Consider the following 137,578-nt stretch of genomic DNA (forward strand, 5'->3'; position numbering starts at 1 on the left):
CCTAAGATACCTTGCACCCCACTGCATTTCCTGCACAACTGTCAAATGCACCGAACAAGCATTTCTGCACAAATAATTCGCCTGCACGCTGCATTTAGATCATTGCATATGATAGCAGCACACTTAGGTGATTTCTTTTGTTGCCTGGCAGTTCAGCAACATCTTATACACATGTGATAGTGCAGGCATGGGTTGCATGCCAATTCCGACTTTTCAGTAAGGATCTTGTGACAGGTGAAGCAGCCTTCAGATCTGCTCTCCTCAGGCAAAGATAAGGAAACCTCTTTCAGGATTTTGACATTGCAATCGGTGAGTGGAAGTGCTTGAAAAGAAGAAGGGAGGCGGCGGCGGCAGCTGCTTAGGTTGCGCGCCGTGTATATCTCCTCGCACACACGCTGGAAAGAGGTATATGGCGCGGGGAACTCTGGCTTGGCCCAGGCTCCCAGCATCTCATCTCCGTAGGGAGAAACGTGCCTTTGCCTTTCTTCCTCAGAGCCTGGTCTTCGGCGCCTCGAGTAAGGGTCCAAGCTAGCCTCTCCTCTCCTTCCCTTCGCGGCGGCGCTGTGGCGAGGGTGCCACCCTTGGGTTGGGCAGCTGCGGCGGCTGCTACTGCTGCCCCGAAGAGCGCCAAAGAACTTTAATCAAACTTCTTTATTTTTAGCCTCGCGGAGACTCACTCGCTCCCCGTCCTCTGGGGACTCGAGAGCGGCGGCCGCGGGCTCGGAAAGTATCAGCCCGCAGCTTTGGGCTGGGCTCTCTTGGCGCTCGGCTCGTGGCACTCGCCGCCGCCGCCGCCGCCGGTAACCGCCTGAAACGCCTTCATTCTTTCAGCCCGGAACGAGCGCGAGGGAAGCAGCCCCAGCCGCCGCCGCTTTCCCTGTAACAGCAGGCAATTAGCTTCGCGCCCGTTCGCTGAGGGAAGGCGGCAGGTCCGAGGCACCACGTCTGTCTCCCTCCCTCCCTCCCTCCCTCGGGCTCCGGCTCTCGCCCCGCCCCTCCTTCCCCTCAGTCGCTGCCCGGCGTGTGGTGCAGAGCGCGGCTTCGCGAGCGAACAAGCGGCTGGAGGCGCGACAGCACCGCCGCCAGCCGGAGCCGGGAGGCTTAGGCTGCGCTGCCTGCGAAGCGGAGCGAACTCCTCGACCCTCCTCCTCCTCCTCCCCATCCCACCGTCCCCTCGTCAGGAAAGTGCGAGGAGAAGAAGAAAGGGGCGAACAAGAGCGAGGTAAGTGGAGGCGAGGCGGGGCGCGGGCGGCGAGAGATGCTGGCCGTGGAGGCTTGACGAGGCGACGCTGAGGGGAAAGAAGTTGAGGGGAAGGAGGCCGTGGCACGTGCCGCCCCCCCCCCTCGTTTGGGACCCGCATTGGTGAGCGCGCGGCGCCGCCGGGGAAGCGCCCCAAGGTCAGCGGCGGCAGAGAGGGGGCAGCAGGCGAGAGCTCCGGCGTCCGCGCGACCTGGGGCCCCACCCCGGCTCTCGTCTCCACTTTGTGGGAAGAAGTTGTGTGGAGCAAGTCGAGGAGGGGGTGGGGTGCGCGGGAGGGGGGCTCGGCCTCAGTGCGCAGGCGTAGGAGCGCCAGACCTGCCCGGGAAGGTGGCAGCGCGCGGTGCCCCTCTGGAGAGCACGAGGGGCACGGAGGGAAGCGGAGCCAGGCACGGGCGGCTGGGCGTGGGGAAGAGCCGCTGAAGACGCCCGGGGCGCCTTGGGAGTCGTCTCTGCACCCTCCTGGCAGGAGGCGCAGGCTGGCACAGGTGTAGCAACAAAAGGAAACTTGGCCCCTGCTTCTTTGGTTGTACTCTGCCCTCCTGCCCAAGAGCTGAAGACACTTTGTAGGATCTTAGCCCCTATTTCCCTTCCTCCAGAGCCTTTTCCTATAGGCTGGCTTTCTGAGAGACTGGCTTGCCCAAAGCTACCCAGGGAGCGCAGGAATTTTAACCAGGGTGCCCTCTAACCACTATACCGCGCTGACAGTCAACAGGCTAAGGAGATGCAGTAGCTGAAATCCTCAGAAATTAAGAGACGTTAGAATAACCGTGCACTCATCCAAACAGGGTTATTGGGGTGCTGTAAGGAACATGGATGAGTTATTTGGGCAGAACTCTGTCATAATGCCCTGGTTCTTTCTGGCTTCCTTCTCCTGCCCGCTTAGTGCCACTGATAGTTGTACTCCTGACATCTGTTTAGCACCAGTCCTATCCAAGGCAGGCTATAGGGCTCTGATAAGTGCTGCCCTCTCTTTGGACTTCCAAGGTATATTAGACCAGTATGATAAGAAGGGATGGGAGCAAAGGCATAATGCATGCACATGGCAAGTTACCAGAAGCACAGTCGTGATTGGGATATTTGTCCTGACACTCACAAACGCTGAGTTGGCGTGCTGCAGGCTTGGCTGCTTGTAGGAGTTCTTTGTACAGGAGTGTGGTGTGGTCAATAGTATTTGTGTAAAATCCTTGGGAAGCATGTCGATTAGGCATTCTGTCAATGCAGTAGCATATATTTAAACAGGATCATATAAGCCCTCGCTGCTTCATAAACCTATATGACTATATTTTACTGCTATATATTAGAACAAGCATGAAACATACTGGAAGCATTTACTTCTTTTTATTGCCTTGAGGGTGTATAGAGGTACACACGTTTTTGGATGAAGTTTTGCTAAATCATTCTGGCTTTTGAATGAATGCCAGCTTTTATAAGCCTATCTGAAATAATAATCATTCTAACATATCGTTTGATCTGACAAGTGGTTCTATTATAAGGATATGGAAATATCTGTATGAACCCATTTATATATGAATGCATGTGTGTTTGAGTTGGTGAATGTGTCTATAAGTGGCCTTTATACATTAGTTTGTGGAGAGCTGTCTTTCTTCACATAGTATCGTTTGGTTGCTTGATTAGACTGCTTGCCAAAAAGCTTTCTGCCATGACAATATCGGCCACAGCATCTGTAGAGAAGACGATTTGTGGATTCATCTGACACTGGTCAGTCACTGACTTGTGCTTTCTGCTAGTGGTAGTCACTGTTCAACGACAACTTGGTGATGAACTTGAAATGCTTTTAACTTTCCCCTCATTTCCGTCTTCTCCTGTAAAGCAACACATGATAGCAATTTCCTGGGGGGAAAAGCATTGAAAAGTCAGAAAAGCAGGCACATTGCTTTGCATTTGGCATGTGAACCTTTAAAATCCTCTTTTAAGTAGAGTTTTAAAATTGCCCTTCTCACTGCTTCTTAAGTTATTGATAATAACAGTGAGGTGTGCAGTGCATTGTGTCTGTTTCTTAATACACACATCCATTAATTCAGTAGACAGGCTGTTCTACTCAGCATTTACACTCTGTGAAATGAAAGGGGTACTTGATTTTTTTTTTTAAAGAAAAAAATTGCCCTTTCAAAATGTTGTGTGTCTGAAGCAAGGCCTTAGAAGAGTTGCATAATAACTAAGATAATGCAATTTTGTTGCCACCTCGCTGGGTTGCCTGTTGGGCTCAGCACTATAAAACTGAGAATTGCTGATTGGCTAATTACAGCATTTTTATGGTGATTTGTCAGGAAAGAATTGTGAAATAGCCTGTATCTCAAGTGCGGCTTGGCTGTTCTTCCTGCTGCCACCCTCATTTAACTCAAATCATGATAAATATGTCTTCCAGAAAAAGTGTTTATGGGGATAAAACTAGTAAATGTATTCTGATAATAATGAAATATTCATATCAAACTGATGAACTTAATAGTTGTCTGTTGCTGCTGAAACTGGCTTAAGAGTTCATTAACAAGTTCTTATGTACAGTGGTACCTCTACTTATGAACTTAATTCATTCTGGAGGTCTGTTCTTAACCTGAAACTGTTCTTAACTAGATGCGTGCTTTCACTAATGGGGCCTCTTGCTGCCACTGCGCCACCAGCACACAATTTCTGTTCTCATCCTGGGGCAAAGTTCTCAACTTGAGGTAACTGTTCCAGGTTAGCGGAGTTTGTAACCTGAAGCGTTTGTAACCTGAGGCGTTTGTAACTCGAGGTACCACTGTAACACAAAAACTTTAAGCATCTAATCACCATTAAATTTAAGCATTGCTATATTGGTGATAAATGTTTTCATTTTACTATTATGATACTTTGTTCTGTAGACATCTGACCCTTTAGATCATAATTATTGGTAGGCTTGAAAGACAAATACTGGTATCTTTAGCAAAGTCATTCTTGAAGTCTTCACATGAAGAATACTGTCACTTATTTCATTCCATAAACCATGGCTTCAATACTTCTTCCAACAATTTCAGATCTTATGTCAGTGAATATCCATTCTGAATTTATATAGCAGTGAGTTATCTTCATTATGTGAAGCATATCTAAGATATATATCTCTTGTTTCTGACATATAAAGCCATTGGCAACTTGTAAATCTGGGCTAATCAAAGAATGACTCAATTTTGCACATTACTGGTTAGCAATGATTTTTCACGAAGAGTAAATATTTTGGAGAGATGACAGAATAAGATGTGCTTGTTTATTCATTTCTGTAGACAAACATTTCATTGAACAACATTAGTCTTCTGCTTACCGTAATTACGGAGGGGAATTCCTGAAATCACAAGGCCCTATAATTACCAGTTTTCATTAAATGTGCTGAATATAATTGCTCAAAACTGGCTGTCTTATGATATCTTAAAAAGTTTCAGTCCTACTCTTTGCCACTATCTTACTTTCTCCTACAGTTGGGCACTGAGTCAAAATAGTCATTTGGCTTGTTACAAGCCAAGAGAAGAAAATTAATTTACATGCTGAAAAGAATGCTTTGCTTATATAAAGGTCACTGAACACAACAGTATTTATTGTGCTTGGACCCTGAGGGTATCCTGAAAACCATTCCAGTGTTTATAAATATACTCAACATGGAGCCAAAGCCTAATTTCTGAAGTCAGTAATTGTACAGTTTGGAACAGGAATTTCATGCTGGATGTGTGGATAAATGTGCCCCCCACAATCCTTTCTGTCCAGCCTTTGCAACTCCTAGGCCATGCCCCTCTCTCCAGCCCATGGTACTCACTGGCCCTACTCTTCATTCTCTCTGAGTATTTTTGCCTGACTGTCATGCATCCTTGAAATGGTGATGTCTCTTCCTTGTCTGGATGGAAGCTGGAGGTGTGTGGGTGTAGGAACCGCTGACTTTTGCATGACTGGAATGTAGTCATGTTCAAAGATAAGAATCACATCTGTTGCTCTCGCCACTTTTGGTTCTGGCCACCTTCACTTTTGCCTTTGGACCTACCCACCAATGACATGTGGCTCCAGAAAGGTTACCCATGAGAAAATGTGGTCCCAAGGCTGATATAGGTTCTCCAGCCCTTGTTTAGAAAAAGATACAAAATTTAACATCGAAACCAACTTTTATTTACCTTAACTGAAATAAGAATATGGTTAAAACTTTGAATTTGCATTATAAAATGCTTCCAAATCCAATATGAAATCCTGTAACAGGTTTTGTTATCTTTTACCAACAATAAGTGACTTAAGGCTAGCAAGTGAGCAAATTAAGATATTTCAACTATGATATTTCAAATATTTCTTAACAGTCAAAGAAAAATATGAAACTGTGTAACTAAAAAGCATTATAAATAAAGCCTACATTTTAAATATACCTCTTACTTGATATAAATATGCATTTACAAATAGTTTAGGTTAACTTGACTAATTCTCTTCTGCATGTACTGCTTTTGTTGACATTGGCTTTTGATACAATTGATATATTGATAACTTTGCATTTAGTTTTTTGTTGGGGAAGACAAGAAAGTAACAGAAAATGTGGAAACACTGTTAAAATAATATTCAACATTAGGGTAATAGTAGTTTTGAGAAACAAAATATTGATAGTAGTGTCTGCATTTCAGAGAGCATTTTCCATGTCCACCAATATGTTGATGACATAAAACGGATTAAAATATAAGTAATTGAACTGAGGACAGGAGATCCTGATGAAAACTGCTTATCATCAGGTTGGTGGGGAACAGTGACCTATTCAGTCTTGCCTGTGTTCCACTTGAAATGTGTATTTTGTGAGAGAATATGCTCAAAATACACATTTAAATGTAATTTTTCATGCTGGCCAAAGAAAAGCTCTCAGATTAATGTGAAAATGGGGACAGAGAGGATTTGTGGATGAACACATACAAAAGTGACATGAACTGGAAATAGCTTGATCCATCCACCTCTACTTTCAACACTCAGAAAATACTATATAATTGCTAAGTGGTGTTATAATTATAGAATGACCAGTAGTTCCAGCTGATGAAAAAACCTGCTTGTTTTGAGGATAATAGTTCTCAGTTGGCAGCCATCATCATCAAATTCCAAAGCAGCAGTTGTGACCAAACACCAGGGATTGATTTTTTTTTTTGGGGGGGGGGAGAGAATTATTTGGAATAATAATTTACTAGCTTCATCCAACATGATTGCAGTGTGCTTTATTGAGGTGATAATGATGCCCCTGGTACCTTTTGGCTGAGCAGATGCTATTCCACAGAATGTTCATATACATTCTGTCTGCTGAGGGAAGTTGTCTGTGACTTCAGGTTTGGCTGAGGAAACCTTATTTCAAACCCAAAGGACAGGTTGATTTGTTTGGACAAGGCAGGTAGACTGAGTACTAGGAAGCTCAAAAGGAAGAGGTTTTGGAAGAAAGGGAAGGTAGTGGCTGGGAGAAAAAGGGAGTGGTGGCTGGAGGATAGAAGTTCAGCAGGCACTGAAATGAAAAATAAGAGCTGGAAGGAAAATATATTACAGTGGTACCTCGGGTTACAGACACTTCAGGTTACAGACGCTTCAGGTTACAGACTCGCAGCAGTGGGAGGCCCCATTAGCTAAAGTGGTGTCTCAGGTTAAGAACAGTTTCAGGTTAAGAATGGACCTCCGGAACGAATTAAGTTCTTAGCCTGAGGTACCACTGTACTACTACTACTTACTACTACTATATTTAATTAATTATTTTCTTACCCATCCTCCAACATGTGCTCCTATTTTTAAAGAACTATTTAAAAATGCAGTATTAAAACCTAGAGGTTACCAGAGCATAGGCAACAGACATTAGGCTATCCCTGTTCAGATAGAAGTGTAGCTGGGCCGCCAGCCAAGGTGAATGGAAGGCACTCTACACCACTGAGGTCATCTGAGCCTCGAGAGACAGGGATGGTTCCAGAAGAAACGCCAAGCTATGTACCTACTCCTTCAGAGGGAGTGTAACCCCATCGGGAGCCTTCCACCTCCTAGTCATTCATTCTAGGGAACCACTCACTAACATTGCTTCAGTCTAGATTGTGCTGCAGTTTATTGGCTCTCATTGTGTCCATTACCAAGGCAATACATTGGTTCAGCACTCACAATTAGGTCCCCACTTCTCTCTCCCCCCCCTCTCCCTGTTAATATCTCCCCCTATCTCCATAAATCTTTCCCTCCATTTCTGTTGCTGGGGGGACAGATTACTCCAGTGGACAACCCTTTACTGGCTCCATTGGGAACCATACTGGGAACCATTGACTTTAGTTTTAGGAGAAAATGTACTGAAGACATCATTTTGATGAAGACTGAATTTGCACCTCACGTCTGTGACCTTGGGAAGTGTCAGGAATGCCGCCTTCCTCCTTGTAAGTGCCCTTAGTTGCCTCCCCTTGTGCTTTATCTGAAAAGAGTGACTCCCATTGATTTATGGGCAAGAAAATAATGTTAGATTGGCATACGGACAATTAGTTTGCTATTTTTATATATGTTTAGCTGCATATGTCTAGGTATAATTAGAATCCATCCAGTGAAAACCTACTTATATATTCAGACTAATGACATAATCTCTCTTGCATCCGTGCAGAACCTGTGCATATTTAGCTCTTACAATTACCCTCCCTTCACCCTAAGGTCCCAGGGCTGATTACAACCTTGAAACACAGTTTTAAAACACCTTGCAATCTGAAAAATAATGTGACCTAAAGTGTCAGAAGCCAGGGTAAAGAGGTGCATTTTAAGTATTTACCGGAAACTGTATAATGAAGATGTGGGGAGGGTGTGCCACAACTCATATGTACATATATCTGATGTGGATCTCCCTCCTTTCTACCTGCCCTGAGCTTGGTTGGCTATCACTATGCAGGGTCACAGTGGATTATTCTCAGTGCTTCACAGATAACTTTGTACCCTTCACATCCAACCATCAAGCAGCTCAGTTCTATTCAAATTCCCAATACATGTTGGCTGTTGGGTTGCTGAATATGGGGGATAGGAGTATCACATGTGCACTGGCAGGGTGTGCTTCATTGCCCCTGGCGAAGCAGCACACAGCTTCAGAATGGCAATAGTAAGGGGAAGGATCATGCTGTCAGGTTGTCAGCTAATTCGTAGCATTGTTGTGTTTATAGAAAGGTTGCTGATTCTAATCTGCCCTTTGTGTTCCAAGTGCAAGTGATCCTTGAGAAAGTAAATCTGTTAACCTTAATGAAACAAATGTTTTTCTTGGCAGTCCCATAAAAACAGTTTTTCCACATTGCATTTATTAAAGGATGCTTTCTTTGGAAAAAATAATTTTAAAATAATAATACAATGGAAATCATAATTATTTAGATTCCTTGAATATCATCATTACTGAAACATGGAGAATATCCATTTAATTGCTTGGGCTTTAGTACAGCAATCACATTTGATTTCCTTGTATCTCCTGTAATAAATTATAGTACAACATTTCATTCAAACACTACAGGGAATGCTGTTTGCCCTGCTAACTATGATTCATGATATGGTGTTCAAAATTAATTTTATTTATCTCTCATGATAAAAGGAAGCACTTTATAAATGAGTTTTCAGTCTTAGCTTTTTCTTGATTCAAGTCATCTACTCCTACTCTACATTTACTTCTAACTTAACTGAAACTTCTCACTTCTTACCTTCCTTAGTGCTAACTTTTCTGTTGTTGTGTATTCAAGGCATAATTACCCGTAATTTTGGATAAAGGGAGTAGGTGCGCTTCTCCTAGCAGTCATGAGAATCAATTGGGTTTACTTCTGATGTTCCTTAGTCAAGTTAGTTTTAATGCCATACTTGGTTGGTAACTCAAGGTTGGTTGGCTGTTTGTTGGAACTGTTATAAAATCAGTGTGGTTTTTTCCCTATGTGCTTGTAAGCATATATCATAGAATCATAGACTCATAGAGTTTATTTTTTCAAAATGTTTAAGTTGAGAGGGGTGCTTCAAACAGAACTCCTGGGGCATTGCCTAGGGACGAATCATTATGAAAAAAGTCATATCAGTCTAATCTGCAGATTATTTTCTATTTCCCATCTTGCTCCTTGATCTTGGTTCAACCTGTTCTGTTAAAATATACAATTTTAATTAATAGTTAAAATGGTAGGTTTGTATACAAACATTTTGTATTGCATTTGTCCCTGTAATAACTATTTTCATCACCTTCGACTCCTAAAAAATTATTGGCGTATACATCAGTACTGGTGAATAGTCCTTTTCTGTATGAACCTTGTTTTAAATTAAGAAAATCTTACTGAATTAAGTGGATATTTTGTCTTGAATAGGCCTTTCCTTGAACAACAGGAATATTCTGAAGATAACCAGCTACTTAGTTTTGGTGTGAACTTCTAAGGTGCTATAAAACATAACCTCAAGATTAAAGGTAAAGGTAAAGGGACCCCCGACCATTACGTCCAGTTGTGGCCGACTCTGGGGTTGCGATGCTCATCTCGCTTTATTGGCCCAGGGAGCCGGCGTACAGCTTCCGGGTCATGTGGCCAGCATGACTAAGCCACTTCCGGCGAAGCAGAGCAGCGCACAGAAACACCATTTACCTTCCCGCCGGAGCGGTACCTATTTATTTACTTGCACTGTGACGTGCTTTCAAACTGCTAGGTTGGCAGGAGCAGGGACCAAGCAACGAGAGCTCACCCTGTCACGGGGATCTGAACCGCCGACCTTCTGATCGGCAAGTCCTAGGCTCTGTGGTTTAACCCATAGTGCCACCCGCGTTCCTAACCTCAATATTACTGTAATGTTATTTCATTACTTGAGATAAGCGGCCTAGAAAATGGGTTGTAAGGGTCATTTGTCCAACACCTGCTATGGAGAATCTTTTGACCAATATGGGGCTCCAACCCTGAGATTAGGATGGGTTTAGTGTTCAAAATGTTGAATGATTTGACAAAGATTGTGAGGCTCATAAGCACAGAATCATAGAATCATAGGATCGTAGAGTTGGAAGAGACCACAAGGGCCATCGACTCCAACCCCCTGCCAAGCAGGAAACACCATCAGAGCACTCCTGACATATGGTTGTCAAGCCTCTGCTTAAAGACCTCCAGAGAAGGAGACTCCACCACACTCCTTGGCAGCAAATTCCACTGTCGAACAGCTCTTACTGTCAGGAAGTTCTTCCTAATGTTTAGGTGGAATCTTATTCTTGTAGTTTGGATCCATTGCTCCGTGTCCGCTTCTCTGGAACAGCAGAAAACAACCTTTCTCCCTCCTCTATGTGACATCCTTTTATATATTTGAACATGGCTATCATATCACCCCTTAACCTCCTCTTCTCCAGGCTAAACATGCCCAGATCCCTTAGCCGTTCCTCATAAGGCATCGTTTCCAGGCCTTTGACCATTTTGGTTGCCCTCCTCTGGACACGTTCCAGTTTGTCAGTGTCCTTCTTGAACTGTGGTGCCCAGAACTGGACACAGTACTCCAGGTGAGGTCTGACCAGAGCAGAATACAGTGGCACTATTACTTCCCTTGATCTAGATGCTATACTCCTATTGATGCAGCCCAGAATTGCATTGGCTTTTTTAGCTGCCACGTCACACTGTTGGCTCATGTCAAGTTTGTGGTCAACCAAGACTCCTAGATCCTTTTCAAATGTACTGCTCTCAAGCCAGGTGTCACCCACCTTGTATTTGTGCCTCTCATATTTTTTTGCCCAAGTGCAATACTTTACATTTCTCCCTGTTAAAATTCATCTTGTTTCTTTTGGTCCAGTTCTCTAATCTGTCAAGGTCGTTTTGAAGTGTGATCCTGTCCCCTGGGGTGTTAGCTACCCCTCCCAGTTTGGTGTCATCTGCAAATTTGATCAGGATGCCCTTGAGTCCATCATCCAAGTCGTTGATAAAGATGTTGAATAAGACCGGGCCCAAGACAGAACCCTGTGGCACCCCACTAGTCACTCTTCTCCAGGATGAAGAGGAACCATTGATGAGCACCCTTTGGGTTCGGTCAGTCAGCCAGTTACAAATCCACTGAGTGGTAGCATAGTCAAGTCCGCATTTTATCAGCTTCTTTACAAGAATATCATGGGGCACCTTGTCAAATGCCTTGCTGAATAGCAGTCCTATTGTTTATTAGCAGTCCTATTGTTTATTAACTTTGAACATTGTACTGAATAGCAGTCCTATTGTTTATTAACTTTGAATTTCTGCTTGGTAAGAACAAAAATTACCAGTAGGTGCCAGTAGATTTTTTTTTTTTTTAGTGTCATTTCCCAGAGCTGTTATTGCTCTTAGTGCTATTCATGTCTCCCCCCAAGTTTAGTTGAGTTGTTTCTGTAGTTGTACTGTGTCATGGTCTGTGAAGGGCATCTTGTGTCATCTTATGACTGCCTGCATTGTTTCCTTTGGTATATGTAAGGATCTGGTAGTTGAACTTTCTCAAGAATAATATGCAATCACATAAAAATAAGCAAAAAGGAACGATTTTTGCTGGGAGTGATGGGGAAAGCTCTAACTAACTGACTAATTATATGAGCTTACAAAGCAGCCTTCTAGCATACAGAAGACACATGGAAGTTCATTAATTACATTCCTGTTTTTGACATGTTATTGATCATGGTGTGTGAGACACACACTTAATATAACCAGGGCACAGGCTGTATTAGTTGTACAGGCTTGCTCAGTGTTTTGGTTTAGTGCCAGCAGATTAGGTTTGTGCCTTTTTTTGCCACTCACATAGCTATTATGTGAAGGCAAACTTGCGCCAGATGGTAAATGTTATTTCCTGTGAGGCTAAGGGTGGGATCCATGATGCTATTATCATGGACATTAAGAGGAAAAGACAAATGTATACTACACTTTCCGGGGATTACTTTTAAGAAACACATCCTGAAAATTATTGGCAGATCTCTCCCATCCCCTTCTATTCCTGAAATGCTGTGAAAAATTGTGACTCTTTTAGGAAGAATGAGTTCTTGAGAAGACACACCAATTCTAATGGCCAGAGTTTTAGAGAATTAACTGTTTGGGATCTAGGAAAGGTAAAATGAATGGATGAAAATGGCTAAAAAGTAAACGTATGGTGTGTACCTGTTATGCTAACATCTCACTTGCTATATATGTGTTCTGCTTTCAAAGGGGAGAGAAGCACTCACACAAGTGCAGTAGGCAAGCATTTGATTTAACAAAGGTGCTGCCTTGTCCCCATCCCTGCTGTCTGCACACTAGAAATCATAATCACATAAGTTGCTTATTTTCTTCGAAATACTTATATAATTCATCAAAGTTTCTAGTGTGGTTCACAAAAAATGTGATAAAATACAAAACTGAATTACAATAAAATAAATAGCAACACAATAAACAAATACAGTTAAAAGCCTTGGGGAATACAAATGACTTTGCCTGGTGCTGAGAGGTAAGCATGTTGCAGCCAGTCAGGTCTCCCTGGGGAGGGTATTCAGATTGAGTAGATTCAATCTGTGGTCACCCAATAGCCTTGCCTTGAATGGCAAGGATACCTTGAGCAGAGCTACAACACATGGACAGTTTCGAATGGGAGCAGATGTCATGTCAGGTACTTGTGTCCTAAGCCATATGTGGTGTTAAAGATAAACATCACCACTTTGACTCATGCTCAGAAATGGAGGGTAAGACAATGAAGTTCCCTCAATATCCTTATATTGTTTAATCCCTATGCTGCACTGAACTTTGTAGCACTGCATTTGTGTGGAATTGTATTGAGTAGTGTCTGTTCTTTTCTTGCTTAAAATAGAATTCCCCCCTCCCCAACTAGCTTACTGGCTGGTGTGCCCTTAAAGTCTTCCTTGACATATTGTCAGAATTTAAGTTTTAAAAGTTGTAGATTCCTAACTTGACAAAGAAATCAGAACCATTTCCTGTACAAGGAAAAATGAATAGTTCAGTTAAATTGGGGCAGCCATTCCACTACTGAGGAGATTATCCAGATTATGATCTTCTATCACATTTGCAGTGAACATGAACTGTTTCTCTTTCTAACTTTGTATAGTTACAAAGCATGCATGGCAGTTCTTTCCTTTATGCTGTGAAAAAATATGTCATCAGTTTCTGTTAAGTCTTCTAGATTTGATAACAACAGTAGCTGGAATCTGCAATGTCTTTTTACCAGTTTTTGACAATAAACTATGTTGGTTCAAAATGTGATAGTTTTTGCATTGAGTCGCTGACTTTTATCTACCCTGTAATGTGTGCTTTTTGGACATTGGCGTTTCATGATATGAACACATCGTGCAATTCCACTCCTCCTTCCTCTGTTTTTCCTACCGTGGGGAATGTGTGTTTTGACCAAACAAGAAAAAAACAAACAAATCTGGTTCAACCATTAAATTTAAAATAGATTCAGGAGCTGATATCACAGTTATTTCAGATAAGGCCTACACAGGGTTCAAGGATCCAAGACATGCATACAGCAGAAACCATTTTACATAGTTCTGGATAATTCACCACAATACTTCTTGTAAGGCTTTTTGCAATACATTCCCCATCTGTTCAAATAGTTTCGATATTACACACACACACACACACACACACACACACACATATATAGAAGGCCACAAAACACAGAGTATCTCAGGTTGAAGAAATGAGTCAGAATAAATCAGGCTAGCAGTAAAGAGTTCACATTAGTGAATTCACTGTCACACTTGACAGTTTTCCCTTGTAGGTGTTTCCCTCCCCCCCTTCCAAAACTATATTGGCTTTTAAACTGTTTCAGTGAATTGCTAGATGTGTGATGTGTAATCAAGTAACATGAACTTCAGGTGACTCAGAGATGCATAAAAATATACAAACCAAAGTGCATTTTGTAAGGCTATTTTAAATACATATATTGACAGTAATCTGCAAGGAAGTCTTCAAACATTTTGGATAACAAATTCTGAAAATATGCCTAAGAAAGGTATGGCTGTTTTAGTGCAAAGTAAAGCATCTTGGCATGCATATATAAATCAAAGTTTCCTTCCACAATGGTGCTATCACCACATACCCCAAAAGCATATGGTACAGCAGTGGCAGATCTTGGGGTCTCAAATTTCAGCAGCACCATGTGCAATGCCAAAATCCAGCACCCCCACCTCTCATTCTGCCTCTCACCTTCCAGTCTATATAATAGTTGTGGTGCCCCTGTGATGCCCCCGAAGCTCTAGGCCCAGTGCGACTAAATCGGTCATGCTCATCTCAGTCTGCCTATGGGTACAGACCTGCTCCCACAGTACCACATCTCCAGCAATTATCTGAGGTTGGTTCAGAGTTGATGAAGTGATGAGGCTTCCAATTGATTTTTTAATTCAACCCACCCCCCCACCCCCGGATTCACCTGATTTTTAAGACCCAGCAAGGAAACCTTTATATCTGATGCAGAGAGTGTAAGGGAGTATGGGCTGGCATTTTGATGATAGCGATATATCATTACTGTGAAAAACATTTGAGCATGAGCCAAACCAATTCCACAATAAACTGCCATGTGGAAGCATCCAGAAGACAGCTTTCTGTATCCTATACACAGACAAAGATACTAATCAGGATCACTTGTAGCTTAGGTCTGTAGTCCCATGCTATAGAACAAAGTGGGATAAAAAGATAAAGCGAATGGAGTGAAAGAAACAACAGAGGGTGAAAAAGAAAAAAAGTGGAGAGTTATTTTTTGATGCGTAGGAGTATGCAGCTGTAAGTCCAGTAAGAAGTCCACCGCAGTAACTAAAATACATATTGTGCAGTTACAATGTTTAACTTCAGAAGCCAGATATGGTGTTAGCTTTCAATGTAGTCTGATAGATGGCATAATTCACTTTTCGCTACAGAGCTTAGCAGTAACACTTAAAATGCCACTTTTCTGCTTCATATGTCTTTTGTTTCCCCAGTCATCAGAGATGGTCATTTTCCATAACATTTTCCATAACAGAATTTACAGCTGCTGTTGTTTCCCAGGTACTATTTAGTTAAGTAGTTGTAGGACGCAGGTGGTGCTGTGCTGTGGGTTAAACCACAGAGCCTAGGACTTGCTGATCAGAAGTTCGGCTGTTCGAATCCCCGCGATGGGGTGAGCTCCCGTTGCTCGGTCCCTGCTCCTGCCAACCTAGCAGTTTGAAAGCATGTCAAAGTGCAAGTAGATAAATAGGTACCGCTGCTGCGGGAAGGTAAATGGCATTTCCGTGCACTGCTCTGGTTCGCTAGAAGCGGGTTAGTCATGCTGGCCACATGACCCGGAAGCTGTACGCTGGCTCCCTCGGCCAATAAAGTGAGATGAGCGCTGCAACCCCAGAGTCGGCCATGAATGGACCTTTACCTTTACCTGTAGGATGTGGGTACAAACTATTGTGGGATTCCTACAGAGACCTAAAGTCTGTGTGCAGATAATGTGTGATGAATTTATAGACGTACTATGTGTCTCAGAAACATCATGGATTCAGTGGCAGCTGATAAGGTGGGGGCAGTAAACACCAGTGACCAATATCAGGCAGAGACTGAACGGCAAGAGAGCTTGGACCCTTTCTGATGAGCATCTGTTGGAGGAAGGAAGTGTCTTTTGCAGGATGACACAAGAGCACAGCTGGTGAATAGCCAGCAGCACCCTGAAATTGTATGGTCCAATGGTCTTGGCGACCTGTGGCCGTTCAAATGTTGTTGGACTTCAACTCCCATCAGTGCCGGCCAGCATGGCCGAAGGCGCATGACTATGAGAGTTGTAATCCAGCAACAACCTCATCCTTGGTGTATAGGGTGCTGCCTAAATTGCCACCAGCCTTGGTTCCCCTAAGGTTATTGGCAAATTCATAGGGCTCCTTCCCCCTCTTACAGCCACTCAGAGGCTGTGGCTGTTTATCATTTTCTGCCCTACCTCATGGGCTGGCACTGCAAGAGTAAAGTGCTTGTCTTTATCAGCAAGGTAGTGAAAGCATAAGAGCAGTGTGTTGTAACTGTTCTTTTAGGTTTCTTGATATTTTATGAGTAGCTTTTAGCTGAATGTCACTGCAATTCAGTTTTGTTAAATCAAATTTAAGTAATTTTATGATTGAAGCATTTTCCGTGAATGTCTCCTCCACAGCCACTCACTAACAATTATCCAACACAGTTTTAGCACATCAAAATGTTCTCACTAAATAATATATAATTTTTGGATGGCACAAGCTACAATTTGGAGATATCTCATTCTGGCACTATACAATGAAATGTATAAAAAGCTTCTGCCAGGATTTAATAGTTACTTAATAGTAGCCTTTTAAGTGGGCACAATAATTTCCTAGTCTTTCAGGCTTTTATCCTCCAGCACTGGAACATTGGGTTGTAAATTGCAAAAGCATTCCAGAATCTGTTCTAAAATATTTTGTGTTCATTTGTATACTCATCCCTGAGGAGGTTTTTTCTCGTTTAATTTGATCCCCTTTATTTTAAAGTTATTAGGGGTGGGGGTGGGAGATAAATGTAAGATAAAGACAGAGCGCATCATTGTCTGCATCAGCTGGAAGTACCACAATAATGTTGTGCTTCTGTTACACAGTTGCAATTATCAAGATGATTTTTAGTTAATGAATAGTTATACCTTTAAAAAAGATATTTGCATATATGTTAGGATGTAGAATCATTTCACAATATCTACACAATTTAGAGTGGTAGAATTGTGCACTTTCCAATTGAATCAAGATTTCTTACACATTAGGAATATAGGAAGTTGCCTTCTACCAGGTCAGATTACTTGTACATCTGATTCAGTGCTGTCCCCTTGACAAGCAGCAGTTCTCCAGGGTCTCTGGCCAGGGATATTTCCCATCATTTGAAGAAGAGTTTGGATTTGATATCCCACTATATCACTACCCTAAAGAGTCTCAAAGTGGCTAACAGTCTCCTTTCCCTTCCTCCTCCACAACAAACACTCTATGAGGTGAGTGAGGCTGAGAGACTTCAGAGAGTGTGACTGGCCCAAGGTCACCCAGCAGCTGCATGTGGAAGAGCGGGGACGCGAACCCTGTTCAGCAGATTATGAGTCCACTGCTCTTAACCACTGCACCACACTGGCAGTTCTCTGATCCTTTTAAGTAGAAATTCCAAGTATTGATCTGCATGCAAAGCACATGTGACTCCATTAAGCTATGGTCCCTTGTCCTGTTGTATCTTGAAAGAGCAATAAAAATATAGCCACAACACATAATATATGTGGAATTAGTAACAAGTCAGTACAGTATTACTTCAAGCATTTAAAGGTAGCAGAATGTAGGTAAAACCCTTGTCTTACTGAAATCCAGTGTGTGCTACCAAAGGAAATAGGGATGTGTATATTTGAAGGACACAGAGACATTGCACATCATTAGCCATTAATACAGAGGGTGTAGCCATAGAGTCTGAAATCTGTTCAAAGCCAGAAATTGGGAATCCATGAGCATGGCATGTTTAGAAAGTTGGCAATGCTTGGGTGTACCAATTTTGGGTGTACCGTATTGTTCATACAATACACAGTTTAATGCTCTGTCTTTTTCAGAATCTGGAAAAGCAAATCTTTTTTTCAATATCTGGTTCTAGAGCTCATGACTACACATTTAAAGGCCATTTATTTTAAACAAACATAAAAGTGGCCTAAGTGTAGGTCTAGTCCAAGATAACTGCACTTAGTTTCCATTTGAAGAAATGAGATTTAAGATGATGCTAATTTGCCCCATTGATTTTATTGGGACCTAAGTTCAACTAACTCCCTTTGAACCCAACTTTAGATAAGAAGACTAGCCATCTGGCCTGGTTCTGACTAACACTTAGAGCAACAACCAGTTGTCATTGGACTCCAGCTCCTGTCAGCCCCAGTTAGCATGGGCATTGGTTAGGGATATTGAGAGATGGAGTTGGGCAACAGGTGGAGGACATTAAAGTGGCTGTCCTTGAGCTATAGTACGGGAACAACCATGGATAAAACTATTTGGTTACATACCACACCAGTGTTGCTCTGTAGAAAATGTCAGGAAAAAGGCTTAGCCCAGGTGGGTCCAAAACATGCAATTTTTTGGTGTTCCCATATGACTTATTTATTTTGGTAAGGGTACATTTAGATATGTAATTCCCACCTGTAGCCTTAAACTGGAGGTGGCCAATGTGGTGTCCTCCAGATGATATGTACTACAACTCTCATCTTCTGTGACTATTGGTCATGCAGGTTGGAGCTGTTGGGAGTTGTAGTCCAAATTACATGGAGGGTACCTTATTAGCTATCTCTGCCTTAAAGAGTATAGGCCAGGAAATGTTTCACCTCTTGATTTGCATTAATTTACACATGATAATCTGTACAACAGCCTGCTATCATCATCATCATCATCATCATAATCATCACTTTTATTACTACCATCACCACCAACTGAGTTCATGACTGAGGTAAGATATGACTCACAAATCTGCTCATATCTTAGTGTCTATAACATTAGGCTGCACTAACTTTTAGTTTTCACTGCACTTTTATTTAGGACTAGTTGTGATTTTACACCTAGTATGTTCTAGTTAACATCAGGAGTGAGCAAAGGAAATAACTGTTGTTTTTGTGTTTAATCAGAAGTGGAAAGATTGTTCCCTCTTTCAGGAATGAGGAACATTCAGCACTGAATGGATATTCCATGAGGCTGGCTGTTAATTTGCATATTTTGGTTCCATGTGGTTTTGCACAATTTGCATATTGATGCAAAGCAGGAGATGGAGAACATGTTGTACCATGTTCTTGTTCTAATTCAAAAAAGTGAAAAATGTGAGTCTGTTGTTTGAGAATCTTCATATGGGTTTAGAGATCATGCATTTATTTGAATTTTTAAAAATTTTCAGACCTTTTAGTGTTTCCCCTGTTTTATTCCAAAACTTACCTCTGTTACTCTTGATGTACGTCCCAAAGGTCATCAGTTGTTCAGTATCTAGTGGCAAACCTCTTGCATCTCCTTCCTCGAGGATGATCTTTGTAGAGCTTTTATTAACATTTAGATATTTATTATATTATTTTAAGCTTGAAGCTACCGTATTTTAAGTAAGTTTGAATAGCTAAGACCTCTCTCCCTCTTCTGGTTGAACTGTTTAAAGACAACTTTGCTGTTTTAACTATATAATATAATATAATTTCTATACTAATTCCAAATTGAGTCTTCCTGTGCTTATGTAGTTATAACTGCATTAATTATGGACAGGCGAGGCAGACCAGAAGACTAGGGGTAAGTTTGAGATACTCACAAGTAAATAAGAATTGCAGGAAAAATTCCCAATATGCAAGAGAGACCTGGTCTGAATAGAGACATTGGATTCTTATCTCATTATACATGATAAAGCTATTTTTAGCCATCTCGCCCCTTGTTTTTTCCTGAAAGACCAATTGCAGTTGTTAACAGTCGTCAACAGTTGTCAGCGTTTACCACACCTATCAGCCAATCACCCATTCCCACCACCCTTCTGAGTAATACCCCTCCCCACCCTCTCACTCTATAAAAGGGTCTGATGACTTATGTTTCAGTGTATCTGAAGAAGTGTGCATGCACACGAAAGGTCATACCAATAACAAACTTAGTTGGTCTCTAAGGTGCTACTGGAAGGAATTTTTTTTATCCCAAAAAGCAAATTACTCAAAAAGCCCCATGATAGCTCAATGGATTGGAAGGTTGAGAGATGAAGAGGGGTGGGTGGAAACTGACATCTTGGTGGGAGGGAAGAAATGCTGAAACTGCTAGAGCAGGAGAACAGGGACATTCTGAGTACCATCTCATTCTGGATAAATAGCTTCCTGGTTCACATCAAGAAGCTGTTTTTATTGTTCCCCAGAGGTGAAAAAGGGAGCTGACATAAATAGAGTAGTTAAATAATTTAATGTATTTGGGAGCATAAGTACGTTCATCTCACCTTACGCTCTCCTTTCCACATACAAAACCCCCCAAAGAAACCCAAAATGGGGTGGGAAGCCACACACATGTTCAAATGGAGATCACGCCCTCAGAACAGTCCAGTGAGGACCGAGCATGGTCTGTGAGCATGGAATGCTGGCTGCTTGACTGCAGGGGAACAAAAATATGAGAAAGTAAGGGATGGAATGGAGTGGCTTGAAACCTGAACAGAAGCACTCAACATTTCAGCATTTTGTTGCAGGGTTCCACTTTTAATTGCTTAGTGTGTGTAAAAATATACTTGACTTTGGTGCCAGAGTTCAAGATTCCAGATTTGGTAGAGGTATATGATTTGAAGAGAACTAGCATGCCCATATGAAAAAAACAGTAGCAAAGATGTACCGTATTTTTTGCTCTCTAAGACTCACTTTTTCCCTCCTAAAAAGTAAGGGGAAATGTGTGTGCGTCTTATGGAGCGAATGCAGGCTGCACAGCTATCCCAGAAGCCAGAACAGCAAGAGGGATTGCTGCTTTCACTGCATAGCGATCCCTCTTGCTGTTCTGGCTTCTGAGATTCAGAATATTTTTTTTCTTGTTTTCCTCCTCCAAAAACTAGGTGCATTTTGTGGTCTGGTGCGTCTTATAGAGCGAAAAATACGGTATATGTTCCCAAAATATTCACATTTTGCTCACAAAATGTTGTGCTAGTGATGTCAGCATGAAAATTGCAGCTGCTGTGTATGTAGGAGTTCTCAGAAAAGATAATAGTGTTCTGAAAACATGAAATTGGTATTAGATTAATTAAATTCCTAAACTCAATGTTCTAATCAGGATTATTGTTGCATATCTTCAGTTGACTTTAATTGGAGTTGCATGACTGAGATCCAGTTTGTAATATGTTCAAAAATTTAACTTACAGAAATTGTATTTACTCAAAGAGTAAATGTTATTCCCATTTAAGTCCATACATTCCATTTAGTTAGCATTTTAAATAATAATTTAATTAACCTTTACACATAAACATGTTAAGCTCACCTGCTTACACTATTCCATATTATGCCCACATTCACTTTGCCGCAGATGAACATCTTCAGTAGGGCTTTGGGGGTACTCAAGAGCAGGTCAAATTCCAGGGTGTGGTCTGAAAGCACATGAGATGGCCACCTTGCTGAAGCTAAGCGAGTCTGCATATGTGTTCACCTGGAATCCACATGTATACTGCTTTGGGCTCTATCGCAGTAGAAAGATGAGATACATTTAGGAGATTAAATGAGAGGCAGCTCAGGGAGCTACAGAGGCAATGAATGATTAGTGACATTCACTTCCATGCTTCCTCCAGCAGGGAGCCTTTACTCTGTATCTCAGGGACTTTCATAAATAGTACACAAAAGGAATCCTTCTGTTGCCAGAATGCCTAATCTGGATCCAACTCATTGTTTTGCACAAGGTGCTATATTTTCAGAATATTAAAAAACACATTTATGTCTGGAATCAGGAACGGAAGTATTAGTCATGTGTCTCTATGGTGCCAGGATTATTGAGGTGGTATTTTTTGTTCTAATCCTTGGCCTTCACCAGCAGTTAGAGAACTGGGCCAAAACAAACAAGATGAATTTTAACAGGGAGAAATGTAAAGTATTGCACTTGGGCAAAAAAAATGAGAGGCACAAATACAAGATGGGTGACACCTGGCTTGAGAGCAGTACATGTGAAAAGGATCTAGGAGTCTTGGTTGACCACAAACTTGACATGAGCCAACAGTGTGACGCGGCAGCTAAAAAAAGCCAATGCAATTCTGGGCTGCATCAATAGGAGTATAGCATCTAGATCAAGGGAAGTAATAGTGCCACTGTATTCTGCTCTGGTCAGACCTCACCTGGAGTACTGTGTCCAGTTCTGGGCACCACAGTTCAAGAAGGACACTGACAAACTGGCACGTGTCCAGAGGAGGGCAACCAAAATGGTCAAAGGCCTGGAAACGATGCCTTATGAGGAACGGCTAAGGGAGCTGGGCATGTTTAGCCTGGAGAAGAGGAGGTTAAGGGGTGATATGATAGCCATGTTCAAATATATAAAAGGATGTCACATAGAGGAGGGAGAAAGGTTGTTTTCTGCTGTTCCAGAGAAGCGGACACGGAGCAATGGATCCAAACTACAAGAAAGAAGATTCCACCTAAACATTAGGAAGAACTTCCTGACAGTAAGAGCTGTTCGACAGTGGAATTTGCTGCCAAGGAGTGTGGTGGAGTCTCCTTCTTTGGAGGTCTTTAAGCAGAGGCTTGACAACCATATGTCAGGAGTGCTCTGATGGTGTTTCCTGCTTGGCAGGGGGTTGGAGTCGATGGCCCTTGTGGTCTCTTCCAACTCTATGATTCTATGAGTGCTGGGGACTTCAGCTCCCTCAGTATTTTTTGGCAGACAGCTGTGCCCTCCCCCCCCCCATATTGAGAGGGCTACCACCCCTCCATGTGCCACAACCCCAGCTTCCACCCAGGAGCCAGGCAGTGGCTGGGACAAGTGCAGAAGATCTTTGCTTCACTCGTCCCAGCCATAGCCCAGCTTCTGAGCTGCTGGGCTGTGGCTGGGACAAGCAAGCACGGTACCATGTGACATGACATGTCACATGACCATACCCCCTCAATGTGGGAGGCAAGTCGGCACCCCTGGCCTTCGCTGTGGTTGTCCTTTTACCTCCTCTGCCTGCTAGGTGGCAGAACCCACTGAGGTCATGTGAGGCAAGGGGTGGGGCTGAACAGCTAGGATTCGCTTAGCCCATGATGGAGGCTGATATTTCCTTGCAGCCATTTGCTAATCTCTATCCTCGAAGTGCCAGGTCCTTCAGCAAAGTTATGGTTTTATAAATCAGATTTTAAAATGTTTCACTAAGTGGCACCTGGATTTGCTGACATATCACTCTTGACATTCTCTCTCTCTTTTTCATCACTTTTCTTTTAATAATTCTCCTTGTCAGCTCCTCACCTTTTGTGCCCTGCTATGGTGACTATATACAGTGGAAAACATATGCACATAATTTAGACCTGCCTGTGACAGCACTAAGGAATCAGACATTAATTTATAGACATAGTGCTCCAGAACTGATTGTTGGTAAAGTGTTTTTTTCCAAAATGCAAGGTAAAAACAATTCCCTGCTTCCACTGCAGCTAAGCCTGTGAAGTGAGTGGGAGGCTGCTGAGAGAGCAGCAGTGGTGGATTTGGATGTCCTCTTCATGTTTTGCAAGAGCCAAGGCCTGGTCCTGTGTTTTGCAAGTGTTGGGAACAAGTGGCACAATTGGGACTTATACAAGCCCACTTCCTGCCTTTTCTAGACATCAGTTAGGACAGGCAAGCTTCAACGTAAAAATCGTAGCTAATTCCAAATAAGCGGACATCAATCTAAAGCAGTAATTCTACACTTTGGGGCAGTCCTCTTGGAGCTGCCGTACAGGGCTGCTGTGATCAGGCTTGGGTAGGTAAGCTTTGACAGAGGAGCGGAAAGAAATGGTGGGAACCTGGTTTGGAGTAGTCCAAGAGGAACAATGTGATATTCTTAAAAATACAGCTTTATGACTGGGTTTAAAATTCCATGTGGCCAAGTATTTGAAACAAGTGAAATAGAACAGAGAAAGAGACAAAATGGAGCAAGATATTGGAAGAACATCAGGTACTTCTTATGCTAGATTTGTACACCTTGCCCCTGCAAGAAGATTCCAGGTGGATACAAACTCACCCACCAACCATCTCATATCTGAGGGTATAATTTGTTAATGATGCCATAGATCAAGAACTATAGCTATGGTGCATGTGTTATGCCCAGTGCTCTTATGGCAGAATTTGGATAATATAAAATCCGCTTTCTCACTTTTGATTTTGAATCCTGAGGACTTTGATGATTTGTGATTTGCTTTTAGAATGGATTTTATTTTGAAAAGTGCTCCCAATGGGAAGTTCTATTTCTCGTTCAGCCTTTGGGCAATTTAGTTATTTTTTTAAAATTGAGTTTGAAAGAAAGAACAGGGAACGTGACTGTGGGCACATTTATTAGCTTTAGATTTTATGGTTGGTGGTGGAGAAGGTACTGTGAAATCAATATAGGGAATCAAACAGGGATTCAGGGGGGAGATCAAGAAAGAGAGGAAAGAGGAGCAAGATGTTTTACCTTTGTGTCAGGGTTGGTTGAGGACATTAGGGGTTACCTAGTTTAGGAAAAGGATGTGGGGACTGGCCACCAAGAAAGACACTCATAAGGTTGGAATGGGGTTGCTATTCATGGTTGTGGCGGTTTGTCCCAAACAGAAGAGTTGCAGGTTACTTCAGTTTCCCACAGGTGGATTGTGTAATCTATCTAGTGTAGTTTCGGTTTGATCTGAGTTGTACTGTGGGACATCTTAACTAGCAGCCAACACCAGTCTTTCCCAGCATTTAGCAGGATAAATTGCACCCACTCTTCCACATATTACTTTTAGTAGGTAATGGTAGTGGCCCTACCATTAAGGAGAGTGAGGCAACTGCCTCAGGCAGCAGATACTGGAGGTGAGGATTGCAGCAAGGTGTTGGAAAATATGGCTGTTCTGTATCCACTAAGCCTGCCCTGCATCCTTTAAGCTGGGTGCTGCCTGTAGGAATATGACCTCTTGTCCCTAGTCTGATACCAGTGCGGTGGTGGAGACAGCGTTCCAGGCCTCAGGCAGCAAAATGTAGATACCTATGTTGCCGGTGTATTCTGCCACGCTTCTTTATCAGTCCCACCTGTTGCTTTCTGCCCCTTTATTCCTCCCCCTCCCTACAAAGCAATTCTCATTTGATTTGTAGCAAAGATATTTGTAAGCATGACAGAAGTCCTTGTCTCTTAGCTGTAGCCTTTGCTCTTTTTCTGTGTGATCAACACCACCAGTTTTTTTAAATCATAGCCATATACAGTATTTAGATTTTTATGTTGATAATTGCTGCAGAACAATTTATAAGTGACAGAACATTTTGGTGCAGATATCTTTCAAAAGACAGATAATGTTTGCAAATACTAAAATATATCTATAAAGTGAGCAGTATGAAACATCACGTTTCTAGGATATCAGATGAATGAACACCCTGTTTCTTTCCCCATCTCTGCTATAACAATACCACAGACACGCCTCTTGATCTACTTATGTGGCAAATATATGAAGAAGCTAGTTTCTGCATGTGTATGCATAGCTGAGTGACGGTGTTCTTGCACAAATGGGTGATGCACATCAGCACCACAATTAAATACTTGCATACCCTGCATGGGTTACCAATTTTGCACACATGTCCTCTTGGTAAGCATGGCTTCAAAAGGATTGAGAAATTAATAGAAAAAGTGTACAACTTACAAAAGTCTAAAGTGTACAACTAGAATTAAGCCTGAACTGTACAGGGATTGATTGGTAAAACCTGTAGCAAATTAAGGAATTATATATCTTTAAATGTACTGCTGCTAAAATCTCAAGGTCAAACTGCATATGATGACAGAAGGTGTACATGTGCCAAATTACATGTAAAGCAGCAGTTGTGATTTATAGCTCAAGAAGTGTGTAGATAGTGCTGTTCTTTCTCCACCTGCTGCTTACACACTTCTGGCTTGTCTCCTGAAGTCATTTGTACCTTTTCTGCTGGTCTCCAGTGCTAGAAGTGGACAGAAGAAAAGTGGCTGAAAGGATGGTTTCAGAGAGAGATGGTCAAAGTGCCCAGAGTAGACCCTCTGAAATTAATGAATGTAAGTTACTCATGTCCATTAACTTCAATGAGTAGGATTAGCATTAAGTATGTGTGATGTGGGGAAAGGCTCATCAGCTTCCCTGACATGCTGTCCTTACTGCCACTGGTATACATGTTACTTGGTTCAGTTATTGCCATTGTACTCCTCCCCAAGATATAGCTCAGTATTTCCAAGACCACAGCCTCCCCCATGACTACTGGGCTCCTCTACCTAGCTAAATCCACATTCTCGTCTCATTTATCTTTCCCCTCTGACCAGTTTCACCAAGATGTCTCTATAGGAGTCATGACTCACATTCCCTTTTGCACTGTAAATCTCCCCATATTCAAATTACCAGGGCAGACCCACGATTAAAGAGCAGGGTCTCTTGCCAGCGTGAAGTCTGGCTCTGAATATATGAACTTAGAAGCAGACCATCATCTGATACAATACCTAATTAAACAGGTAGTGGTGGGTGGGGGTTTCAATTTTAGCAGCGGTTTCAATATATACCACTCCACACTTTGGAGCAAGATACTGTACATTCCCACATGCGAGGACACCTTGCTACAGCAAATGAACAATTGGTAGCTCACTTTAAGCTAAAAGAATTGCTCTGCTGCAGCCATGTTGGTAACTACCTCACACTGATGTAACCTCTAAATTCATTTTCTTTCAAAAGTGAAGCAATCACAAAGTATATCAAATCCATCATTCCACATCCTTTTTTATTTTTGTAAGGAAAACATCTTTGGAACCTTGAGAAATGTTTTATGTTAAATTGCTTCATAAATTGTATGCTTTGGGAGGAATTAAGGGAAGTAGTCTCTCAAGGGGTTCCAGAAACGAGTTCATATAAAGTGGGATAATAGAGGTACATGGGACTATAATTATTACAAGTGTTAGTTTTGAAGCTAGCTCTGTAGAAGTGGAGAGTTAAGTAACAATGAGAATGACACTGTTGACAATAGTAGCTTAAAATATGTCCCATGCTTCAGCTAAGTATAGTGAAAGTTTATTTTAAAAAGAAAAGAGTAGAGCAATTTTCACAATGCTTGAAGATATTCTTCTGTCACTTTATATCCATGTAATAACATCACCAGAGCCTGATACTGTTGTTTCCATTATCTGCCACTCTTTTTTCTGATTGTTGCTCTTTTTACTCACATGGGTGAGTAGTGCAGCCCAATCAGGGATTATATGGTGAATGTGATGACATCACAATGCTATAAAGCCAATAAATTTGGGTACCTGCTGAAATAACTAAGGATAACTATGGACAACTCAAAGTGAGAGAGTAATACTTTGATTTCAAAGCAATTATGAGGAAAGGTCAGAAGGAAAGGAGACAAGCTTTGAACCTGTCAAAAATGTTCACAAAAAAATCTATACAAGACATGACATTTACTATTTTGTAATATATAGAGTGTTTGGCTTTACACTTCTACATATCAGTGCAGTGGTTCTCTTGCATGAGTTAAAGTGAAATAACTTATTATTAGCCAATTTAGTTCTTAGTTCAGCTCAGCTGAGATTAGTTAGAAATGCAGTTGCAGGGTCTGGTTTGATTTTATTGTATGTTTAGTCTATTAGTCCACTGTGTGCTAAGAGGTTTGGTAGCTTTTAGTGTTGTGAGTCTACAGAAACCGAGATTAGTGTGAATGAGGCTACTGCAACTATGCATGTTACCAAAAATGTAGTAAGCATAACTATTGTAGGCCCCACACTGGCCATGCCTGAATGGTGCACTAAACTATAGTTTAGCATGACCAAAGCGCAACAGTGAACCTTGAGCTTATATGATCCCCTTTCTCCGTCCTCTGATGCAGCTGTAAGGAAGGGATTTGAAATTTCCACTTCTGATTTTCATTAATCACAATTTAGTGTGTTGTTCAAGCTGTAAACTGTGTTTAATGTCAACTATAGGTTGTTTAAAGATGTGACAATTTGTTTCAATCCTATTCACTTGTTTCAAACAACTATTAGTTAAACATGGTTTGTTGGGTTTGATGATGTGTGTGCCTAAGCAAAACTGGAAGTGAACACTTCTGAACTGTTCTGAACTGTTTTGAACTGTTCCTTGTGACTGTACTGGAAGAGAAACATAAGAGCACATAAGCCTGAGGCTTCCTGAAGTTTATTCTTTTCATAATAAACTGGTTTTGCATGATAGACCAGTGACTTTAACTGCTTACTTTAGAAATGTGTTTGCAAATGCCTTTCTGCTATTATTTGTCATATTTTATATCATGCCTTTGCTGTTTGGATATTGGATGAACATGGATCTTGCTTCAGCTTTCTCTTCTTTTCAGCAGTAATGTTACTGTTCTCCCCTGTGACTTCAGATGTGTTTCTTTCGGGGGGAAACAAAACACTTTTTTGAACTCCTTTTCCTTTTAAATTTGATTCACATTAGTTATTTCTTGCCACTCCCCTAACTCCATTAAATCAGCTTTTTTTTTTTTTTAAAGAAAGGGGACAAGGCTTCTTCCCTTTCTTGCCTTCTTCAGAGTCACAATTTCAGTCATCACCTGACTGGTTTTGTCTGGCTACATTCTATATTTTCATTTACCAGTTAGTCCTTATTTGTGAGAACAAGATGCATAAAGTTCTGCATCTTCAGACCATTTAATACAGCACCATGGGTGTGCATGGCACTTTGCAGAGTATAAGGGAAAGAGGAGCTTACAATCTAAAATTCAGAAAGCTATAAAGGGAAGGGGGAAGCAAGTTGTGGCAGTGGTAAACAGTGGGCTGGACTCACTAAATAGTGGTACTATCAGGAGCCAGTGCCACAAGTCCTGCTAGTGCTACAGGGCTGCCCTTCTCTCCTCCCCCATGCCCCCCTATTTTGGGTCAAGGGTACACATGTGAACACCCTCTGAACAGCATGTGAGGGGAGGGGGGAGAGTCCATTTCATCTGGTAAACAGAATTGCTTGCACTGAGGGAACAATGGTAATAGTGTGGTATTGAATTCCTCCTAGTGAAGCAATCTGTTTCAGCATCACATGCTTAGAATTAGTTACAGACCAATTCACAGGCCAGTTTGCAGCAGAACATGGGGATTTAGGTGGTTGTGCCAAAAGCTTCATGAAAAGTGGGTTTTGAGGGAGGATTTCAAAAAATGAAGAGGTGGCATCATGCAGGTGTTTTAGGATGTAGATGCAAGTATATGAGGAAACAGGAGAAGGTGTGGAGTCTTTTGAAGGAACGGCATGGTGGAGAGCATGGGCATTGTGGCTTCAAAATGACAGAGAAAAGGGGGCAAGACAAATTGAGTCTGTGAGGTGCAAATGGCAAAGACAAGTAGCTTGTGCTGAATCTAGGAATAGACTGGAATCCAGTGTAAGGAGGATCTTCATGTAATTAGTGCAATGTGAAAGGTGGGACATTTTGGAGTGTTGGACAGATGTGAGGTGACCAAGGTGAGACTACTCAAGACCCGAGAGAAGATATTAGTAGATGATATATGACCAAGGCAGTAGCAGTCAGTGGGGTGGTGCAGGTAAGGGGTGGCACTGAGCACCTGCTTTCCAAACAAGAAGTGTTAGTGCTGGTTCCTGAGAGGGAGATGGGGCAAGGTATGGGGAGATCAGTGTGGTGCAGCAGCAGAGTAAATATGAGCCTTGTTCTGCCACGCCTGCACCACACTGAGCTCCCTGAACCTTGCCCCTATCCTTTCCCTCACAGGAACTGATGCTCTTTGTTCAGAAGGCAGGTGAGCAATATAGCCCTATCTACACTGCCCTACTGTCTGCTACTGAACTAGAGCATGAACTGTATTTTTTTAAGAGTATGGAGAAGAAGGGTCATGTCTGCACATTTGGAATTCAGCATGCAGTATAAAACATCTAGTATGATTTGGCTTTTATTATATGGCTTATCACAATAGGTCATAATGCTAAACCATGGTGATTGATTGATTGATTGATTGATTGATTGATTGATACTTCTGGACTGAATTTCATTCCATAGGATTCCAGCATGGCATAAACATTAAATGAAGTAAGATGAAAAACACACTTTCCATTCATTAAAACAGTTCAGCAGTGTACATTAAAGTAGCCATGCCTCGGCTTATCATTAATAAGAATAATAAATAAATAAATTATATCTATCTATCTATATATATAGATATATAGATATATAGATATATCTATCTATCTATCTATCTATCTATCTATAATCTATATATATATAGATATATAGATATATTTGTATCCTGCCCTTGCCGGCCGAGGCCAAATGCCTGGGAGGTAATATATGTTTTATGTTGACAGTGCAAAATCATCAGCTGTGCCTTCAGAGGGAGGAAGTTGCACAAGTAGTCTGCCACCAAAGAGATAGCCCTAACATAAGTCACAGTGCAATGAGCCATACCTTTTGATGGGAAGTGCCTCTTCTGCAGGCCACAAGGCTGGCTTGGCAGACATGGAACTCCATCAAGTGCTTGTGTCCTAAGTCAATAAGGGCTTTGTATGTTCAAAGTTGACACCTTGAATGGGGCCTGGTTGCACATAAGCAGTCAGTGCAGCTCCTGGGAAATTGGTGTTATCACTTTGCTGCGTCACTCAAAATTCTTGGAGAGGTTCATGGGTTGGGGGGAAAGACTTGACAACCCTGTATTGGTGTAGACATTTTTCTGCATTAATAAGAGTGAAGTGGTTAACACCACAGGAAAAGAATCATTTAAAAAACACGTTAATGAGCTTGCCTTGGCTTAGTTACTGATGACAAAATAACTCTACCTGATCTGCTGTTGTGGAATTTGTCTTTTCAGCAAAAGGGCAAGCCAGAATCTTTCTGGCTCATTAAAATCCGTGCAGAATTAGTGAAGCTTTTCCTCTGGCTTCTATTCAGCTGCACTAAGTGTGGAAGAGGTCAAAATATTAATAGTCAGTAGTTAGCATTTATTGTCCTGTAAAGTCATCTCTCTTAGGCTTCAGATCATGACATGCCCAGATATAATTCATAATGCTATTCCATACATGTAAAGACATTTAATTAGACACATGTAAATGACGTTACTCATCCAGAGGCTTTACTTCTGATGGAACAAGCCTACCCCCCCCCCTTCTAAGTGTTCTGAGAAATGCAGAAGGTGACATTAGGACCAGAAATATACTGGTAAGTGACAATGTTTGATAGTTGTTTTTAAAAATAGGTGTGTGTTGCAGAATGCAGGGAGAGGCAGGATAAACTCATGTTTGAACATAAACATAAAATTGCAGCCTGAATGTGCCTACCAGCTTTCAGGATAATATGTTAGTCTCTAAGACAGGGGTCAGCAACCTTTTTCAGCCATGGGCCGGTCCACCGCCTCTCAGATCATGTGGTGGGCCAGACTATATTTTGAAAAAAATATATGAACAAATTCCTATGCCCCACCGATAACCCAGAGATGTATTTTAAATAAAAGGACACATTCACCTCATGTAAAAACACACTGATTCCTGGACCATTGTGGGCTGGATTGTGAAGGTAATTGGGCCGCATCTGGCCCCCAGGCCTTAGGTTGCCTACCCCTGCTCTAAGACATATATCGTACTACAACATATTTTACATGCTTCGTTTCTATGCCTTTGTAAAGACATGCATAGGCCAAGCAGTTATGGAAAATTATGGTTCTTACAACATGGTAAGCAAAATCATGGTTTACTTAGACTATGTGAATGAGCAGAAGCTTCAACCACACATGGGAAAATATATGTGTAGGCAATATGCAGTATATGAAGCAGCTCTAAGTTCCAAAAGTTTTTCCAGAAAACAACAACCATGTGCCCCCCTTTCCACCCTTTGTTAAACACTATAGGCCCTCCTCCTTCTCCATGTAAGCACAACATTTTCCAAATCTTTTAGTTGGATGTATATATCAGTCATTGATTTCCCACCCACTGGCCCAACCCAGGTATAGATCAAGTGGAAGCCCTTTGAGCTCAGATAAAATGAAGTAATCATCTTTCATATGAAAATGAGTTAAGTAAGGGGAGAATGTTATATCTTGTGCCAGTTCCTTTAGAAGATGTCCTTTAGCTCTCCTAAGGAACTGTGTTTGGAGACTTGAGAACTACAGTGCTCTAGATACCTATTGAAATTTACCTACTATAATAGGTCTCAGAAGATGCAAGTGATTTTATTCTAAAAGTGCTTTGCAAAAGATTTGCATGTAGAGCTTGGGTGAGGTCCATGGCAGGAGTCCTGTTAGAAACAAAAAAAGCAGCCAGTCCCTGGCAGTGTCTGCCAATCAGCTTAGCCTTCTGATGCCAAAGACAAGTGTACCTGCCCCCCTGCCCTGCATGGGCCTGCAGTGGCCCACTGTTGGTTCTTCCCCCTCCTTCAGGCCAGACTTTAAAAGACCCTGTACTGCCCACATACTACTGAATGACATAGTGAGCATACAAGGAAACAGTGAAGTGCTGCTTCTTTGCTGCCTTCCCTGCCACTGAATAGGCTCAGTAGTGGGTTCTTACCAGTGTTCAGTTGCATTCTTCTGGAGTTTTCCTCCACTTGTTTTCTAGACATATCCTAGCTTGTTTCTTTGCTCTCCCCAATGTATACCGGGTGTATACCAAGGAGACGGTTAGGCTACATCAAGCGGGAGACGGTGCTCATGAGTGATTGTGTAAATGGCCCAGGTCATCTGTGTATTCCACAGATCAACCCGGACTTCAACAGCAGTGCCAGTTATATCAGCCAGAAAATCCCCCCAGAGCCATCTGAAAATCAATTAGTTCCATCAGCTTCCAAGGATGAACCATTCTAATATGTCTCCCAGTTCTGTAGAGCAGGGAAACCACTGAAAATCTAAATCTTACCCGGAGGTGATCTGACCATGACAAGGGATAGCTGCTAAAATCGCTCACCCCAAACCACTTTCTTCTATACTGATGGAGATTATAATCACAGAGTATAGGAATAACAGGTTCTGAGATTATATATCACAAGTAGGTGATAGTATTTTAGTGACCTTTCAGAAAGTATTGCAACTTCGCAGTGTTTTTGTAATGGATCAGTTGTGCCATTTCTGGCCATTCCAGTTTAATCTGGCTTTTGAAAGATCTCTCTATCATTCTGTTACATTCCAAAAAAAGGAGATAGATTTGCTTAAAACAGCAGCAGAACCCTCGGTAGTACTAAACTCATGAATATGCAAATTACTTTGGTATAATTTGTATCATAATTTGTTTCCAGTTGGTCTCTGTGCATTTTCTAGCTGTCATTCTGTATCAGTTGAATACTTCAATGAGTAGGGAGTGAAAATTAATTACCATAAACAGCATATTATAACATTTAAGCCTGTGGTGTATTTAGTTTCCATTGAAGAGGAACTGAAATATTGCAAGCTTTCAGCACTATTTAAACAGACACAAAGTTTGTGCTGTAAAAATGTATGGTTTGTTATGAATTTGTTGCAGCAATATATCCAAGCTGTCTTTGTGAGATTGCAGATGGAATGTGTTTTTAACCCCAACCCCTAGTTTTAGTGTATAATCTCCAGGGTAGCGTGGGATGCTTAGGAAGATTGCTCAGTGTGGCTGCAGAAGTAGAAAGTCTATATATATTTTCAAACACACATAATTTTGAGCATTTTTACCAACGTGTGCCAATTGTGCTCTTTCATGAATTTACAAGCTAAAAAAAAAATCATGCAAGAGGTGAATATTTACTACACTAAGCATTTTTAATGTTTAGTTTTAATTTTTTAATTTTAATTATTATTTTTAAAAACAAATTTTTATTTATTTTTAAAAATGTACCTTTGATGCCAGGGTCAGTTAACTTAGTTTATACCAGGCATAGGCAAACCCGGCCCTCCAGATGTTTTGGGACTACAACTTCCATCATCCCTAGCTAACAGGACCAGTAGTCAGGGATGATAGGAATTGTAGTCTCAAAACATCTGAAGGGCCAAGTTTGCCTATGCCTGGTTTATACTTTGGTATCCTGGGTGAGTTTTAATTACTCTATCAAGCTATTGTGTAAGGACCATGTAATCACCCTGAATCACAGGCTGATATGGCAGCTGCCACAGAAGGTTGCATTATCGAGGCTTTGAGGGAGTAGGGCAATAGTTAAGAACTAGTGCATTTTGGGGTGTGTGAGGAGAGGTAGTACACAAAATGCTCCTTCTGGGGTAGTTTGTCCACCTCTGGTCCTCACTCTGCACTCATCTCTCACCTGTGGCTCCTAGAAGCTGTCAGCATGTGACAGCAGCTTTGACGGGCCGGCTAAACCAGGTAAGGGTAGCTGATGGGTCTCAAAACCTTAGTTTGAGTGTGGTTATGACAACACCAAGGTCACAGGTTCGATCCCTATATGGGACATCTGCATATTGTTGCATTGCAGGGGGTTGAACTAGATGATCCTCAGGGGTCCCTTCCAACTCTACAATTCTATGATTCTCCTGCGTGTGAAGACAGCTCAATCTGGTAGACTGAGCCAATGAGAACAATAGTGGATCCAATTGTGAAGAAGGCAGTTTCTGCTGCAGAGGGTAAAGGTAAAGGGACCCCTGACCATTAGGTCCAGTCGTGACTGACTCTGGGGTTGCGGCGCTCAGCTCGCTTTATTGGCCGAGGGAGCCAGCGTACAGCTTCCGGGTCATGTGGCCAGCATGACTAAGCCGCTTCTGGTGAACCAGAGCAGCGCACGGAAACGCCGTTTACCTTCCCGCCAGAGCGGTACCTATTTATCTACTTGCACTTTGACGTGCTTTCGAACTGCTAGGTTGGCAGGAGCAGGGACCGAGCAATGGGAGCTCACCCCATCGCGGGGATTCGAACTGCCAACCTTCTGATCGTCAAGTCCTAGGCTCTGTGGTTTAACCCACAGCGCCACCCGCCACCCACTGCAGAGGGTAGTGAGGGGCAAATGGGGCTAATCAACCTGAAAAGGTAGCACTTCTAGGAGAAGATAAACTCTTGCCCTAAGAAACATTTGCTGCCTTGTGGAATATCTTTGGGAGAAGAAAAGGCTAAGGAGCAAAGCCTATATAAATCTGGAGTGGAGTCCCTAAAACGGTTGGATGGCACCTTGTATGCCTCTTTCCAGCAGCTCCTGCAACCAAGCTGGTGCCAAACGAATTTCTCTGCTTTCCTTTAGACCACATCTGTGAGACCAAGGGGGGCGGTCTTGTCCTCTAGGCAGCCCAGGACCTCCATACACACTGATCAGGCTTGCACCCTGGGGAGGTCCCTATGATGCTGTTAACTCACGCCATTGTCTCTTGAGACAGGAGGATGCCAACAATAACAACAGTACATTTTGAGCGTTAATGACCATGAAAATATAGAGCTCAATTGCAGAGGTTTATAAGCCTGATATTAGTTAGAAAAGCTCAAGCTGAATCTCCACTTAATCTGACCTTTCTGACTTTGGGTGTGCCATTAAAAGTACTCATTTATATCCTAATAGGAAGTATATTTTTTGAAAATAAAACCAAGCAACAGAGGAATGGGTTCTAGAGAAGCACAGCTGAATAAGAACTGGTGGCAAGCAAGAGTAGTTAGTAATAGAAACGAAACTTCTGTAGCCTCCTTTAAAAGGAATTAATTTAGTAACAATGATCCTGAGTAGCAGACTTAAATAGCCGTTTTCCCTCTTGATAACTATGAAGCTATGCTGATTTACACAGATGGCTTCCTGTTCTCACTGAATACAGCAGTGATGGTAGGTTTCAACATATTTGGACTGAATCGTTTAGGACAAATGTAACAAGTTACAGTGCAATCCATAAAACTATTATTTAAGCGAAAATGCTGTGTTTTGTAGCCTTTGTAAAAACTTAACTGTGATGGCAAGTTTATATCTGAACAACTGTTAGGCAGGCTGTGTATATATTTTCTGACTGTTACCAAATGTTCTTTTTAATAGCCGTCTTAAAACTCCACTAGCTGTTAGTTTTGCCTTCAAGGAAACTGTTTGACAGACATGTTACAAATGTCCACCCCCCCCCTCGGCTGAATTTTGAGAAGTTTTATATCAAGCCAGAGTGCTCTAGCTGGAGAAGGTCACTGACCAGCATAACATGTCATATGGGCTTTCAAAACCATTACTCAAGCCTTTTTGTGGCACAGTCACAGAGGGTAGTGATTTCTCATATAATTGATTTTCTCTTTTTGGCAGACTGTTGATTGCTCAGAAGTAAATAGCTACAAGTTCACACAAAGTTTATTAACAAAAAGTTAATCAGGGAAGCCCAGTACTTTAAACATTCAGCTGAGTATTGGTCTACTGATCTACAGCATCACATTTTTTAAAAAAACCATATACAGCTCACTTTTATTATTCCTGCAGTTCATTTGCAGAAGTTGCAACTTGAATAGCACTTAAACTCTTTCAAATGGTGGTGGCTGGTTCTGCCCCACGCCCTTTGGAATACAGATTTTTAAAAAGCTCAAGTCTTTTTGCATGGATGAGTTTCTGGGAACCATATAAACTAGTTTTGAATGGGGTACATGTGGAATGGAATGGAATGGACAACGCCATCAGGGAGGTCTTCTGTAAAGTGCAGTGAATGTATTGTAGCTGCTCCTGCATCTTGGAATGGGCCCCATTATACTGATGATGTACTACAACAGAACATGATGACATCCTTCATTGTAGGATTTGGTCTAGAGCTGTTCACAAATGACTCTTGAAATTCTCCACCCTGTTTGTGGACAGAGGAATTGGGGGGACCATTTCACCATTTTTTCAGGGAGCTGAGAAATTCTCTAACAGTTTTTTTGGATGTAAATTAGCACAGCTTCTTTCCCTAAGGTTCTGGCTCCACCCCTCCTCCTCCTCCTCCTCCTCTTCTTTAGGTGGCAATGGCAGCAATTGTGTTGACTCATGATTTTGCAATGCCCTGGACCTAGAGTCATCCTAGGGCATTGGCTGGGGTATGGTGGATGGCAATCTTCACAAATATTCTGACAGAATTCTTCAAAGTGGGGTTTTTTTCTAGGTGTGTGTGTGTGTGTGTGTGTGTGTGAGAGAGAGAGAGAGAGAGAGAGAGAGAATTGTTTTTCTGAGAAGTATTCACTCAGCTTGGTCTCCAGGAACATATTTCACAAGTTATCCATGTGTGCATTTCACATATACTATGGCCAGTGAAATTTCTTCCACATTCAAGCCACAGTTTATTGTCATACATGTTAAATATCAGGCTTATTTATTCACAGTAAGTAACAGTGCTATGCCATGCTCTAAACCTAAGGCAGGAATTTGGAAAATGTAAAAATCCCAAACCCAGTCTTTAATAATACCAATTTCAGGTCTTCCAACTTCTACCCATCAACTGCTATTATTAAAGGACTAGCACTAGTGTTCTTTGCATGTTATGGCCTGGGAAGTTCTTGTTATGTGGTCAAATTGTCACAACAATACAGATTAGTAGCCCACCAAATAAAAAGGTCAGAGCTAATAGCTGGTATCAGAACACCTTTTATCATATGGATCTCCCCAGTCCCTGGGATTAGTGAAGTTCTCTTTCATATTCACTGCAAAGGAACAAGATTCCTCCCCCCTTTCTATTTTTGCAACCACACTGTGGGACATACTCCTAAAGGAAATCTGCTGGACACTTCCCTTTTGACATTTTGCCAGCATCTTTTTTAAAAATTGTTTTAAAAACCTTTCTTTGATGGCTGGCTGCTGAGATTACTATCTTGGAATGTTATTGTTTACTTCTGTTACTATTACAATTGATTTTTTATTTATTTTTTGAAGTCCAAGAACCTGACACAGAAAGAGCTTAGGAGAGGCAGGAATGTTGAAGAAATGAAGCTAACACAAGATTGTAAAAGCTGCAAAGCACACTAGGAGCCAAGAGCTGGAGTGAAACAGTAACACCAAAGTGCTCAATACATTAAGGAACTGATTAAATTTCTGGTGAAATATTGCTATTTGTATAGGCAAAGCCCAGATGATCATGAGTGAAGGGGTGAGTCAAGGAGAATGTAATCTAGAAACATGCCCTTTATAGAAGCCTTCTTTAGGGTGCTTGTGCCATAGCTGGCTGGGGTATGCAGTAGAGGCCCTGTTCTGGGTCTTCTTTGTGGAGCTTCAGCCAGGCAAGGAAGTAGGGTTGGAGTTGGCTGGCTGGTAGCAGCAGGAGATACCAGGTAATGCTGAGGGGAAGAAATGGCTGAAAGGGCCTAGCAAGTGTGCTCCTGACCATATCTACTCAGAAGTAAGACTTGTTGAGTTCAGTGGGCCTTACTTCTGTGTAAAATGATATAGGAGTATGCCTCTGTATGCCAGTTGCTGGAATTACAAATGGAGAGAGCACTGTTGTTGCAATAGAGGACTGCCCTATCAATCAAAATTTGTTTTACTCTAAAGGGGTAGAGCAAGAGGGAGGAGGAATGTGTTGGTAAATTTGGTCTGGTTAAAGGAAAATGTAGGTTCCCTGGATAGCAAATGTTGCTTTGCCTTACATCAGGAGCCTAAATATTTCAGAATTCATAGACAAATGGGAACAAATTCCATCACCAGTGACAACTGCCACTCCAGATTTGGTGCTCAGCTATGTCCCCCAAAGGAAAAAGCAGTTCACAAAAATACTGTGCAAATTTCAGAGAAATTGGGGTGGGGGACGAGGAGCTTTCACCACTTTTGTCCTTTTCTCTCAGGTATTGAGAGAGAGACCCACTGCTCTTGTACTTTTTCCAAGTATATTGTCTTTATCTGCTTTATTGGCTTCAGAAAATAATATTGAAATACTAAAGAACGTAGTTGTACCTTGGATCCCGAACATTTTGCTCTCCAATGCCACAAACCTGGAAGTGAGTGTTCCAGTTTGCAAATGTTCTTGGGAACCTGAACGTCCGACGCAGCTTCCGTGGCTTCTGATTCAGAAGCTGCACCTTGGTTTCCAAATGTTTTGGAAGTCAAACGGATTCCGTTTGACTTCTGATGTACCACTGTACTAAAAACAAGCTTGCATGTTCCTCCACTCCTTCTTGAAACCAGAATAACACTAATCAAGCAAACTTGTTATTCTATTTAATTGACATAATTTATTCTGGTCACACAATTTGAACTTGAAAGAATTCATTATTCATACTCTAATATAGCTGTGAGAAACCTTTTCACTTAGTTACTCATATACTTTTTGTAAATTTATTATCACACTGAATTCACAGTAGCTCTTGAGGGGAAAATATTAATAAATGGAGAACATTTGCTACTCCAAGAGAGCAGTTGATGACTACTGTATAACTTAAGGGACCTCTGCACAGCAATCTGTAGTATAAATACTACAGACTGGAATCTTAATTGCACAAATATTTCTGAGTTGACATGTCATACAATAAGGCATGAATAAAATTTGCATTCCTTGCCTAGGACGGTTAAGAAACTATTGACAAACAGTACATTTGAAATCTGGCAAAGTTGAGCTAATTAAGAATTGTCTATTCTTGTGGGAGCTATTGAGGGGGAAAAATGTTTCATCTCATAAATACATAACACTCACATAGTAGCTAAAGGAACTGAAGGCAAGGGCTGGAGAAGCAGTCATCTGGTCCTACTGAGTGCACAGTTTCCACACTAATGGGCTAGAAGGACATGCTTTATAAGAACTTCCTTGCTGGAACAGCCCAAAGTCCATATGGTCTGGCATTAAATAAAATAGTGGCCAACCAAATGTTTCAGGATCAGCCTTCACTAACCTGGTGCCTTTCAAATGTTTTGGACTACAATTCCAATCAGCCCCAGCTAGAACTATGTATAACCCATTGCAATAGTCTATCCTAGAGGTTACTGGAGCATAGACAGCAGAAGGTGGAACTATCCCTGTCCAGACAGAGGCACAGATAGGACACCAGCCAAAGCTGATGGAAGGCACTCTGTGCCACTGAGCCCATCCAAGCTTCAAGTGACAGAAGAGGATCCAAAAGCTGTGTATCCAGTCCTTCAGAAGGAGTAACCCCATCAAGAGGGGGAACCTTCCATCCAGTCTAGGGAAATGCCCACTAACAGTGCCCCAGTCTTCTCTAGATTGAGTCTCAGTTTATTGACTCTCATCCAGTCCATTACTGAGACAAGACATCAGTCCAGCACATGCACTACCAAACCTGTAGATGTAGGACCAGAACCACCGCAAAGTGGTGCCACCCACACCTAACTTGGACAGCTGCTCCAGAAGGATACCATCACCGATGGTATTAAAAGCTGCTGAGAGGTCAAGGAGAATCAACAAGGACACATTTCACCTGTCTTTCTCCTGGCAGAGGCCTGGTTGAAAATGAATGGTTTTGCCTAAATGTGTATAATGAAGGTACCAGGCAAGCCTCCCTTGGAAGAGCATTTCACAAACCTAATAAATTAATATAAATCACCTCCTAGGTCAGTCTTTGCCTGCCTGGTGTCCTTTCAATGTTTCGGACTACAACAGTCATCACCAAAACTACACCTGCTGTGCTGGGTGGGATTGATGAGGGTTGTAGTTCAAAACAGCTGGAGAGATTTGGACATGTACTGCCTCCCTGTTATATTGCATCATTCTACTAGTGTAGCAATTAACGGGGGCTCTCACACCGGTTTGTAATATTCTATATGAATGTTTCATTTTTTCAAAAATCACTCTAATCAAGCTAAGGAGATCCACATGCGTATCTGAATTAGGAACTACAGACACAAATTAGATCCATATTGAAACAAGCTCCAACTATCGATGCCATCTATCATCACTGCATTGCATGCACATTCAAATGGTATAGTTCGTCAAATGCAAATACCTTTCAAAGCATTCAAATAAATTTCAGTAGAGGTCTAATAAATTATTATTCATTTTGTTTCCATATGAAGTGTCACAATAAATTTGCTTGTGTGGGGAATGGGGGCAAGGCTTAGAAGCATTATGCAAGATTCATAGCTCTGCATTCTTTAATATAGTTTTGACAGTTCATTTTTAGAAGAATAAGAATTAATGTCAGTCATAGAAGCTTTGTCTGGCTTCAAGAAGGGAGCTTCCTAACAAGTGTTGCATTGATGGGCCTTGAAGAGAAATTCCAAATCTCCTCTTTAACAAATTGTTATTCATAGCATCTTCGTAGCTCCAGACAAAGTTGAGAGCAGGCTGATGGATCAGGGTGAGAATTCAGTTGCTTGGATTCCATCTCCAAGTCAGTCAGATACCCACTGACATTTTACACATTAAAAATAGCTCTATTCTGGTCTTCCTCCCATTTGAAAGACATGGACCAGTTTTCTGAAGTCACAGCTGTTTCTTCAGGTGTACAAAAACATAATATCAAGAACAGCTATGTAGCTCAGTCTGTAAAATATAGAATATTTGCTGCTGCTGCCTAGGGGGTTTCCTGGCTTGGGAAGGAGTGTTTAGATGACCCTATTCCATTAGATTTGCAGCTTGGTGGTGCTGCCCAACTGACTTCTGTGGCCTATAGCATATTTTACCAGGTATAGCTGATGTACCAGCTTTGTACTGTGGTAATCTGATAACATCCTTCATTGCATTTACATTCCCCTCCTTTTCTCCAAAAACTTCAAGATGGCATACATGGTTGTTCCTTCTCCATGTTAATTCCCACAACAACCGTGGAAGGTAGGTTAGGCTGAGAGGTAGTGTCTGGCCCAAGGTCACCCAATGAGTTTTATGGCTGAGTGGGAAATTGAACCTTAGTCTCCCAGGTCCTAGTCCAACACTCTAACCACTTACCTGCACTGGCTGTCAGTGTCTTTCTTACTGGCTACTCTTACTCTCTTACTGTGTTGTGGGAAGTGCTGTTGGAAAACTACCCAGAAACTTATGTATTAATATCTACGTATGTATTAATATTTGCAAAATTACTCTTCAGAAATGTAGTACTGCATGTGGCCTGGTCCTTTTATAACACACACACACACAAACACACACAGCATAATTTTGCATATAATTGATTGGGCTATTTTTAATAAACTGCACAAGCCACTCACACACAAGTGTGCACACAATGCAAGATGCAGCAATGCTCAGTTTAGTATAAATCCAGCTACAATGGATTCTTCCTTCATCGTGTTCTCAGGCTATTAAAGTTTTCTGCTGGGATTGCTACATACGGTTTGCAAGTGCTGTATACTAAAACACCATGATATTTAACATGTAAATTTTGCTGTTAATAGTTAATTTTAAAGGGTGAGTAATTTCCTATTCTCTAACTACTATAGCAGTTTACAGTATTTCATCGTTCTTGGTGGGCAAATATACTACTTGATCACAGTGAAACAAACCCTTGTAAAATGTGGATCACATAATTGTCTTGTTTATTTAAATAATTCATCCCATTTATTTAAATGTTCCACAGTCATATTATGCAATTATTATGAAGTCAGCTTACTATTTTTGCAATTCTCTTTTCTTTCACTTCTCTTAATATCTTAGTTTAAAGCCTGCAGGGTCATTAAAACCCACCCATGTGTTCCTTTTACTAATGTGAGTAATCGTATTGAAACTTGAAACTTATTTTCAGTTGTTGTTATATGAAGGTTCTTATTTATGCACTGGCACATATATCTCTAATAATGCTTTTGAACATTTCTGAAGGCTCCTTCTGGGTCTTCTAATTCTACTCAGACATAAGCCGGTGCTCAGCACAAGAAGCAGTTCAAATGCTCCACTTTCTGTCATTTGCTGATTTTAATTACAAACTTTTTTCAAACATACAGTAATTATGCCTGTAAGTCAGTGTTAAGCCCTTAGGGACTCAGCTGGTTTTCATAAGAACTGTATAAGAAAACGTTGTGCACTTGAAGCAGCAACTGGTAGTTGAAGACTTAGTTTGGTATATTGTAAGAAGACTTCATGGTAGTAATTTTCCTTTATATATTTGCTAGTTTTACAAAGTAAAAACTGGAATGTACCTGTTTCCAGTGCCAATGATAACATGAATCTGTGTTCTTTATATGCTGTGTTCTTTTTTTTTTTTTTTTTTTGACAAATTGCAGACGGAAAGATTTTCTGTAAGTCAAAAACACCTGTAAATGCAGGCGTCTAATAACATGTATTCTATAAACCATATTGAATCTTATCTGATTTCCTCTGTGTCCTATTTAGCAAACTTTGTTCTTGCTACTGTGGAACCAGAATAATTGGTTGAATCAGAAAAATGCAGTCTTGAAAGGAGGTTTACAAATAACATATAAATAGATTCTTCGTGAGCTTGGACTGGAGATTTCACTGATCTTACTCCGACAAAGTTAGGAGTACTACTTTAACTAAAAGTTTGGGTGAATAACAACTTTTGTACCTGGCACAGAAACTTCCAATAATGTCTTGATTGAGAGGCCACTACCTTATTGATCACCGTCTCATGTAAAGGGACACTTACAACTGTGTTAGTTATTAAGATCTGGGTCCAATCAGTGTTCAAGAGTTGGCACAAAAATGGAGGAAAAAAGCTTGGTATTTGCACAAGTTGTTTAGGTGTCCCTCAAAAGGTTATCTGTCATCAAACATATGATTCAAACTCCATAGCCAATTAGCCAGCATAGGGAACCCTATTTGTAGACTAAGTTCTTATGTGCACAATTTTCATTTTATTTCTGTGGTTCAAGAGTTGGGGATAGATGGATGTCTATTTCTGGTCCGTGTGTATTTTGCATCCATAAGCCCATTCCTAAATCTAGTCCACCCTGTTTACATGTCAGTCTGCATTTTAAAGCAATGTATGTAAATTCACATTTACTGACATTTTCTCCCCAACAAAACATGCATTTCTGTTGGTATAGTCTCCTAAAACATATTTTATATGCATTTTGACATAAATTAAACATATTCTTATATTCATCTAAACATTTTAATGCATATTTTGATACATTTTCTGAGCCAAGAACAGTATCCCTAATGGAAAACGGAAGGATAACTCTAATGCAGGCATCCCCAAACTTGGCCCTCCAAATGTTTTGGGACTACAGTTCCCATCATCCTTGACCACTGGTCCTGTTAGCTAGGAGTGATGGGAGTTGTAGTCCCAAAACATCTGGAGGGCCGAGTTTGGGGATGCCTGCTCTAATGCATGCATTAGCAACTTAATACAGTTTCCTACATGTGCCACCTTTAAGAGAAACATCTATGAGTCAGAGGTGTGGTCTGGCTGAAGGAGCTGGTTACTGATCAGTGTAGGCTCCTGGGCCTCATCAAGAATGATGTTTAAGTTGCCATTAACTCAGCTTGTAGAGTTCCTATAAAAGCAGCAGAAGACAATGCAACAACTACATTGCAATCTTATGTATTCATCTGGGAAGTGGGGATCAGGTTGGTGTGCTTAATAAATGTTGAATGAAACCGTAGAGTATAGCATCCCTAAGCAGTAGCAGTGTGTGGTTTAATGTACATGTATTAATTTTCCATTACAGTGATTTCTTGGTTCATTTTTTTTCTTGTAGCACACATAATTTCGGTTATGTTTTGTAAAATGTAATTGGTCAAAATGTTTACATCTCTGAAATCCTTCATGATATAAACAAAACGTTAGTTGATGCTGTAGATACTTTAAATATGTCAAAATGGAATCACAGGCTTTTCTGTCCTGATGAAATTTAATTGCGATCAACATTTTAATTTAATAGAATGTAAGCAATTTAGGCTCTGTTTCAAAGAGTTGTGCTGCTGGCTCTGTGCACTTAAGTGAGACTTTGGATTACCACTAGTATCACAACTGTTTCATGGGGTGGGGCAGAGAAAAAATCCCAATGCTATGCATACCTAAAGGCCCAAGTTTTTCTTCTTGAACTGCACATTAGAGAAAGGGTTAATGCACTGGTCTGATATAGCCATATTCTCATTTCCCCTTGAATTCTTGGAATATGCTACCTCCACAGTATTAAAATTTATTTGCAACAGTTTAATGCAATTTTTTTGGTGCTGCTGCTTAATATTCTTTATCGATCTTGAAAAGGAGAGACATTCAATTACTTTCTCTCCAGAAGTATCCTACTTATTACCCCTTTGTTGCTTAGGTTAATAATGAGTATGTCCAAGCAAGGACTGGAAAACAGAAATCAATTTGTGGCCCACAATTCATTTTAGAGAATCTCTAGGGGCTGCTGTATTCCTGAACCCTTAACCATGGCTTTTTCTTCCTGCCCAATACAAACTTGGTGATTTTTGCTACTCAAAAATCCACTGTGTTAGTATTATTCTTTGCTCAAAATTTGCCTGTGGAGCCTTCACACAAATCATGAATGCTGCTCCCTTTCTAAACAGCTTTCTTGCCCCACAGATCCATTAGATTGGCCTTTAGAATGTCCCACTGGGTAATCTTGACCCAGATGATTGCTTAGCTTAATCTTATTCATAATCTGTACCATAGTCTTCAGAGTATCCCAGCATAAAATTGTCAGTTGACACGCTCACCACCTTTCCCTTCCACGTACCTCATCTTTCTATCTCTTTATCTCAAATATTCAAGCAGATAAACACACACAACAAATTCAGTTCAGAAGCATGCACCAGATGCTATTAAAAACCAAAGCAAAAAGCAGAAATTTAACCCCCCCAATTATTGGGGGGGGGGAAGCCTTATGGTTTGGTGAAGGCCCTGACTCTTGTTGCTATCCTCCTCACCTCAGAGGATGGGGCACTGGATAGATACCACCTCAAAAGGGGCTGAATAGTTCAGCAAGTTCATGTAAGTAGTTAGTCCTTCAAGTTCCTGTCCAAATCATTTTCAAGTCCTCTATACTTATTCCCAGTACTCAGAATTTACCTTTCCCCTTAATATGCAATTTAACATAGATTCATCTACCAGGGTTAATATTTCAGTAGTCCATCACCTAATAAAGTGAGTAACACTTTGGTCTGACTTCTGGACAGATAATTTTATTCACATTTTCTCTTTGTTCTCTTCTAGGTTACACAACAGAATCCTCTGAAGTGATTATAAAAATGAAGAACTCCAGATCATTTCTCTGTCTTGGAACCTACATTTTAAAGGAATATATTTAAATCTCAAGAAGAATCTTTTCTCTCACATACCTAAATTTGTTTAATTTTGATGAAAGGACAATGAGCTCCTTTTGTTTTTTGTGTCACTTCACTCTGTACAGTGAAATCCCACTCTCCTCATTTTGTTCAATGGGAAAAACCTGAACTTATCATCATCAACTTAAAAACAAAATTTTGTATGTCCAGATCAAGTATAATGTGCCTCTAATACATTGCCATATTATTTTCAGTAGTTGCCATCTGTTTTGGTTAGTCTGCTTTTTTAAAAAAACATATACTGATTTGACAAAGTTTCTTGATTGCTTGTAGAAAGTGACTTTCATCCATTTGAAATGGCTCCTTACACCAATTATTTAATGGTACTAATATGAAGCATTGCATTCAACGTTGCATAGCATTGTTATCAAATGACTTGCACAGACAGTGTTTCAAGTGCCAGCGGCCAACTCACAATATTAAAGAGTGTCCTTCTCTGTGCAGAGATAAAAATAAAGTTCTGTTGCACGTGGATAGCAAACAGATGAACTTGCTTGCAGTGCTAGAAGTAAGGACTTATCACAGTGAAAGCTGGACTGGATTGTTTTGCTTGAAGAAAGGAAAACTATGCAGTTTAATGTTTGGATTATTAATAATGATGCTAGTGATGGCATCCTATATATTGACTGGAGCTAAACGTGGCCTCTTGCTGATGCAGCCAGCACTACGATATGGAGCTTTTACTAGCAGTTCAAACTTAATGGACAATGAGAGCCTCTGTGATATGAAAGACCATTACCAAACATCTAAAATGAATATTTCATATGCAAAGGATTATCCAAGCATTAAAGTAATTATTGACACAATTACTACAAACATTGAGTTTATAACTAGACATCTTCCAGACTTAGAAGATTTGAAGAAACAAGAGATGCATGTGAGTATACAAGAGGGAGAACTATTGATTTAAAAATGGTAACCTTGACCATTACTCTCTGTAGTATCTAGTCAACACCAACACAGTGATGCCATTATAAGCCAATGCACTCTTAAGTTAACACTCACTGAGGAATCAAGGCAGATGCACTTCAGTTTAGGTTAACACTTACATTTAGCAAGGCGTTGGGACTCCCTATCAGTTGTATAGCTGCTTCTCTTCATTCATGCTTTTGATATGACCCAGTAGTAGATACGATTGAGAACAATAGATAGTCCCAGAAACTGGAACACACATGTTGGAGCCTAGGGAAAGCCACTGTGGTGCTTTATAACTTTCCTCTGGAAATATGGAAAGATCAGATCAAACAGTGAGGTAGTTACTGTAGCTGGATGATCATAGACATTCTGCTAGTCAGATCAGACCCTTAAATGAAGTGATTTTTATCAATTGTATATACAATAGACTTACAAGTTGCACAGGGGGTACGTTCTGGAGGATTGCGAGTAAAGCCAAAATTGTATATAGTCAGAACAATTCCAGAACTGCCCCTGCATGATGCTTCCTACCTTTCTGAAGCTGGTGTTGCAAGTGGACCTTGCCTTCCATGAAACCAGGCATACTGGGTTGTGGAAAGGTCTCATTCAGGCTCTGGGAGCTTCCATGGAATCTCATGAGATTTCAGATGGCCCCATGGGATCTTGAGGGAGCCTCCCAGAGCCTAGTAAGCAAGTATGAGAACTTAAAAGCTCTTTTCATGTTAGCAAAGCCCATCATGGAAAGAGATTTTAAGATTTCCTCCTTGCATGCATCTAATTTGTGCAACTGCTGCTATATAAATACCAGACATGAAAACTGGCTTATCACTACATGCTTTTACTGGTGTACAGGAAACAGAGATGTGGTTGCCACTGCTATTGGTAAATCAGACCTGAAGAGAGTGAACACAGAAAGTTCTAAGAATTCTTTATCTAGATAAGTCTAATTCTTCCAAGGAGGTTTCTTATATGCAGTTTGTAGATGCTCAGGAATGTAGAGTGTTAACAGATGTTTGGGAGTATGTGGGAAGAGAAAATTATTGGATGGAGACACGCTTAAAGGTCCATATGAACACTTTGAAGCACAATCTATTCCTTAGACTTTTAGGACTCTAAAATGCTAAAATCTGAGGGATTTCAGGAAGGTATAGAATTTATGTTAAACAACTAGAAGTCAGTGTTTCTTTACAATGAAAGTGGTACAGTTTTATTAACTAAACCTGAACATTAATTTGATCTGTGTATTTCATCTTCATTTAAACCAGTGTTTCCTAATTATTATTTCCTTGCATGCATATCTTCCAGTTTGCTTAATCTTATTGGACTTGCATATTTCAATAACCTTCAGCCAGGTTTTCCAGTGTTCACAATACCAAGCTGAGATACTCTCTTAGGTGTGACTGTTTAGGTTCACTATTAATATTGGTGAACTATATCCTTCCTATGCGATATCAAGTGCAGCACCTCTTTGGTTCGCTTAGATAAGCATTGAACTAGTGTTATTGTGAGTGATTGCCTGGGAATTGAAATCCTGGAGACCTGCAGTCAGTCAGTATAGACAGAACTGGGCTAGATGAAAAAATGGTCTGATTTGGCATAAGGAAGATTCCTATGTTCCCAACCACTCCATACATCTCTGAATTAGTTCCATATAAACCACAAGAGTCACTTGTTGATCTCCCAAGGATTTCTGTTATTGCTTTGGCTCTGAAAATTCACCTTGGCTTTCCTTTACCCTATAATTCATCCAATAAATTAATCTATGACTATTATTGAAGCCATTGCTATGCTGTCCAGTAGTATCATAACCCTATACAACACAAACTTGTGTCTTTACTAGGTCCAGTTTTTGCTATAGGATGCTATAGTGGAAGCAACATGAAAGTGACCTGTGTGAAGTCAGACACCCAGGTGGCAGAATGCTTGATGATACTATAGGACATTATGTGGTGTTTCTTTTATGTTTGTGCAGGGTTATGACTATGTTGGAAGCAGTGTGTGAATCGCTGTGCAAACTCATTACAGATATAGCTCAGGGTGACAGTTTCTGCAACTGTAGCATCAGGTCTTCTGTTCTCAGTTGCCCATGCTAAAACAAGATGAAAAGCAGAAATGGCAAAAGCAAAATGTGAAAACTGTTGCAAATAGTCTTCAATATGTCTCCTACTGTGCAGGAACTAAAGACCAGACTCTCATTAAGAATTCACTCTGCAGTTAACTTACAGGTACAATGAAGTACTGTACAGTGTCTACACAGAAATAAGTTTCTTCATATTTAATGGGGATTACTCCCAGGTAAAAGTAGTACATGATTTCAGCCTAGGCTTCGCTTATGGGCTAGCATTGGAGAAAGCTGTGTGGAAGGCATAAATTCAACAGATTAAGTGCAAGTATGGGGAAAGATATTCACATTCTAGCTGTCAGACATTTTATCATGCAAAACATATACAAATCTGTGGTCTCTTTTGTGAGTAGGTCAATGTGGCCAATCCATATACAGTATACTGGACCCAGAAAATCCTGTTGGCCCTTCTGATTGTAGTCTAGGGGTGTATGATCTCAATGCAGCATTCAGGTCACTCTGCCTGTCCCTCCTACATCCTTTTTCTAGCCCCACGCCCCACCAGTCCTGGTTTGCACCCTTCTTGAATCCCTTTCCCTGCAGGAAATGCATCCTTGAACTTTGATAATGCTGTTTGCTTGTCTGGATGGATGAGAGAGATTGAGTGTGTGTGAATGTGTATAGAAACTAGCCTACTGTATAGTGGTAAAATTCACATTTGTTGCTCCATCTATTTTTGCTTCTGATACCACCCTACACTGGCATGTGGGTCCCAGAAGCCCCTCGAGCTAAAAAAAGGTTCCCAACCCCTCATATTTAATAGAGTGGTTGCTATGCAGAAGCTTTTGTAGAGAATTGCTGTGTTATGTAGTGTGTGATGCTTTTCTCAAATTATTCCTTCTATTGATGCGTTATAATTTTGTCATACATAGATGAATTCCATCTGCTCTAGGAATTAATTTCTTAAAATACAATTCTATCTATGGAAGTCTGCATAGAAGCAATATTTAGGTTTAGATAACCATATCACTTCTTTTTGTGTTTAAGAGCTGGGCTTTACAAATACATTCCTCTTCTCTGCCAGCTCTACATATCCTCCTGGTCTTATATCTGTGCAACAGCATAGGCTATCGGAACATTAAAATGTCTGGAATGTGTAAACAATAGGATTATCATAACCGGAAGTGCTACCATGTTCTTTGTTTCCTGCCTTAATGAGAGCTTTTATTCTCTGTTTTGCAGATGTTCTCCGTAATTCCTAACAAGTTTCTTCCAAACAGCAAGAATCCTTGTTGGTATGAAGAATACAAAGGAAACACTACTAGGGATCCTTATGCTACAAACTCATATGCGTTGTATTCCAAACGTTTTCGGACAATATTTGATTACCTTAGAAAGGTGTTTTGGAGCCATTTGTATCATTACAAGGAGAAGCACTACCGGCTACGCTGCCTTCCCCATTTCTACATCATAGGCCAGCCAAAGTGTGGAACAACAGACCTTTATGATAGGCTCAGGTTACATCCTGATGTGAGATTCTCAGCAATTAAGGAGCCTCACTGGTGGACAAGGAAAAGGTTTGGTGAGTAAACACACTATCTGACACAGAGTTGTGTTTGCAGAAATGAATTCTTAAATCTTCCTTTCGAAGCAGCATCTCTTCATTTTTAAGTTTCTCCAGTAGACCTAATGCTGGAAACCAATAGGTCTAGCCTTAATGTCTGTATCTATGGCAAATTGCCTTGGATACACACTGGACGTGCACATAACAAGCCCCCAATCAGCAGCCTAATATAGAGAAGCCTATCAGCTGGATTGGTATAAACAACAGCCTGCCCTAATATTAATGAATTGATCTATATAATGCCCAGGTTGCTTGTCAGCTGTGTGCAGAGCAAATCTTAACATTGCACAAATTTATAATAAGCTGTCATCAACTAGAAAAACCTAGGATGGGTAGCACTGTTTGTTGTTTGGCCATAAGCAGATGTCTATACAAATTTGCCTTTTTGTGTAATTCTTTCAAAATACCTGCTCTGACTTAGGTAAAGGAGTTGATGCTAAAAATCCATTTCAGGCAGTGCCTTGCGGTAACATGAGAACTGATTTTCTTTTTGACAGTTCCATGTGGCTTGATCAATACCAGGTTTAGTGGGGCTCTTGGTTTCCTGCCCCCAGGGACTCTCACCCCTTAACCTTGAAAGTGACAGGTATATGCAGCAGCATCATAAAGGGGGGGGCAGTTTAATGAGCAAGTTCTGCTAGTCACCACTGTTTTAAGCTCCCTCTTAGTATGTGAGGTCCCTGTGTAGGAGTAGTTTATTTTGTGGAGTTAATATGCTGGGTGCTTCAGCTGCTAAGGCTGTAGTGTTGGAGAGTCAGTGGTTTTCATTTGCCCAAAGCAAAGGGCTCATGTCATGGGCAGCTGCCCATGGAACTCTGGTGCTGGGCCTGTGGCTGATATATGGACGATGCAGTCACAAGGATAAGGCAGATTGCATGGGTTTTCCCTTGGAGGAAAGGTGCCAGTTGCATAGAATAATAGAGTTGGAAGGGACTGCAAGGGTTATCTAGTCCAGCCACCTGAAATGCAGGAATATTTTGCCCAACACGGGGCTCTAACCCACAACCTTGAGATTAAGAGTCTCGTGCTCTACCGACTGAGCTATCTTAGAATACAGGCATGTGTGATTAGCCTGCCCAGATGCTTCAGCTGCATAGTGTTGTATAACAGAGCTTGACTCCACAGTCTGTATTGGCCTGGTTTGAAAGGTGAACAGACTTAGTGCTAGTTCCCATCTGATGATGAGCTCATTCAAGGACATAGTGACAACAGTTTCTAATATCTACCTTGCTTGAGTGCCAGTTTGGCAGGAGTGAGGGTTGGAAGCAATTACAATGATTATCTGAAAGCAGGACCAGCGTCAGCACCTGGAATCCTTGGGCTTCTGCCCGTGGATGTTGACACTGACCCTGCTACCATTCTGCTGACGGGTTTCCTAGGATTTTTAGTTCAGGAAACAGATTTATTTTTATTTGCTTTCAAGAGTTGCAAGGATTCAAATCTTGAAATATCAAAGCAGTAGAGAATATGTTTTCATTATTTTTTTAATTATTGAAAACTGAGCTCCCTCCCTGCCAAGCCTGGTTATAGTCACTTCAGTCTGGTTCTGCTCAGTATGTCTCAAGACACAAGGGAACAGTTTAGCCTCTATGGATTTTAACACCAGTGTTGTGGCTTATGATTAGTGATATAGATGGCCTAGTAGCCTGAGGTTTATACCACACAGGGGATAGGTTCAGTTGTGTACGCCCTCCCCCTGCTTCAGATAAAGCCTTAGAACGAATACACAACAGAGCTTCTTCTGTCTGCAAATTGGTTTGAATAGGAAACCACTGCTTTTCAGATTATATATGATAATGCCTTCAAGTATGAGTGAAGTCCCTCTAGTTGAAATGGACTAAATTGGTACAACTGGTTTCCTCTACTAAGGCAGTTGAAGCAGCAAACTCAATAAAATTGAGCTGAACTAATTTCAGAGGGATTTTAATTGGTGTGCAGTGTTCTTTCAAGCATATTCTTTGTGGTTTGTCTCTTATACGAGTTCTATACTTGGCCCAATAAAACAACTTCTGAATTTATTTCAAATAAAATTCCATGTTCTGAGGCCAAATGCAAACAACAACTGTTTTAGAATTATTTGAAAGGACCAGGCAGGTACATCTCCAAAGCTGAGAAACTCTGGGCTTTGCCATCTGGCCAAGAAGACTATGTATGCCACTCTGAGTGGAACACAGGCATGCTAACAAGTTACATGTAACAGCATGGAAGAATACCCATAAACCAGCCTTCTTCTGCTGCTTCTTCCTCGTTAAAGTTATATACCACCCTTCATCTGAAGATCACAGGGTGGCTTACAACATAAAAACACAAAATAAGAACATGAAACTCATTAACATAATAGCAAAAAATACACTTTCCCCCAGAATTCCAAGTTATATTATAAGTAGGCTTGCTTCCATATTTGGCAAATATTTGGCATTTAGCTGTGGATTTGGAGTTCTGACAGGGCAGAGCACCCTATAAAAATTGGGAGGAACTACAGTACTAAATTCTAATGCAATGATGATACAGCTTGATACAGCTTGGGTTGCCCACCATGCCATGCCTTGTTTTATCTGTCCAGAGACCTCCAAGGCCTTTGAGGTATATTGATGTCATCACTGCTATACACTAAAAGCAAGAGGCCTTTATGCCTACTGTGCCTGGCACAGCACAAATAAAGTCCTTTGGGCTATTGCTCCAGCAGCATCCAAAAGGAAGGAGGCCATGAAAAACTAATTCAAAGCATGCAGGCCATACCATGCTTATGTACAGGAGCTCTGTGAAGTTTGCAGCCTGCTCGATATGAATCAGGTACTCACTTCCTTGCCTGACTCCAGGACCCAGTCTACATCTTTATAGCAGCCTCCAGTCTATTCACCATCAGGCCCAGATGTGCCAGGACCTAGATATTTTGGAGCAGCTTCCACAAACACTGGCATGATAATAAATACCTGGTTAAAACCAGAATCCTCTGGGCCTTCTACATAATTCTCTTGGTTGCATTTCCCGGTTCTTTGCTCTGAAGTCTTTGTAGTTTGCTCTGACCTATTAATATCTCCTTATTCATTCATTTCTACAGCGGCAGACTGTGCTTTAGTATAGAAGATACTAGGCAGACTTTCTTTGACTCATGTTTCTCGTGCACTTTTCTGCCTAATGAAACAACCATAATCTAGAAAGAGAAAGAGATTCCTTTTATAAGCATCTTCCAATAAAATATTTTATTGGACCTTCCTTGTGCTCTGTCTGCTTCTGGCTTACTGGGCCGGTTCTATAATACAAAGGTTAAAGGTAAAGGACCCCTGGACGGTTAAGTCCATGCTAATTAGCACTTCCTTATTTAATGGCATCCCGTAGTCTACTTTATAAGGTTACACCATTTGGATTTGTCACTAAGAGCTTCCCTAGCAAGCACCAAGGTGGCTTCTGTTACTATGTGGCCAGGATGTAAATAGTATTTACACTCATGTGAAATAAATACACAATTATCAATGTCCATATTTATGCACACATATGTATAATTGTAATTATATATTTATTTATAGTGCTGCCTTTTCCCTTGACAGGAACTCAAGGTGGCTTAAAGAAAAAATAAGAATAATTTATTCATGTTCATGTACATGTAGACTACAAAGAACTTACTACATGGAATAGATTATGTAGAAATTAATCATGCAACCATTCTGACTCTTTTTATCATATCCTTATTTATTTAGGGTTTTGGACATGTTTTATTACTGTTAATTTTACAATAAAAAAGAACTTGAAAAAATAATAGAATATAGTGTTTTATAAAGTAAGTTGAAAAACAAAATGAGATTGATATACTTAGAGTAAATCAGTTCTTTAAATTTCAGAACATTTCACAGCAGTAGTTTATAATTTGGAGAAAATAAGTTCTTTTGATGGTACTTAACCACATCACATCAAATCCAGTTTGCTATATTGCCATTTTGTCTTTGTCCTGGTTCTTTTGACTTCATTAAAAGAAATTCCCAAATGTTATGTGTCCACTAATTCAATACCAGGTGTTATTTGAGAGCTCTGTTTCTATGCAAGCAGTATTCCTGCTGCAGCTACCATGCAAGAAAATAGTTATTCATGTTACTTCCTTGTTGAACCATCAGTATAATTGAATAACTATCGTATCTTATTTATGATTATGCTATTTGAACAGGGTCTTCCACCAAATAGTCCAAAAGGCAGAGCAGTAAACATCTCTACTATACCACTGTAGATTCCAGGCTTACTTTATTTATTTATTTTTGGTTTCAGGGATAATTCGTCTGAGGGATGGATTTCATGATCGCTACCCAGTGGAAGATTACCTGGACTTGTTTGACTTGGCTGCTCATCAGATTCAGAGTGTGTTGCAGGGGGACACTGCAAAAGACTTCAACAAGATAATTATTGGTACAGAAACTACTGCTTATAGGGGTTTATGTTGCTGGTATGAGACTTGCTTTAATAACATCGGTAGTTATCTGTACTAAGATAAGAGTTCACTGATCTCCTCTGTATCTTAGCAATGTAAGCTAAGTATACGATAGCAAAAATGTGGATAAGGCATTTTATTAGAACAACTTCTGTTGGCAAAAGGGTAATGCAAGCTTTACAGCATCATGAAAGTGTGCCTTCAACTAGTAATGAAAAGTTGAGCAAACATCTGTCTGAAAAGAAGAGCATTATAAATCTTTAATTTTGCACCTTGTTTTCAGTGTAAATAGAGGCTGTTTAAAAATGCATTAATATTATTGAGTTATTTATAACACTTTATAGCACCTTGGCAACAATATAGTGTTCAATGCAACGTGCTGTCCATCTAAAATAAAAAATAACTACAAAGAAATACAAACATGCAGAATCGGGCAAAAACTTTGTGAATAAAAAATACCTTCACTTACTGGTGAAATCTAGATGCATTCCATCACTATGTCCCACTGATTTAACCACAGCAAATGACATCATAATAAGCAAATAAGTAATCTGATTAACTTGATGGGCATGGAAGAATATATGAGATAACGTATATGGGACTTTAGCTCTATTGTTTCCCTTAGGATCCATTCAGTGCAGGGTTGACCAGATGCCAAAGAGGACAGAGTCCTTGCACCTTTAATGGTTGGGTAGGAGAGGCAATTTCAGGTGGTGTACAGTGGTACCTCGCAAGACGAAATTAATTCGTTCTGCGAGTTTTTTCGTCTTGCGAAGCACGGACTTTGGAAAAGCTTCAAAAATCACCAAAGTCTTCAAAAACCTAAAAAAAGGCTACCACACCGCGTGCTATGAGTTGCTCCTCGAAGTCAAGTCGCAACTGCACTCCCTGAATGCACGGTTTTAAGAAAAAGGAAACAAACTTGCAAGACAAAGGAAACAAACTTGCAAGACGTTTTCGTCTTGCGAAGCAAGCCCATAGGGAAATTCGTCTTGCGAAGCAACTCAAAAAACGAAAAACTCTTTCTTCTTGTGAGTTTTTCGTCTTACGAGGCATTCGTCTTGCGAGGTACCACTGCAGTTTGCATGAGAAGCTATACCTGCTGAAGTATCTGTTTCTACACAATGCTAAAGGCATAGGTTTCCTCTTTTGCATCTGGTCACCCTAATTCAGCAACAGCACTTTGTTTTTTTGGAAGACAGCGCAGGATAGTTGCAAGTGTGGCATCAGCAGGTAGGAAACAAAGTCTGCTCAGACTCCACAAATGCCTTGGGAAACTTTAGGAAATAAAACTTTTCATGGGATGGAGATGTGGTGTTAATAGGAACCTCCACCTGTAATTTCTGCCTGCTGTGCTGCTGTTTAGTTACATAAAGGAACCAAATATAGTGACAATAAACATTTGCTAGGCATAAGAGATGGGATAGGTTGGATTTCCTTCAAGGGACCAATTTATTCTACTGTCTACTGAGACTGGGGAAAGTCTAAGCTGTTGTGACCTACGAAAGTTATTATGACATTATTGACATATCCTGACTTTTTAAATCAAGAAGCTATTAGGCCTCATTATTTTGTTGTGATATGAACAGGTTCACTGCTCTTTCTATAAACAAATATTGTGCCTCAAGTGCTCTTTCTGGACTTTTATTATCAAGGACACATACAAGCTACATTTTTATTTTATCGGTCTCTTGTAAGGGAAAGAATGCTAATTCAAACGGCTAATGTACTTTTTTTGAGCAATTGCCTTTGCAAGGAGCTGAACTTTTTGTTAAGGAAAATGTTTACATGGCCTCTTCTTAATAAAGTTTACAGGAAATCATCTGAATTAAGATGCTCATTATAATGAACTTTTTTTTATTACCTTGTTAAAAATACAATTTAGTCAAGAATCCATCTATAGGAAATATGAAAATCTGAGATTTTCTTAGGGAGCCACATTATTAAACGTCAAATGATTAAAAAGGAGAGATATAATTAAAACTATAAACATCCCTCTAACTTTACCAGGGAAAGTAATTTTACAATCAAAAACATCTCTGAATCAAATCTTTATTGGGTTGTAATTATATTGCCAGATGAAGCCATGGAGGTTTCAGAAGCCCTACACAAGACATTACCCTTGCAGCTCCAGGCATTTTAGACAGGGTTTATTTATTTTTGATCCTTATTATGATAAATTTACCAGAATGGTTTATGAAAGCACAACATGATTTTTTACCATTAATCTCTGGCTAAGGACATTAAAGAGCCATTTTTAATGAAAGTAGGCAGTTTCATCATATGTTGTATGCTTTTAGCGTCTATGAAAAATTGGTATATTTTGGAATGTGCTGTTCTCATTTGATATATAAATGCAGCAGCATTTAATTCATCATGGGTTAAATATAGATTCCTCCTCACAAACATTAATTCGTGTTGTGGTGCTATGGGGTGAGGGAGAGAGATGATGAAACAATAGAATCATGGAATTTCTGAGTTGGATGGGAAGTCAAGGGGTTATCTAATCTAACCCCCTGAAATGCAGAAATAATAGCTAAAGAATCTGTGACAGAAGGCCATCCAACCTTTGTTTAAAAACCTCCTTTGAAAGAGTGTCCATTACCTTTCAAGTTGTCTGTTCCACTATTGAATAGCTCTTACTGTCAGAAAGTTCTTCCTAATGATTAATCAGAATCACCTTTCTTGTAATTTGAAACCATTGGCTTGGGCCCTATCCTCAGAAACAGTGGAAAATAAGCTTGCCCCCTCTTCCATGTGGTAGCCCTTCAGATATCTGAAGATCATAGAGTTGGAAGGGATCCTGAGGATCATCCAATCCAACCCCCTACAATGCAGGAATCTCAATTGTATTTCCTTTCAGTCTCCGCCCAAGACATACCCAACTCCCTCAACTATTAAGAAGTGTATTTTTGGCTGCCATAGCCAAGAATAGGAAGTGACCTAGCATATTTCATTTAATGTTCTGGTCCTGCAGTGCATTTACAACAGTGCTCAGAATGAGCCAGTCATCTAGAGTGACACTGATTTGCAGCTTTTTGTCATTCCTAGGAGAGGCGAGTGCTTCGACAATGTGGGACAACAACGCTTGGATTTTCTTCTATGACAACAGTACAGAAGGGGAGCCTCCATTCTTAATACAGGACTTCATCCATGCCTTCCAGCCAAATGCAAAGCTGATTGTTATGCTTAGGGATCCTGTTGAAAGGTTAGCAAGCAATATTTACATAGTATCAAAGAAATGTATTTTATTCTTTTTATTTGTTTTCATGGATAGTTGACAGCTGCCCCCCAAATTGGTAAGTTGAGAGCAGCATAACTCACCCCCGCAACTCGACTCCATAAACACTCGTACCACCTCATCGAATCCATTATTTTAAAAACTTATTTTTTATATGGCTGATACAATCTATAAAGCAAAGGTGTTTTTAGTGTAGAAATGGATTCTTTAGGAATCCTATTCTAGAGCTAAAGAATATTTAGAATTCTTTAGCTCTAGAATAGAGATGGCTTACCTGCAGCCCAGTAGCCCGATGCAATCCCCCAAGACTTCAACAACATTGGTGACTGCAACAGAGAAAAGAAAATTCAAAGTAGACATGGTATGACAGTGGGCAAAGAGATTTGAACCTCTCTACCCAGCCCTGATGCAAATTGCCCCCTCACTATTTACCAGATTGATCATTTGATGAGGGGGGCAGTAACACACCTGCCTCTCCCTGTCAGCTAATTCACTTAGCTTACCTTAGGAAGATGTGTGTGTGCATGTGAGAGGGTGGAGTAGCCACACCCACCACTGGCATGTGGCCCTGGACCAAAGGACGAATGTGGCCCTTGGACCAAAAAAAGGTTAGCGCCTCCTGCTCTAGAAAATTCTACCTTTATTAGAAGTCCCCAGAATGTTTAAATTCCAGTAAAAAGATTTGGAAAACGTTCCTTGTTTTGCTTAGTTTCAGAATAAGGTGAATTACAATCCATGGTAGCTTTGACTTCCCATTCTGAATTAATTAATCACATTTTCAATCCTCATTTCCATATATTGGAGAAACTTTGAATACCTTTAATTCTTGAGCATGATCTGGGAAAGAGTTAATACAGTATGCAATCTGAACTGATACGAGTTGTAAAATTGAACAAGTAAAACTCCCATAACAGATAATCTTTCATCTTGTTGACATTAGCAAAGATGCAGGTAACTATGGAAACCGGGAGCTGTGTGGAGATCCCAGTTGCTTAGGGCAATTTCAGTGTGAAAAAGGCAAATGTAGCCCATCTGCTATAAGGCATGGAAATAAAGGTCAACAGGTTTTCCTCCCCTGCACAAGGTAGTGTGTACCTTGGTCAAGAGTCCACTCCAAGTTGTAGTGAAAGAAAAGGAAACACAGTTCTTCAGGCTTTGCTGACATGTACTCCTTAGCAGTAATATGGGAATAAATATTTTAACCCTCTTCACAGGATTCCACCGGCTTCTTAATATCCCTGTTTTTGGTGAGATATAAGGACTTGTTTGCCTTGTATTGCATGGTCCAATTCTCACCTTTTTTAAATGGTAAAGTGATTTATTTCAACAGTCACATGGTATTCTATTATTATTTATTCATAACATTTCTGTCCTGCTCTTCCTCCTGAAAGAACCCATGGCAACTGGTAGACAGTTTTATGGAACAATATAGCACCGTCTTTTCCTAAGGATTTAAGTAAAAAAGCCTTGATGATATGGTTAAGCTGAGGTCTCATTAACTATATTCAAAAGACGTCTCATCATATGTAAAATGACAGATAATAGTAATATTATATTAAGGTCACCACATCCAGGCTTGGCATTGGCATTTGATGCTCTTACATCCTGGCAAGGCCCACTAGTGCTGAGGTCTGCTTTTTATAATTAGTTTGGGATTAATCAGAACAAAGCTTTAAATTTCAAACAACCATTCCTCTGAGTATATAAATCATTATTAGGGGTGGATTCCATGACTTTCATCCTTTTACTGTTACGGCAGAAAGAGGTGAAAGAACTATGGACATCTGAGGAATGCAGGACAGCTGAAATTCAGTTCCCAACCCCCACCTGTTATTCCATTGGTTTTTGGTCAAAGTATTGCTTATTTCTAGCTTGAAGTAATAACATTTGTTTTCTGGAAATATTTAAGTTTCCTCAGTTTACTAAAGGCATGTTCAGTTCTTTTCTTCTTTTGTGTATATTTTAGGCAGAGGCTAGCAACATATATTGGAAGGCAATATATGTTGCTCTGCAGGCCCCAGGCAAGGATAGTAAAGGAAAATATTATCTGTAATACTCAGCCACATCTTTTGATGTGAGCTTATGCACTCAAAGGCAGTGGTTTCCAAACTGTCCACACTCCACCCCAGAGACCCCTTGAAGATTGCTCTGGGTCTTGGTGGATCACTTAATTATTTTTTCTGCCTGTTGTAGCAATTGAAATGTGCTGTGCTAGATGCTATATAATTCTTAATTGTATTTTTATTGCTCTTTTTTCTCATATATTGTACTTCATTGTACTGCAGTTTGAATGCCATAGGATTCAGATTGTAATATAATAAAATGCAAAATGTGAAACAAAAGAAGCAATAAAAGTACAATTCAAAAATCAATACTTGTATTTAATGTGATGAATATGTCATCTTCAACTGCAAGTCCACAGACCATCTGGGTGAAGTTTATGGACCATAGTTTGGGACCCCCAACTCTAAGGTGTATTTGTATTTGTGATTGTGGTTCTTTTCTTGGTTCTGTCAGCTATGATTTCCATGCATACTCCATTCCTACCGCAATGCTATACAGGCATTTGAAAAGAAAAAGTGGTGCAAGGGAGCACATAGTTGTCTCCCACAAGTCTATGTGCTCCTCCTTTCTAGCCTCATGGCACATATCTCCCCTTTTTGTATTTAAAAAGAAACAAGCAAGCTTCCCTACCACTGCAATATTACTCACTGTTGCTTACTTTTGTGCAATGAGAATACTACAGTTGCAGGATCAGAATCTTATTCTGCTGCTGCAAAGATATGCTTTTCTCTAAGGTGACTTGAGCGAGTCTCCTGCATCAGTTCTGTTCCCCTCTTCCCCCAAGGCTTTAATGTGCTGGCTTCAGTTCCCAAGGAATAGTCCTAAAGTTTCTTAGATAGTGCACTGCTTGTTGCCCTCCTGCCAGGTGTTTGAGAGAATGCCGCAGGTTAATATCTGCCCGTTGAAACATTAACATATCAGACCGCTGGTCCATCTAGCTCAGTCTTGTTGACTGCGACTGATAACACCTCTCCATGATTTCAAGCAGGAGCTGCTCCCAGCTGTTATTACTTTTTGTCCTTCATCTGCCATTTTGCGGTACACAACAGGTTTCAATCTGTCTATTAAAACTAATGGAGGCATCATGTCTGTATTGAGTTCAATGGGCACATTGGATTTTTGTGAACATTTTATTTTCAAGCATTCACAAAAGCTCGAAGGCTTTTGCAAGTACTTGAAAATAAAATGTTCTCAGTGGAAATGCTTGGAAAACTCAAATGATTTTCAAGTGGAACATGGGGATTTTTGTTCATCTCTAACACAGTGGTGCTGGTTAGAACAGAGCTGGAAGGTCAAACTCAGCAGACTGAACAAGAGAGACTCTATATATAGGAGGGCTAGCTTACCACATTTGTGAAGTAATACACATTAGCATCTAAAGAGAAGGGGAGTCGGGGTATAAAACTATTAAAGAGGCTATAATTACTTGCACCACTGGTTGAAAATAGTAACTTGTGGAATTTAGGAATGAGATTATTTTTGTAGGGAAATGATAACTTTTATCCCTATTTAAAGGTTCCGTTCATATGCGGCTTCTGATCAGCTTATACTTAGGGAGAGCTGTGGATTCATGCAAGATCACATGTTCTTTTCCTCACACAAGGGAAGATGTAAATCTTAAATTCGCCCATTGTGACATTAAATTCCTTGTAAGAAGTTTTAGTCATGCCATATTCAAATAAATGGATGAACTTATGGTTCATTCATTTCCCCCCTGTGAAAAGGAGGTACAGTGGGAAGTAGGGGAGGAAGTAAAATCTGATCAGGCTCATAGACTGTTTGCCTTGTCTCATTTGATTTGTGTCCATAGGCTCAGCCTCTTTCCAGATTAGTCATTTTTACAAAATGGGAGAAAAAGTGGTAAATCAGTTTCCAGTGCCATCAGCATTTCCTGCATCATGGCCACATATATAAAAATCAAATATTAGATTTGTAAATTGGCTTTTAATTTTTTTTCTTTTTTGAAAGATAGTCATAGGGAAAACACACTACCGCCTGATGTGAATGTTTTCCTTATTAGAATTCTATTCTCATCAGCAGCACTACATAGAATAAGAGCTGTCAGCAGTAGTGCTCCCCATTGCCCAAGTCACCTCATGGCCCCCTGCAAGGCAGACAGTGCACTGTTGACTTGATAAATATATTTTGTGGCCTTAATGTTAACAGATGGTAATTGTATGCAAGAGAGCTGGATGAAGTGGCTTTCTTCTGTAAATGATCTGGAAATGCTCTGCAATATGACTCTAATATTCACCAGCTGTTGCTTTAGTGTCTGTCTCATATCGTAATATACCCCTTAACTTGGGAGATACCAATTTTGTCCACTTGTAATGGATACAGTTTCCATTACAATAGATTGTGCTTTTTCTCTCACCACGGGATAAATCTAACCCTATATGTACTGCTGAATTGTAAATTCTTTATTCCTGACAGCCAAGTAGCATAACTGTGCCTTGCCGTAATGTAAATATTTGATGGGTAGAGTAAAGACCCACATGCTGGTTTCATCCTAACCTAAGGGAGGTTACACCAATATTATTGTCACTATTTATTTAATTGTTTTGGGTTTTTCTTTAGAGGAATGCTGTAGGGATGGAGAAAGAAAAACTAAGAGTGCTAAACTGGACTGGAGTTAAATGTGTGTTTTATGTCTAGAAAAGTTGTGCACTGATATACAGCATTGCTTCCCCCTGTAAACTAATTGACTTCCAGTCATTTTGAGCCATGGAATTCTATAATGATGGATCACGTAGCTCAGCTGTAAAATATCTTCAGAGATATTAGTATTTGGCCAAAAGAGAATACAATGGCCATGGTTGTGGTAATGCCTAGATATTCCTCATTTGTGCTATTCCCCTTAATATTCCAGCAGTAGCTGCAGTGCACATATTTTCCTTTCCTAGAATCTGCATGAACAAGGGGATTCATACAGCAATTTATTTAATAGTTTAAATTTAGGAATGCAACAGAACACTACGGCAGCTGAACTTGCAGTTGCTCTTCTGCTGCCCTAGCACTTCATGTGACTGTTGTGTCATGGCATGCCTGCTCACTCACTTTTCCTTTCCAATGCCTTTGTTTTCCTTCTCTTTTCCTTCTGGCATTAGAGAGACAAGCAGGCAGCTACCATGCAGCTGCATGTTTCCTTCGTTGTGGAAAAACACATTTCTGTACCATGACAACACAGAGGGAAGAGGAACAGTCACACTGTTGAGAGCTGCAGGCCCATGTGACCACCCGTGAACATTTATTTAAAGCCTGGTTCAGCTTTCATTTTTGCTATCATTAAACAGCTTCCGCAAAATTGTTAACATAGGGAACACATCAAGAACCAAGTATTTATGCTGATAGAATTGAAATATGGAACTGTTCTTGAAAGAAATGGTTCCACTTTTTATGCTAGGTTCCATTTCCTCTGCAATCTTTTCTGATGAAGAGGCAGTCATGTGCACCTACACTTAATTGTGATAGATTATGGCAGCCGGTAACAGCATCAAGTGAGCCATAAGTAGCAAGAGCAGCTGAAATCCTCATCAGCAAAGATTTGGTTTTTATAAAGATGTCCCACAAAATAAATAAATAAGGAAATATCCTACAACTTATACAGATTTCATTAGAATATAAGAATCTCCTGACAAGGAGTTTGTGGGCACTCCACTGTCTACATGGAGTTTCCTTGCTGTACCATAGTATAATCACTAAAGTGTGTAAGGTGTGCTTCAGCCTTGCACACTCCCATCTCTTCTCCCCTGCATCTGGGAGAAGGACTACCTAAGCTTTTCATTTTAATCAACCCTTTAGTTAGCTAACAGTTTTAACCTCCACAAGGACTGTGGTATAACTCTAATCATGGTACGTCTCAAAAACATAGGAAGTTGAAACCTTGGTTTCTGAAGCTGTACTGCTTAAATAAACCATAGTCAATGTGAACCAGGTTCCCTAGTTCAGCAAAATCTTGCAAAGTCCCCCTCTTGGCCATGCAGAGGTAGGGGAGTTTTGAGAGCTAAAGACTTGTGCATAAACCATATCTTATCTGGACATACAAACATGACATATGTCTCTCTAACAACTCTTGGGAAAATCAATTTCATTCCCTCTTTGGAGAAATTTTCTACCAAGAGAAACTAAGGCTGCAATCTTAATCCATACTTACCTGGGAGGATGTTCCACTGATCTCCGAGACTTAATTTTGAGTAGACATATATAGGATTCTGTTGTGACACACATACATAAGCTAAGGGGTTTGGAGGAGGAGATAGGACCCTTTCTAAAGGTCATTGTACTTAACCAAGATATAGGCATTAGTTTCCTGTAATAGGGAAATTGGTTGTAAGAATTTGATTGGTCTTTTAAGATATACATTTTAGTGAATTGTTTTTGTTTTAAAAAAGTATAACTGATAGACCATTGACAGAGCATACTGTGCTGGGCATAGTTCTGCTAATTTTCAAACAAGTTCTAACAACAGAAAGCACACAGAGAGAAACATATTTGAAGTTGATTATAATCAAAATGAATGACAGATCCCCAGTTTTTGGAGGAATGTCCCTTGGTATCAAGATAAACCCACAACAGCTAATATTTTGCTTCAGTGCAAAGATTAGCATTGCATAATAGTAATCACAATTTAGGGTTGCCATATTTCAGAAAGTGAAAATCTGGACAGGAAAGTTGTTAAGCTCCCCCCCATTTTTTTTGAAGTTTTTGAGCTATTTTTAAATGACACTCCCAGCACGGGTTGCCTTATGTCCAGATTATCCCAGACGTTAAAGCGATTTCCTTCCTATCACAATTGTGGCTAGCTTTAGTTGCAATTCTTATTTCTTGATCCTAAACTCTAGGGGGTAACTTCATGGTTATGTAAGTACAGAAAGCTGCTGCCCTCCTATAAGATTAGATTTTAATTCTGAGACAGAATTTCATACTCGTGTTCTATTTTGGAATGGATATGTATGATCATGTTGTTTATTTTTATCTGTTTAAGTTTCCTGCCATCTTGAGCAACCATAGAGAAACTGCAGTCCTCCAGGTCTTGTTAGACCACAACTCCCATCAGTCCTAGAAAGCATGATTGGTAGCCCACCAACATCTGGATGGCCACAGGTTCCCCACCTCTGATCTATAGAATGTGATTAAATGGTGTTGGCAAGAAAGAGCCATCTAAATGAGCTGCATATGCCAGCCATCCTTTTGGCTCACTTTCTTGGCCACCTTCTCGCCTGTCTAACCTAGATAGCAAGCGCTATTAGCTAGCACTGATGTTACTCAAGGCAGAAATTGCAAACTTCACCTTTCTCGATTTCTTTTGATAATGTGCTCTTAGTGAGCTCTAACCTTCTTCTACACACACATTTCTGCAGGGAAATTGGGGGGGGGGAATTGCTTATGTTTCAAAGTGCCGCATTTAATGAATCGGCTGGCTCCATCCTTCCTGTTTTTCTCATATCTTCCAGTTTCACAGCCAACTATTTCATGCACAGTAAAACAGGCGGCTGCCTAAGGCAGCAAAATATTAAGCACGGCCAAATATTCAGCACGTCTGTATTGTCAGTGAAATATAAGCTGGGAGTCGCACATTTTTCTGTTTGTTTTCATTATGCCTACAGACAGAGCTTCCCATTCGTACATGGCTCTGTTGTTATAACATACCACACAGAGACACAGCAGTTAGTGAGACCCTCCTTTCCCACCTATGGCTGTTCTGACATCTCTGCTGCACTCTCTTTTCCTCCTTCTCATGAAAATCAATAGAGTTTTTATTCGTCACATGAAAGGAAGGGGGGATATCTTTCAAAGTAAACAAGCTTGAAGCTGCTAGCAGGTGTTTTACCTTAAAACATCTTTTAAAACAAAAGGTGACAGCGGGCTGAAGTAAAGTGTATCAAAATTCCAAGGTCAAAGTGGTTCCTAGGGATGAGTGTGACTTTGTGTAGCAGGCACAGGTCAGGGAAGGGGCCACAGCATCAGGGAATCAACAGATAGTGAGATCAGAGGAGAGGTGGCTGAAAAAGAGTGTTCGGTGGACACTGGACTGGAAAAGAAGACCCTGAAGGAAGGGTATTTGGAGGTGAGGGAGGCTTGAGAGTAAGATAACTGAAGATGGGGAATCAAAGGAAGGAGTGACTAATAAGCAAGCAAGTGGCCATGCGACTGGGATAATCAATATAAAAGTGGTAGCAGAAGCTACAAGAATGAATAAGAGCAGCAAGGAATATAGTCTGCAAGGAGCAATATGGGGTCAAGATCTGAATCGTGTGGTTCATATGGCTAGTTTGAGAGATAAAAATGGTAAGTTAGCAAAGAGAAGATAAGTAATAGTATTATTAGATCTTGTTCCTGTAATATTTTTTCTCATCTGACACCCCTGGCATGACCAAAAGAGATGGTGGAAAGATGTTTGGGAAGTACACTCCACTAAGGTGAGGTACTTGTAGGATTCCTTTGCCAGATAGGCAACTTGGATCAGCCTGGCATTTCAGTTTAATTTTCTTTGGAATGGAGCTGTGAGACTTCTGTTGGAATAAACAACAAATTAAAGCACAGCCTTACTATACAAATAGCACTCTTCCTTTTCTTTTCTTGCCTGGACAATAGCTATTGGTTTATTACTATGATGATGATGATGATGTGGGATGGCTTAGCTGCAATTGTGCTTCAATTGTTCCTGTGTTATTTCATTTACAGATTGTATTCTGATTATCTTTACTTTGCAAGTGCTAACAAATCTGTAGAAGACTTCCATGAAAAAGTGGCTGAATCACTGCAGCTCTTTGAAAATTGCCTGGCAGATTACTCCCTGAGAGCCTGTGTGTACAACAACACCATTAACAATGCCATGCCCGTACGTACATTTCAGTTCTCACTTGATATGATTCTTAGACAATAGAATTTCATGAAGCTGGTATTATCACATATTAGAATATGTAACAATGACTGCTCCCCGCATAAAACGGGGGGGGGGGCGACCTTTGTGTGGATGCGCGCAGCCCCTGGATCTGGAGCGGCTCCATTCAGCATAGGCTTGGCTTTGCCTTCCCTCAGGTGGGATACCTGGAGGTCTCCGCCTACCCCAGTCAGTTGTCCAATCCCACCTGGCGGAAGCGTTGCCAAGGAGATCAGGCCAGATGGGGGAGGGATTACCTGCCCACACAATAGAGGGAGGATCTTACCTGGGAATCCTCACTTGGCTCCAGAGCTTCTCCCACCCTACCCGCCCTCAGTTAATGCCTTATTTTGCAGGTTAACTTTTCTTCACAGGTTTTGCAGGTTAACTTTTCTTACAGGTATGCGGGCGCTGCTACATTAAGGTCGCTGTCAAAGGGCCAGAAAGGAATTTCCCTGCATTGGCAGGTTTCGCCTTTCCCGCAGCAAAACGTCACAACTTTGGCGGTATCAGGCCTTGGGCGGAATCCTTTTGTCCATCTTCCTCTTGCAGCAGCGATACCAGGGTTCCCCGTTAAAGGGGTTTCTGAAGGGAGGCTTTGACCATACGCCGAAAGGTCGTCATTGCTCTCCCCTGCAGCGGCAGCGTAACGGGGGCGGCTATCTCTGCTTGAACATATGTTCTCCAGAGCCGGCCCATCCCCCCCACAAACACTGGATAACCCTGATGCTCCCTCGGTCCCTGGCTGGGGACTGGGGAGGGAGAACGCCCAATGCCTGAGCCAAGGTCTACCCACATTTGAAATTTAATAAAGTTGTGGCCAATTTAATCCCATAGCACGTTGTCTTGAGTCCACGCAAATACATTATAGAATGGAAAAAACACACACCAGAAAAAAACACTATCTTCATAAACTTGTGTTTGAACCTGGTGGTTCATATGACAAAGTCTTTCTGCTTAAAAATAAGTCCATCCACATAGAAGACAAAAGGCTGGATCTTCTTCTAAATTGGGGATTTAACTGTTTATCTTTGGTAAAAAGTGAGCATTCCATCAAGTGAGCACCCAGCTAGAGCATTAATGGGTGCATTCATGTACTATCCCCTTTCTCCCCTGTGAGGAACCTTTACAACATTTGGGTCTTTTTAGTCTGGAGGGAAAGGGAAGTAAAGAGGAACATGATAGAGGTGTATAGAATTATGCATGGCACAGTGAAAATGAAGACGGGGGCATTTTTCTACTTTTCCCATAACACTGGTCTAGAACAAGAGATAATCCAATGAAGCTGAATGTTGGAAAGTCATAAGTACTTCTTCACACAATGCATACTTAAGATATAAAATTTGCTGCCACAAGATATGGTCATGGTCACCAGCTTGGCTTTCAAAGGGGATTAGACAAATCCAATGGCTGTTTGCCATGGTGGCTACATGCTGCCTCCCGTATTGGAGGGCAGCATAACAGCTGAGGGAGAACTATCATCTCCCCGCTGGGCTTCCCTGATGCATGTATGCCAGGGTTGCCAACTTTTCTGGGTCCGTGGGCACATTTGCAAACCAGATAAGCTGTTGTGGGTATAATGGATGTGCTGCAGCTGTACACATGAGCCCTGCAAGGATGCACAACACATGCCCACTCACTTTCTCCCCATCTCCATTTAGGCTTTAAAAATGTTTTTTGCTGTTTATCAAGCCTAATATGGGTGCAGAGGTGGAGGCAAGAAGTTAACATTCCAAAGTCTAATTTCAGGAATGGGAGTCCTCTGCTGTAGCACATACCCACGAGTATGTCACATTCCTGCAATAAAGCTATGCCTTGCATAATCTCACTTATTGTTGTCTGTCATGGCCAATTCATTTGGAGTGTTTTCTTAAAACAATAATTTATTTTGTTTTTCATTCTTTTAGGTAAGGCTCCAGGTTGGTCTGTATGTTGTTTTTCTCTTGGACTGGCTGACAGTTTTTAATAAAGATCAAATACTAGTTCTCCGCTTGGAGGATCATGCATCCAACGTTAAGTTTACTATGCACATGGTGTTCCAGTTTCTGGATTTAGGTAGGAAATTTTCTGACCTTTCTGATTAAAGCACATTTAATGAATTTGCCCTGTGTTTCTAAGGCTCCTGCAGCAGCCCCCTTCCTAAATCTGCTCTCAGACAGTCCCAGGTAATTGCTCTGTAGTTAGATCACATATATTCAAAATTAAAGAAAAACAAGTTGCTTAAATTTAGCCATTCTTTGTCTTTTAACCAAGAGGTATGCTTTTTTAAATTTAATTTTAATCCACAGGTTCATGTTACCTTTGGGTCACTTGCCACATGCTTTCCTATACAGATGGTATAAGAATATTGTCTTTAAGAATGTTGCATGTTCATTGTAAGAACTGGCAGATGTACAGATTTATGAAGTAGTGCAGTTGCATCAAGTTATGGCTGCACACTTCCCCCCCTCCACATGGAGCAATTTAGTGATTATCTATATCAAAAATGGCCTTCAGTAAACCATTTCTATGTGGAAACTGATCAACATGTGCTGCTATGTTAAATAACAGCCTTTAGGTCAGGCTTGGGAATCAAGCATGGGGAACTGTGGCCCACAGGCTAAATTAGGCCCACCAGGGATTCTAATTTGGCCCATGAGGTCATTTTTTCTTTTGGTGTGTTCACCTACTGTCATCTGTGGGTAAGGGAAAGCTGCAGCTGCAAAGGAACAATTGGGAGCATTTGAGTGTGGTTCCAATTGTTCCCCTACAAATGGGACTTGGGTTTTTTGTGTGTGTTTTTTTGTTTTGTTTTGTTTAAATGGCACCGATGCAAGTCCTGCTGGGAACTGCTCCACTTAGGAGCTCCCAAGTGGAGCTGATTCCTGGGCTTCTATTCAGCTTCACCCAGATGTCAAAGTGGCCTACCTCTGCTTTAGATCATCAAAAGGTTGCAGCATGTAATATATTTCAAAAGTGAATTGCTATCATTTTTGCATGAGGGTGTGCTGGACCTCTATGCATGAGTGACATAAATGCTTCCTGACATCAGGAGCTCCATCATAAGAGGATAACTTTTTAGAAAAAAGGAGAAAGAATGTACATTCATGATTATTTTATGCTAAATGTTCCGAGAAAACAATCAGCCATAAGGATTTATTCTGTTTGGATGAAGGTTGGTTTAGACATTTTAAAAATAGATGAACAATTCATGCTGCTTACGATGCAAAATGATTTAAGTGATACATGGGGGACGGAATCATCTTATGTTTTAAATGCAGTTAACTTTTAAGTATTTAAAAACTGTCTAAATGCTACAGAACATAACCTGGAGTAGAACAGTTGCATTAAACTTGTATTAATATGTGGGAATTAGGGTGTTGAGCTAGAACGATCCAGCACCAGCAGGGAATTATTTTTTTTACATTGTGTAAAGAAAGAAAAGAACACATATTTACTTAGAATGGCTTGTACACTACAGCTTGCAAGTGGAACAGGAGTCACACTCTTCATGTTTTCACATGGTCCCTTTGCACTAACATACCCAGGGTTGTATCCAGCTAAGTTCTATTCAGAGTAGACTCACTGAAATTAAAGGCCCAAAGTTAATTATATGGGCCTACTCTTGAGTAGGACAAAGTGGTTAGAACTCCTATTTCTGCATCTCAAGATCATGCTCCTAAGGGGCAAACAATGTTCTGAGGTTAAATGCATGCAAGCATTCAATATGCATGAATTCCCTTCCTTAAATAGTATGAGAATGGGAATGTAAGTGAACATAACCAGAGCCATTGTGCAAGAGAAGGGTAGAAGTAACCCTTTCCTCACATAATGGAGTCGCACTGAAAAAGGTCCTTAATGACAACTTCAAGGAGCATAAGGCTATCAGTGGCTACTAGCCATGATGACAATGTTCTGTCTCCACTATTGGAGACAGCATGCTTCTGAATACCAGTTTCTGGGAATCACAAGTAGGAAGTGTGTTGTTGTGCTCAAGTCCTGCTTCTAGGCTTTCCACAAGCATCTGGTTTGCTACTGTGAGAACAGGGCACAGGACTAGATGTGCCTTTGGCCTATCCAGCAGAGAGCTCTTCTTCTTCAAATACGTTCTTTCCAAAGCTGCTATATTAGCCCTAGCAGTGAAGTTTCTATTGGCATCAATAGCAGTTGCGGATGGGAGATTTTTGGTGCATGTACAGAAAAGGCTAAGCTTCCTCTCTACATTCCATGGGGCTGTATCTTGCTTATCCCTACCAGCCAAAAAGAACAAAAGAACAACAATTAAAAAACCAAAATCTTGTATAGTAAATGCTTGCAAACATTTCATGCCATTGGTCCTAATAGAAGGGATGGTGTGTGCTTCAGGCACTGCCAAGAAGTCATGCTTCCTGTTCAGACAACAAGCTATAATGTCCAAAAGCCACGTTTATACATCTCATGTCACTTAACTTGGAAATGTTTGAGGAAATTCATAACAGAAAGTTATACAAGCTTATTTTGTGGTGATCTTTTTCCTTTTCTTAATTTTACTACAGGTGCTCTAAGTGAAAAAGAAGAAGCTCTAATTACCAAAAGTCCTGCATCAAACACTAGGAGGCCTGAAGATCGTAATTTGGGCCCTATGTTACCTATCACAAAGGAAATTCTACGAGATTTCTATCAGCCTTTCAACACAAAACTGGCTCAAGTTCTTTCTGATGAAGCTTTTTTGTGGAAAAAATCCTGATGTGTCAATTCCGGTGCCACAAACACAGTGCTTAGGATTATTTTTAAATCTTGTTTTCAGGTGCAAGAAATTGCCCACTCTGAGACCAAGCAAGCCTGCTGCAGTTAAATCTTTGTCTCCATGTTCAGCATACAAAATGTCAACGAAGTTATATCAGATTTGCCATAGAAGAACATAAAGCTCTATCAATGTCTTTTGTAAACTTTTCTCTCTCTCAGCAAACAGTGCACCAATAGCCTTGATATGAAGCAGTCTCGCATTCTGTGGTTATGGTTTTTGAAATGCCATTTTTAAGCTATTGTTACAGTACAGAAAGCACTAGCCACCTAAAAATGCACATTCATTCTAATTTTTAGGATACGTCTTGCATTCTTTTGAAACTATTCAAAACAGCTTTTTAACCATTAAAAGTTAATTGATTTTCATCTGGAAGTCTGTTTTTAATTTCAACAAACTCTTCAATATGTGTTCTCTTTGACCATAATAAACCTATTGAATCTGCCTGAGGTGTGTAACTTAATTCAAAACCAAGTAACTTTTTAATGGTTGATTGTACAGAGCACAGAGCAGAATGAATCCTTCCCCTGTAACAGTGATCAAGAGAGGAATTTTCTCAATGGTGACTTACTCTAAAATATTAATTGAAAAGAGGGCTGACTTTCTAACTGATGTAAGAATATGATCCAATCATAATAAGTTTACAATCGAATAAAATAAAAGAAGAGGGAGGGAAATTATTAGCTTTGCTTTTTCTTTGGTATAGTTATGTGCTGTTTCTATCCCTTGGTCTCATCCAAAAGCTATCAAAAGTACTGGGAGTTTGACTTATGGAGCAGATCTAGCTGTAGAATTACAATATTCCACTGAAGTACACAGCCTAAAATCCTGGTGATTATTTCCTGTCCTTAACAATACAAAGCTTAGGCCAGGTGTGGTTAATATTTTCAGCCCAAGGGCAGCATTCAAGATTGGCCACATGCTAGGACAAAGTGGTTTGGGCCACCAAACATGCGCTCGCTCTAACTTGTGCATGCATACACACAGAATACAAATTCGCCACACGTACTCATACACACACAAATTCATGCATACACATATTGAGTTGACTTCCCTCACTATCCATTCTAGACCAATGAGTTTTTTGATTAGCTCCTTGAGCCTTCCAGCCAAAGAACTGCAAAGGGTCCAAGTAATTCATTCTGAAGTAGTACTTATTCACATTATCTTCCCCTCATGCAGGGGAAGCCCCTATCTGAACAAGGGTTTGAGACCCAATGGCTACCCTCAACTGGTTTAGTCGGCTGGTCAAAGCAGTTTCCTGGGATGTGGCCTCTGTCACATGCTAACAGCTTCTAGGAGCCACAGGTGAGAGTTGAGTGCAGGGTGGGAACCAAACTACTCCAGAAGGAGCACGATGAGTCCCCCACCAGAGGTACTACCCCTCCCCAACACCCCATACACTCTTCTCAATGGCTACTAGTTAAAAAAATGTTCTGCTGTTGTGAATGCAGTAGCAACAGGCGACAGACCTATGACTCTCAAGCCAACTCTGTTATTGGCTTCTCAACCACAAATGCTGAGGCTTAACTACTCTGAAAACCTCAGGGGGGGGTTCCTTTGCACACCTTGCCTGTCAATAGCAGAGTGGTTCCCCCCTAGTCTTTTTGGCACCATAAACATTGCATTATTGGAGGTCTTGGGGACCACCACATATCACTTAGGCTAAATACAGCCTGTGGAGTAGACACCCCTGGGCTACACAATCAAACAATGTGCAAGCTAGGCCTACACCACAATTAAGATAGCTGCCATGAGACCTAGCTTACATCAGCTTAACTAGCTTACTGTACAATCTGTGCTCTCTCAACAGCAACATCATTAATAACAATGTAAAAAAGAGAGGAAGTATCAACACTGGCACCCACCTAGATATGCAGTTCTCCACTTGGCTTTCAAAGAGATGGGGAAGAGGAGGTCCAGGAGGGAATGATCATCGGCTGCCTTCTCACACCACTCCCTCAGAAAGTGTTTCTTGTCCCCAACAGCATCCAGGAAGCTCAGCCCTAGCCAGTTAGCTGACACCTCAGAAACATACAGTACATGAAAGTTCTGAAAGACAAAAAGAGATGGAGAATTTGTCTCCCTCCCGATGGAGAATTTGTCCCCCTCCCCCCAAGGTATTGATTCCAAAATGGAAAGGGAATTATTAACTGTAGCATTCAAAATACTAATGCAAGCACATTGGGAAGATCAATTTTAACTTAACAGATAAAAAGTATTGTTGCCAAGCAGGCACAGATAAAAGCATATCGCACACTGCAAAAACAAAACAACAACAAAAAAACCAAACCCAAAACAAAACAACCACCATCACCATTAACTCCAAAGGAAAACAGCCCTGCAGGACCCTGGAGCAGTGTGATGAGATCTTCATTGTAGGCATTCATTCTTGAAGCCTTCCTTCAATATCTCCCTCCATTACCCCTCCCCTCTCCCTCTCTCACACCCCTACCCATGAGACTCTCATCCATTTTGTTATATTTTTATTTCCATTTTCTCTCCTACAACTCCCAATTTGCTTCTTGGAGACCTCTTTGAAAGGCCTCTTTCCTTCATTATTATTGCATAGAAACCCAGGGATACCTAAGAGCATGGATCCCACTCAAGGGGAAAAGCAAAAGCAGACAGGTAATATTTCTTGGAGTGCAGCTGTGGATTAGAGGTATGGGAGGATGTTGAGGGTAATTCTCTGCAGATCTCACACATTCCTCAGGATCTTTGTTAGCCATGACGCCAGAGAGCCATCATAGGGCCAAACTACATGTTACATAAAGTCCTTGTGCAACACATGTTTATGACTTGCCTGTTCTCCTTTGTAAGAAAAGGGGGTGGGGGTGGTTTGGTCAAGACTAGATGGGGTTGTGGCATGTGGGATAAGGGGGTTAAATCCTCCCTCCAGTTTCTTTACCACCAACAAAGACATCTAGAATGTGCTATTTGCTTCATCAATACCTTATGGGGCAAAGAGCACCTGGAGGGAGGGTGATTTTAGAGAGGGAGCAGGAAATGGGGGAGTGGAGCGGGGAGGTTAATTCTGCCATGGCCCTCCTGCATTCATTAAGGAGATGAAGTGGCAGATCAACTGAAAGTTTAAACAGTGTGCGTCATGTAATGGGCAGTTTGGCCATTAGGCTGCGGTTCTGTTTTTCTGCCAAATCTCACACCAAGTTATGTGACGCAGTGAAGAGAAGTGAAATAGATTAGAGGCTGAAAAAATAGATGGACCCAATGCATAGCGAGTTCTGATGATGCACCACTAAATGTAAGCTCAGGGATGTGTATTTCATAGAATCATAGAGTTGGAAGAGACCACAAGGGCCACCGAGTCCAACCCCCTGCCAAGCAGGAAACACCATCAGAGCACTCCTGACATATGGTTGTCAAGCCTCTGCTTAAAGACCTCCAAAGAAGGAGACTCCACCACACTCCTTGGCAGCAAATTCCACTGTCGAACAGCTCTTACTGTCAGGAAGTTCTTCCTAATGTGTATTTGCTTAGGGATCTAGCGTTATAGGGAACAATAAGGGGGCAATCCTACCTTCTAGGCCAACAAGCAGCAGGGCTGAACAAAATGGTAGAGCCACTGCCATATATAAAGCCCCACTGCTCATGCCATCTAGGACAGAAGCCTCCTCCCCTGATTTTTTTTGTTGTGCCAACTCCAGGCTTTAGATCCAGCAGATCCTTGGGTGGCCCAACTCTTCCTCTCCCTGCCTCCATGCCACTGTAGTTCAGACACACACCCTGCTGGCAGAGCTTAGTGGAGTCAAGTGGATGTATCCCAGATCTATCTATCTCTCTCTCTCCCTCTCTCCCCCCCCCTCTCTCTCTCCCTCTCTCCCTCTCCCTCTCCCTCTCCCTCTCTCCCTCCCCCCCCTTACTGGTCAGGATAGTCCGCCCTGTATATATCTCTCTCTATATTATTTATAACATTTCTGTGAAAGAATGATACCCAGGGCAGTGTACAATCAAACCAGCACAAATGAGTAATAAAATAAAACACAGCAAACAAGAGCAATATTTCCACCAAACACCAACAAGCTGCAGAGTAAAAAGTTTTAACAACATGCCTACAGTTACGAAGTCCAGTTACATAGTGAGTTTCCTCAGGGAGGTTATTTACCAGCCCTGGGGCCACCAGTGAAAATGTGTGACCCAGGGCCTGCTTGCTCTCCTTTTACAAACAGATCATAAATGTAAGGGAAAACTACCTTCCCAACATTATATGTCCCATGTGCTGGTACTTGCTTATGGTCAAGGATCACGTTCCCACGAGCCTCAGAGTTTTGACCGTACTGTTCTCAAGGGTAAGGAGATAATGAGTAACCTACAGGGCACTGCAATCTGGTTTGGACTAAGACCAGTTGAACAAATCCCAAATATTCCAGCAGCATTATCATTCAGAGTGGCGCTTTAGCGTAAAAAAACAGCATTTCCTGGACCAAGGTTTTGCACCATTGCCAGAGTACTTGTTGAGCTTCATATGTTGTCAAAATACAAATTAATTAGGACTTATCATTTAGTTCCAGTAATTTCTCTTTAACTGTGGGAATCGAGGGGAGGCTGAAGATAACATAGATTCAGGAAAGGGTGGATTTCAAAACATCCTCTAACCTCTTATTTTGTGCCTTTGGTAGCAAAAAATATTTTAGTAAAGCTTTGCAATATATCTATTAGTTTTGGAAAGCTGGAAGCAGAAACAGAGTATAATCATTCCACAAAGAAAAAATTAGCCTTGAACCAAGACAAACTGAGTTTTATATTTATGTAGAAAACAAGGCATTGTTGCCTGTTGATCCCAGGGCTCAGGCATGTCTTTTAATAATCTCAAGATAAACAAAGAAGTTCCTTCAAGCTATGCATCTGTCACCTTGCCAAGAATTAACCAAGTTTCCCAACTAAGCCAGAGGCATTTTTTTGTGTGTGTATAAGAAGACACTAAGCTCTTTGCAAGAAAGCAATTTACATTAGATACCTTGTGCAGATTGAGCACGTACATGTGTTTAACGTTACCCTGAACATTGTCTGTCCCTAGTGAAAGCACTTTCTTTTTCTGCTGGCCTTTGAAGTAATAGATTCAAAAGAGGAAAAACTAGTGCTGTGCTGCCACCTTGTGTTCATGGATAACACTGTTCTTTGCAATAAGTTCGCAAAACAGAGAAGTTTCTTCTCTGTTACTTCAAACTCTTTTTTTTTTTTTTGACTTTCTGAAATTATTTCAAGTAAGTTTAGATCTGTATGGTAGAAAGGAGGTTGCTGTTTCGATATTCTCTGGACTCTTCAACCTAAATATAGGACATTTTTGTCACAAAAAGGGTGGATCTACACTACAGCTATAAGTACTGAAAATTGCTGAATTGCCATGTACCATATTAGTTTATATTCTATTGGTTGCACCCAACTAAAACAGAATAGGTCCACTAAAGTAAATTGATCTCACTGGGTCTACTTTTAACTATGATTTAGATTAAAGGGGGGGCTGGTGCAATTTCCAAAATAGGGCCCCCTACTCCCAGAAAATAACGCATGAAATAAGGCAACACAAAATACCTATTGTGGTATCTAAACACTAACACGTTAATTATGATGTAAGCTTTTGTGGGCTACTAACCAACCAACCAACCAATTGTGAGCCTGTAGAGTTTCATAACTGTCAGCAAAACACACACAGTGAGGATATTCAAAGAACAACTGTGTTCTGATCAGCTGTCCTTTGTTTCAAACCATGGCAGGAAATGGTTTGATGCCATATGTATCCCTGTATAGTTTCTTTTTATTTTAATGATATCTCTGTTGTCTATTGATCTGATATAAGGGAAAGACCATAGCTCAGTGGTAGAACATAAGTTCTGCATGCAGAAGTTCCCAAGTCCAATCCGTGGGAAGTTCTGCTTGTTGTCTGAAACCCTGGAGAGCTGCTTCCAGTCAATAATGGCAATGCTGAACTAGGTTGACCCATGGTTTGACTCCATATAAGGCAGCTCCCTGTATTCCTGTGCTTAGAACATATAAATAAAGTGTCAAGGCATGGACAGTGGTCTGGATTGAGCCTATAACTGGGAACTAGGAGTCAGGACTAAAGAGCAATCCAGAACAGAATGGAAACTCAAGGCAGGCTTGGTAGAACGAGCCAGGAGTAGGGACCAAAGAGAAAACACAACCTGAGGAGGCAGAACTGAACAAGTCAGGACTGAAGACCAAGACCAGAAACACAAAACACACTAGATCTCAGGAAGAACTGGGCCAGTTTGCCTGCAAGTCCTGACCCCAACATGAGGGTTTGTCTTACATTACATGCAAATGTCTCAATATCGCTTTGGTTTAATACATGTAGAAACCTCCTCATAATCATGAACCGTGATCACACAGGATTCTGGATGGCTAGGATTTTTTAGCGCAATCAGCACATCTAGAAGCCCTCTTCAGACTGAACATGTCTGACAAGGACTCTGCACGCTTGGCATAAAATGGTTTCCCCGTGGCTTAGTTAGCTTTATGTGGGTGTTGGACTGGATTGTGAGATGTTTGAAACTGCTGTTTAACATGGCTGCATTGCAGTGGAACAGGATGTAGTCGTGCAATGTTTTATGTTCTATGTCAGCTGGGTTTTTCTCTGAAAAGCAGTCCAGAGATGCTGAAAAGGAATTAATGGATGCAATATGAGCTCCTGATATTGTATAAGAGCAAGCATAAATTTGGCTTGGCAAGATCAGCCCCCTTTTATCCTCCCAGTCAACTGGAGGGCTCAGCTAGCAAGAGATGCACTGGGAGATTTCCCTGGTACGTTAACAAAAAGTGGCAATCTTGCCATGGCCTCTTCTGATGATGATAAGTAACTAAGTTTCCAGTATGGCTCTTGGGTGTGAAACTTCCCTGCCCTAGGCTGATGGTAATCGTTATTTTCAATAGTGACAAGCTCCTCTAGCTCCTATCCAGGCTTGCCTTTGAAACATTAACATTTTATGAAATAGCTGCCTTGTCCCTGTGCTGTATCAACATAATGGTGCTTAAAATGATTCATACACAAGTCAACTTGGTGGGGGTTTAATAGACCGCTGAGCTGAAAGCTGCTAGAAGCCATTGGGATCCTGCAGCGTACAAGATCAGAATTCTGGAAAGCAACAACAACAAAGGGCTTTTTCTATGAATCTGTGGCATTGGATTGTTCTGTGCAAATATGGGGCATCTGTTATTTTCTACAGGACTGTGGCGCAACAAGGCAGCCTGTAATTAAAAGACATACCTTAAAGGCACAATTGGAAATCCTGCTATTACGGCATCATAAATTATGTGTCTCGGATAGGCTTGCCTTTAAAAACCTTTTTAGCAGACATGGAAAACAATACAATGAAGGCACCTGCCTAATCCTAACAGCCAGGGAGCTGCAGAACATCGGTGCTGTTACACTGAAGGATTGGCCAGGAAATGATGTTATGTGGCAATTGCAAAAGGTACATTGCCTATACGCTACATCTGCACTTATGACTGTATACCGTGACTTTAACTACCCTGAGCTCCATTTATAAAGACAGTAAATAAATAAACAAATATGCACCATGGCTACATTTTGAATACTAGAGAATATCAAAAGCAGCTGCTCCAAAAGTTTAAGACCACCACCTTTCAATTTATTGCCTAATGACAGACCTTTGTCCCAGAGGGGAAAAAACAACATGCCAAGCACCCATCACTACCTGAATTGGCTTCAATAGATTCTGAGCCTTGTGCATCACCTAAAATTAAACTTCAGATCTGCTAATATAAAGATCTCTCCATTTTTCTTTGCTTCTCTTCTCTGCTGGGCTCTGGTTAATGCTAGTGGCAAAGCCAAATTGCTGCTGGCTTTTATATTTCGAGAGGGAAAACAGCTGTTGCTCCTTCATCCCAGCATGCCTTGCCACAACAGAGATCTTTTTGCAATAAGCATGGTCTAACCCAGTGTTTCCCAAACTTTCCTCTACAGACCACTTGAAAATTGCCGAGATTCTTGGCAGACACTCAACACTACTGCCTGTTGTAGCAAGATGCTGTACGATTTTCAGTTGTATTTTAAGGGGCATGCCATGGACCCTCTGAATGAAGGGGTTCATGGACCACAGATGCATGATATTCTGCCGCCATTGTTGGAGGCAGTTTGCCTGAATGCCAGCTGCTGGGAATGACAGTAACCCTGGTCCTGCTTGCAGGCTTCCCATTATCCCATAGGCACCTGGTTGACCACTCTGGGAGCAGAGTAATGGATTAGATGGGCTATTGGCCTGATCCCAATGAGCTAGTCTTGTGTATTCCTGTAGTGTGTGCTGTTTCGTCTGCTCCAGAAAGGTAGACAACAGGGAAAGGTGCACAACAGGAGAACTAAAATTGCCATCATCACTGTTAGGGAATGTAAAGTATTTGAATGGGTTTTAGTCAGGAGAGGGGTGGGAATCAACTGGATTGGGGAATGAGGGAGGCATTTTTGATGAGGAATAATCAGAGCATGTGGATTTGCCAATATCTTGATCCACTTGGTCCTTTTTATTTCGTAAGTCTGGGCTTCATCTTTAAAGGCCATCATTTCCTAGTTTTCTCTGATCCTCATTGAGGGCAGGAAATCTTCAATGTGTTGAAGAAAAAAGTCCCTCCCCCATCATTGCCAACCTTGTTAAATAACTACAAGGAATCTAAATTGTATTCCAGCCCACCAGCTGGCTAGAGAAGCAGATTTGGCAACCCAGCTCACTGTCTCATTCACTACAGGGGTGTCAAAATCTCTGGAATGAACCCTCTTAATTTTACATATTCCGCTTATTCTAAATACTTAATTATTATGAAGCATCTAGGATAATTATGAAAGTGAATCAAACTAGTGCAGTCAAGAAACATTAATTATAGGGTTTGCAAATAATCTCATACAAGCATATTTGAATTGGATATAGTTTACATTGGAGTTATGAAATATAATCAAATAATAATCATTATGTTAAGAATCTTTGAAATTCCATCAACTTTCCTGTATATAATTTTACTACTTCTCCTCTTCCAATTTATGTATGTGTACATATGAACAAATACTCATTTAAAAATCATGTGTACAGTATTTAGGATTGGGATGGAGGAGGTCAGGCCCAAATTAACACACAATGATTTTTTATAGTGCAGGAACAACTTCTGATTTACACATAAGCACAATTGTTTTAGATTGTTTCTGTGTTCCAGTATTTTTTTTTAAGTGCCTATTTTTCATGTATTTATCTTCTTGTTGCTTAATTGATTATTTCCTTTGGTAGATCGATTTAGTTAACAAAACAGTTTCCCAGGACTTCTGTATCCACTCTCTTAATGTATGGGGTCTTTCTTCTTTCCATAATTGTGCGATACATATCTTAGCTCTCAGAAGTAAGCTGGAAACAAGCTGCAAGTCTATGTCTCTCACTTTTGTTTTTAGTAAACAACAAAGTAAATATTTTGGATTTCTTGATATGGTCTATTCTTTGTATTGTGTTAAGGACTTTGCCCTAGAAATTTCTTATTTTGATGCACCTCCAGAAAATGTGATATAATCCGCTTTTAATTTCCTGCATCTCCAACAAAATAGATTCAGCTGATATATCTTATTTAATTTATGAGGAGTGAAATACCTTTCATATATGGATTTGGAGGGGGGGGGACTGTTTCAGATTAACACTTGTAAGTGTTCTCAGAACTGATTTGAATATCCAGGACTGTGATATAGACAGATTGTAATTTGACAGATCACAATGATATTCTGCAATTTATGAAAGATACAGTGCAGTGAGAATTGCACAGTACTGCTATCTGTTATGCAACAAATCAGTAAATTCTAATCCATTTATGGCCCTAGATGAAATTCCCTAGGATGCATTATCACACAGCTCTGCTCAGTGCTTGGCAAATCACTAGAGGGCACCATTGCTTTTATTTCCACCAGTTTAAAAAGTTTGCTGTTCTTAACCCAGAGGAACAAAAGTTTTCATTTATGTACAAGTTAGAAACATACAGTATTGAAGTTAGTGTGGGGAAAGGCATTCCAGTATAACGGATACCTACAGCATTAGATATTCTTAATTGCAGGTGTAGACACATGTAGGAAATAAGAGAGATTGAGGTTGTAACCTTGTAAAATTTAAAGGTAAAGATAAAGGACCCCTGACAGTTAAGTCCAGTCGCGAACGACTCTGGTGTTGCAGCGCTCATCTCGCTTTACTGGCCGAGCGAGCCGATGTTTGTCCGCAGACAGTTTTTCCGGGTCATGTGGCCAGCATGACTAAGCCGCTTCTGGTGAAACCAGAGCAGCACACGGAAACACCGTTTACCCTCCTGCCAGAGCAGTACCTATTTATCTATGTGCACTTTGATGAGCTTTCAAACTGCTAAGTTCACAGGAGCTGGGACCGAGCAAGGGGAGCTCACCCCATTGCGGGGATTTAAATCGCCAACCTTCCGATCGGCAAGCCCTAGGCTCTGTTGTTTAGACCACAGCGCCACCCACGTCGCCTATAACATTTAGCTTTGAGTAAATGTCATCATACTACATCAGAGTAGATATGCCTAGGCTTGTGCTGTGAGAGAAATGACCGCAAGCAAGCTGTTACATGATCAACCATCCCATGCAAAGCCACCTCTTCAGACTACTACTTCTGCAGCTCTGAGCAAAAAAATTGCCTCTCCAAATCCCCCAACCTATTTGCAAGTGGCAAAATAGGTTTAGTGATAGACCCTGCCCCCAGCTGAGGTAAGCAACAAAGAAAATTCTATTCTGCAAAACTGGCATCCAAAATTCTCTCCTCTATTTGGGGACAAAGGAGTTGTGAGTTTGGGGTTTTGATGGAAGTTGTAGTCCAACAAGATCTGAACATAGGAAGCTGCCTTACAGTAAGTCAGACCAATGAACCCTCTAACTCTATACGGTTGACCCTGACTGGCAATGGCCCTCTAGGGCAGGGGTCAGCAACCTTTTTCAGCTATGGGCCAGTCCACCGTCTCTCAAACCATGTGATGGGCAGGACTAGATTTTGAAAATAATAATAATAATGAACGAATTCCTATGCCTACAAATAACCCAGAGATGCATTTTAAATAAAAGTACACATTCTACTCATGTAAGAACATGCTGATTCCCGGACCATCCGCAGGCTGGATTGAGAAGGCGATTGGGCCGCATCCAGCCCCCAGGCCTTAGGTTGCCTACCCCTGCTCTAGGGTCTGAGGCAGGAGTCTTTTCCAGCCTTCACTAAGCATGCTAGAGATTTATTTTTGCTTATTTAGATTCATAAACCACTTAATCACAAAACTCTCCAAGTGATGTGCATAATAGAATTATTGATAAAACACAGCTAAAATCCACAAAATTGTTTTACATAAAGCAGTCATCAATAAAGCAGTCATCAATTACATAAAGCAGTCATCAATAAAGCACAGATAAAACTAGTAATGCTTTTAAAAACAAATATTGACAACGAAATTACATTGAACCTGCAACTTTTTGCATGCATAAGAGATGCACTAACTCCAGAGCTATAGCCTTTCCCCTTAAGAGCTATGCTCCTTCTCTGGATGACATCCCATTGGCTAACTGTGCTCTAAGGTAACCTTCCCCAACCTGGTGCTCTCTAGATATTGCTGAGCTACAACTCCCATCATCTCTGGCCATTGGGCAGGCTCAGTGGGGCTGATGGGAGTTGGAGTCCAAAACATTCGTAGGGTACCAAGTTGGGAAAGGATGTGCAAAAGCCAGTTTTCCACAGTGGCAAGATGAGCAGCTGATCCTTTCAGGAACATACAGTACCTGATTTTGAAGGACTGTCTCTTAGCCTTCAAAACATTCCAGCTCATTGGAAACTGATTTTTCTCCTTTGTGTATAGTACAAAATTCAGTTAGCCGTTAGTTACACATTACAGGCATATAGGAAATTGATGAAAACTTGTGTGCTAAATTCTAGGAGATCTCAGCTTGCTCCTTGTTACTGAAGTAGCAGTTGCCATGGTAAATGCTAAGCACATGTTACTAATGGCACCACAAAGCTCTTTTACACAGAACACTTTGATATTGTATGTAAAATCCAAGTTCTTCCTGTAGTTAGCAAAGTTATTACAATTTTCTCAGATTCATGGGGGCAGCTGCTCTGCTCTTCATTTTTAAAATACCTATTTGCTATGCATTTGCAGTGCTTCTTTTTTTAAAAAAAGAAAAGGTACACAAGTTACATTTCAGTAAATTACACTTTCATGGCATGTGCCAAAGATGTTTTAAGAGAAGGGAAATGACTTCTGTTTATATTGACTATTGACTTTAACTCAACCATGCTTTTGAACATTTTGATCCATTTTTAATTAAAAGAGGAAAAAACATTAAAAGGCTAAAAACATGGAGAATCACTCCTGCTGTTATTTGTCAAAGCAAAGCTCCATGATAGAGCCAATACATTTGAGAGTAGTGGCCTTGTCACCCTGTGAAATTCAATGGTCAGTCTGCTGGCTTCCCACATTCTAAGGAAAAAGCTATTCTCAGGAGATCTCAGTCTCTGACAACACCTAAAATGTAGAATACAAATGCAACAAATAAGTTTTTGTAAACACAAGCGTCACACAGATATGCTCAGTAGTGTGACCTAAGTAGTGTGAGCCAGTGTGGTGTAGTGGTTAAGAGCGGTGGACTCGTAATCTGGTGAACCGGGTTCGCGTCTCCGCTCCTCCACATGCAGCTGCTGGGTGACCTTGGGCCAGTCACACTTCTGTGAAGTCTCTCAGCCGCACTCACCTCACAGAGTGTTTGTTATGGGGGAGGAAGGGAAAGGAGAATGTTAGCCGCTTTGAGACTCCTTAAAGGGAGTGAAAGGCGGGATATCAAATCCAAACTCTTCTTCTTCTTCTTCTAATTTGCTTCAGCTCTATGTTTGGGGTGCTCTGATTGGCTGCAGCTCTACATTGCAATTGTGACAAACTTAGGTTTGCTTATGTAAGTGGAGGTGAGGAGGGGAAATGCCTCAGTTTTTCACTGATATCTTGGCTCACAGCAGACTTTGTATGAAAGGATGAGTTTATTGGGCACTTTCCGTTTGCTCCTATTTTGATAACACTGTGGCCACCAAGAATATGTGGAGCCCAACTTTTTTCCTGCAATTTGCTAGTTGAGTGGAAACTTAAAAATGGCTTCCATGCCCAGCAGCTGAATTTAATTATTTAATTTGATTTGGTTTCTTAAAAGTATTTATAATCTATCATTCACCCAAAGGTCCCAGGGTGCGCAAATTACTGTATATCTTATCCATACTGTCACTTGGGACTTCAATCTTCAGATTTCCCTAGATTTTGTGGCAATCCCCAGTGCAGATGCTTTGACAGTGGAGAGCAAGGGGACATCCTTTTCCATGCAGAGAAAATAAAGTGAAAAATTGCTTGAGGCTCATGAGGAGCTGTGATATTTTACTCATGTGGAGAGGAGGGAGAAGGGGAGCATGCTGTAGGCTGTAGAATATTCCCAAACTGAGATCTGGTTTTCAAGTTTCTCTGATTAGCACCACCAGGATACCAAACAACTTTTCCAGTATTTTCAGAGATTCATATATAGCCTAAAGTAATTTTATAATGGCCATCAGGTTTTAAAAAAAATGTTGTCAGGGTTTGATTATTGACACTTGACATTTGGTATCTGATTCTGTTTAATAGGAACTAATATTTAATATTGGATCTTTTACTTGCTATTTGGAAGTCAGTATGGCCACAATTCAGGCTTTTCTGCACATATTGAGAAGTGGCTAGAAGGGCTCTGTTCAGGGATCTTCAGCAACAGAAAAGCAGCGCTCACGTCATTATGCTGATGATGTTGAGAAGTGACTGTAGCACTCCCAGAAAGGATGAGCTCTTCGTGTCTATTTAATTTCCTGCTAAAATTAAATCATATGCAACTTCCAAGGCTATGTTTATGTGCATAGATCAAACCAGATTAAGTGCTTGGTGTTACAAAACTGCTCAATTCATCCAATTACAGAGGTTTCTGGGTACTATGTTGATGGCACGGTACTAAACTGGAATGTAAGCAATGCCCCAGGGACATATTATTTATACAAAAAGACCTAACCTCTTTGGCCAATGTTAACCAACATCCTGATATAGAAAGAGAATATTCCTTCGAAAACTCTTTATTGGATTAAACTAAATTTAATTTGAAGAGGGAATTAACTCCGCTGAGACTTCAGTGGATGCACTCTGTATTTCAGTAGATGAGTGAGACCAAAAAGTCACTTTCTCCTCACATTTCGGAAACCATGGGGGAGGGGAGATAATTAACAATATTCACATGGTTTTATTATGCATTAGATGTATTTTATAAATAAATAGGCTTCTCCTCTCTTCAACATGACAGCTGCTTTTGAAAAGCTATAGATACAGGCCTGTTACAAGTGTGTACCTGTAATGATAACAGGTCTGATGTTTTATTTTTTATTACTGAGAAAAAGAAGATTATATGAGCTATTATTATTTATTACATTTGTTAGTCTCAAATTTTCCATTCTTGGGAAAGGTGGGGAAAGGAGCGAGTGGTTGCTGAACAACTCTGGGCATGCCTGGAAGAAGCGGACCATTTGGATCCCTTCCAGTCGGTATTCAGGCCTCATCATGGGATTGAAACTGCCTTGGTCGCACTGGTTGATGATCTCCAGCGGGCTAGGGACAAAGGTGAGAACTGTTTCCTAGTTCTGCTGGATCTCTCAGCGGCTTTTGACACCATCAACCATAACATCCTTCTGGACCGTCTTGAGGGGCTGGGAGCTTAGGGCACTGTTATACAGTGGTTCCGCTCCTTCCTCCTGAGCCGTGTCCAGAAAGTGGTGGGGGGATGAGTGTTCCGACCCCTGGGCTCTCACTTGTGGGGTGCCTCAGGGTTCTGTCCTCTCCCCCATGCTTTTCAACATCTACATGCAGCTGCTGGGAGAGATCATCATGGGGTTTGGGCTGGGTGTTCATCAGTATGCGGATGATACCCAGCTCTACCTCTCTTTCAAATCGGAACCAGTGAAGGCAGTGAAGGTCCTGTGTGAGTGTCTGGAGGCGGTTGGAGGATGGATGGCAGCTAAAAGCTTGAGGTTGAATCCTGACAAGACAGAAGTACTGTTTTTGAGGGACAGGAGGCGGGTAGGTGTGGAGGACTCCCTGGTCCTGAATGGGGTAACTGTGCCCCTGAAGGACCAGGTGCGCAGCCTGGGAGTCATTCTGGACTCACAGCTGTCCATGGAGGCACAGGTCAATTCTGTGTCCAGGGCCGCTGTTTATCAGCTCCATCTGGTACACAGGCTGAGACCCTATCTGCCTGGGGACTGTCTCACCAGAGTGGTGCATGCTGTGGTTATCTCTCGCTTGGACTACTGCAATGCACTCTACGTGGGGCTACCTTTGAAGGTGACCCGGAAACTACAACTAATCCAGAATGCGGCAGCTAGACTGGTGACTGGGAGCAGCTGCCGAGACCACATAACACCGGTCTTGAAAGACCTACACTGGCTCCCAGTACGTTTCCGAGCACAATTCAAAGTGTTGGTGGTGACCTTTAAAGCCCTAAACGGCCTCGGTCCAGTATACCTGAAGGAGCGTCTCCACCTCCATTGTTCTGCCCGGACACTGAGGTCCAGCACTGAGGGCCTTCTGGCGGTTCCCTCACTGTGAGAAGCCAAGTTACAGGGAACCAGGCAGAGGGCCTTCTCGGTAGTGGCACCCACCCTGTGGAAAGCCCTCCCACCAGATGTCAAAGAGAAAAATAACTACCAAACTTTTAGAAGACATCTGAAGGCAGCCCTGTTTAGGGAAGCTGGGAGCCAGTGCTGGGAGCCAGTGTGGTGTAGTGGTTAAGAGCGGTAGTCTCCTAATCTGGGGAACCGGGTTCGCGTCTCCGCTCCTCCACATGCAGCTGCTGGGTGACCTTGGGCCAGTCACACTTCTGTGAAGTCTCTCAGCCCCACTCACCTCACAGAGTGTTTGTTGTGGGGGAGGAAGGGAAAGGAGAATGTTAGCCGCTTTGAGACTCCTTAAAGGGAGTGAAAGGCGGGATATCAAATCCAAACTCTTCTCTTCTTCTTCTTCTAATGTTTAATAGGTTATTGTATTTTAGTGTTTTGTTGGAAGCCGCCCAGAGTGGCTGGGGAAACCCAGCCAGATGGGTGGGGTATAAATAATAAATTATTATTATTATTATTATTATTATTATTATTATTATTATTATTTATAAAAAACAAAACTCAAAACAACTTAAGATAAAATGGAAACAGATAAAATTGATCAAAAGCAAAAGCAAAAGCAAAAGGTACAGTGGTACCTTGGGTTACATATGCTTCAGGTTACATACGCTTCAGGTTACAGACTCCGCTAACCCAGAAATATTACCTCGGATTAAGAACTTTGCTTCAGGATAAGAACAGAAATCATGTGGCTGCGGCGCGGCAGTAGCGGGAGGCCCTATTAGCTGAAGTGGTGCTTCAGGTTAAGAACTGTTTCAGGTTAAGAACGGACCGCTGGAACGAATAAAGTACGTAACCAGAGGTACCATTGTAAAGGGCAATTTTGGTGTTACCACCAACTTTGATGACAGCAAAATGGTAATGCTCTATTAAAGGGGTGGGGAATTTCAGGCCTGGGGGGCCAGCATCATCCTCTAAAACTTTCTGTCTGACTCCCAGGATTTTCCTTAGGCCCCACCCACTTCCTATGTCACATCCTCTTCCCCTAATCCCTTACCAGCTTTGGCCCAGCTGGAGTGTGTCCTTGAGCTATGCTGGCTTCCTGCTTGGAATGTGTCATTGAGCCTCTTGCTTGCTTGTATGGAGAGTTGTGAGTGCACATGGAAACCTCTGCCTTGGGAATGTACAACCTGTTGTATAAACGTAAGAGCCATATCTGTCCCACTTTTGTCTATGGCCCCAGCCACTACTAGCATATGGCCCTTGCAAGGTTGCTCAAGAGGCTGGAAAAAGTTTCCACCTCTGCCCTACAGGAACTACAACTAAATCCGGGAAAGATCTTCCTGCTCAGAGGAGGGTCCCATTGTTGGCCCTAATTCCTATATGGGAATCAAGAGGGGGCCAGTGGAGACTCATAAACCTCCTCATATACCACCAAGGAAAGTGCCACACTTGTAGGGATTCCAGATTTTAGGGGGCAAATGCATTCTGGTTGGTTCCACCTCTCATCCCCAAATTATCCCCACAATCCTGAGAAAAGAGATGAAAGGGTGCTCAAGCAGAGTCTTAGACCACAAGGAACAAGACCTTTGGGAAAGAGGGCAATGGCCAAACCCATTGTCTTGATCAGGGCCCAGCTGATGTTCCAGGAAGGAGTTGATGGGCAGGGTTAGTTGGGGGGCCAGAACTAATGCAAGTGGTGCATAGACAATCCTGGTGCACCATCTTATCTGTCTCGGCTCCATGTGACTCTATAGCTGGACAGCTTCCTATTCTCTTAGCAACCTTTTCTGACCTATTGGAAAGCTCCTTGGTCTTGCTAGTTAGAGGATAATTTAATCCACCCACCTGTGTTGGCAAATGCAGGACAGGAACAAATCTATTTTAGTCACATTCCACAGTCTGGTAGTTGGCTAGTGAATGATATTCAAAAGTAGCTTTACATACTGTTACACATTATGCAAGTTTAGATACTTTATTCGTTGTTTTTAAATGTCTGAGATACTATGTACTTTATCGTCATGGGTTTGAAACAAAAGAAAAATCAGTTCTACCAAGATTAAGAAGATAAATGCTATTGCAGAAGGAAATGGGGATATTTGCTCCTCCCTTTCTGCAAGAGAGTAACACATCTACTATGAGATGTATAGGTGAACAGGTGCCCAGTCAGTGGCATATTTGCCATTCATGCAATAGAGGACTATGTGCACATATTATTCTATGAGTGGGGACTGCTGCGATCTCTCCCCACTTTTTTCATCACATGAGTGGGACACCAGAAGAGGAACTGTAGTCTTCTCTTCAGGACCAAATCCCAGAAATCTGATTTTTCCTATTTGCAACATAAGCCAATTGCACAGGACACTGGCTGACTGACCCCTGTGATGTGATATGTTAACCCCTGCCCCCAAGCAGTTTTACTAACTATTGAAAAGGTAGTTATGACTACAAACCAAAACCAACAAACCTGAGCAAACATGCAAATGCAGGACGATGGAGAGGCCACCTGAAGCTCAGGTGGAAAGACATCTGTATTAGTGCTGAGTTCGTTAATCAGTTCACCTGCTAGAAGGGCTATAAAGTCAGTGAAAATTTGGCCTGGAGCTTTTGGAGAAAGAAGAATGAACGTTGATTTTAAAGTGTATCAGGATATAACCTAATTGCCAGATGAGTTGTCAGTTCTGAAGCTAAGAATACCACAAGAGGGCAGGCTAATGCAAGAATAGATAATTGACACACACAGATTTCATGCAAAGCAAGGAATGTATATAGAGAATGATTAAAATGAGAAACATGGGAAGCTGCCTTCCACCAAGTCAGACCATTGATCCATCAAGCTCAGTATTTTCTACACTCCCGCAGCTCTCCAGGAAATCCTCTTTCTAATAACATGCACTTTATACAGGACTGCCCTTGAAAAACATTTAAAAACAGCACCCCCCCCCCCAAGCAGCAAACAGGCTTTTAATAGGAACCCAAAATTTTGAGTACATACCTCTGGTGATGAATGATATTTGATGTCTTCATGTTGGTTTCTGAGTGCAATTTAATCCCTGACACTGATCTTTGAAGCCTTAAACAACCTTAGCCGCATGTGGTCTCCTTACCCCATGTGAACCTAACCATAATGCTGATTTCTTTAGGAGAGGCTCTGCTCCAAGAGATGCCACTATTTGAAGAAAGGTCGGCAGCATCAGGAACAGAGTCTTTTCTGTGGTGGCCCCCAGATTTTGATTTCCCAGCAGAATTCATTTGGTTCCTTACCTTCCTGTTGCTACAGGTGAAAACAATTCAACTTGCTTAAGCTTTTGAAAGGGCTGAGGAGAGTTTATTTCCCCTCTCTCTTTTAGTTGTGATATTTACCCCTGACCTCAGCTTCAGACCTAAATTGCAACATACTAGAACTGAGTCTTAAAAGAAAAAGGCAAAATATGGGTCCATGGAGTTAAAGTTGTAAGCTAGAAGAAGCATGTGGCTAATTGTAGAAGATGTTTACAGCTCACATGACATTAAAGTTAAGGTCTTTACTTGCTATTTCCATATTCTTTGGAGCATGAATGATCACGTGCTTTTGCTCTTCTCTGAAGAGCTTTTGAATTTTAGAATAATACTAATGTGAACATGCTTGATCTTTTCTACAATTAATTCAGAGTGGAAGAGGTGCAATGAGTATACAGCTCCTGCAGCCAATAGATTAGTAGTGGGAAACTCCCCCCCCCCCCCCGTTGAAGGCCACATTCAGGCAGTAGGTGGGATCACAGCTGACTATGTGTGGGAAACTACTAAGCAAAGATCACAAAACCCCTACCATTGGAGATGGTACTTGGAAGCATCTCAGCAATTTCTCCATATTTGAGGACTTCCACATTCCCAGGTTAGAATGACTGATATCCCTTTTTGCTTGTTTAAACTTTGGGCACATGTGGCCTGGTTTCATCTATGGAGCAATTTTTATTTTATTTTATTTTAAATGAAACTTGTTTGGGGCATGGTATGCTTTACTTGTTCCTACTTACACTGAATTATATCACCTACACTGAATATAGGAGTGCAGTAGGGAAATAGACAGGATGGTTAAAAATTCTCCTGGACCCTAGGAATAAATGAATAGTAAACACACTTCCAAAGCTAGAATTTAAAGGAAAAACGCAGCACTTTTCTTAGGACTTAAGGAAACTATTTTCTTGAAGTTCAGAGACTGGAGATCAAATCTGGGGCAGTGATAACTGCTGCAAGCTAGGTATCCAGTTTTGACACTCTGCAGCCACACTTTAATTGCCTGCCATAAGTTGCTGTCACCTGCTGCCATGTCGATTACCAGGGAGCAAAAAACATGTGCGTGACAGCACAATGTGCCATTCTGTTGCCGCGTTCCTCTTTCCCACCTCCATTCTCACCTACCTAAAACCAAGATAATTACGTGCAGAACAGTTTTGGTTTGCTGTGGAAAGTTCGGGTGATACAGATGGCAATGTTTTTTAAAAATGATTCCATTCAGTCCCGTGAAAGATATTTCTTTTGCACTCATCCTTTGGCGAATTCGTTTAATGGTTCAAGTAATTTCCTCTCAGTGAGGATAAGCTGTCAGACTCATGGAATCCCTAACACAAGTTTGGTGCCAATGAAAAGATTATTTGATCACCCAGGCAAGATGGTTGTTTTATAGATTCTCAAAAGGGAGCCACGGTGGACTGTTCTCATGTTGCACAACCCTGCCCCCCCAAAAAACAGGTGTACAAAAACTGCCTTAGAATGGAATAGTAGTTGTGATGTTCTAGTCAAGCACTTTTGTACTTGAATAATGCATCCCTTGAATCAAGCAGGCCTCCCTGCCTTAGGGAACCTTTCTAGCTTTTGCCTTATAATACACCACGCTCATCATGAGGTGGAATGGGAACGTCCAAGAATGTTTGGAGGAATCTGCCTGAGGGAAGAGGTTGCGTTAAACAATCTTCGGGGACCTTCCTGGCCTGTGAACCGTTCCATAGCATTGACAGGATAATTTGAGAGGAAGCGAAAGATCTTCAAGGAGCTGACCAAAATCGCAAGGAAATATCAGCCCTGTGTATTTGGGATTTCAGAGTGCTATAGCCGACTGCAGCATCTTTGTGACAAATTGGTTTTAATTTAGCATGAGATTCCATGGGCAACAGCCGACACAAGCAGTTTTGTCTTCAAAGCATCTAAGCAAGAAAGTTAACCTTGTTCTGTTTGCTTCCCCAAGGGACTGCGCTACTGCTTTAAGGAGCTTCTTAACTAATGCTGCCGTGTTTAGAATGTGCCCAAGGAACAAAATTCATAATTTACTTATGGTCTGCAACTTACAGAAGTGAAAAAAACCATCACCTCTAAAAGAGATTGCCAAATCCTGATTTCTGCTTATGCGCATTTTGTTCATGATACTTTTCTCCTAATTTTCTTCAAAGAGTCCAGAGATAAAACCTGCCCTTACTATTTTTTAGGTTTCAAAGTACATTGTGTTATCTTGGAAAGATCCTTCACACTGACCTAAGGCTAATGAGCAAAACACATCCAGATAACAAACTGTCAGGCTTACAAAAACAGGCTCACAAACAGTTGCAGAACATGAGTGTTAATCAATAGCTCTCTCTGGTTGAACTCAGAAATTGCTCAGTTAAAGAACCTGGGAAACTTTTGTTAAGCCACACTTTTTTAATGTATTTCCGGGTGCTTCCAGGTGGGTGTTTCTTGTGGGATAGGCACACCTCATGCATTTATTTATTTTTTTGTAGGCTTCACATGACATCATTGCCATCAAAATGCCAGCCTGGATTTCCCCCATTTAATCTGGATTTACTCTTTCTGCAGATAATTCAACGCTAACACCACACACCCCTAGCTGCTGTTGTGACGACATTTGAACAACCCATTTGCAATATGAAACCTCCACCTGGAAATGCCCTGGGACAGATGCCATAGGTATAGTCATATTTTCAAATGAGCTCATTTAAGATTTCTGTTTTGGTTTTCATGTATTTCATAAGGCTAGTCGCCTGGGGAAAAACAGGGGATAGGTGTCTGTATGTATGTATGTGTGTGTGTGTGTGTGTGTGTGTGTGTATGTACTAGCTGAGGGCGAGAGAGTTCTGGGCAGTCATGGCAACTGTTGCCAAGGGAATCAGAATGTTGGGAAAGTGACAATGGGGCAGTTAGGCAGGGGAAGGGGGAAGAGAAGAGAAGAACAGGAAGGGTGGGCTAGGAAGGAGGAAGAAAGTATTGCTGTGAGTTTGTGAAGCACATTCAGTGAGGGGACCCTGCAGCCAAGTTCCAGGTGTGACTGTGGTAGATAGAGGCAGGGAGGAAAAATAATGACGGGAGAGAGAAGAGCTGTAAGGTGAATTGGGATGTGGCTAGCAGCGATGCCAAGGAGCAACATAACATTCACAGGAACAGCCAGGGAACGTCACGACATCCTAAGGAACTGGACTGGGGGAAATGACTCCAGTATTAGTTTATCGCACAAGACAGGATTTTGGTATTGCAAGGGCATTTTATGCCAGAGAAAAGTTATTCTGTTCCTCCTTTATAATAAAAGTCATTTTAACAGAAGTGGTTTTTGTCAGCTTCCAAACTCCTTTCTCTGAGTGTGAATTTGGAGCGTGGTCTCCCACTCACCATCTCTTCCTGTCAGATTCTGACAATGAGATGAACGCTTGCTCTCTCACACTCATTCACACATGATTGGATCAGGCTCCCCATTGATAGGAGAAATAAAATATATTGCAGTAAGGTCATGCCTTTACCTCAGTGATGGCCAAACTTGGCCCTCCAGCTGTTTTGGGACTACAACTCCCATCATCCCTAGCTAACAGGACCAGTGGTCAGGGATGATGGGAATTGTAGTCCCAAAACAACTGGTTTTAAAAGGTGTTTATTTTAGAGGTGTGGACTTTCAAAGACGCATCTTTTGCTGCTTTGACAATGTGCTGTACACAGGCTAGCGTACCAATATGGCAAGAAGCACAATAAAAACGAATTTATAAATATTTGGGGTTTGAAACTTGAAATAACAATCACAGAATGAGTCAAGCATTATTTTGAGTGAGGTCATATTTGCCAGATTGCTATTTCTAGTTCATCTGGTCTGCATGTGAAAGCTATAAATTTCAGTGGAACATACCTTTTATCAAAGAAGTCTACCTTTCAAACATATAAACGTATCATCATCTTGTAGGCATTAGCAAAGGAAAAGATGCTGGTAGAAGGGGTGCGGATTTCCAGCTGTCCAGCTGCAAATAATCTGAATTACACTTTCATCCTGAGCAAGGTAGAAAATGCAACCCCAAATAATCCGCTTTTTTCATTTGCAGACTTACAACACTTGTTCAGCTTGGAAACAACTTTGCAGAGAAATAATGTTTGGAAGGGACAAGCTTCTTCTCTATAGGATCTTTGATGGGTCAACTGACAGCACATTCTTTGCCATAATCTCCAAGGACCCTAAGAAACCTGTCTGGTTGCATGACAATATTCATGTGACTTGATTAACCAAGATCTATCGGATTCAAGAAGTCTGCTCAAGAACATAGAACACATAATAACTTTCAGCATAAATGGTCAAGGTCACACCAGTAAGTCCTAAAACTGATCCATTACATGCATGCCCAAGTGCAGTGCTTGGGAACCTGTTGCCACCAGTCTAATTTAATGCATTTCTCTGGGACACTGGAGGTTCACTATAGCTGCCCAGTTCACCTCCTTGGGGTCATTTCTTCTCCTGTTTTGTGAATGTGAGTGATAGGGATAGAGAGGTAGAGAAGATGTAGCTGCTACACAATAAGACTGGGCGAAAAATACTTGGCAGGAAACTGGAGGGTTGGGGAAGCCTGGGGTGGGGAGGGGGGACGGTAGAAAGGGGGAAATGGAAATGGACAAAACAATGGAAGGAAAGCCAACTGTAAACAGTCACTTGTAATCTGTGTTAATGAAGGAGGGAAAGTCAGTATGAGAATGTAAACTGGATGGAGAGAGGGAGGGGGAGCAGAGAAAGGAGGAGAGATATGGGGTGTAAGTGAACAAGTTTGCTATGCAATCCTGCAAACTGCTCACTTTGGGCTCTCATCCTACACAAGTGGCATGTGGCCTTTGACAGATTACTTCTGAAAAAATAGGTGACCAGTCCCACCTTAATATAAGACCTACCATGAGTATCTGCTGCCTCTGACTCTCTGGGAAGTAACTGGGATCAAGCCTGGATCTTCCAGGATCAGATCCTGATAACCTAGTTTTCAAGTAGTGCACAAACTACAGTTTCTTGGTTCAGACCTCACAAGGTACTGCAACTTAACAAACTACAATATAGATATCAACATCAAGCAGCTTGAATAGAAAATATTTTCATGAAACACCTTGATTGAAGACACAGCATGCTTGGCCAAAACTTCTATTTATAAGTTACTGTTTTTCAGACTTCTGTTTTAAAGGTGGACTGTGGAATCATTTTTCTCCCACGGGAATACAAAACCTCATAAAATGTTAATATAGCCTTGGGAGACTGGTGTTTCTAACAACAACAACAACAAAATCAGTTGGTTGCAGCCACACAAATGGCATCAGAGAGAGAAAGAGGTAAAATATAATGGGAAGTACAGTATGAAGATCTGAAAAAGCATATTCCACAGAAACTGAGAAGCAAACAAATTTTTTTTTTTTGCTATTGATCTTCACCCTGCTGCAGCTGTCCTTTTGATTCCTGCTTTCTCCTTGTCTTCCAGGAATGTATCATGTGGTGGTGTGTTTACAAAATACTTTTGCCCTTTTGTATTGGTTCAGATAAGTGCTGCACAAAGAATTCTTCATAGTTACACCAGTATTACAACATAATGCTAGAACTCTGACTTCTCAGAAAATTTTCCTGCAACTTTTGTTCATTAGTGAAATATTGCAACTCCTTCCATTTTGAACAAAGAGTTATGTGGCACATTAAAGATCTTTTTATTATTATTGTGGCATAAGCCAGAGGTAGTCAATGTGATGCCCTCCAGATATTTTTGGGACTCCCACCATCCCCAACATTGACTACAGTGACTGAGGCTGATGGGAATTACAGTCTACTGCTGGCATAAGCTTTCACGGATGAGATTTCTTGGCACCGGATGGATTCAAGCCTACAAAATCTTGTATCATTTAAAATAGTTGGTCTTTAAGGTGCCAAAATATCCTTTATTGATTTTGTTGTAGCTAGGGATGGACAAATCTGTCAATTTTGGTTCCCCCAGTTTCACATTTTCCCAATCTTAAATTCTATTATAAGGGATGCAGTTCCCTTTCCCCTTAGGCAGGAATTTAGTGCTTAGGTGCAGCGAGTCAGACATGGAATCGCTAGGATCTTATCAGTGCTGTTGGCACTTCCGTTGTATTCAGATGAATACAAGAATTGGTTATCCTGAGAAGATGGCTGCTAAGGTGGCTGTGTTAACAAGCTTGCCCTTCATTACTGCTCCAAACAAATCTGAAGCCCTTGCTGCTCATGGTGCCCTAGTTGACCTGAGTGGGACAATGAATTCTGTGACTTGCAGGCTGATGAAGATAGCTAAAGACATCCGTTTTCTGGGTTCTGGACCATGGTCTGATCTAGGGCATCTAATATTGCCTGAAAATGAAACTGGAAGCAGCATTATGCCAGAAAAAGTGAACCCTACTCAATGTGAAGCCATAACCATGGTGGCATCTCAGGTGATGGGAAACCATGTTGCTGTTACAGTAGAGGCAGCTCTGGCCACCTTGAGTTGCATATCTTTAAGCCCATGATTAGTGTTACTCTTTTAGAGGCATATGCTGTTGCAGCCCTGCCTCAGCTTCACTTGTTATCCTTGATTTGTTTTGCATGTTGATTATTGATGTGGCTCCCCCTCAGATGAACAGGAGAAGCAGACTGATTTAGAGATCTCTGACTGTCCTGCCGGATGAATGCATCACAATTGGCAGCCTTCTCAGATGCTTTTCATTAAGTTCCTTCTTGCTGTGCTTTTCAAGGATAGGCCGTGCCAGCTTCCAGCAACACAGGCCCACCTAAGGCACATTATCATAAGGATGGTCTAGTAATCAAATCAGAACTTCCCCAAGTCAATTTACACAAATCAGAAGAAAAGAAGCATACAAAAACTTGCCAAATGAGCAAGCCATATTTTTTGTTCCAAAATTCTGTATGTAGCAATCAGTGGGTTTCAGTACACTTTGATTCCCCGCAATGAACAATATATTCAGTACTATTAACAGTTCCTTGAAGCAGAAAACTTGTTTTGGCCATGGTATCTGCTAAGTGAGCTATAGAAAATAAATCTCTTTCAAAAAGGCCTGTCAGATATTAAACCAGAAAAGGATATTAAACCAGAAAAAGGGCAGAGGGAGGGAAAAAGAAAAAAAATAATTGACATCCTTTGGATTTTGATCCAAAGCATTTGGCCTATGAAAAGATTTCTAGGATTTTGTCTAGACTAGGAGTTAGAGACACATTCTTAGAGATATGCAGTTCCAGATGCTAAGTAATATGTTCTAAAAGAACAATATATGAAATGTGATCTTTTACATTTTGTATAAAACATACTAATGTTCTCTTTCCAAAAACAGTAGAGGCCAAAGCAGACATAACAGATAAGGCAGATCAAGGGGAGCATGATTGGTGAGGTGGGTGCAGAGCTTCTGGAATGCCACAGGGGGCGTCACAATTGTGACATCAAATGGTAGGCAAGAGGTGAGGCATGGGGTGCTGGTTTTGAGCATCACACAGGGCACCACTGAAATTTGAGACGTCAATGTCCACCACTGATGACAATGTGGAAATGTGTGAAGATCTCACTTGTCTACTGAAAACAAGCTAATTTTTCAAGATACGTGTGTCTTGGTATATGAGTAATTTTTAAAAACAACACATTTTTGGATTTTTTTTTTTAAGGATCACAAAAAAACTTCTGGCGGCCATATATAGCCCATGGGTCCCAAATTAGTCACTTCTGTTATAAATTATTGCTCTTTCTGAGAAACAGTTTCCTGAAAATCACATTTTAATTTTAGAATGGTTAAAGCTCCATAACATGCATTATGTTTTCCAGACCCTGCTGACTAACTTTGTTGTTGTTGTTTAGTCATTTAGTCGTGTCCGACTCTTTGTGACCCCATGGACCAGAGCACGCCAGGCACTCCTGTCTTCCACTGCCTCCCACAGTTTGGTCAAATTCATGCTGGTAGCTTCGAGAACACTGTCCAACCATCTCGTCCTCTGTCGTCACCTTCTCCTTGTGCCCTCCATCTAACTTTACATTGCTATAAAAAGTTTAGAGACAGATGAACTAGAAAAATCTAGATGAGCCTAGAAAATAATGGCCACACTACATGCTATGGTAGCTATATAGCTCTGTCTTTAATATTTCACCCCCCAAGAAATTCCCCTCCCCTAAGACTTTGCAATTTGTCATTAAAAATGACAGTGTATTATTGCTTTTAGTTTTTTGTTCCTTTACCCATTCCTATGATGCCATTCTGCACTGTGATGCCAAAAGGGTTTTTGTTTTATTTCCCCATAAATAAAATAAAAACCTAAAAACACAACAATTCAAATAGGATATACACAGCTAATCAAAAAGCAGGACTATAAATCCCACTCCTTTAAAATAGGCCAAAATCCCGGGGGGAAACTAATGTTTTTGTCTGGTACCTATAACAGGATAAAAATGGTTCTAGGCATGCCTCCCTGGCATGAGCATTCTACAAGCTGAGATGTTCTACAAGCTGTGCTAGGGAGCACCAATGAAAAGGCCTGTTCTCGTCTGTCACCCTCCAAACCTCTCATGGAGTGGGTGGATGAAGAAGGGCCTCAGATGAAGAACACAGGATCCAGGCTGTTTCATGTGCAGAGAGGTGGTCCTTGAGGTACAGGGTTCCTGAGCAACTTAAGGCTTTATAGGCCAACTCCAACTCTTTGACCTGAGCCTGGAAACTAATTGGTAGCCAGTGCAGTCATGCCATAATTGGCGTTATAGATTCTGATCATCTGACCCTGATCAACAATCTGACTGCCGAATTCTGCACCAGCTGCAGTTTCCAAACAGCCTTCAAAGGCAGCCCAACATATGACCTATTAAAGGATAATTGTCTTTCACCAAATAGCTGTAATGTTATTATCTAGAGTTCTAAACGTACAGTGGTACCTCGGGTTACATATGTTTCAGGTTACATACGCTTCAGGTTACAGACTCCGCTAACCCAGAAATAGTGCTTCAGGTTAAGAACTTTGCTTCAGGATGAGAACAGAAATTGTGCTCCGGTGGCGCAGCGGCAGCAGGAGGCCCCATTAGCTAAAGTGGTGCTTCAAGTTAAGAACAGTTTCAGGTTAAGTACGGACCTCCGGAACGAATTAAGTACTTAACCCAAGGTACCACTGTATTTATAATTTCAAGTCGTTTATTTAGTTGGGGTATTATTTTTTTTTATCATCCACAAAACGCCACCTTTTCTTTGCCATGAAGAAGCTGCATTTTCCACTTTTGCTTCAGTGAAAGTGTCTGTTGCTGCTTATAGCGTATATGGTCGTTTTCCTCCTAGGGTTATACTTTCCATACTGCAACATCATGCTGAGAGGCTGATTGAAGATCCAGCCTCCAACTTTATCACCCCCAGATGATAGAAAATGGAACTAGAATTTTAAACAGTTGAGGCAATTTTTTCCTCAGCTCTTTCTTGCACAAAAGATCACCCTTGTTCAATGCCTTATCCTCTCTCCTATTGTGCACTGCAGCCCCCTCTGCACACAGTTATCACTTTTACCCCCTTCATCCTCTCTCTTTTTTTCAACTCTCCCTTGCACTCAGATCACCCCCATTTCCATGCATCCTTCTCTCTCCTATTCTGCAGTCCCCTTTGCGCGCGCACCCCCCCATACTGATAAATGTTGCTGTATATTTAAGATGAATAGAGTCTGAAGAGCAAGATTGCCAGTTAGCTTAGAGAAGGTTAAGTTCAGCTTATGTGTATTGCACATTGTTCCATATTGTTCCATATTGTAACTATGAAAAAATTGCAAATAAATAAATAAATCCTAACCTCATGTTGGGAAATATCAATAAAATTGAACAAATTAACTCAAGTTTATATATATATATATATATATATATATATTTGCTTTCGTAGATTTTCACGGGTACAGGAATGCAGGTTTTGGTGTCCTCGGGTGTCTTCCCGTGTAAAAGTTGGGGTGTCTAGGCGACGTTTCGACGAGGTCTCACTCGTCATCTTCAGGCTGGTGCTTTCGGCTTCTTGTTACTGGAACAGAGCAGGATCTCAGTGTTTGAGTTCCTATAAATACTGTAGAGGGGGTGTGGTGTATAGCCTCCAATGTTCTGGGCAGAGAGGAAGTTCCCAGGCTAGTGTGCCTTTTCTTCTTTTGTTCCTTAATTACTTGAGAGATATCTTGAGTGATTTCTTGAGTGATTTCTTTTGCACCAACCAAAAAATAGCCAATATCCTCAGAAACCCCAAGGATAAAATCCAGTTGGAAAACCAAGGGATCTATGAAATACCCTGCAAAGTCTGCCCAGCCACGTACATTGGACAAACAAACAGACGAATAAATGCACGTATCGCAGAACACAAGAATGCCGTCAAAAAAGAAGAAAAAACTTCCTCTCTTTTCCAACACATGAAAGAAACAGGACACGAAATTAATTTTGCAGATTCCAAATTGCTCTTTAACACGGAACATCACCACAAGAGAATAATCATGGAAGCCATCGAGATAGAGAAACACCCTCACAACATGAACAAGCGTGACGACACATCCCGCTTGCCAGACATCTGGAAATTAGCCCTCCCCACAAAAACTGACACCAGATCCAGAGGCACACAGAACGCCAACACCAATCAACCACACCAGACCCAAACCCAGACCCTCTCCACAGATGAATTACAGACACCATCCAGTAGCCAATCCATGGTGGCACCTCCGGATGCTGCACCCCCCTGCAATCCCTACACAGATCTGGCTGACACAAGCCACAAAACCACAGCTCGCCCCTATACACGAAGCCAAGCCAGAGCACAACTAAGTACAGTACAGCCATCTTCTCAGGAAAACTCTTCACAAAGTTCAAGAGGTCAAGACACAAAGACTTTAACAACTAATCCACACCTAATGACCCACCTAAGTGGTACTCAGGATATCACTCAAGAAATCACTCAAGATATCTCTCAAGTAATTAAGGAACAAAAGAAGAAAAGGCACACTAGCCTGGGAACTTCCTCTCTGCCCAGAACATTGGAGGCTATACACCACACCCCCTCTACAGTATTTATAGGAACTCAAACACTGAGATCCTGCTCTGTTCCAGTAACAAGAAGCCGAAAGCACCAGCCTGAAGATGACGAGTGAGACCTCGTCGAAACGTCGCCTAGACACCCCAACTTTTACACGGGAAGACACCCGAGGACACCAAAACCTGCATTCCTGTACCCGTGAAAATCTACGAAAGCATATATATATATATATATATATATATATATGAGAAATATATATATGAAATATATATATGAAATATATATATGAAATCTTATTTCCATGCCAGCAACTTAATTTGGAAATAATTTGTATATACTGCATATATTGTTTATATTTTTAGTTTTGTGCTGTTGTTACATTAGAAGCTGGCTAGTGATTCTGGTGTTTTATGTGTTTGTTTCCGCAAATGGGTCATACTAAATCTTACATTCTATACAGTATTTGTTTTTGTTTTTCTGAGAAACTAACTTCTTTGCCATTTGTTTCCATCTACAGTTTCCTCACAGTGGGCTGCATCTGATTAAGCCATAGCCGGAGCAGATCCATTGAAATCAATGGACTTAATGGTCCACTCTTGATTATGACTTATGATGGTCTGATTTGCAATTCAAAATATACATATTCTGCTAGCTTGAACAATGAAGGCTCAAAAAACACAGTTAATCAATATATATCAAATAAATGAGCCTCAAAAGATAGCATTCTGGCATATGTTAATTTAATATATTTACCACATTTATATTTTGTTGTAGTAGATATATCTGCATGGTCCAGAATTGCAGAATGAGCATTTTGTGGCAGTACCAGCTAGGGATGGCTGCTTTGCCCCCTCTCACATGTCACTGCTCCTCACCTCATGCTACTGATTTGGGCTCTAAATTTCAAACACATTTAAAGCACACCATCCCTGCAAAGTATCCAGGAAACCATGCTAGTTTGCTAAGGATTCTGGGAACTGTATTTCCCTGGATCCTTTTTTGGGGTGTGTGTGTGTGCTTTGAATGTGTTTTGCATGTGCGGTGTGTACATAGCCTTGGTCCTCTTCATCAAGGTACTATAAAAGTGTGAGCTAATGTTCTAGAGTTGGCAGAGACTGGAAGCTCAATTAGAGTTCTCACTCTGACCTCCTCACCTAATGCGTAAGGAGCCTATTGCCCAGTTAATTCAGCAGGAGGCAGGGCAGCTTTATATTATGTGTATACTTCAGGGTAGATCTAATCGTAGTGGTAAAATGAAGTGGCTGTACTCCCATAGTACTCTACATAGCAGCAGCACACATGACCTTGGCCTCATCTTGCTATTTTAAATTTCAGTGTCAAAAACATGAGAACAAAAACATATTTTGACAAGAAATATTCACGTTGAAGACACTACTCCTTCTTCTACATGTCCAGACCCTCCAAGTGCCCCTATTTCCCAGGGACTGGTTTCTGATCTGATCTTGGAATGTCCTGGTTTTCCTTAGGACACCCCTCATTGGATAAATGTTGGAGGGTATGGTAGGACATCCCGATTTTCATCGGGAAATTTTTGGAAGGTATGAAGCTATGTGACCTCTGAGCCAAGCAGATAAGACAAGACACAACCTTTAGAAGACCTTTGAAGGCAGACCTGTATAGGGAAGTTTTTAAATGATTAATGTCTTACTATGTTTTGTATATGTTGGAAGCCACCCAGAGTGGTTTGGGCAACCCATCAGATGGGTTGTTGTTGTTGTTGTTAATAGGACATCCCTATTTTCACCAGAGAAATGTTGGAGGGTATGCATGTCTGCAGTTTTGTTTACATGGAGGGAATTCTCTATAGAGTTTACAGAGGGCTCAGTGAAGTACAAGGTGATGTACTCGGCTATTCTTGTTTGGGCCTCACCTGCACCAAACATCCTGCTGTTCCTCTGGCCCCAGGTGCAGAGGTTGCACCTCAGAGAATTGCACATATGCTGCACACCAGGGGCTTGGAGAGAATCAGGCTGATGGATAAGAGAGAGCTGTCAGAGGCCTGAGGAGAGCACATTGCATTGCATACAATGATGTGTTCTCAAGATAATTCATGCATAGTCATTCTTGAACTGTAAAGCGCTAGTCTGTGATGACATTCATCTGAAAACCATTTTGACCAATTTAGATGGGCCTTACACACTAAGTTTTGCTTTTTGGATTCACACTTTGGGAAATGCATCAAGCTTTGGAAGCTGCGCAGTCAGGAAATGCTTTAAACTTTACTGCAGTTCTGAGTCTTTGTGGCACCGTGTGAGAGAAGCGGAGCTTGCAGCTGTGTTTTTGTTCCTCTTTTATCTCTTTCCAAATGGCGTTATGTCTCTTCCCAGCTGCTCAGTGAGGGACAGTTTGAGGAAAGATGACAGCCATTACTAAAGGCTCTGGCAACAGTTGAAAAATGAATTGAGATAGATCTTCAGAGCCCAACTACAAGCTTATATGATTGTCTTCCAGAAGGCTTTAGTTGCAGTGGCACTAACACTGGCATGAGACACTGTGACTGGAGAAGGGCTGTAGCTTAGTGCAGTGTTTCCCAACCTTGTGCCTCCAGCTGTTTTTGGACTACAATTCCCATCATCCCTTGCCACTGGTCTTGCTAGTCAGGGATGATGGGAGTTGTAGTTCAAAAACAGCTGGAGGCACAGGGTTGGGAAACACTGGCTTAGTGGTCCCAACTATCAGGTCCCAGGTTCAGGCCCTAGTATGAAAGCTGCCTGTCTGAAACACTGAGAAGTCACTACTAACTAGTGTAGACCAGGCACAGGCAAACTCAGCCCTCCAGATGTTTTGGGACTACAACTCCCATCATCCCTAGCTAAGAGCACCAGTGGTCAGGGATGATGGGAGTTGTAGTCCCAAAACATCAGGAGGGCCGAGTTTGCCTATGCCTGGTGTAGACAATACTGAGCTAGATGGACCCAAGGGTCTAACTTGGTAGAAAGCAGCCTCCTATGTTCCTATGACTTGCAGGTAGGGTAAACCTCTCTAGCTGCACCCTACTTGCCAGAAAGCCACACCCCCAGGGGCATAGCATGGGGGGGCATAGCCCTGGATACACAATTTTGAGGGCGCATGAACCAGACACCCTGACACAGGGATGCCTAAAACAAACATAGAATGGAACAAAACAGGACAGAACAGCACCCAATGGATTGATGATTAAAGGCCAGTGAGACTGAAATGGGAAAGAATGAGCTCCTTAGCCCATCTCTCCTTTTCCACCACTATAACTGTCGTATTTACTGCCAAGTCATGTAGTTTAGGAAGACACTGTTAGAGATTTATAGTCCCCCGCTCCCTGAATTGCAGCCCATAGTATTCTCTGCAGAAAGGGAATCTCCCCTGTATTAGTTAATGCCTGTGGTGTGGATCTTCCCAAAGTCATTTCCCCCCTTTAAATATTTTAATGTCACAAGGGCCCACTGAAGAAAAGGGCCCACTGAAATTAATTAGGCAGAGTTGTGCACTGTAGACCCATAGATTCCAAGGGGACGTAGAAACAGTCAAGGTCCCCTAGATCCCATTGTGTAAATAAAAAGGGCAAAATGTTTTGACCAGATTCTCTCATATGGCTAGAATCTACTCCAAACAATTTGCTGCAGAAAATAATCTCAACCTCATGTCAACACAATTAAGACAGAGAACATATATACTTCTACTTGTATTCAAGCTTTCACTTTTTATTACAGTATTTGTTACCAGTACAATAAATAGCCCTATAGACCCAGGTTATAAAAATATTACTGCAGAGGGCTGAGAATTGAAACTGTAGGCATTATCATTACCCTTGCTTGTTCTAATAATTACCATGTTACTGATGTGGTAATTACTTTTTAAGTAAGATAAATCTCATGTTCTTGACACTGAAACAGCTATAAAATTCCACAGCCTGTTCACACTGTATAATGTAAAAAGAAAATAATTCCATTAGGTCTTGGGAATATAGATTCTGGGCTCCTAGTTAACTCTTCCTCAATTGAAATCAATGAAACATAGTGCTTAACTTTTACTGGATCGTGCCCTTTATTTGATCCACATATAGTCAATTTACCACTCACACATCTCAGAAAATTGTTTTCTTGCTGAAGTCATCCAACCTAGTATCAATGAGTCCAGGTATATATGCATTTTTCTGATGTGAAAGCATACTATTTTCCTGAATTGGATATAATATTATGCCTTATACTGCATGGCTATATGTCTGTACTCAAAAGGAAGCAGCACTTTGTTTAATGGGACTTACTCACAGGCAAGTGGTTATAGGATTGCACCTTTAATCTTCCCTTCTAGATTGTACAACATGTGCTGACTGCCAGTAAGTTTAAACTTTAGATTTATGTAGCACATTTCAAGTGTTTAAAGTATTTCACATCTAGTGATTTATTACACCAAATTTCAAAGTAAATGCTTGGTTCTACTGCTGTTGTTTATCTGGTTGCCCAATGCATGGATCTATAAAAGTGTTCTGATGCAGATCACTAAAGTTCAATTCTGTTTAGTATCAGCAAAAAGGAACAAAGAAAAAATTGCTTGAAACAAACATATGCCTGGAACTCTTAGGAACAGGAATCTAGATGAAGAATAGTTATTTACCATTTAATAGTTATTTACCCCACTCTTCAGCCAAAGGGGGGAAAAGGTCTCCCAGACACTGGCAGAGGACCAGGGGTGTGGGGTGTGTGTGTGCACCACCCCCAGTGGCACGATCCCGGTGGGGTGCCATCATGGCTGCCCCCCCGTGCTGGGCGCCACACCCCCGCAGGCAGCGCACCATGCCTCCAGGACACGTGCCATGTCCCTGTGTGTGGCACCCCATGCCCCCACCTACTCTTCGCCCCTCCCTCGGAGCTTGAAGCTCCGCCACTGCTCCCAGAGTGGCTTGCAAAAGTCAGTAATAAGACCATCTCTGTCCTGAAGCTTACACAAAAGGAGAAGGGTTTGGGAGGGAGGACAAAACAAACAAACCAAACATGCAAAGTTATTCATTAGTTCTTTGCTACAGAGTTCTTGTAATGATCAGCTGGAATAGGCTTAGTAGATGTCTAATTTAACATTCAAATTCTAACTCTGCATATACTTTGTTCCTCCTCCTAGAATGCTCTCCTCATTCTAATGTAAGTTTTGGAACAGATTGACATAACTCAAACATTTTGGATCAAGGAATGGCTCTGCTACAAACATTCATTCACACACTATCCTCTTAATGATGGAGCACATATATCTAAGCCCTTCCTTCACCTACATCATTCTCCAAAAGAAGTAAGACTATTTCCAGAATTCAGTTATTCTCTTTCCACTTCCCACACATCCAGCCAATATTGCTACCATTCCTCCCATCTGCGCATAGCTGCCTTCAGTTAGCTGCAGATTTGGTGTAAGAGACAGAAAAGAAAAAATAAAACAGGGCTGAGTGAAAATAGCCTTCTAAAATTCTCCACACAATCTGTGGGTGGTGGCAAATTTGGAAGCAGCAGGGCGGGGGCATCATGCTAAATATTTTCGGCAGTGGGAGGTGAAATTCTTTCAAACATTTCCTCCAGAAAGTATCCTTATGAGAAATGATTGGCTCACTCAATGCTGAATAAAGCTCTCTTCTTAGTTAATATTTGGTGGCTTAAAAAAAGCAATGGGCTAAAAGAGGAGGGTTGCAAGACGAAGAGCCCATGGTTTTCTTGCAATGATAATAAATAATATTAGACAGTGTTAAACGTTGATCCACAATGATCAGCTTTTGCCCAAAATTCATGGGTGGTGAAACTGAGGGTGCCATTTCACTGAATATTCTCCAAAGGAGAACTGAGATTCTCCAGAAGTTTAGCTAGTTTAGACATTTAAAATATTTTTTAAATGATCAGAAGATTATTTACTGAACAATTTCAGCTCAGCCCTAGAATAAAGTTAATGTTACAGTAATGTGACACACACTGTTTGTTTAGCTGCTGTATTAGGCAGTAAAGGAATGTGGGGGAGTTAGCTCCTTTCTGCAAGCCAGTATCGGCAAGACAAAGCTTGAGAACATGCATTCCTTCATTAAGAGGTTCAGATGGTTTTATGAAAATTGGATGGCTGTGGTTTCAATTTGCTGCAGCCACTGAACATTTTGTTTTGTTTTACTCAGGAAATATTCGGGTCACTTGAGGGTAGCACAAGATGGTTTTTGTTGAGATGGATCATTCTGGCCCTCAAAGACAAATGGGCAAATCATTCTTTTTGAAACGGAGACACTAAAGACTCTGAGATTTAATATGGTTTGGGTTGTTTCCCACTAGGGGTCCTCAAGGGTTGCTGTTGTTGTTGTTCTCCCCCCAATGGCTGTTTATTTATATACTGTCAGGGACTGGGCAGAGGAGGAATGGTGGAGACCGCCTCCCCAGCCTGACCCTTCCAGAGAAGAAGAAGACAGTTCAGAATTACAACAGGGGGTAGAGGGAGATCACAGCTCAGAGGAAGATGAGGGGAAAAGCTGGGAGATAATGGGAGAGGAGGAAGAAGCAGCAGGGGGGCAAGAGCTGGTGGACACAGTGTCTTTAGAAAGCATTCCAGACGCCCCCTCCCAGAATCGAGCGAGCATTGAAAGTAGGAGAACAAAGAGATAAAAGGCAAAGGGCCCTTCTCAGCACCCATAACGATGATGCATGAGGAAGTGGGAGAGACAGAGCTGGTGGAGAGTCACTCAGGACAACACCATTATTCCAAGAGGCTGCATTCCCAAGCCTCTCTCTGTGACTATTGAATAAAAAGCAGATGGTAAGGCCTTTTCCTTGTCTTGTCCATTCTTGGCTACCTGTTGTGGGGGTTGGTTCCTCTGCTGCCTAACATACACTGACCTCTTGGGGAAGTATACAACAACGTTTATGCAATCAGATGTAAGAACCATTAAAACAGAACAAACTAATTATTTGGAGGGGTGGGCAGGGGTCGGGGTGGTGACCAAAGCAAGCAGGGGTGTCGGCCCCTACTAATGTCATATGCAGAGCAGGAACTTTCCACTGCAGCTGTACCCAGGCATGGTGCAGGAGTGCTGATGCTCTTCCTTCTGATGGCCTTAGCAGTGGCAGCCAGTAGATAGAAATGGGAGGCAACCTGCTTATGATATATTCCTGCTACTGGATTAGAGTCATACTTGCTAGGACATCTTGTTTCTTTTTGTGAAGGAAGTTCTTTTAGCGCACAGTAACTCAGCCGGGGGTGTCCTGCCCCCCCCCCCGCCTGGCCGGCAATTGTACTCCTTCAGTCTCCCTTCTAGCCAAAGACAAACTTGTGGCTCTCCTTTGGTTTTTTGTTTAGTTTGCTAGAATGAACTGAAAGGAATGAAGAATGTTTGGCAGTCAGTGGGAGAAATATAAGCTCAAATGCTAGATTTTATAGCTTCAGTCAAACTGTTCTCTCTGCCAAATGCATGCATAACTATAAAAGGACTTTGGAGGATATAGATATATTCTTCCCTCTCACTGGGTACTCTGTAAGGAGCTGTCAGATGACGCTAAAAGCGTTCTGTACAAATAACACCTATTTGTACAAGTCTGAGCCTGTGGCAGCGGGTTTCTTTTGTCTATCCTTGATGACTTCCAACTAGGGATGAGTGAACTGCCATGGTTCTGTTACTTTATCTTCTTGTGCATTTATTATGCCCTGTGTTTTTACTTGCCTTGGATTTTGGACCATGTCTCATTAGTTCTGGAACTGAAGTATCTGCAGCTTCCTACAGCTTTCAGTTCTTTGGGCTAATTTGCATCTATTCTGTACCTTTACAGTACCAAAAGGCATATATTTTAGCATGTCTTGCTAAAATGTTGCCAGGGAGGGAGGGGGAAGTAATCTTGGTACATGTGATCATGCGCATCATGGCATACAAATTTTGTATGCGTAGCATTTTACTAATGAGTAGATGTGAATTTGTGAAGTGCCATAAAAAAGAATCTTAACAGTATGGAGTAAAGAACAGAATCGTTTGGGACCCTAAAGCACAGTTGTGAAGGGTTTGAGAAGTGGTCCTTTAGAATCAGTCATCCACCGAGGCGTGGAGTGGAGCCATCTCCAAGTAGTGTCACTGCCTACAACACCCAGTTTAGATAACCTCCAGGAGGACACCATGGTCAATAGTATTGAAAACTGCCATCAGCTCAGATAATCAACAGGGTCATACTCCTCTCATCTCTTTCAGCAGTGGTTATCTCACAGAGAGGCCAAGGCGATATCTGCTACAGAACAAGGTCTGAAGCCCAACTGAACTGAATCTAGAAAGGAAGTTCATCCAGGAGCGACTGGAGTTGGCCAGCTAGTATTCTCTTGAACACCTTGCTCAAAAGCAGGTGTTGACCACCAACCTGAAATTATTGACGTCTCTCAGATCCAAAACAAGTTTCTCCAAGACCAGTGAAATGAATACTCCCTCCCCCAAGAAGCTGGGGTTGCTGCATCTATCAACAGGGTATTTATAGCCTCTCAGACCCAATCAGATATCGTTTCCCTGTACAGTTTAATAAGCCATGGGGCCAAGGGTTGAGCATAAGAAGAGTTGATTGGATTTGATCAAGCTCCTTGTTCCCATCTTCAGACATCAATAGCTGGAAATGTTCCAACATAGCTGGACCAGATATTGCTCTGGACACCTCTGACAATGACATTGCATTGAACAGAGAGTCCAAGCCAGGATGGATGTGAGGGACTTTATCTTCAAAGTTTCCGGCAAACATTTCACAACAGGCTATGTAAAGCCTGCAACATACTGCTGTTTGGTCATGCTGGCTCACTCCACAAAAGTTTTCCCAGGGCTTTCTGGTACTATTATATCTGATGAAGTCCTGATACTTAGATTATTAATGACTGGAGATTATTCCCATATGGATGGACGGACAGACAGACAAGACAGACAGACAGGGAGACTGACAGAATCTGCCTGCAGGAGAGAAAGCAATGAAACCAGTTTGTGGGACTCTCTCGGCTACTCAGTGCCTTTAGCTTTCTCTGGTGTTGGGAGAAATGGGAGATTGTCAGCAGCCCCTGGAGGACACACTATATTTTGAAGAAACCAAACTAAACAAGGGGGGCGGGAGGGAGAGAGAGACCCGCTGGTTAAAAACAAGTGATATGCTCCATTAAACAGCTTTATGGAAGAAACGTTTATTACAAATGTGTTGAAGTTAGCTTTTTTAAAAAATAAATAAATCCCGGTTTGTTCTCTCTCTCCCAATTAAAACAACTTTCTCCCCCATCTACGATATTTCAGACCCCTGCAAAAGGAAAGACTAGACAATGCCCCAGGTAGTGTCAAGGAGCAGCATGTGCAGTGCTGTTGAAGAATTTTGTCTGAGCCAGACCCAAAGCCCAAGAGCCTAAGCAGTGTTTACTGACAGGAGTCTTTATTAGAGCACTCTCTGCTCTTGTGGTTTCCTCTAACTGGTACTCAGAAGCACACTGCCTTTCTCTAATGCTTAAAAAAACCCATTTCATTTCAGGGTTTCAAAGCTGTCAGAGAAAGTCCAACAGGTAGAAAGTCTCAGATTCATTCCAAGGTACCTGCAGTTAAAAGGCTTTTAGGTAGCATGGATAGTCATAAGGTTGTGCAATAGGGATTATAAGTGTTCGATGCATTTGTTTTATTCTATCATTCTATTTACGATACGATAATCTTTATTGTCATTGTCCCATACAGAACAACGAAACATGTTACCAACATGGTTTTTTTGGCAGGCCTTCATTTCCACTTTGATTTCAAGGGAGATCAATGTCAGATTAAGGAGACTGGGGTCTCCGGTACAGTTCACAAAATAGGACCCCCCCCCCCCAAAAAAGGGTATGCAGAAAATAAGATAACCCAGTAAATATAACTTGAGATATCTTACAAATGAACATATTTATTATTTCATAACCTAAAAAACAAAACACTGAATATTCTGACCATGTGCAGTTGTACAACTCTTAACCAAATTACAAACCAGAAACATGTTGGCAACCTTAATAAAACAAAAAAGAAAATGATTTAGGCATGTTCAGTTTCCTCTTTTAAACTAACTTCTAATTGATTTTGCTCACTTCCAAATTTGGGTCAGTCATCAACTCTCTGCTGTTTCCCCCCACCAGGTGACTCCTCTTCTGAAGAGGATCTGGTGGACGAGGATAAGGAGCTAGCAGAAATTTGGAAACAGAACAACAGCCGGGGGAGACTGGCAGGGTTCCCTCCCCACAGAAGGGGAACTTGGCCCCTGAAGCAGAAGTGGAACAACACAAGCCTCTGGGAACAACAGCACCTCGAGAGGCAGGTTGAGACTCTCACAGTCAGGAGGAGAGTTCAGTTGCAGAAGTGGACTCGTCATAAATAAAAGATTATTTGGGAGTAGGTAAAGGTAAAGGGACCCCAGACCATTAGGTCCAGTCGTGACTGACTCTGGGGTTGTGGCACGCATCTCGCTTTATTGACCGAGGGAGCTGGCGTACAGCTTCCGGGTCATGTGGCCAGCATGACTAAGCCGCTTCTGGCGAACCAGAGCAGTGCACGGAAACGCCATTTACCTTCCCACAGCAGTGGTACCTATTTATCTACTTGCACTTTGACAGGATTTGAACTGCCGACCTTCTGATCAGCAAGTCCTAGGCTCTGTGGTTTAACCCACAGCGCCGCCTGGGCCCTCCTAATGAGGACACTGCAGAAATATCTGGGAAGCTGCCACTGAGCCCTGTGTGGGGTTTTGGCAGCTCTGGCTTAAACACCTAATTCCAAGACTGAGGGACTAGCTGGAACAACATCTCGCACTTGAACCTGAGTGTGTGTTTACTTGGAGTTTGGCACACTCCTTAACCTGACTTCTGCTGGAACTCCTTCTGACCTGGAGTACCTCTTGACTGAGACTGAGCCCTTGTTGGCACTACTGCTTCCCTGGGACTGGACCTTGGATGGGCTTGGATGTTGTTGCTACCAATGTTCAAGAATAGCCAGGCTGGTTTAACCAACAGAAATTACTAAGAAGTCTGCTTCCTTTTCTTAAAATGAAAGCTCAGAGTCTGGCCCCTTAGCAGGCATTGGCCCTGGTGCAACTGAACCATTTGCACCATTATAAATCCATCCAGGAGGGAGACTCGTCTGGTTGTCCACTCTCTGTAATGCTGGCATTTTCATCCAAACAGCATGACATTTGGACACTTCATCTTATTCCCTGAGGGGATAATGCCTGGCAACTTTCAGGCATGCTTGACATACAAAGGATTTGACAAAAGAAGACCAACATGAAAATCAAAGTGCCCACCTTTGTTTTTCACATTGGTTGCTATTACATTAAAGCAAATGTCTATTTAATTTTTCAGTCACTTCAGACTATTTGTGTGCGGAGCCTATGTACAAAGAACAGGTTTCCAGACCTTTTGGCACCAGTGTGTGAAAAGCAGCCGGGCTGGACATCAGGGACATGATATATGTGTGTGAGAGAGGATTTATGTATGCATTTATTTATTATTTGCATATCTATAAACCACTTCACAACCAAAAGCCACCAAAGTGGTGTAAACAAGATAAAATATAAAAGATTACTCAATAAATAAAAAACAATAAAACAAATTCTACAGCTGTGCAATTAATATTCTATAAGATAACTGGGTGACACTTCAGGAAACACCTTCTTAAACATAAATGTCTTTAATGGTTACTGAAATGTCAGTTAATAACTGATTCCAGAGGGCTGGAGCTGCAACACTAAAATCCCAATTTATAGCACATAATAAAGCATACTCTGGGGCCTGCGATTATCTAAACAAGGCCCGCTCTGAGGAGTGCAGTTGTCAGGCAGGGATACATAGAACAAGGCAATTCCTGAATAACAACAGGATCCTGATAAGTAGATAAGTAGTTTTAAACTTAGGGAATCCCATTGCTAACAGGTTGCATGTACACGACACAATGAAAACATTAGGTGATGAATTATGTACTCAGCATCTTTATTTTAAAAATCAACAATTTTATTGTATTTTCTGTCAAATCACATTTATTAATAATGTATGTTTGCTATTTTCCCTTGGTTATTTCCCATTGTGATATATAATGACATTTTAATAAGTCTTAGTGGAAGAATCTCCTAATTTAAAACACATTGAATATCTCACCCACCCTAAAAATCCATTAATTTGAAATGTTTGGCATTACTGGGAATTCATTCCAAAGAATTAACCTCTAGTTTAAACGCTGTCACACATGACAAGAGCAAATCCAGCCCGTTCATTATTTGCTTTAGAAATGTAAATTCAAACAGTTGAGGTGATTACAGTTTAGAACAATTCAAAATGCTTTTCTTTTTTAAAAAAAGGATGACTCCCACATGTTGGACAATAGTGCTAATATAGTTCACAGAGGTTCTGAAATGTGTTTTTATTCTGAGAGTGACTCCTACAAAGGAAGTAAGTCTCCAGCTTCTGTGAAGAACTTAGGAGCACATTTCAAAAGGATAAAAGGTTTTCCTGGGGCATATGATCAGCTGAAAGTGATTTTTTTTGCTTCTTCTTAAACTTCATGCACAGATCAAGGAGAGGCAAGAGAAGGTGCAGGCCCCAGGTTTCAGGTTAGGAGTGGCAGTGCAACATAAGATAAAAGATGCAGCCACAAAGGAAAAAGGAAAAGCTTTGAGTGAGCGCCCCACTGGGGAGTTGGCTCACTTTATCCATTTAGAAGAAGCATTTTAGATTCAGCTGATTGGTGGTTACACTAACCTTTTTGACACTTGTGCCAATCACCTGGTGTCAGTATGGATTGCCCCACCCACCTGTCAAAGTTGGCCCATGGGGTTATGTACGTGAAACAACTAGAGGTTGAGTTTCTTGCCCAGTTTCCCACCTCTGGTGGAGAAAAGTGGCTCCCAGGATTTCAGACAAGATTTCTTTCAACAAAGGATGGAGAATAAATTTGATTCAGTATGCATTTAGAGCTGAACCTATCACAACTGCATTTTCCAAAACAAAATGTGAACCAAAACAGCTATCCTTAGCTGAATTTTGCAATGCAGTTCTCTAACCAAACCATGCTTACAAAAATGCAGATATTAAGGTAAAAAGTGCATGGAAATAAAGATATTAGTGAAACAAACTAACAAAAATGAGTTGAATTAGGGGGAAATGCTTGCAAAAATGTATACTTGAGTCAAAACGGTATATAAAATGTGTTTCAGGGAAATTCACACTAAAATGCTAATGAATTTTCATGAGTTTTTTTTTTTAACCACAAATTTCTGCAAAATGTGGGGAACTGAGTTTAAGACTGGAAAAATGAGAAACAGAGGTAACTGTAATTGACAGATTCTTCCAACCCTAGCTGGAAAGTAGCAAAGTTTGATCCTTCATGTCATGTTGCAGCACAGTATATTTTGATACCCTTTACAAGAGGACAGGTAGACATACTTTCTGTCTAAGATGAGTTTTAACTATAAAGCAAAGTAACTATAAAACTATAAGAAATAAATTACACATTCAAAAACATCATGTAGCACAGTCCCTCCTGGGACCTTTGAGGTACAGAAGAATGCAATCATGTTTTGTTCCTTCATGTCAAAAACACCTTCCTTGAGCCAAATTAGCACAATAGGGAGATTTTTTCTAGGTGTCGCTTTTGCCCTGACACTTGTTGTGGATATGCAGCAAGGTTGTTTTAACTGGTGTGGCCATTCAAGCATAGAACATCAAGTCTGCATTTTGAAGCATTCTGATCCCAGGAGATGGCTTGCTATTATTTGTTATATAGCAAGTTATTGTACAGTTTCTTTTCTATCTCAAAATTGCAGATAAACTGAGGTTTCTCTTAATATGCAATGAATCATTTAAACAATGAATCATTAAAACATTTGGGTAGGCACGGTTAGCATTGGGAATACTGAGGTCTTGTCACAGTGCACTTCTGGTGCCTCTGAAGTTTTGCAACTCTTACCAGGGACTGAGCTATTAGTGTGGCTGGCCTAAACCTTTGGTACTCCATGCAGGAGTCACTCTTTCTCGTGTTTAGATGTCTCCTAAAATTGTATCATTCAGACAGGCCTTTCACACCTGAGATTCTTTGTGGACCAGCTTTGACTCGTTATAAATTTTAAAATTGAGTGTCCTGGGGGACTGGTTAGGCTGTATACCAACTTGTGGCATTTCAAACGAAAGTACAATTGATAAATATTCATTTGAATAAATAATGCCATAATTCACCTAATCAGCCTTCCACAACAGAACAAGGGATTGTGTTGAAACGGACACAGGCTGGATCTCGACACATCAAAGAAGCTTTCAGTTTAAAGTAATGTAAATTTAAACAGGGAAAACAGGTACAAAAAAACGGGATTCCACATCGCCATCTGGTAGTACAATGTTATACCACACATACAATGTCTATAAAATGCTTTTTCTTTACCAGTCTAGCTGAGTTGTACAATCTAATACAAATATGTGCATTTAAAAGCAGCAGTCCAGTGCATTCACCTGCACACCTGATGAAAATCAATGCAAATACAAATTGTTGAAATGTGCAATTAAGGAAAAACAGAAGGATGTGGAAATGCTGCAAAACATCAAGGTTTGTTATAATGATTTGGGGTGAGGGTGCCAGAGAGCAGAATTACTACTGGATGAGGCTAAAAATATCACCACATTATTTCTGGAGGTTTAGACTTCACTTTTGTACAAAATCCCATACAAGAAACAAACCATAATTGCTTTTGACATTTCCCTTGGTATGTGAAGTGGAAATTCACAAGGAACTGCCAAAAGACAGAAATGATAAGGAGCCAATCTTTGTAGATTCTCTCCTTCAGTAACCTAGTTTACCCCCCCCCCCCTGTTTAAATGACCTGGAGGAAGGAGGCAGACACAGAGCTAATTTTATTAGAAGAAGGCACAACAGTGGGGGACTTCAGATTATTGAGTGAATGGATTACATATTTGTGGATTGTGGACTATCTCAGCCTTCTGCTTGCACAAGTGAGCAGAGAGATCAGGGATAAGCATGCTAACTCTGCCACCCATCAATTTGTTTTACCTTGTGGGCTTATAGCCGAATAAAGTATTATATATATATATATATCTGCCACCCATCACTAACCCCATTGCCCTCCAACTTGTGGATTTGGATTTAGAAGGATGCATAACTGGGATTCAAAATCACATGTGGAGCCTTCACAATTAGAGGCTCCTTTCTTCAGACCTTCACCCTCTACGTGCTGGAGGGCAATAGGGTGGTGGTGATAATTGGGGTGTGTGGGAAGGGGAAATCAGTCCTTCAGTCCCCAGCCACAGGCTCTCCAGCCAAGGTTCCCAAGCCACAAATAGGCTTGCATGTGTGGGTTTGTAAAGGGGGAGGGGAGTATTACACTGGCTCCAATGGAAGGATTTTGTTCAGATCTAATTGCAGCAGGGGAAGAGTGGGCCAAGGAATCCAGATGTGGAGGCCCAAGGCTTACATCTCACTATCTCTGCAGTAAAAAAAGGGAAAGCTAAACCCAAACAGGATCTGCTGCTGCAAGATTTTATGCATGTCCGAAGCGTGAGTGGTCAGTTCCACTAGCGCTTGCACAAGCATTTCTGGAATAGCAGCACAAGTGGCCATTTACCAGATTATTTATACAAAACACTCGGTTTTTACATGGAAAAGCTCTTTCATCTTACATTTGAAAAGACTGTATAATTATATCAAAAATGCTTCTAATTAATTTCTTCCCTTTTGTTTCTTTCTGTTGCATCTGTGGTTAATATAACACATAGCCACAGATGATGAAAGAAGATTAAAAAACATAACGTAAAGCATTAGAAACAAAATTTATTGGGCGTGTTGTTCATAAAAAGGCTTATGCTTTTACGAAGTGTAAAAATATGACAGGAAATATAGTAATACCACATGTTATCGGTAAAAAGGCAACAGCTGTATTTTAAGCCAGTTTTGCTTTGGGATCCACATGGGAATCCAAAGATCTAGGCTTGTTTATGGGTTTGTGTGTGTATGCACGCATGTGTGTGAGAATGAGATGAGAGTTTGAGAGAAAATGAATGTGCGCACACCCACACCCTCAAGAAAGAATTTATTTCTTAAAGGGGAAGCAATTATATGACCTTAGTCCTTTGCACATCCATCTGGATAATTTTAATCACTCAGACAGCATGAACAAGTCTAGTCAAATCTTTTTACAGTCAACCAGTCCCTTAAGAGTATATGTAGTTTCTTCACTCAGCCTGAGCTGCTTAAGAAGACATACTGAGAGAAGCCATAATTGCATATGCTCAGGTTGTTATTAGTATAATTTTGATTTGAATTCCTGCTTCTTTTTCTTCCTTGTTCAGAGAGCTGGAGGAGTTGCAAGTCTAAGCTTCAGGTGGGCACCACAAAAAACCCTTTTCACAAAAGTAGAAATTGTTGATACTTATAACCTCCCCCCCCCAAAGAATAAACCAGGCAAGGTTCTTACACCTCTAAAAATTGATTAAAAATGTAAACTACCTCCCCAACCATGCACCCCTCAGCCAAAATACATGCCCCCTCAGAACTCAATTTAAATAAAAATAAAAATGGGATGGGCAGGGGGCCTTAGCAGGTGCCAAAGGTTCGGAGGGAGTCATGGTGCCTACCTGAACCATGGTGTGAAGACCAGAGGCCTAATAGCTGAAGGTGAGCTGCTGCTGTTAACCTGATGGCTGCATATTTAAACTTTTGATGCACACTTGTTTGGGTTTTTTTGGGGGGGGGGTTGTACGCCTTGGTGTTCTCTCTCATTCACAGGCACTCTCAATGGCTCTGACACTTTCTTCAGCTAACAAGCAAACCTCTACAGGGGACTCCCACCTTACAGGTAGGGGAAAGAGAATGTGACTTCCAGGTCCATATAAAATTGTTCCACCAATCATTCTCCTGAAAAGATCTTTATACTAGCTTATTCTGCCTTGGCAACCACTATAGTCACTTGAGAGTATTGAATCCTAGTGGGTATTATAGAACAGGAAAGGTGTCTCCTGTGATCCTAGAGATTTCCTTTCTTTCTGTGTTCTGTGCTGTTTGTGTTATAGAGGAACCGGAACAAAAGGTGTCTTAAGGTAAATTGTCAGCATAGATGTGTTACCAGGGGTATCGTTGATTTAAGTAGCACAGGAACAGGGGCTCCCTTGCTGAATTTGGTGGGAGTGACAATGCACAGAGAGATGCAAATTTAAAATGTAGAGGAATGTAATGTAACTGAATTAGTATTTTTTAAAAAAATGACAAAAGAAAATAATAAACTGATGCCATTATAGCACGGACAATTTACTGCGGAGGTAAGCATACATAAGCCCCTTTATTTCAGTGAGATTCAAACATTCCTAACAGTGCGCTGGATTGAGCCATTGGGTATGTACTTTAGCTTCTCCCTGAAACTCTAAATACATCAACTGAACCTACTGATATTCTCAACAAACCCCCTCACCCTACAAACCTCTTTGGATTGGGCTTCATAGATTCTTCCCAAGAGCTTCTTCAGCCATCTTTCTGTCATTTCCTTTCTTAAATTAGGTAAGGGTATTGTCTCAAGTTTTTCCTTCTATAATTTGATACTCTGTTTTCAACATATTGACAGTATTGCTTCTACCAATGAACCCCCAAATGAACTTGGGTAATCCCCCCATTCTGTTGACACTCCTTGTGATTTTTCTAATCTCCCCCCCCCCCCATTTTCTTCTATTTTTGCCCACCCCCAAGTGCTCAATTGCTTGACTGCATTGCAAAGAGAGATAATTTAATCCCTGGGCAGTTAATGAATTTTTTATTTTTCTCCTAAGTAATGTATTGTTTCACATACATATTTTCTCCCAGTATAATTACACTCTGTGATTTTTCTAATCTGTCCTTTTTTCAACACCCCCTCCACCAATCCTGCTCCAACAGTTAATAGTGTAATCCTATACGTACATGCCAACTAAATAGTAACTTGTACTAAATCCAAAGGGATTTAAGGCTGTATTCAACTAATTTTTACTTAGCGTAGACCCATTGAAATTAATGGATCTAAATTAGTCATGGCTATTCCCACGCTAGCAAGGTTATGCTTAAAATTCTACAAGAAAGGCTCAAGAAGTATGTGGACCGAGAACTCCCAGAAGTGCAAGCTGGATTTAGAAGAGGCAGAGGAAACAGAGACCAAATTGCAAACATGCGCTGGATTGTGGAGAAAGCTAGAGAGTTCCAGAAAGACATCTACTTCTGCTTCATTGACTATGCAAAAGCCTTTGACTGTGTCGACCACAGCAAACTATGGCAAGTTCTTAAAGAAATGGGAGTGCCTGATCATCTCATCTGTCTCCTGAGAAATCTCTATGTGGGACAAGAAGCTACAGTTAGAACTGGATATGGAACAACTGATTGGTTCAAAATTGGGAAAGGAGTACGGCAAGGCTGTATACTGTCGTGCTGCTTATTTAACATATGTAGAATTCATCATGCGAAAGGCTGGGCTGGATGAATCCCAAGCCGGAATTAAGATTGCTGGAAGAAATATCAACAACCTCAGATATGCAGATGACACAGCCTTGATGGCAGAAAGTGAGGAGGAATTAAAGAACCTTTTAATGAGGGTGAAAGAGGAGAGCGCAAAATATGGTCTGAAGCTCAGCATCAAAAAAACGAAGATCATGGCCACTGGTCCCATCACCTCCTGGCAAATAGAAGGGTAAGAAATGGAGGCAGTGAGAGATTTTACTTTCTTGGGCTCCATGATCACTGCAGATGGTGACAGCAGCCACAAAATTAAAAGACGCTTGCTTCTTGGGAGAAAAGCAATGACAAACCTAGACAGCATCTTAAAAAGCAGAGACATCACCTTGCCAACAAAGGTCAACAAAGCTAAAGCTATGGTTTTCCCAGTAGTGATGTATGGAAGTGAGAGCTGGACCATAAGGAAGGCTGATCGCTGAAGAATTGATGCTTTTGAATTATGGTGCTGGAGGAGACTCTTGAGAATCCCATGGACTGCAAGAAGAGCAAACCTATCCATTCTGAAGGAAATCAGCCCTGAGTGCTCACTGGAAGGACAGATCGTGAAGCTGAGGCTCCAGTATTTTGGCTACCTCATGAGAAGAGAAGACTTCCTGGAAAAGACCCTGATGTTGGGAAAGACTGAGGGCACAAGGAGAAGGGGACAGCAGAGGACGAGATGGTTGGACAGTGTTCTTGAAGCTACCAGCATGAGTTTGACCAAACTGCGGGAGGCAGTGGAAGACAGGAGTGCCTGGTGTGCTCTGGTCCATGGGGTCACGAAGAGTCAGACACGACTAAACAACAACAGCAAATTCATTTCAGTGGGTCAACTCAATTCAGTGGGTCAAGATGACAGTTGACTACAAACCTTAATTTCAACTAAATGTGCATAGTTGCATCTTTAAGCTACTATAAGAAGATAGAATTTAAAAGTGCACATCTGTTTATTGTTTTCACATTCACATCTGTTGGAACTCCAAGTGGTTATTGGTATTTTCAGAGTGTTGACACTGAAATACAATAGGGGTTTTATGACATGTTTTAGAACAATAAATTCTGCTTCTATATATAGGGAGAAAGGAAATATTTTTTGTCAACACAAATGCTTATCCAAACGTATTTTCAAGGGTCTGAAAGAACAGATGCACTGAAATAAAGTTAGCGGCCCCTGAATTATTGGCGTGTTTCCTTTAAAATCAGCAGCATAACATTTTGCCCTTGGGAGAACTGTGCTTTGGGGTCCCTGTCCCCCATTTATGTAAAAATAGTAGTGATATTTTAAGTTGGCTGTCCTCCAAACTAGATTCCCTCTGAACATTTTACAAGTCACTTCCACTTAGGAACAGAGAATGTGTCTCTGCCGTAGCATTTGTGATGCAATTCATCATAACACACAACCTAACTTCAGTATAAAGTAACGGCTCTTTGCTTTTGAGTTTTCTTGTTTGGTGGACAATATAAATCTGTGATTGGCATTCCCAGGGCTGATGCTAAGAATGAGTGCACTGAAATGATGAGGCCATGATGCTTTCGTTTTCATTCTGTGCTATCATGTCCTTAAACAACATTTGCAACAATGTCCAGTGTAAAATGCTGCCTTTTGGTGGAGGAAGGATTCAGGGAGAAGCCATGATACCAGTTGAAGCTCACCTGTACTTGTCTTGACCTTCAAAGGACAATATAGGGCTAGTTGTGACTTTTAAAAATGCAACAGGCCTAAATGGCCTGCACCCACCATCACACGGAAAGAAGATCCTCTAAAGTGGCTATGTGGAATATTCCATTATCACTGAGTGATGAAACTATTGACTATTGACTACATACTCTGTGGAAGTAGTATCACCACTGTGGAATATCCTCTCCCTAAAGACTCCCTGGGATTGTCTCTTTTTATTATTAGATGGCAAGTTAAAACCTTTCATACTGTTTTTAATTTTTACACTTTCAGACATTTCACTGCATTCCCTTTTGTGCATTTTTTAAACACTGTGGGGGATATGACACGCAGGACCGTGGTAAAAAAAGGTAAATGTAAAGGACCCCTGGATGGTTAAAGGCGACTATGGGGTTGCAGCACTCATCTCAGTTCAGGTCAAGAGAGCCGCTGTTTGTCCACAGACAGCCTTCTGGGTCATGTGGCCAGTATGACTAAACCACTTCTGGCACACGGAACACCATGACAGAAACCAGAGTGCACGAAAACACTGTTTACCTTCCCACCGCAGCAGTACCTATTTATATACTTGCACAGGCATGCTTTTAAACTGCTAGGTTGGCAGGAGCTGGGACAGAGCAACAGGAGCTCACCCCATCACAGGGATTCAAACCACCAACCTTCTGATTGGCAAGCCCAAGAGGCTCAATGGTTTAGACCACAGCAGCACCAGGGTAAGAGGGAGTAAAACCCTTTCCCTTTCCCATCAAATATCACCCACCTGAAGTTGCTGTTAGCCCTCAAGGGAGCTCCTGTTGGTGCCCTCAAGAGCAGCTGGTGTGGTTTGGTGGTTCCATTGAGCTTCTCTCCCAGCTGCAGCATTACTACTGCTTCCCTGGATGGTACATGGGCGGGTCAGAGCAGGAACGAGGACGAAGCTGCAGGGGTGTAAAGATGGGAGTGAGCCCCCACAGCCCTGGCCTTGCCTCTGCCCTCCCCTGCCCCTGCATCAGCTAGGTAAAAGGCAACAAAGCCACAGTCAGGAGGGCAGCTCTACAGCATCTCCTTCTAGCTGCTGCTTGGTGAGAGGAACAGAGCTGAACCTGCACACCATGTTCCTGATTGGGTTTTCCCACTGTAGCTACTTTTTTAAAAAAGCATGTTAATTGCTTTTAAATTAACATCACATATAGTTTGACCCCATGACCTCAGCTGAAGGAGCACTTGTTAGGATACTGCCAGGGAGACAAAGGCCATCACTGCCTCCACGTCGACTCCGGACGTCCATCGATCTCCCGTAGATACAGTATCAGCAATTAGCGACACGAGCTCCAGAAAATAGCTTTCCACATTCCAGAGTGCATGCACGCTCTATTGCAGAGTTCGTACAGCGAAAGACGCACTCAGGAGAGTATTATTTAGAAGTTTATTCAGCGTTGGTCAGGACAAAGAAAAAAAACATGACTGCCTGCTTGCGTGTTCAGGCGCAGAGAAAGAGAGACAACAGCTCTATCAAAACAGAAACATCCTGTGAACAGGAAATACACAGGCTGTGACACAAACATCCTGCTCCCTTTTAAGGTGGAACGGAAATATCCTAACAGCACTTTATGATATTCCAATACATGGATCTTGTGTTTGTGTGTGTGTGGTTTTGTATGAAGTGCTCAGCTGCTGATATCAGAAAGGCACTATAGAAAACTCAAAGTTGCACATAGAGAAAAGTTAACCGAATACACTCTGAGAGGAGACCCAGATGGCAACTGTCTATAGTCTACAGTACTGCCTGGGGCAGTGTCATAATTTCCTTGAGGGCATTCTTGCACATGAAGCAGCAACACAGCAGACAGCAACACATAGCCTTTGCTGGGGTTGGAATGTTTAACACATGGTTCCTCAGTATACAAAATAAAATAAAAACATGCATAATTCCTGGCCCACCTTACCCAGGGCATTGAATGTATTATGTGTTTTATCTATCTATCATCTATCCATCAATCCACACAGACAACTTTTCACCATGTAGGCTTCAAAGCAGCTTACAACAACAAAACATAGAAATTTACAACACAGACCTCCAAAATGGAAAGGATATAATATTAAAAGAGCCCACTGGATCAGACCAATGGCCCATCTAGTCCAACATCATCTTCTCACAATGGCCAACCACATGCCTATGGGAAGCAAATCCCACAAGCAGGACCCTCAAGTACAAGAGCTCTCTCCCCTTCTGTGTAAGCCAGGAGCTCCATATCATGAATCAAACTGATAGGAATATGGCCAAAAAGTACCTATTCCACCCCCAAATGCCAGTTGATAATTATTATTTAAAACTTGGAGGGGGGAGGGTTGATGAAAGAAATAATGTGACAGATGGCTGATCAAAGCGCTGTCACTGAATAATGTAGCCCAGGAAATTGCTATGAAGGCCCTTCATTTGATCATAGGAGGTCAAATGCATTATTAAATGCGATGATGAAAGAACCACCTGATTGGTACCTAAGAGCAAGTACCATGAAATCATTTAATGACAAACTGGTCTTTGTTCTTTTAGCTTAAATAAAAAGCAGGCACACCATGTTTGACCTGTAATATTTCCCACTGGAATTCTTTCAGGTCACCTACCCAGGTGCTTGCTATTTTGTTCGGATTTCTTTCCTAACACATGTTAATGGGAAGTGAATAGTGACCATGTGTACAGGACCGTGGGTTTAATTCTTAGTGGCCTGATCTTGTGTAGTTTCTTCGCTATCTTAAATAACCATAAACTCTGATTCGTTTTTGTTTCAAGAATTCCAAAAGTTCTACCTTGGAAAGCTACTACTAACTGTAGTAAGGTGCTTGGCTTCTGAATCAATCCATGAATGTGATTAATAACACATTGTTTCTTGTGTCAAATAACTTGATTGGATTCCATTTAAAAGCACAACAGAGGCTCAATGGCCTCTGGCTGCTAATACATAATCACACACATTTAAAAGCCTAAGGGATTTCCTATAAAGTGCCTTATGTTTCAAAAGGCCTAGTCCTATAAAGAGTAAGATATGCTGATTGTGGAATTTCTGTATGCCTAGTTCAGTGTCAGATTGGTCTGTAAATATACAATCTATTATGGTCTCATCCTCAGTACAAATAATATATGTATTTCTTTAACAACTGTAAAGTCCATGGGGGCTGGTGCCCATTGAGACTGATAGGGAAGACGCAGGGAGACCAACAGAGCCAAGAACAGAGCCTATTAATTCTGGTTTTGTTCCGCTACCCCAACCATCTTCCTCTCTGCTGAGTTCTAGAAGGGGTACAGGCATTGCTGCCCTCTAGAATGGTTGTAAGTAAGAAGACAGCTGGTGGGGACTGGGTGAAGAACAGCCTCCATTGCAGCAGAAGCTTCCCTCCAGGGCGAGCCCAAGATGCCATTAATACCCAGCACTTCCAGGCCACAAATTGCATCTGGCACATGGAGAACCTTTCAGATAAGTTTAAAATTAATCACCATTCAGCTGAGACAGGGAAACATCTGGACAACATTTATGATCACTTACCTCATGTTGTATGAATGGCATTTGGCAAAGAGATGCACACCAGGCAACAGCTGAAACTTTAAATATGTTTGTTCAACTATTTTTTAATTTTTACAAAATTGTCTTATTTTGTCACAAAGTGTATGTTTACATGGTTATCCATTTGGAAAGCTGTGCTCACTGGAAGATCAGCCCACAAGACTTGGACAACTTCCTGAAATTAATTGAGAAATTACATCTTTCCTGAGATGCAATGGCTGCTAAATATACACTAGAATGAAAATACATGTATTTTTCCTGCAATTTCATTGCCACCTTTCTGCCAGAAGATGCCCAAAGCAGTGTACAACCACAGCTTCCTTGAGAAATCATATGCTTGTAATAGGAATATGAAACACAGTAATATTAGATCATAAAGAATGCATTGGACAAGGAGCTCAGGAAATAACTTTAATGTATTAATTTGGAATTAATTGGTATTGTATAGTTGGGTTATAATTGAAAAACTAATAAAAGGAGTTACTGAGTGTGGCCATTTGGCAAAGAGAGCGAGAAAGAAATCATATCCTTGAAGAAAGACTTGGCACACAACAAGGTTCATGGTCCCTGCCCACAAAACCACATGGGTGGCATATCCTCTACCCACCCTGATGCCCACACACTGAGCTGCTCATAGGTAGAGGTTCAGACATGTCATCAGCATCTACTACTTCATGTGTGGGCTAGGTCTACCTAATTCCCACTTCTCAAACTAACGCACAAGCTGAAACACAGCTATTCTTCAAAACTCACACCCCTCTGAATTCTGCAATGCAGTTCACCGACCAAAAAATGTGTACAAAAGTGCATATAAAAGTGCACAGAATGCAGATATAGCCCAAACTAACAAACAAAAACACATTATATTAGGGGGAATTGCTTGCAAAATAATGCATCATTGTCAATGCTGCATACAAAAAATTGTTTAATGGGAGAAATTCGCTCTGAAATGCTGACAGATTCTCATCAAGATTTTTTTTAAAAAAAGATTCACAAGTTGAGGATATCTGAATTTAAGATTGGAAAAATGAGAAAGGGGGAGAACCGAAACTGTCTGATTTGTCCATCTGTACTGTGGACCCTTCACCCATGTAATGCACAATGGGGGCTTAAACTTTAAACAGTGAAAATATTGGCATAATAATAAATAATAATCCGTGGGGTAAGAGGTTTTACAAGTTTTCTAAATTGTAAAATGGAAGCTTCCCTGGGGAGGAGTGTATTCTACAACTGCCTTGTTGTTGTGGAAAAGATCCTGACAGGATGACAAGGCCTTCTGCTCCTCCCTGCTAAGTGGCACTCTGAGTGAAATAGGACTCCGCTGCAAGAACTTTCCCTCATCAACCTGGCAACTATTGGGTTCTGACCTCCATGTCACTGCTAGAACCTGACAAAGTTGACTGGCAATTATAACTTCCCAATTGCACATCCTCTCACATGAACCGCTCCATGAATATGAGAAGCCTCCCTTTTCCCCTGCTGCAAGAGAAGATTGTCTGAGCAATCAAGCGTCTCAGTCCTATCACTGTCGGCATGCTGTCATCTTTTGTGTTCTGTACTGAAATCCTCTTCTGACAGGATGTAACCCTGAATCGAGCAGCATTCAAGCATTTGCCTGAATGTGGGAGCTATAAAACTAGGGGACACTAGCCCCCCCACCCGAATGTCCCTAGGTGTGCAGTCTGCTCTTTAGACCTTCACAGGACTAGCATGAAGGCCTGAAGAGGCAAGAGTTTAAATTGTATTTGAAGTTATGCAAGCAGAGGCTCCCTTATTTACATAGTCCCCTTACTCAGGAAGAGCTGAAAAATGGCTAAAGTAGACATGCCAGAGGCTTGCCAGCATCCCTTTCTCACTGTAGCATGTATGTTTACATGTGAGTAGTATAAGACCTTATCCACACCACACCATACATTTTAAGCAGCGTCATACCACTTTAAACAGTCAGGGCTTCCCTCAAAGAATCCTGGGATCTGTGGGATAAATCAGCTTCCTATAACCAACATGCTTAACTTAATGCATGAAGGGGCTAAGACAGTGGTGGCCAAACTCGGCCCTCCAAGTGTTTTGGGACTACAATTCCCATCATCCCTGACCACTGGTGTGCATCTCAGTGAGATTAATCTCATTACTATGGACAATCCTTGGAAGTTCATAACTTTTGAAAGGCAATTATTGTTTATCAGTTATTTCAAATGCACACAGAACTCAAGGTGTTTACTGACATTCAGTAATAAATGTGGGATCCCTCCAGACATAAGTATAAATTAACATTTATCTAAAGTGCAATTATAATTTATTATGAAGGCAGCTGCATGGCATGTTCGTGTGTTCAGTTACCCAGGATACCGCATAGTTCATGCTGGGAACCACCATTTGAGATACATAAGCCCAGACAGCATACTGCTTTAAATTAATTAGTCCAATATGTGATACCCTCTCATCAGTAAAATAACAGGAAGCAGAAGAATGCAACAGAAAGCTGCTCTTTTTTACATTGTGTTTTACAGAAGGATCTTTTATTGCGTATTATATTTTGTATGCTATTGGCCTTGTTATCCTCAAAGCAGCCCCGTGAGGTAGCCTAGGCTGAGATACAGTGACTAGCTCGAGGACACCGTGAGCTTCATGACTAGGTGGTGATTTTGTCCCTAAACTCCCTGGTCCTAGTCCACTTAATATCCCTCCAACTTATTCCACACTACTAAATGTTGACATAGAAGTGAATAAGCTGGGAAGAGAGAATAATCTTTTCCCATCCTCTGGAAATTGTTGGGGTCCCTTGTTAACAGTCCTGCATGGCACTTTTAAGACTAACCAGTTAGGCTGCAATCCTGTACATACTAATCAGGACGAAATCCTAGTGGAATTCAGTGGAACTCACCTCTGAAGAACAAATGGTTACATTGGAATGAATCTGCACTAGAAATCATGACTGAACCAATATAGGACACTTAAACATTGCACTTTTATTAATGTTTATCATTTCAGTGTCCACTTTCATTGCAAAATAGGAGGGCAGAAATAGAACCAGAACAGGTTGAGGACACACCCACCCACCCCTTTTCTCCGACCAGAGTAGCAGCAGTGACAGTAGAGACCCCATCTGAACCAATGTAAAGATACTTCTCAATTGGTTTGGGTGCTAAGTATTTATACAACTGCAATCTCAAGTGTCCACAGTATCTTTGCAAGGGAGGAGAATGAAGAGAAAGCCAGAACTAGGGGCATAGAAAGGGGTGTGTGGGCCAACCTGGGTGTCATCCCTGAGAAAGTGACAAAATGGGACACAGTGGGGGGCAGCATTTACCACAGGGCCTGAGCCACGCATCTCCCTTGGGAGTGACGTGGTGGCTTAGGGCCTCGTGCTACCCGAAATGGCAGCTTGGGGCTTGTGTCTGCCAGGTGGACTCCATGGGCAGATTGCCACGGTGCCCCCCTGGGCAGATTGCCCCACCGCCCTGGGCGGATCACCCCACCCCCGCCGCTCCGGGTGCTGGAGCAGCTAGCTACGCCCCTGGCCAGAACAACTTGGCTGCACCTCTGTGACCTCCTAGCAGCCCTACACGGTCTAGTGGGCACCAATTGTTACCAGATATATTGAAATTGTACACAGATATGCTCCACCTTTACCAGAACATAAACAGATTCATACAACAATGCATATACAGTGGTACCTCTACCTGCATTCACCTCCAGTTACGTAGCCTTTGGGATACGTACGTGGCAAACCCAGAAGTAAGCACCAAACCATGATGTGCGCATGTGCAGAAGCACTAAACCGTGCTGCACACATGCGCTGAAGCAACACCTCCAGATACACACACCTTGGGATCCGCTCCGGAACGGATCCCGTGCGCAACCGGAGGTACCACTGTAACTGTATAAAAAGACATAGGTGCTAATGCTTACAAAATTGTGCCACAGAAATAGAGCATCGCATGGGACTTGACTTTTAAAATTCTTATTATGCTTATTATATACATATTTTGTATTTTGTATTTAGACTTTTAAAAAAAGAAAATCAACAATGTGAAAGTGGCTTAGACAGAAGCTGGCTCTCAGTGCAAGAGCTGCTCCGATGTAGGCAAGGCTCAGTTGTGTCAGAACAGCTACATTTTGTGCATAAATCCATTTGAAACGGATTCTTCCTTCATCTTCCCTAACTTTGTCACTATATGCTCATATGACGTACAGATACTTTTTTTTTAGTGATCTTTCTTCACTGCCTGCAGGTGTTCAACCATGCTGGAGCAACTGAGCTATCTCCTGGGGTGCATGGTCTAAAGTTTCTCTGTCAATTGCCTTCTTCAGTTCAGGGGAACACAAGGACAGAATTGGCTCTCTTGAGGTTCCCTCTCCAGGTATCAGCTGTCAGGCCACGCTCCAAGATGAATGCTAGGGCATATTTTGGTGTGGTGAAATGTAATCCCTTTTTGATTTGACAGCTTTTAGTAAACTATCTGAGGAATTATGCTTATTAGATCCATGCTTCTGCAAATACAGCAGATGAAAGGCCATTAAGATCCCTTTATAGAGAAATTAATGCACTGGAAGCCACAATGGCAAACATGTCTTTAAGAAGAATGTTTCAGGTTGTGTATTTTCTGGGCTTTTTAATGATATGCTCATTATTTTGGCAAATGGAACTTTGAAAAAGAGTATATGCAGTTAAGGCACGCTCTGTGTTGCAGCTGTGATTCCAGGTTCTCAAGATCCCCATGGATAGGATCACTGAAAAGTGCAAGATTAGTCTAAACTACGCTTCATTAGACTGTTAGAAAGTTAATCCTTGCAATTTAAGGTTTAGAATTTCATGACTCCAATGTTTACAGGTGATGGTGCTAATGGATGGCATTGCATTGGCTGCTAAAGCTCCCGTGAATCTAGGATAGCCACAAATTGCATTCTACTGATTCTTTCTTCCCTAGCGCCTCCTGCAAAAACTGCTCTGTGGGGTTGGGGACCCTCTGGAGATGTGGGGGAGGTAGGATGGGGCTGTGGGGAATGTTGGGGGGGGGGAGAATCAGCAAAAATAACTTTTCCCCTCCCTCCAATAGGAGCTTTTTGCTGGATCAGAGTCCCTTCTGCAAATGGAAAAATGTCTGTTCACAGGATGGCATGTCTGGCTGAATCTTGTGACACCTTAAAGACTGTGGTCTGGAGTACACAAAATCTGATAAAAGTGGCCTGCAATCCTCCTTAAATCTTTAAGGTGCCACAATATCATTTTGTTGCCTTTGCCATTGTGGCTACTGCTCTGGAAGTTCATCTGAAGCTTGTGACACCCCTCCCCAGTACTGATATGTCCAGATGACTGCCAGGACACCAGCCATTTTAGTTGCTACCAAACCAGGAAAGTTTACAGGGCTTCTGCATAGTAACAATTGAGTGTGCAGCAGTTCAATCCACCCCACTGCTTGTTCAGTTCAGAAGAAGAAGAGAAAAAAACCTATCTAGGGAGGCTTAATTTGCCTTCACTTTCTGGATAGCATGAATTCTGATACTCAGTGACCCAGAGGAAGATCTGGGGAATAAAATAAGAAAGGAAAAGGTTTAAACAGAAAGAGACAAATGGAAGACCTAGCAATTTGCTGCACTACCCCTGCCAGCATTATTGAATGATTTCCCCCTTTCCCACAGTTCAACTCCCTCATCTTACATCTGAAATTAAGACATTGTGCGGGAAAGTGGAAAGATTTTCTCTGCTACCTAAATTGAACTTGCAGGGAGGTGGGAATTCTACTGAATCAAGCAATATATCTGTAGCTGCTTTCACCTCTCAACAATTAAGTGTAAAAGAAAGAGTCCTTGACAACTGCACAGGGACCGCAGAGGCTAGCGGCTCACAAACCACAAGGAAAGTATTATTGTTGAGCAAAGGCCCTTACGTTCATTGTAGAACCCTTAAATCGGTTGTATAACCTGATGGCACGAGTATTAAAACCACATGGGCCATTATTCAACACAATTAAGTGACAAGCACAATTAATTAAAGCTAAGAGCACATTAAATTGAAATCAATTGTATTAAGCTCATACATTTCTATTCTAGACAATGGCTATGGACTTGTTTATTGATTGATTAATTTCTATACAGCTTAATATATTAAAATCTCTAAGTGGAATACTAAACAAAAAAAACCTGAAGCAAAAACAGACAAAATATTATAAAAATACACAGTTACATATAATTTTTGGGGTGTGTGAGTTCACTTTCCTTCTGGCACCCCCCTCTCTCTCATCCAAACACTCAGCTCATCGACAAAAGTCTCACAATGAGAAGAATTTCTGGAAACAGCAGACATCAGCCTAGTCCAGGCACCCCCAAACTCGGCTCTCCAGATGTTTTCAGGCTACAACTCCCATCATCCCTAGCTAACAGGACCAGTGGTCAGGGATGATGGGAAGTGTAGTCCCAAAACATCTGGCGGGCTGAGTTTGGGGGTGCCTGGCCTAGTCTCTCACCCTAGACTTGGTTTTATTATTTATGGGCAGGCTCAAGTTGGTTGGTACTTCCTCAGGCTGCCTACAGCTGTGTCCCATTCAGCTGAACTCTCCACGCTCATTTGCAGAGCTATCCAGTTAAACATTAGGAACATTCAGATATTGGATTTTAGTAGCAGATACAGCAGAGCCATCAATTATTTGTGCCTCTGCACAACCACAAAAAACAGGGGGTTCAAATGCATGATGGGAAAGTGGGTTTTCATGGGGTTGTACCTTTCTGCCAGAATGCCTGCTGGTATTACGTTTTTCATTGGTGAAAATGGAACATCCTGATTGTCCCAGGACTTCCTTTGTGGAGAAGCCCTACACAGACACCTAAGAATGGACACTGGTGCAAATATGTGGCTCTCACATTGACCCTGAACATGTGGTTGATGGGGCTTGTGCAAGGGGCATGGGCAACAGCCCAAACCCTTGCTTTCCTGATATGAAATTGGGGATGCATGAATGGGGGGTCATGTGAACCCTCTCATGTGACACCACAATCAGTGACACAATAATCTCAGCTGTGGTCAGGTTCATGCACTCCACATTGATCTGCCCATGAGCAAGTTCTATGACTTGGTCCTAGACAGATAAAAACAAATCGTTCGAGGTTTTCTAGCTCTACATGAAAGCATTAACCCTCTCCCCCAAAGGAACCAACAACCCCCAACCTTAACCACATCTGCATTTTCTTCTTGGTCATGCTTTGTTCCTCCCATGTTCCTCTGGTTTTTCTCACTATGGTATTTCTGGACTTTTATCTACAACTCTTTAAGCTTTGGAAAATGTGATCCAATGTCTCCTGTGGAATCTTGCTACCTCCTTGATGTTCACAGAAACAGCAATCTGACTGTCTTCCAGTGGGTAAATAACAAATAACTGTCAAATTTAGTCCACTAATGGCCTGCATCTGTCACTTACATGGGCCTGAAATGTTTTTGTGTAATTCCTTCTGTATTAAGCATTAAATAATACATTAGGAAATATTTTGTCTTTAATGGACTGAATACATGTCTGCAATTTCACCTTTTTTAAAACAACTTCATCTGACATGCTGGCACAGGCCCATGTTTAATGATTCTTAAGTCAGGTCTGAGCACATTTGTTACACAGCTGGAAAATTAAATTGTCATATAATTTATTTTGTTGTATGACATGCAAAAGCCTAATTCCCCAATTTCCTCCCACACGGATCACTTGAAAATTTCTGAGGGTCTTGGTGGAACACTTAATTATTTTTTTCTGCCTGTTGTAGCAATTGAAATGTGCTGTGCTCAATGTTGGGTGGTTTTAAATTGTATTTTTATTGCTTCTTTTATTTTTATATAGTATTTTATTGTATTACAATTTGAATTCCATAGAATTCAGATTGTGTTCTTCACAGACACTTCATGGACCACCTGCATGAAGCTTGTGGACCATTGATGGTCTGTGAATTACTGTTTGGGAACTCCTGCCCTAATTTGCACTCCCTGGAACAATACATAAATGGAAATGCATCTAGTCTTCAGAATTTGTTCTCTGAATTTTGCTATGCAGTTTTGCAACCCCCCAAAAAGTGTTACAAAAATGTCTACATTAGGGGTGCAGTCAAATGCATATATTGAAAATAGCATACAAAATGCATTCTATCAAGGAAAGTTACTTGCAAAAATCTGTATATTAGACATTAGGCAGCTGATGATTTTTTGAAAGCTGTGTTGAGATGTAGACAACCTTATCCAACTCAAGGGCCACATTCCCTTCTAAACACCCACCAAAGGGCCACTTGCCAGCGGTGGGCACAGCCAGAGGGAAAAGTGGTAGAGCAATGAATGCAGATTTTACCTTTAGTACAGTAGTCTAGTTCCTTCACACTCAAATATCCCCCTCTATCCTTCATCTAGGCAAGTAAGAAGCCTTATCAGAATTCCAGACAAAAGCACTCAAGGAGGTTGTCAAGGCAGGAGCTGGGAGCTGGTCAGCAACAACTTGCAAGGTGTCAGTGAAATTAACTCTTTATTCAAAGAAATTGAAGAGCTCAGGCCTTGTGAGCACAGCTACTCTTCCCAGTAGGCCTGGGGGGCCAAATCAGCCCTCCAGTGAGGCAGTTGTGGGGACTCAAGTTCCCCACCTTCCAACAGCTCTCTAAGTCTCCTCCTCCCCCAGTTCCATTACAAGCAATCTGAGTCTCTGTCATCTTGCCTGTCTCTGCTCCACCCTCTTCATACCTCTGTGGGTTCTGAGAGACCAGAGGGGAGGGGAGCTGGTTGCAGCAGGAGGGGGACTTCTTCAGAAGTCTGCCTCATCTCTGCCTCTTGGGACCCCTCCTCTCCAGCCTCTGCTTCTGCCTCTGGACTGCCCTGTTCCTTGTTCCCCACCCTCTTCCTGCTCCCTAAACTGTGTTACCTCTGCAGCTTCTGACAACTCCTCCTCCTGGCCTGCTGCTCTTCTCCCTCTGGCCACTCATCGTCATCCCACCACCAACCCCCTGGATCTGAACCTTCTTCCATTGGGGGTTCCCCAGCTGGTGCCTTCCACCACACATCTGCATCCAGCCAGTCCATGACAGAGGCTGCATAGTGGGGCTTGATAATGAACGTGGCTTGTCTGTGACCAGATAGTGAGCCTGGAGGGCTGATGTGGCCCCCAGGCCTGAAGATCCCCACTCCCTGTTTGAAAAGGAGTGGGATAAAAATGAAATAAATGTCCAAATACTTCTAAAGGTATGTTTGCTGTAGGCATATGTATACACTACTGTACCACAGATTTTCCCTCCCTCACGCCTTGCATTGTGGAAGGAGGTTTTCCCAGGCATTCATTAAGACAGGTCAATTGATTGAGCAGCATTCAGTCTGTGAAGCATACCATTCCATGGAGGAATTTGCTTTTCTCAGGATCCTAAAATAGAAACACTAGATCCCTTCAAATATGCCAGAAGAAATGTTAACTGTGTTCACAGCCTTTGTGAGGTCATCACAGGCACAGTGAGCGGTATAATGTTCCCACTCCCTTAAATGGTTGTTTTTCCTACACAGTTTGTCTAGAATAGTGTGGAATAATTAAATATATGTAAAAATACAGTAGGGCTGTGCTGTGAAATATTCATTCCTGCTCTCCCCCAGCTGCTTGCTGCAGAGAATGACTCAACATCATCTATTAGGGGCCTCTCCATCAGGCCTTCTGGTATATGAAAAATAATAGCTTAAATTATACAACCCAAACTATCTCTTTAAGAAAGCTTAAAAGTCAGATGGTGATGGCATGCTTGCCTAGGGTGGAGATAAAAGTACCAGGAAGTTTTTTGTTGCCATGGCAATAGGTGCTCCTTCATTATATGGAAGTAGAAAGGCAATATAATGAATTATTTTGTGGGGGAAAGGTAAAGACAATGCTATATTTTTACCCAATCCGGAGTTGTGTGTCTCCTTGAATAATTTAAACAAACTTCAGTATTAACCTAGAGGCTTAATTAAAGCAACATATGCTGCATTTCCCCCTTCAAAGAGTCAGAATTTTAAAAGTAGGACTTTTTCACATCTCCTTGATTCAACAAAAGCAAACTTGATTCATGAAATGTTGGAGGATATGGAGTTATGTGATCCCTGAGCCAAGGAGACCTTGGCTCCTTTAGAAGACATTTGAAGGCAGCCCTGTATAAGGATTTTTTATGTTGAATGTTTTATTGTGTTTTATATATATGGGAAGCTGCCCAGAGTGCCTGGGGCACCCTACTCAGATGATGGGGTATAAGTAAAATTATTATTATTATTATTGAATAGCATATCCCTATTTTCACCAGAGAAATGTTGGAGGATATGAACCCTGCTCCCTTCACTCACCCATCCCAACCCTCTTCACCAAACCCACAATCTCCTCTCTTTACCCCTTGCTGAAACCTCCTTCTCCCTCTGCCAACCTTCTGTGGCTTGCCTGGACCTTGCCACCATTCTCCAGGGCCTTGCTAAAACTTTCCCTCCTTCCTACCAAACCTCTGTTGGTGGCCAAAGCACCGTCTTCTGCTGGAGTTTTCCAAAAATACTGTCCCCATCACAATACCCCATTGGCTGGCCTGCTCTGGCTGCTTAATTTGCCTCTGCTTGATTCCTAACTTCTCCTATTGGCCTGTTCACATACTGTCAAAACTGTTTCCTCCACTGGCTTGCTCATTCACTAACTTCCCCCTGATGTCCACCCCCCCCCGGCTCTTCAGTGCATTCATATGCTGTAAAACCTGCACTTTGGTAAAACAGTTCCACTTCAGAAACCAGATCAGATCATGCAAACTCCAAAATCTAATGTAAAAAGTTTGGAAGCACCCCTAACATCAGGGGTGAGGGAGCAGTGACATTCCAGATGTTGTTGGAGTCCAACTCCCACCATCACAGGCAACAGTCAGAGTTAATGGGAGCTTTAGTCCAAACATATCCAGAGGCCCATCTCTGTCTAACATGGATATTATATTATGTTTGTAAAAACTGATTAGCTCAGTGATTTTTTCAGACAATTGCCGCCCTAAACCCAGTTTATATTAAAAATTCTGTTTCAATTATTTTATGACAGCCTCCTGCTATAGTGAAAGCAACTTGTTAAAGTTTTAACTAATATAACAGCTGAAGGCAGGATTTGAGATGCTCAAAATGAAGGAGATGCTCAGAATGAAAAAGTACTTAATGTCATTTGGATTTTATTTATTAAAAATTATGGTCCCAGTGTTTAAACACAGATTGTTTTGTATTTTTCAAAAGCACCTTCAAGATTTCCTGGCCTTGTGGTTGGTTGTAAATTCTGATGCCATAGACAGCAGGTATACTGTAAATGGTTTTTGTGAAGGAAAAAGGGGAGTGTTTTTTAAAAAATAATTCCATTTTCCTGCTCCATTTTATGGTCCACAATTTATCCCAGATCTTAAGTATTGAGAGACAAAACCCTCTCTGCTTCTTCATGGGTGGCGTGGGGTGGGGATAGGCTACATTTAGCAATACTTTATTGCTAAAACATAGAAACCATATGTGCTCTCTCAAAGAGTTAATGTAGCTACTCTCTCTTTCTAAATCCAGACTTCATCAACTATACATTTTCAGAACTAAGCTAATCACTGCAATTTTAAATACCTTGGCATTCTATAAGGAAATTAATCATAAACTGTATCAGTAATTTTATTCAGGCATTCATTTTCTGAACTGAAGCTGGCTTTGGGGGACACAATTAATTTATTTTTGGCAAGGAGGGAGTGAATGTTTGAACAACCTTCAGCTATGAATGGGCTGCACATTGCTGAGAGATGTGGATAGTTGGCTCTCATTGAGTGGCCCACCATCTGAGTTTTATCCTTGTATAGCTCACCAACAAACAAGGCGTCAACACAAAGCCCAGGTATGGCTTCAGCATCCAAAGCTAAAATCTGGTAGAACTCACTTAAATGCACACAAACAGCATGCAGTTCATGCGGAACACTTCTTGGATAATATGATTTTAGATTGCACATGAGGGAAGACAGGGAAATCCTCACCCTACGTATATAGACAACTCCATGTATGTAGAAAGCTACTGTACCAGAATTTTTCTCCCTATGATATAGCACTCAGTGGGGTGGAGAGACTGTGCTAGCTTCATAGCAGTGTTGGTCCTCCACTGCTGGAGAGGAGGGTCAGGAACACTGGATTAGCTCCATCAGCATGCCCAAACAGCCACAATCTCCAGGCCACCTCCTACCATGCCCCTTCTACCTCCTGGTA

The 137,578-nt window shown here is 41.4% G+C and overlaps 1 protein-coding gene and 1 long non-coding RNA gene across 2 annotated transcripts; both read left to right on the plus strand.

Moving 5' to 3' along the window:
• Nucleotides 1-1,022: 1,022 nt before the first annotated feature.
• Nucleotides 1,023-72,113, plus strand: CHST15 (carbohydrate sulfotransferase 15). Its single transcript, XM_081863739.1, has 8 exons — nucleotides 1,023-1,222; nucleotides 45,647-46,654; nucleotides 49,997-50,336; nucleotides 54,636-54,773; nucleotides 57,847-58,003; nucleotides 66,785-66,941; nucleotides 68,891-69,038; nucleotides 71,498-72,113. Exons 2-8 carry the CDS (start codon nucleotides 46,109-46,111, stop codon nucleotides 71,686-71,688), a joined length of 1,677 nt encoding a protein of 558 aa, XP_081719865.1. The 5' UTR covers nucleotides 1,023-1,222; nucleotides 45,647-46,108; the 3' UTR covers nucleotides 71,689-72,113.
• A 21,486-nt stretch (nucleotides 72,114-93,599) lies between these two features.
• On the plus strand, nucleotides 93,600-96,619 carry LOC309342862. The gene is made up of 3 exons (XR_014157019.1): nucleotides 93,600-93,711; nucleotides 94,751-95,011; nucleotides 96,155-96,619. It is a non-coding gene; the product is annotated as an uncharacterized lncRNA (long non-coding RNA).
• The last annotated feature ends 40,959 nt before the right edge of the window (nucleotides 96,620-137,578 follow it).

This window comes from Podarcis erhardii (assembly GCF_964252035.2).
Source record: "Podarcis erhardii genome assembly, chromosome: 5".
Lineage (NCBI taxonomy): Eukaryota > Metazoa > Chordata > Lepidosauria > Squamata > Lacertidae > Podarcis > Podarcis erhardii.

Bases quoted from the DNA above. Each gene is read 5' to 3' on its own strand.
- CHST15 (XM_081863739.1), top strand. From the start codon at position 46,109: ATGAAGCATTGCATTCAACGTTGCATAGCATTGTTATCAAATGACTTG. The intron at 54,774-57,846 runs GTACAGAAACTA...TGTCATTCCTAG, and splicing joins CTTCAACAAGATAATTATTG to GAGAGGCGAGTGCTTCGACA. The intron at 69,039-71,497 runs GTAGGAAATTTT...ATTTTACTACAG, and splicing joins GTTCCAGTTTCTGGATTTAG to GTGCTCTAAGTGAAAAAGAA.